The sequence below is a fragment of the Anabrus simplex genome, chromosome 1, assembly GCF_040414725.1.
Source record: "Anabrus simplex isolate iqAnaSimp1 chromosome 1, ASM4041472v1, whole genome shotgun sequence".
NCBI classification, from domain to species: Eukaryota; Metazoa; Arthropoda; class Insecta; order Orthoptera; family Tettigoniidae; genus Anabrus; species Anabrus simplex.
The window spans coordinates 965357131-965501309 of NC_090265.1; the positions used below are offsets into that span (position 1 = coordinate 965357131).

Consider the following 144179-nt stretch of genomic DNA (forward strand, 5'->3'; position numbering starts at 1 on the left):
TAGGCTACAGCATTAGACCTTCAAGAAAATATAGACTTACTAAACATTGACTTACAGGCTGTTAATGATTGGTCTGTTGCGTATGGCCTGAAATTGAATCCTTCAAAGTCGCAAGTAATACTTCTTGGCCATCAAAGTCAAATGACAAGTACCGGTATAAGTAAACGTCCATTGCCAAGAGCAATCCTTCAGAAGTTTCCAATTCCTTTTGTATCACAAGTGAAGAATCTTGGCGTTATCATGGATGAACACATGACTCGGTCTGCACGTCTTACATATCTACCAAAACGTTTTCTCAGCTTTACATTTTTTATATAAATATATATTTGCAATAAAAATTATAAAAGAAATTAATCAAAGCTCTTGTAATGCCACATTTTGACTACTGTGACATTGTTTTCAACAATGCAAGGCCACAATTTTCCCTAAGGCTACACCGCTGTTGTAAGTATGCATGTCTCACTAGGGTGGATTTTTATTTCAGTTATATATTCTGACTGTGTTTAATTGTGCTTTATCTAGTATTAATTAATTATAACTCTAATGCAAACTAATTGGTTTAGTGTAAGATAAGATCTAATGGCCTTAACTAAGCCAATAAAGACATCTATCCAGCAGCGATGAGCCATTGAAAAAAAGAATAGGACGGCGATATTTGTCTTTTAGTGTACAGCCTTACATGCTGAGTACCGTATATTGCTGACAATTTTTTTAAATTTTTTACAAAACTGGAGCTATTTATATGAAAAAGATTCAGTCAGGTGTTCCATTTAAATTGTTTCTAGTACAGTATATCATTTTTAAACATCACAAGTGTGTGGAAAATTTTAAAACAGTTGTTTTCCTTAGTGAGGTACAGGCTGACATCACCATCTACACAGTGAGTTTTTGGTTCTACTTCTACAAATTTCAGGCCTGCTGGCCAACCACACCAACAGAAACAAGCCCTGTAAGACCCACACAATCATTGCAGTCTGAGTTAAAACAGTTAAAGCAACTCCTTAGTGTGACACATTTAAAAAAATTAACCACACGATTGTGCAGGTCTGGTGGGAATGTGATTATAGTACCTGAAAAAAATATTAGTTTTCAGAAAACGACAATGAAGTAGAGTTATCTTATGCCCAAAATGGCACCAAGTTTGTCTAGTACTACTGTGAAATCTTTGCTTCAGTACATCAGTGTAGTCAAATACCATGTAGAAAATATTAATAGTACAGTATAGAATTTAATATGGAAAGAAACCACTAGAATATTTAAAAAACAAAAAAAGAACATAATTACACTCGGTGGAGAATTTAATACAGTATGCGGCAACACAAACAATAATGGAATTACAAAAATGCTCTAACCATCAAGATGTGTCATAACATGCAAAGCAACGATGGCTATACATATCTGTGTCCATACAGCATGTGTTCAAAATATGCACCTCACGTCTTGCATATTGTTCATAATGATCCTATAGCTTGTTGAACATGTTGATGAACACAAGCTGGCTCTCGTAATTCGGGGCATGCTGAAGGAATCTGTTTTTCGGTTTGATGACCCATCTAAGAATGTGCCCGAATTATAGCAGAAGGTAAAGTCACTTTTTGTATCCTTGCGGCAACTTGTGTTCGTCAACATGCTCGATGATCTACAGGACCATCATGAACCATGTGTGAGCTGTAAGGGTAAAAATTTTCAACACATGGTGTACTGAAGCAGTTAGATACAGGTTACTACCATGACCTGGCTTGTTATGAAGACTTATCTTGATGATTAGAGGAAGTTTATAATTTCAGTACTGTTCATTTTGCTTTTCTTTTTGTTAAGAAGGAAGCCATTTATTTCAGTGTCGACTCAGTTAATATAACTAAAAAACTGGGGTTTTTTTGTACAGGTATGCTATATATAGGGTTGTAAGTTTATATTTTGTGTTTTGATAGACTGGAAAAACTTAGAAGTTATGTTTGTTTTGCTGCATATTGTATTTACTGCTACATAAACTCTCGTGAGAAATGTGCTTCATATATGGTTCCAGACTACAAAAGAGTGCAAATATAAGACAGTAAGTAGAAGAAATATTATTCCCTATTGCTTCCAGATAGCTCCTAGGTCAATTACATGTAAGCTGGTTGATGCAAATTTGGAGAGAAATTCAACTGATGCATAGTGTCAGGATATTATACCATCTTCAATTCTTCAACTGATACTTCAACTACAGTAACACTATTACATAATGACAGAGACCTCACAGTTGTGAACAGAAATCATAAAGCTCATCCATCTTCCAACTCTAGTGATTTTAACATTTGTTCTTTACTGGTCTCTCACAGTTCAGTTCACTGGAAAACTATCCAACAACAGAGAAACTCCTAAAAATTAAAGTCCACTTCGTACCACACTTCTAGTGAGGTACAACAGAGCTCTCTAAAAAGCTTGAGGTATCATAATTCTCTTTTATTACATAACAGGAAATAAAAGAACTTTATGTCTCCTAGCTCTCTGGGTTGTTGCAAGTTGCAAAATAAAACAAATACAAACTTTAAAAAAGCTAATATAAAATAGAATAATGGAGATATCACAGAAACAATTTTAAACAAAGTGAGTATACAGAAGCAATGAAGATATCACAGAAACTGCTTCAGACAATATTGCCTGTGTAAATGAGAATAGTTTTATGTACATATCACAACTTACCAACTAATTTTATTCTTCTCTTTCTTATCATGATGTTATAACTTCTGACCACTGATTTTATATCAGAGAACGACTAAGGTAGGAAATTCTGTGACATGAAATCAGTAATCAGCTGTTTAAAAAGAGATTACATTGTGTACAGCCAGCTTCACAAACAAATTATGAAAGGAAAATAAAGATATGTAGCATAGCACTTACATATGATTATAATTAAAGTAGAAGAAAGATACATTACTCTAAGCTGCTACTTTCCATATTTAGTTCCCTTTCATGTTCACTACTGCAGTTCATCACTTGTAACATATGGTAGATGTATTTTTTTTCCTTTAAGGATATACACAGCACCACCATAAACTTGTAGCCTTACAACTAAATTATTATGATATTATATGGTCAAGAGCTTTGTCCCTGTCATTGTTGAACATCACAAGAGCTTGAGACACTTTATCCTCCGGAAACCCTAGGTCCAACAGCTGAGTCAGGGCCTCAAGATACTTTACTGCTCGAGGATAATCACACTCGTTGAGTAAAAGAGCATTCTCCGCTTGGTCACCAGGCCAGGTTTCCTCCAGTGACTGAACCTGGAGCAGAAACTCAACCACCTAGGTGGTTACAAAGAAAGGCTTTTTTCAATAACAAAAACAACAATAATATAAATTAAATAAATAACAAATAATAATAATAATTTATTTATAATAATAAATAACAACCAGCAGTTTACCGCTGGCTCCGCCCGCAATGTACACAGTATGGTGTTGTTCGTTACTATCCTCACGGATGTATTTGCAAAGTTTCGAGTTAATGAAATAAAGCACATGATCTGCTGTGGTAATAGAATGTAACATTATGTCAACAAAACACTTGAAAAACATCACATAAAGAAATTGAATTATACGTTCCTTGGAACAACACTACGTTACAAGTCTCCAAATCTCCACTTGTGCATGACAACACATTTAAATATTAGTTACATCAAGAACATGAAAATGAAAATCGTGGGTCAAATAAGCCCCAGTTTTAATATCACCCTTTCTCAAGACTTATGATAAAAAAGAAGATACATTTCATTTCATTTTTGAACATTTTAAGTTAACCAGAATAGAACTGCCAAGTTAAAACACATTTAATTTAAATTTATATTTTCAATCTTGACCAACCTACAATCAGTTCAAATCTCCACTTATTGTTGACGACACATCCTGTCAACAGACACGGTACGTCAAGAACATGATATGATATAGGGGTCACATAAACCCCGGTATGTAATCCTCTTTACCAAAAAGAAGATCCATTTTAGTTTTGGACATTTTTCAAATTAGATAGATTAGGACCAAAAAACTTAACTGTATTAACTTATGTTACCCGTCTTAAGAGTTCATTAATGTTTGTATATATTGTATATATTGTATATACTGGTATGTTTATATTGGTTAAAAAGGTCCTAAACCTTGACCTAAAGGTTGTATACAGGCTGAAGATGCCCAAAATAATGGGTGAAACATGTACCTGACCTAAATAAGTCTACATAAAATCATGTAGATAATAACCACATTAAACGTGGAAAGTATTGAATAGGTGGTTTTTTATTAAATTATCCTTGATATCTTTACCTAACAACACTAAGTGCCGAACTGTTAAAAAGTCCTTCAAAGATCTTCGTCATGGAGACAAATGTACTCATAACTTTTCTCAGAATCTCCCAATTTAAGTAGTTATTACCTTAAAAGAAAGCGCTTGATCCACTGAGTGTTCTTAGGCCAAAACAAACTCCGTACCTCAGTTAAAACCAAAGATTACTTCAAAGAGACAAAAAATTGAAAAAAATCAAATAATTTGAGGAAGGCAGAAGTTAAGTGATTTATAGTACCTGATGACAAATCTGTGCATGAATACCTTTCAGTTTAAAAAAGTGCAGGAAATCGACCGGATAGAATGGCTGGACTGACTGACTTTAGTTTTCATAAATTTTTTTAATATATAGATTTATTATTATTTATTTTGCACACTTTCATGGTAATTATATTGAAGCAATTGTATAGATTTTAGGAAATCAAAATATAATAAATCTTAATTTACACTACATTTTTATGTGGAATTCGAACCCATAAATTTCCGTACATTTCCAGTCATGGCAATGACCACCGTCTTCTACATGGTCTTGTAGATGTTGTGTTGACATCAACTTCTTCAGTCCTTCCACCAGAGTTTTAGGTATAGCAGCTGTGTTCGAAAGGATGATTGGTACAATTATCACCTCTTCACAATTCCATAATAATCTTTGAATATGTTCTGCCAGTGGTGTATACTTGTTGATTTTCTCAGTATACTTTTCATGGAGGTTTCCAGTGTTTGGGACAGCTATGTTGATCAGAGCAGCATGTTTTATTCCCTTCTCTAATACCACTATATTCAGTCTGTTGTGAATAGTCGTCTTATCCGTGATAATGGTTCGGTCCCAGTACAGTTTAATTTCATCATTTTTAAGTACATTTTGAGGGATATACTTAAAATAGAGAAGTCTTTCATCAACCAGTCTGTATTTAATTGGCAAGTTCTTGGCAACCGAATCGTGACGTTCCTTATACTCCTTTCCTGAGAAGTGCGAGCATCCAGAAGTTCGTTCGTTATTCGTGTCAGAAGTATCAACTTTACTTACAGATATTTAACAAAAAGCAACAAGATATCTACATTCCTACTATACAAATATACAAGTCTATTATACAATCACAGATAGAGCAACAATATTCGAGAGCTAGATGATGCTTGCCCAGTATTGGGCGACGTCAATAGCGTTAGGGGAGGCTGCAATCAAGTCTTTCATAGTGCACATCGAAGGACATAGAACACACTGACATAGATGTTGGATCGTCTGCTGCTCTCCGCAATCACAAAGTGATGAATCACTTGAGAAGCCCCACTTCCGCAAATTTACTTTTGTTCTGCCGACTTCTGTACGGAGTCTGTTAAGGGCTTTCCATACTGTCCACTTCTCCTGGTGTCCACATGGAAGACTTTCCTTCGGCTCTATCCAGTTGGATAGGTGGTGGATTCTTTCTTTCCACATTGTGACTCTAGCATTCTCTGCTTTCCCCTCAAGGTTAACTGATGTGTGGAGAAAACTTTTTCTAGATTTTAGCCTCTGTGTGGCTGGGTGGTATCCATAAAGAGGATGTGCTTCTGAAGAAGATGACTGGAGCCTTTCTTTGTTAGCTGCTCTCTCCCTACGAATCTCACCGGGAGCAATACCAGCTAAAAGTTGGACCTTCTCAATGGGTGTAGGTTTCAAACATCCAGTAATGGTCCTGCAGCTTTCATTTAAAGCGATGTCGACCTGCTTCATATGAGCTGACCTGTACCAAACCGGGGAGGCATATTCTCCTGCAGAATAGCATAGAGCTAGAGCTGATGTTCTAATGGTTTGTGGTTGTGTTCCCCAACTTGTTCCTGATAACTTTCGTAGAATGTTGTTTCTGGCAGCTATCTTTTGTTTCAGGTTTTGGCAATGTTTCCTATATGTTAATGTGCAATCCAGCATAACTCCCAGGTACTTTGGTGTAAAGCAGTGTTCCAGTAAGTTCCCCTTCCATAGTACTTTGAGTTTCTGAGAGGCCTGCGCATGCCGCAGATAGAACGCACAAATTTGAGTCTTAGCTGGATTTGGTTTGAGTTGGTTTTCCTCATAATAGGTACCTAGCTCTTCTAATGCAGCAGTTAAAGAGATCTCTGCTTCATCAAAGGTATCAGTTTGAGTAGTAAGTGCAAGGTCATCGGCATAGATAAAGCTTTTAGTATTTTCTGGTAATGGCTGGTCATTAGTGTAGATGTTGAAAAGAATAGGAGCCAGTACACTGCCTTGAGGTAGTCCATTCCTTTGATTCCTCCACCTGCTTCGGCGTCCTTGGAATTCGACAAAAAGCGACGATTTTCCAGGAGAGTAGCTATCATCTTGGTTACCTTGATGTCTGTAATCATTCTATAAAGTTTGTTTAATAATATCCTGTGATTTACTGTATCGTAGGCGGCTGAGAGATCCACAAAAGCCACACCAGTAATCTTCTTCATTTCAAACCCGTCCTCGGTGTGCTGGGTTAGATTAAAACCTGTGCTGTGCAACTCTTTCCTGGGCAGAAGCCACATTGCTGAGGGATTAGGACTTGGTCTACTACTCCCATTAAGCGATTGAGCAACATTCTTTCCATTATTTTGTATAGGTGGCAGAGTAAGGAAATTGGTCTGAAATTTTTGGGGTTCGAAGGTTCCTTTCCAGGTTTCAGAAATGCGATCACCTTGGATTTTCTCCATAGTTTTGGAATTTTTAGGGACGTAAAACAGTTGTTGAAGAATTTTAAAAGCCATGCCTGTGTGGTTGAACTGAAGTGTTTTATTTGTTCTATTGTGATATCATCTAATCCTGCCACTTTTCCATTTTTGGTACATTGAATCGCTTTCTGTAAATCCGTTATTTCAAATGGCCGGGATAGGTTACTGGACTTCATTACCTCGCTTTTTAGGATATTATGTTCCATCTTCCTTATTGGGTGATTTGTTTTTCCATTGATGACAAGCTGATTTGCGATTTGGTTTGCCGTAACATTTGCATGGACTGGTCCCTTGGTTGGATCGTTGCTAAGTCGTTTGAGAAGCTTCCAAGCCTTTCGGCTATCCCTTGACATGTCTGTTTCCTCCATAAGTTTGATCCAAGCATCTTTCTTTGCCTCTGCAATTGAGGAAAAAAGTTTCCTTCCAGCTGAGATAGTGTCTTCACTTAGTGGATCTTCCTAAAACAGTGAAATATATGTGTTCATTTGGGCAGCTGTGTCTGAAGTTAGGCCTTGTATATAGTTAACTCTGCATCCTCGTGGTATGGAAGCGCGGGAAGCTTTCTTCACAGCTTCAACAAACTGATCATAAAACTCTGGTGTTGGGTGGATATCTGATATTTTATCAAGGGTTGAGCTGAACTTCTCCCAGTCTGCTTTTTTGAAATTATACCTCCTTCGAAACGGAACCTTTATTGGTTGAATTGCAGAGAAAAGTTGACACATTATGGGCCGATGCTGGGTATTTGGAATGGGATTGCACATTGATTTCACACATTGCTGTGCCACGTGTTCACTCACAAATATCAGGTCTGGGTTGAAGCCTCGTCGCCATCTACTGCTGTTAAAGGATGGAGGTAGTTTGGGGTCATGAATAAGTCGTAATTGGTAATCATCAGCCCATTCTAACACAGCTTCTCCATTATTATCATCATCTGTATATCCCCATGCACTGTTATGGCTGTTGAAGTCTCCAACCACAAAGTTTGTCTTTTGCTTGAAGTAGTTATCTGGAATTTTAAAGGAGAAATCCACATTTGGTGGTTTGTAGACACCCGAAACGATGCAGTTACTGAGTTCCACAGTTATTATCTCGATTTGATTTTCACTGGTGGCTGCAACAGAAAAAATTTGTAAATTTGGTTTGGTAAAATCAGCGCTGCCATACTGTCTGTGGGAAATCTCAGCCACAAGTCTCATTCCCGCTATTTTTGGTCGCCGTAGATGCTCATCCCTGTGAGTTTCCTGAAGGCATAATATATTACATTTGTAAGTTTGACAAAGCTGGTGTAACATTCCTTCTTTAGATGGAGATAAACCTTCAATATTTACAGATATAATGGTTAGTCAGAAGTAACATGATGGATGGTTTCTTGCTTATTATTACTATTAATATTGTACCGGGGGTGTACAGTATCTCTCTATTTCATGAGCTGTTCTCTACTATGACCATCACTATTAAGGACTCTGAACTTTGAGATAATGTAATGGTTTTTTCTTCTATATTCAGATGACTGTCATCGATATATAAGAGACCTCTTGAGGGCAAAATCCTAATTAATCTTGAAAGAAAGTCTGTATCTCTATGTTGGTAAACTTGTTGGCGTGCTGTTATTATTTATATTTCCAAAGTTACCAATACTTCCTCTACCACCTCCTCTAATTCCATCAGCCTATCTCAATCTAGAATGTAATATTTCTGACCAATCAGGGTCTTTCTTGGTTAATCCGATCCTTGGATTGTAAACATCTGGAACTTTCGGGCTCTCTCTCTCTATATATAAGCTGAGGGATTTTCGCCTTCAGTGCTTGTATTGCGGTTGTGATTGTGTGTGTGTAGAGGGTTCCTCTCGGGGATATCTAGAGGCAGGGGTTTCGGCCTGAAGAAAGTCCCAAGTAATAAGGTATGATAGAATAAACTTATCTAAGTGTATTTAACTGCATGTGAAGTGTAGGGAAGATTTTTGTAGTTTTCATTTGAATGTAGCTGTTAGAGTTTTCTTTTCTCATCGTAATGTAGGGTGGTCTCCGGACTTAAATAATTATTTCCCTTATGGAAAGTTGGTTGAATATACGGGAGCACGAGTGGTTACCCTTGTAATTATCCCATTCAAATTGAATCTGGTGACTAAGTCTTTTGTAACTCTAAAATTGAACTCGCGTTTTTCGGCCTTAAAAGTTTCTCCTACTTAGTCGCCCCGTAGTATGGATCAGCCTCTGCTTTATTGGGCCATCAGCCCACACAGGATTTGAATTTTTCCATTTTGGAGTGGCTGATTTCCGCCTCCTTTCAAATTAGTTATCGGCCAGCTGTAAAGAATTCCTTTTCTAAATTTGTTTTGTTGTGGCTAAGTAGTATAGGCCTTTGGCCTCGGTATATTTCTTGAAGAGTAACCTTAGTAAGTAAGCTAGATCTGTGTGCTTCAACCTAACAGATGAATTGGGTATCACTAATGTAATTTGAAATCCTTTATCAATAGCCCATTATGGGGCTGATCCTGTAAAAGAATTGTGAAATTGGTTGTGACCCATGCTCACGAAGTGTAATAATAGAGACGTGGTCTCTTCCTTAAATTTTAGGGCTAGCCTCTATTTGGTTTGAGAATTTATCAAATCTACCTTATTATGAATGATCATGATCACTGTCGTTAATGTAAATGGGAGCTTAATCCCCGGATAATTGTACCTGTTAAGAGCTAATAGGCTTATGCTGTACCGGTGTCAGAGCTCTTATTTTATTTTCTCGAGCTGACGAGCTCCAGTGTTATTTCAAATTTGTAAGGGTTTATCGAGCAACCTTACTGTTCTAAGGGTTGTTAACTTGATATGATTACATCTGAGTTCATTAGAGAAGAAAGAAATAAAATTTCTTGGATTTTGTTAGTTTAACTTATACTTTGAATATTGCTTGTCCGCCCATTCAACTAAGGCACTTCCTATTTCTCTGTGAGCCATGGAACTGTGATGATGATAATAATAATAATAATAATAATAATAATAATAATAATAATAATAATAATAATAATAATAGGAAATCAAGAAATCCATTGTATAATTGACTAGAGTCCAATGTAGGCCATAAAATGTAAAATAAATAAATAAATAAATAAATAAATAAATAAATAAATAAATAAATAAATAAATAAATAAATAAATAAATAAATAAATAAATAAATTAAATAGTAAACTGAAATGCTATTGGTTTCAACAATACTGAGAACTGTGAAATACTTCCAAAACACTAATCAACTTTCGAACTGCCCAGAACCAAACCACAAGTTAGAATTTCCAGAAATTTTAGATCCACTCTTGAAAAAATTAAATAATTTAAACACTCAAAATAATAAAGCTAATGGAGAAGAATTGATACAGCTAAACTTTTAAAACAGTTGGCCAAAAAAAGTTATAAAGAACTATAACTTGACAGTGTTATGCATTAAATGGCTAAGCGCCAATTTTTGGTTATCATGATTTTAGCACCCTCAAATATGTATGGTCTGGAACTATAACATTTTTGTACACTACTGTCCTTTATTACAATGTTAACTACTTATAATTTAGTAAAATCTAAGCGCCTTCCCTTTTACCTTGGGTTAAGAGTTTTGCATCAATTAGCTAAGAGAGAAAACTATGAAGCCATTCATACAAGTGCCATATTCAATATGAAATGGAAAAGCGACAGTTTATTGTCCCTAAGACTCTGACTCTGTTGTTAGTCATCACCAGCATCATCATTCAACCACCTCTAGTTTCCCCAGTGTGGTGTAAGAGCGCTCTACATTTCTGTCTGCACAGGTACATTCCTCCCTCTTGAACCTTACACCATCTATGCCTCTTCCTTGCATATTATAATCCTTTATTTAGATTAACCATCTTGTTCTTGACCTGCCTCTAGCTCTTTTTCCCATCAGGTTCGTTTCAAACCATTCCCTTGCTACTCTCTTTGGATACATTCTCTTCAAGTGACCAAAGCATTTCAATCTTGATGTTGCTAGAGGTTCAGAAAGTGGTTCTATTTGGACATCATTTCTGATCTTATCATGTCTTGTTAACTGAAGCATTGTCGTCTGGAATTTCATTCTTTATTTATAGTGTTATGCGATAATCGGCTATGCACCAAAAGACCTGTTCTCTCTTGCTGCCTTTAGTCTTGTGGGAAAATGTTGTGGGTGTACTGAATGAGTGTATGTATACATCACGGCAAGCAGAGCGCAGAAAATTCTTTCACTTCCGAAGAAGTATGTTCCTGGATATTCAGACACTTCAGATGAACATAATGTGAGCCTTCATGATTATTTTTTATTCATAATACATGGTAACTCAACTGTGGCTTTCATCAAGCAATATCTAACACCGTTAATGATTTTACTCATTACATATATGTCATTAAGATGACTTAAGCCCTATTGAGCAGATTACAATAACACATATTAATTTTAATTACTAGCAAAAAATCTCTGAATATAAACACTGATTTCTTTAGCAATTATTTACAATGTTGAATGCAAAAGGCAGGCGCATTTGCCTGGTGTGAAAATGGGAAACCACAGAAAACCATCTTCAGGGCTGCCAACAGCGGGGTTCAAACCCATCTCCCGGATGCAAGCTCACAGCTGCGAGACCCTAACCGCACGGCCAACTCGCCCGGTGAATGTAAAACTGATCCTAATGCTGAAGTATATCATGAAATCACACCCAACACTGAAGAATATAAAGATATGGTTTCTGGTTTCCAGGCACAGCTATTTGCTCTTGCTTGTTTTAAGGGGCCTAACATCGAAGGTCATCGGCCCACAGCTATTTGCCCAATGATGATTAATTTGGAGACACTGAGAGCGTCCTTAAGTTCCAACGAAAGTTATATCCAACAGTGGATTATGGAAGTTCGAAGGAGATGCCGAAAGAACAAACTTGTTGTTAAACAAGAAGAAGAAGAAGAAGAAGAAGAAGAAGAAAGGATTTCAAGGGCACTTCTCCTATTGAGAAACAAATAATAAATAGGAAGAAAGACATCAACAGCAATGTGATAAGCTGGCTAAAATGTGCAAATTAAAATAAGTAAAGAAAAGCCACAGCTGCTGAATTGAAACGAGTTTTTGATGACACAGAGGGCCAAGAAACTAATCTGAAGAGGAGAGATGCACGCCAGGGTAACCAGAACAACTTCAGTTTTTGCCTTAATGATCTACGGCGGAATGTAAAGAATATATTGCAGCCGAAACTGCAGGACATTAAAAATATAATGCATATGATACTGTCTGCTGCCAAGGAACTCTACAAAGGTCTTCAATCATATGGTAACAGTTTTGACAACATTGAGGGTTTTGGTAAGTGAGCTTGATTTCTTGATAGAAGGTGAAACCTGAGACAGTATCAGTTTCTTATTCTGTGATAAAATACTTTGTCATAAAGAAGGATGTACAAATAGCAATGTTTAGCAACAGTTCATTGTATTATTATTACTATTATAATTTAAACATGTTAAGACTTATATTCAAATGTATTTGTGCGTTTATTAAAATACTGAAAATAAAATTGCTATTGTTCTAAAACAAAAGATTTCTCATTGTACACTTCATGCCCAGGATCCTGAGTCTAAATGTGGCATAAAAAAAGGCAAACTAAAAACATGGTGCTTAGCCGTTTCATGCCTAACTGTCGTGTTCAATAGAATAACACAGTAACAAGCTATGCACCGAAAATGGCACTTACCAGGTGTATACATAAGTCTTTTTCGGTTTCACTAAGAGATGGCACCAGCGAACAGTACGCAGCATATGAATTTGACACATACGTCAGTTTGTTTGTCTGACATTAATGTACCAACACACACAACCTGAGTCTGCCAAACACTAGCATCTGTGTTGTATCTTTCAGTGATCATGTAGATGTTTGTGCCTGAAAAAGAACATTTGCAGCACGCATTGCTTTTCTTATTCAAACAAAAGAAAAAGGCTGTGGAAAGTCATTGTTTGCAGGTAGAAACATATGGTGAACATGCTCTATCGATTAGAACATGTGAGACATGGTTTCGACAACTTAAACCTGGTGATTTCAATGTGAAAGACCGCGCACGGTCTGGTAGACCACAAAAGTGAAAACACAAGCAACTGCAGGCGTTACTGGATGATGACTCAACTCAAACTCAACAGCAATTGGCAGAAGCATCAAATGTGCCACTAGAAACAATCAGCAGACGTTTATGAGCAAACTCAGTAAATGGGTCCCACACGATTTGAATGAATGGCAAATGGAAAATTGCTAAGTCACTTGTGAAATGCTGCTTCAACGCCACAAAAGAAAATCATTTCTGTACCGAATTGTGATGGACGACGAAAAATTGATTTATTTTGAAAACCCGAAGCGGAGAAAATCATGGCTGTCACCTGGCGAAGCCGGTCCTTCAACACCAAGGCCAAATTGCTTTGGCAAGAAGACCCTGCTTTATGTCTGGTGGGACCAGAGCGGTATTGTGTATTATGAACTCTTGAAGCCCGGTGAAACCGTTAATGCACAATGCTATCACCAACAAGTGATTCATTTAAATAACGCATTGATAGAAAGATGACCGGAATGGGCCAGAAGACATGGGGAAGTGATTTTGTTTACACGACAATGTGCCGTCTCACATAGCAAAACCAGTGAAAGACAGCTTGAAATCGCTTGGATGGGACATCATTCCGCACCCGCCGTACTCCCCCAAACTGGCACCATCTGACTATCACCTCTTCACATCAAAAGGGAACGCGCTCGCAGAGCAGCACTTCAGTAATTTCGAGGAAGTTGGAAAATGGCTCGACGAACAGTTTGCCACAGAAGACAAGCAGTTTTTCTGGCATGGTATTCATAAACTACCTGAAAGATGGGTGAAGTGTGTAGAAGCCGATGGCCAATATTTTGAATTTAAAAAGGAATTTTCCTTGAAAACTACGTGTATTCTTTACCACAAAAACTGGCAAAAACTTATGTATACACCTGGTAGCAGTTTTATGTGTAACTAAACTCATAAATAAGATAAAACATCTAAGTGACAAATGCTCATAAATCAATTGCTTACAGTATTTTTCTAATTTAAATGTAAGATCTGTCAATAATCCATAGAAATAAGAGTTGGTGTGTTTTGAAAATCAAATAGGGCCATCAGGGGAGATTTAGCAGTTGTTTAAACATGCAATAGCTGTTTAATTCAGAACACCAACCAATTAATCGTTGAAGATATTTGGAAAAACAAAGAACAACCTGAAAGGATGGACAGTGGCCTTAATGCACCCATTACACAATAAATGTGATTAACAAGATGTTGATAACTATGTGTATCCCTTCTGTCAGTTGCCTAAGAAAATATTCTCTAAAATTCTGCTTAACAGAGTAGAGACAATATTCGATAGTCAATTGGGTAAATATCAGGGTGAATTTTGAAAAGGCAAATCTTGCTCACAACAAATATTTAATTTGAAATCCATAATCTGCCACAGACTAATGAACATACTTGTAACATTCATAAATTTTTGAAAAGATCTTTGACACTGTTGAGGGAAACCTTAGATAAAACAATTTAGGAATTTGGAGTTAATTCAAAATTGGTAAATATTATTATTATTATTATTATTATTCATCTTCTTCTTCTTCTTCTTATTATTATTATATCATCATATGGCCTCAGCTACCGTGTGCAGACATGACAATTTGATGCCATTTGGCTGTCTGCTGGTCAATTTCAACGTTCTGTTTTACTCTAGGCCTACCAGATAGACTGAGTAAACCAAAACTCTCTTGGGCATCTGTGGCTGAGATTTAATGAATTTTGTTGGGTAAACACCAAATGTGTCACCAGAAATCTTTTACATGCCGACATCGTACGACATGGAGTGTTGAATAGATTTTCTTCCGCCCTTCAAAAATCTGACTGCCTCTGCTGGGTTTGAACCCGCTATCCTGGGATCCGGAGGCAGACACACTACCATTGATCCACAGAGGTAGCTATCTAATACGTGAAACCCTTTCAGATATAATATCAAAGGTACAATTTATGGGAGAAATGTTTACAATTAAAAGTGCTTATCCAAAAGTATTCAAATAAGGCACTATAATATAGTAGTAAAACCAGAATGTCTATATGCAAGCGAATGCCTAGTACTGAATTATAGATAAGCTTGAATTATTAAGAAGAATCGCTAGAAAAGTCCTTGGTCCAAAGCAAAGTACAGAATTGTGGAATTAAAGGAGAGCTGACCTAAAAATGTATATTTGTTAGATTCGTGTTGTTTGAATACAATACCAGTATCCACATATTTCTAAGTGAGGCAGTTTTCAAGAAAGAGCCAAGATAATATTTCTACTCTGGCTTGGTGATGTCATGTCGCCCAAGATGTCTTGCCACGCAGCTGTGTCACAGTAACAGCTACTGCCAATTTGAGACTGTGCGTGGCATTGGCAAGAGTTCCTTGTGCTTTGCTGTTTAATAATTTCTTCACTGTCATCTTCTCAACATCAGTTCTTCTTTGTATTATTGTACAATGCACAGTAGTTTTAAATGTGATCAATATGACAGTGTGTTGTGTTTTTGAACCTTATAATAAATCTGGTCTTCACCTTCATGTAGGATACCACTGTATGTATGTCTACCCTTTAGCCCTGTTTCTTTTACGGGGTCGGGGATGAGGCGAGATGAATTCATATGGTACGTTTTTACGGTTGGATGCCCTTCCTGACGTCAACTTCAGTTGAGGAGCTAATAAAGATGAAATGAATGATGGCGAATGAAATTGGGTAAGGAGGTGGAAGGAATCAGCTGTGGCCTATGAATAGCAACTGTCCCGGCATTTGCCTGGAAGAGAAAATAAGAAACCATAGAAAACCATTCTCAGGGCAGTTAATGGTGAGGTTTGAACCCATGAGTCTCCCGAACGCAGAGTTTTGGTTCCTTAGCCACAGTGTATTAACATGTGCAGCCTCTCCACTCGATTTATGTAGGATGCTACTATTTTGCCAAAAAAGGAAAATAACTGCCAAAACTGCATAAAATATGGGTTAATTGTACGAAAAGAAAGCAATTTGTTCCGACTAAAAATGTTGTTACTTGTGGTCGGCATTTCACTGGAAATGATATTGATGAATCTGATATTTTGAAAGCTTGATTACATCATCATCATCATCATTTCCCATTATCGACCTGTAGTCAGGTAGGGGCAAATATGGTGCCTCTCTACTTTCTTCGGTCTCTCCACCACTCCTCCTCCAACACTGTCTCCCAGTCCAGGTTTAATTCTCTAATACTGCGTTGGATTGTGTCCTTCCATCTCAGTCGTGGTCGTCTGCGGCCTCTTCTTCCTCGCATTTGCATTTCAAACACCTTTTTTGGCATTCTTTCATCACTCATTTGCTTTATGTGCCCAAACCATCTTAATCGGCTCTGCAAATAACCTCTGTCTTTGTAGGTGAGGTTAACTTCCAAAAGTAACCCCTGACCCCTACAGAGCGTGTCCCCAGGTGGGGCAGATAGGGGGCCCCTACAGTATGTAGGGCTGGTTGAAATACCCAATACAACCCGCGGACCAACAGGTAGCCCAATTCCTGGGGGCTTTAAAATACTGTGACACCCTCTCCCTAGGGGTCATAAATATGGAGGGTCCCTGCCCTGGGTTATGGGTGGGGTGAAGTCCTCAACGGCATCTACGGCGCAGAAGATGAACTTCGGTATGGTGGAGATGGTGGAAGAGGCAAACCCGTAGCGCGTGTGTTGGCTATGGGCTCACCAGCTTCAGGCATTCTTGCTGAAATTTACCTTGACTTCTTAGAAAACACAAAAATTAATAATAATAATAATAATAATTTCTCTAACATCCTCTTTTGGGCCAGTTATGCCGATGACACATTAGTAATTTTAAATGAAGAATCAACCAACACAGCCTCTACACTTCTTCACTTCAACAACATAGACTAACATTAAATTCACCCTCGAATCAGAACACAACCAAACTCTTAATTTTCTAGACTTAACTATCACTAGACATCCTTCTTCTTTATCTTACAAAATATTCAAAAAACCAACCCAAATAGCAACCACAATACGACAAGATTCTTCGCACCCTCAAGCACATAAACACGCTACTTATAACAGCTTAATTTTTCGTGCCTTTAACACCCCTATGTCTAAAAAAGATTTAAATAATGAATTGAACACCATCCGTAACATCGCTAAATTCAATGGCTCTAACAACTCCTTCATAAACCGTATCATCAACAAATTCAAACACCATCCTAAAACCACATTATCTAAAGACATAACAAAACCAACTGCATTTTCCACTTTCACTCAAGATGCTTATAAAATGTTTTTAAAAAACACAACATGAAAATTTCTTTTAGAACTAACAATATAAATTTTGATATTTTACACAACTCTAAATCACTAAATAAATCTAATGCTTTTTCTAAATCTGGAGTATACAGATTCAAATGTAACACCTGCAGCTCCTCCTACATCGGACAAACTGGCCGCAACTTCAATATCAGATACTCCGAACATATCAACGTCATTAAATACAATAGATTCTCTGCCATAGGACAACACATACAAGACTCCCAGCATAGTTTCACCAATACTGAAAAAGACATGAAAATACTTAAAATCATTAACAAAGGCCCCCTCTTAAACACTACTGAAAATTGCTTTATTCACCTTGACCAATACTTCAACCCTAATTTCTATTTAAACGACATTTCTGAAAAACCCAACATCCTTTTCGACTTCCTAATTCTCCTCAAAAATTCTAAATTTCAAAACCCCAATTCTATTTTCCATGCCTTACAAAGTTCCTACCCACATTTTCTACCTCCAATAACCCACCCTGAACTACCCCTCCTTCATCTCCCTATCTTATCCTTCCTCAACACCGTTTAACTTCAATCTCTTTTATTCTTCTCTTATTCCCCTATTCCTCTTCCTCTATTAATTTATCCTATCTTTTCTTTTCACCTCAATAAAAAAAAAAACTACAATGCCACCTTCATTTCGGTTCTTCTCATTCAAATTTAACTCTTGCCTTGTGCCGACTTCGACTACTTCAATCAAGACCTGAATTTTTTACATTTTAAAAAATAGCGCACTGTGCATATTTGTTTTCATTTCATTTGTTTCTGGTATTGCGCTTTTTACTACATTTTTTCTCTTCACAATTGTTTTTTTCACGTCAACTGTTCCAAAAATTCTACAGGATCATAATTACTTATTCAATTATATTGAATTATATTATATGTATCTATATATATTTACATTCCCGTGACCGAAGCAAACACTGGATCATTAAGCTATTCTTCATTTTACGTTGGCGTTTGAAACCACACTGCCTGATATTGAATATATCGCGCTGATCACCGGGAGCTGGCAAGTTACTTCAATTGATCTACTCATCTTCAGCTTCAGTACGATTATGGATCTTCACGTGTTCGATTGTGTTATGACTTTGTGCCTGACAGTGTATACAAGCTAGCTCATTTAACCGTTCTTCGCTTTTCATAAATATTATAAGACTTTGCCTAACACTGCGTGTGCCATACTGCTGTTCAGAAAATTACGCACTGTTTCTTTTAAGTGACATACATTTTACTTCTTCTGAATTTTACAGTGTCTACCCCCGTCATTTTTAGATCGCCTCTTCTACTGATCCGGAGTGAACTTGATCTTTTATTTTCTTTTTCCTATGCATTGTTTTTCATGTTTTAATCGGCTGATGATGACCTGGACTAGGGTTGAAGCCGGTACTTCTACTTATTATTAAATAAGAACGTAATCACTGCATTTCTTATTCTTTTGTATTGAATAGGTTGAACCTCTTTATTTATTATTTCAATTTTAACTGTGATACTTTTCAATACGGAACAATGAAAATTTTCTTCTTGCTATGGGCTTTACGTCGCACCGACACAGATAGGTCTTATGGCGACGATGGGATAGGAAAGGCCTAGGAGTTGGAAGGAAGCGGCCGTGGCCTTAATTAAGGTACAGCCCCAGCATTTGCCTGGTGTGAAAATGGGAAACCACGGAAAACCATTTTCAGGGCTGCCGATAGTGGGATTCGAACCTACTATCTCCCGGATGCAAGCTCACAGTCTCTACGCGCACGGTCAACTCGCCCGGTAATGAAATTTTTAACTTTAAACATTTACACTATAACAATAAAAATAACCTATTATTAATTATACAAAACAACAGTGTTCTTCAGCTGCACAGTAAAATGGGAATGTTACCAGCCTACCTACCACAATCACACAACCTATCATACGTCACCAATCACACAAACCAACGAGCGGTATTCAACAGGTAATCTCTGGATGCTGTCTTAAATTTTGATACTGACTTAACCACTCAACGTGAAGTGCTGTACACTGCATGCAGGCTCCCAAATGCTATCTGTCGCGGAGTGCCGTACATTGCACGCCTGAAGGCAAAAGGGAATGTTTACAGCAAATTATGGGTCTCAGAATGCTGCAAATAACTGCTTATGTTCTGTGTGAAAAATTTTCAGTTGTTTTCTACTATCGAATTTGTAAAGATGATGGTTGTATAGGCAGATATTTATGCTCAACATCGTGTGGTCACACGGTATGTTATTTCCGTTCCAACTGAGGGTAAATGAATGTGTACCAGTTACTGTGGAAGAAATGTGTGTAGTTTTTGCATTGTGTATGTTAATGAACATACTACAGAAACCTGTATTGAGACATTATTTCTCATGAAAACCGAGTATTAGCTACTTCTATATGTGGTTCAGTCATATTTCGGGCCCATTTGGAAGCTCAGAAGATTCCTCCACTTCATTGACCTCAGAAAATTCCAGTAAATTATGCTTTTTGTGTGTTTATACATTAATAACATACTGACCATTTTGGTAAAATTCAGTGAACCGCTTGTCATTTACGCCGCATTAACTAAGAGCCTGCACTCATAGCATGCTTGGTGCTATACTCCTCCCGCAGCACAGGGTAGCCAGGTAGTGAAAGTCGTCCCACGCTGAGAGATTAAAGAGTTCCTGACAGCAGCTGGAAGCGAATTCCAAAGTCGTGACCTAGCCACAATGAAGGATCTATTATACACTTAAGAGAAGTTAACGCCACTGTTGACACACCAACTCCATAATCCGGAGCAACATTTTCCAATATTGCACCATTTCCCATCTGTCTCACAGCTTCGACTTTTTTCGATGCTTACAACACCACGTTTGTTTAGTTGACATCATTCAATAAGCATGCACTTGCCACTGTACTTTAAACACAGATGATTACTGCATACTGTACCTTGCTACTGTATTTCAAGAGAACCCAGTCTAGATGCCTGGGACAGCGTGATGCAAATGTAATGGACTAGTTTAACTTGGAAACAGTTCTCTAAACCCATGGGTAAATAGTGGAAATATCGAGTATGTGAACTCTTGTTGTGATTTTGTTGTGTTGGTTGACATGCTACGGTGGCATTCTTCTTCTTCTTTTTATTATTATTATTATTATTATTATTATTATTATTATTATTATTATTGCCAACAGGTCTGCAAGAAAGGAGTATGAAAGAGAAATCAGGGGAAAGAGACCAGTGGACAGACCTAGAGAAAATGGACAGACTTAGTGAAGAAGGATGTAGAGGAGAGAGGTCAGGATTGGGAGCGGATTGTGAACGAAGAATGGTTCATGGACAGAACAAAATGGAAGGGGCTCGTATATCACACCTGGGAAACTGGAGTTGGTCAATGATGATGATGATGATTATTATTCAATTCAGTGAAGATGACTGTCTTTGTGAATACGATAAGCGTTGGTAGGATAAGAATGAGAAAAGATACAGTACCGTTATGAGCAGGTAGTTCATGTTGCAGTGGGATAAGAAAAGCATTGGAACTACAGTATAGAACTGCAAGGCCAGTGGAACGACCTTGGGTGAAAGAAAAATATGAATGGAGAAGGGCCGCTGGACTTCCCTGGTTTCCTAACAGAAGCTGCAGTATAGTCTGAGCAGTAAACAAGATTAAACTCCCGCAACTGAAGCAACGTTAACCACAGTCTACATAATCATAAATAATAATAATAATAATAATAATAATAATAATAATAATAATAATAATAATAATAATAATAATAATAATAATAATAATAATAATAACAACAAAAACAACAACAACAAAAACAACAACAACAACTCCTGCTTGTTCAAGAAAAATGTATCATGGGACTAACTAGAGGGTAATAAACCGTTTTGTTTTATGCTACACGTGCAAGTCATAATATACAAATAGGGTTTGCCTAGTATCTCTCAGCACATATAGCAAGATAATTACTAATATAGACAGCTAAGAACAAGAGGGTAGAAACAAAATATTAAAATACAATTTTGCCAGAGTATTTCAGTTAAGCGGAGTTCTACTGTATGATTTTATGATGCAAATGTTTGAAACTGTGAAGCTGACAGTTACTTATAGTCACACCTCCTCTTTGCTCCATCTTCAGACATGTCACGACGTTGACAATTTCAGAACTCAGGGCCACCATTCTCTTAGAAACTATTTCCAGCATCACTGAGCACACACTTACAGGAAACTGAAATAGCTGGAATGAAAAGCAATTGTTTTGCTCATGTGAGATGTAGAAACTGGACTGAATGTATTTTTCACCATTGCAGAGGGTCTGCAAAGTCATCTAGTTCCACCAACGACTTATGGACTGCAATCTTCATCACAAATGATGCCGAACCCAAAACCGAAATGGCACGACCAGAATCCTATTCGCCTTCGTCGGTTTCAGAATTTAGTTTCCTCTTCTTGCTGCATGGTTTTACTGGAACTTGTACTCCTACCACATCTCTCTCCAAAACTCTTTACCATCCGGATTCCCGATCTTGCTTCTCAATTCATCTACAATATCTAGGATCGAGAGCAGTAGCTTCCTGCTATGTCTTCAAATTACACCCATAATTTACTCTAGCCATTAAATCTTCTATAACAGTCCTTTTAAATCTAGCTATGTATCCAGGATTGATACTGGAGCAATGTGACGATAATTTCAACTGTGGTTACTGAGAGCAATACAACGTTACCTGTGATGTATTTTCTACCACCAAAGGGGTCATATATTTCTAAACATGGCTTAAAACATACAATCATTTTTTCTATATTCTCCCATTCAAATGTTATTAGGTCTGACAGACTAACATCGATAGAACATCTATAACATCCCTTTAGCTTTCGTAAGTTTCTCGAACATGAAATACGTGCTATTCTGTTGAGTAATTATGTCCTAGACATGATAAACTTTTGGGCTTTTGTGAAGTCAGAAAACAAGGTAAAATTCTTTAAGTTTCACAGAGAACTTTGTTCTGCATCTTCAGAAGAAAATCTTGTCTGTTCATGAGCAAGACTTCCCTTGCTCTTCTTCATAGATTCACACAGCCATCTACTGGCAAATGCAGTTAAATGCAGTTAAATGAAACACCCACAGCATCATATTTTGTGAATAAATGACTATTTGAATCAAATAAAGGATTTTTTGAAATAATTAATATCCTGAGATGGATTCCTTTCTGTTTGTCGCTTATTAGAACCAACATAGAACAACAACTTACATTCTGGTGATAACATGATTTCAGAGTCCTCTATTGAACTAACATAGAAAGATCTGCAAAGACAACTTTCTGGCATCGTGTTTACTACAGGAATGGAAAATCTCCTTTCAGATTTAGCTAGCTTATTTTATCGTTGCCATGCCTAGAAAGACAGCTATATGGTATATTCCAGCTTTGAACTCTGACCAGAAAGGTTCTGTCATCTAAGCATTGCAAGAACTGTATCAATGAAATGATAAGTGATACATGTGGTGTGGGTCGGTATTTCCCTGACAACACTGTCACGAATTATAAAAAAGGAGAAAATTATTAAGTAAGTTAGGAGGTATAATTCCACAACGAGTCTACAAAATTATTATAAATTACTAATGGTTTTAATTCCCTTTAGGTTGATGTCATTAATATTTACTCAGTAGTGATTTTATATTTGGGAGATTTATTTTGTTTGTGAATGTAGGTTTTGATGATCGTCCTTTTCAGTACAATCACTGTTGTTGCTGTTATTGTAAAACTTTAAGCTGAATCCCACCCCATGTCGATATAATATATGAATAATCCTGTTAAAACATGCCATTCCACAAGATATTAGACATCTCAGGCCATTCACCTCATATACCAGTTACCTGCATCAAAACTTGCCTGACCCTGAGAAAGAGAGAAGGAGAAATGAGCACATACACTGCCGACTAGACCAAGGTAAATATAATGTGCCATGCCTACGCACCCCAGTATGGATACAGTATTCTCTTAGTTGCAGATCTAATTGTTGTTTTGCTTCGGTCTGAAGAGCTTTTGAAAGAATCTTGTAGGTAATAAGGTGGGAAACACCATGAAATTTGTTAACATTATTTTTGTTGCATATTTTTTATGAAGGGAGTGAATCTGGACAGAATTCCTATTAATAATAATAATAATAATAATAATAATAATAATAATAATAATAATAATAATAATAATAATAAAAAACAAGAAACCTGAAACTAATGGAAACAAGAAAGATGACAGGCCAACAGTGAAAGGATGAGAGAGTTTTGGTAAAATAAGAACACGAAGCTCAAAATTAAGAATATCAATGCTATTTTTCTACGCGTTCCTTAGAGGGCTAAATGCATGCAGATATAATAATAATAATAATAATAATAATAATAATAATAATAATAATAATAATAATAATAATAATAATAATAACAACAACAATAATAATAATAATAATACTGGAGGACAAGCACACTACGTATGTTAGCAGAGCAATTTCAATGGCGGCATACAATGAACTGTATACAGAAATTTGAAAAAGGTATCATTTTAGAGAATGAGCTACTGACCTCACCCGACCTTAGAACATAAATAGCCACGTCAAACAGTACTATTGCTCCATACCTAACGAATGACTCAGGGAGGTTTTCATGTCATTTCGAAGGTTTTCTTACATGCAATATTGTGTACAGTGAGTGCAAACTGAAAAGTAACGTAGTGTAATACGAGATTAATTGGACTTATTAATAAATTGTAATTATTGTTTTATAAATAATTTACTACCATCGCATTCCCTATTTTGTATGGAATAATCCAATCCTTATTCAAAGTTTTTCTTTCAAAAATCTCTAATTTCTATGAGAGTGTAAGTAAGACAGTGTAGTTCATATTGTCGCTAGGAAAGAAAACTCCGGCCGGCATAGGCTCGGACCTTACTAATGCTCTGTCCGCAAGGGACATGCGCACGCACGCACGTCCAATAAAGTTTAAGACAATAATGAAAATGAAAACCTACAACCTGTTTTCCAGTCATTGACCGGGTCAGGGATGAAATGAATGAAACATATATAGGCTGTTATTACAATGGGGCCGCCACTCCCAAGGTGATTTATTAATGAGTGATAAATGCTATGAAATGATAATGGAGAGTGTTGCTGGAATGAAAGATGACAGGGAAAACCGGAGTACCCGGAGAAAAACCTGTCCTGCCTCTGCTTTGTCCAGCACAAATCTCACATGGAGTGACCGGGATTTGAACCACGGTATCCAGCGGTGAGAGGCCGATGCGCTGCTGTCTGAGCCACGGAGGCTCCTTTAAGACAATAATAATGTTTAAAAAAATCCACTATGTTTAAGAATTCACCTACCTTTTTGCCATCTTCATGAAGAGCTACACATGCTCGAGCTACCCTCGGCAGGGCAAAACCCATTTCACTGATGTGTCGCGTTAACTGCTGACCCTCAGGACTGAGTTTATGGAATGGATTAGGTAATGAAGAAACTGGTAACTTTTTAACTGGTGACTTCTTCCCTTTTGATTGGGACTGTTCCGGGCTATCCAGGTCAGGCCAGGGTTTCCAGTTCTGTAAGAGCCAGTTTTCTAAGATATTTCAATGAAATTAGGCAACCAAGAATTCATTAAAAAACAAGTAAATGAAACAGTAGTGATATAAATATGAGACAGTAACACCTTTTTAAAATAAGAAAAACAAAGTAGATCTGCCATAAACTTTAAAAAGATCATGCATAATATTTCTCATTTTTACACAAGAAATTTTGAATTACAGGGACTGAATAGGAGCTAATGAAATTTGCTTTTAATCTACAAAACATGAACAGAAATTTTTATACCTTTATAATGTTACATAATGTTAATGAAGATGTCATCACAAAACATCTGGAACTAAGGTTTTAAAAGATGTGAAACTCATTGCAACTAAGTTTGGAAATTGATAATCTCACAAGATTTGTCTGCAAGTTTAGAAGAGATGGGATCAATTTGTTTTCATCTATAATAATTATAATACCAACATCATCATCTTTTTATATATGAAAATGAGTTTCTTTGTATGTCCTTTATAGACTCAAAAACTGCTGGACCGATTTCACTGAAAATTTCACAATTTGTTCTTATTAGTCCTGAGATGGTTCAGGAAGTGGCTGAACGAAATCCAATGGGTAGTTTGGCATAGGGAGTGAGAAGGGTTGAAAAAAAAGGAAATAGGGGCAGGTACGCAAACAGTACGACAAGTCTAATAAGTAGGTTACCTACCTAGTGGCGAATCAATAAGTCCATGGGATAGCTGAGATGAACTGTGACATATTGGATGTCGTTTAACTCAAAGCGCATTCACAATCGGGGTGTGGTTTAGAAGGGGGTGAAAAAGAATGTCTAAAATGACTGAGATTATGGGTGTACGTGTGCATGTTCCAGCATAGCTCTCAACCAAACATGATACACATATGACTTGCTGTTTGGGAAAGAAAACTGTGAGGTAAGACACCCCTACAGGTCGGGGTGGAAAGGGGGTGAAATATTAAATAATAGAAAGTGATCAATATTAAATGTATGGTAATAAGTATATTTTTTCTTTTGCTTTTAAATAAGCCGGCCCCATGGTGTAGGGGTAGCGTGCCTGCCTCTTACCCTGAGGACCTGGGTTCAATTCCTGGCCAGGACAGGCATTTTTACCTGGACCTGAGGGCTGGTTTGAGGTCCACTCAGCCTACATCATTAGAATTGAGAAGCTATCTGACGGTGAGATAGGGCCCCGGTCTAGAAAGCCAAGAATAACTGCAGAGAGAATTCGTCATGCTGACCACACAACACCTCGTAATCTGCAGGACTTAGGGCTGAGCAGCGGTCGCTCGGTAGGCCAAGCCCCTTCAAGGGCTGTAGTGCCATGGGGTTTGGTTTTGGCTTTTAAATAAACAGTTTAGAAAGATCTGAAGTGCTAGAATTAATTAATGCAGGCGAAGCTGCGGGCATCTGCTAGTTATATAACAATCTTCATTACAGAATGTCACACACTTTTGCATTCAGTCTGCAACTTTCTGCAAATGAACAAAAGCATCTCCATGATCCTGTATTTGCATCCTACTATCATCGTAGCATCTTCTATATCTCTTAACTTGAAGTCTTTAAAAAAAAAAAACAAGCCTCTTGCCATCCAAGGTAAGGTATATTATCGTTCTTGGTAAACCTTCTACCACCAATGATATCCTTACCTTATTGTGTGGTGGAGCTTGCATGTTAATGATCCAGAGAGTTAAGCCAACAGAAGCTTAGCTATTAACAACGCCTCCCATGTCAGACAGGCTAAAGGTGGTGATACAGACTAAATGGGGTATCCTGGTCCTCCATGTTGGGGGCTGTGTATAAGGTAACAACTCACACTGGAAAAAGCACTTGTTATAAAACCTAACGAGAGATGCTGGACAGATTTATCGAACAGACCCAGACAATGAAAAAGGACAAATGATTTAAGCACTGCAACTTTGAATGTGCTGAGTCTCAACAGAGTCAGAGCTATGAGGAACCTGCAGCTCGTGTTGGGAAAATACAGACTGAACATAGCTGCTCTGGACAAAGTAAGGTGGGCAGGGGTCAGGATGATGGATTTTAAAGAATGTTCTGCTCAATATTGGTAACAAACAGTACCTTTAGCACAGGATTCATGGTCGAGAAGAAAATGAAGCATGCAGTGATCAGTTCTAAACCTGTTAATGAAAGAATATCTACCACTGAGCGTCTGAGGAAATATTTTCAATATTCCTTTGTGTCCACACACCCACTGAAGAAAGTGAGGAAGAACAAAAAGACATTTAATAAACAACTGAGATATGATTTAAAATCATTCTAGGGGACATGAATGCTAAGATGGAGGAGAAGAGATAAATAAGCTCCCTATCGGCAAGTATAGCTACATGAAGAATTAAACGACAATGGACTCAAGCTGATAGATTTTGCAATAAGTAAGAATATGACTAAGTAGTACTTATTATCCTCACAAGTGGATTCATTGTGGGATGTCACTGGATGGGAACACAGTAAACCAGATTGATCATCTTTTAGTGCAAAGACATCATGGATTGAGGGTAATGGATGTTAGAAATTACAAGGATGCAGTGACTATCGAATAGTAGTGTTAAAGTTCACTACAATAAATGATCTAGAGAAAGAAGATGGAACTATCACATAGAAGGGCACAGATATGCAAAAAGAGATGAGGAATCATTTTGTACAGCTCTATACGGAAAGGATCTAAAAGAGAAAGGATAAGAAAAGCTAGAAATGTTAGAAAAGACCAAAGTGCGTGACACATTACTTTCTTGGTCAGAAGTGGAAAATGCAATGAAGAGTTTGAGCAAGGGCAAATCACAATGCATAGATGAGGTGAGTACAGACATGATCAAAGCTGCTGGAATTCATGGACTTCAATGGTTATACAAGAGTGCTGAACATCATCTGGAAAGAAGGGAAAATCCCAGAAGACTGGACAAAAGGAATCATTATTGCCCTCTTCAAGAAAGGAAGCAGGCAAAAATGTGGCATAACTACTGAGGAATCACACTTCTGTCACACGGACTTAAGTTAATGGAGCAAATTACTGAATGACGATTAAGGGCCATTACTGAACCACAACTTGAAGAGGAATCGTACAGGCTTAGAAGCAATGGAACAACAACAGACATTATCTTCACTGTTAATATAATGGAAAAATACTGGGAGAAGGGAATAAGGCGTATGACAGCTTGCCAAGAGACAAAATATGGGAATGTCGGGAAAGAATGAACGTGCTAGTATATCTTACCAACTAGGTAAAAATGTTGTACAACCACTGCCAGAGCTGTATCCAGATAGGAGAAGGTTATTCTGACTCGTTCACTACAAATAAAGGAGTGCAACAGGGCAGCACTTTGTCACCTCTCCTGTTCATTATGGTGATGGATTACGTAATGAAGAGAATGAAAAATGAATCTAATGAGGACTTCAATGCATTAATCTTTGCAGACAATGTGGTGATTTGAGGAGGGAGCAGGAGAAGAAGTTTAACAGAAATTAAACACTTAGAACCAGCAGTTTAAGCAGTCTGGCCTAAAAATCAGCCACACAAAAACAAAAGTGATGCCAGTCAGCATGCAAGCTCTACAGGTTAACATCCCACTGGATGGCGAGAAACTAGAAAACGTTTTCAATATTTTGATAGTATTGCAACTAGTGACGCAAAGTCCTCTGCTGAAATCACTAACAGAGTTCAAAAAGGAGCACAATTTTATCACCAAATTAGGTCTCTTATATGGGATAACCAAATACCTATAAGTACAAAGAGAACCCTTTATAAGGTATATTCAGTGCCAATATGCCCTTGAAACCTGTAAAATCAACAGCAGAGATAGTAGCAGACTTCAAGCTACAGAAATGAAGTTCCTGAGGTCAATGCTACAGGAAACAACAAGAGATGATCCGGAATGAAGAGATCCATGATAATACACAAGTAGACACTAAGTTAAAATGTAAGAACATCAAGATTCAAATGGTATGGCCATATAAAGAGGATGGATCAAATGAGAACAGCAAGAAAATTGCTAGAAAAGGACTTGGAAGGCAAAAGATCTACAGGCACACTAAGGAAATTATGGATCAGTCAAGTAAAGCAAGATCTGGAAGGAAGAGGAGTGGAATGGCACCAAGTTGAGAAGGAAGAAAGGTACCTGGATAGACAAAGATGGAGATCGCTCTTGTAATGCACCCAGGCAACTGGAGACTGTTAAAGGATGATGATGATGATGATGATTGTTGAAGTTTAGACAGAGGATAGCCAATGGTAAAAATAGGAGGGCAGAAGCACAAAAGATTTTCAGTCAGCAAAGTGAAAGATGAGAAGATAGCAAAAGCATACAAGGATAGACTGGCGAAGCATATACCAGCAACAGATTTGAAAGAAAGTAGAGAAATGACTGTAGCAAAAATGTATACATACTATTACAATCACAGCCGAGAAAGTGCTAGACAGGCAACAGCCAGTGGTTTGATGAAGAATGTGAGAAAGCTCTTGACATACAAAATGAGGCATGCATGAAAATGCTCCAGAGAATGACTAACATTGAGGGATGACTTGAAGTTAAAAGAAAAGCAAAAATAATTTGTAGAAGGAAAAAGAGACAGTTGGAGAGTAAAATATTGACAGACATGGAAAGAGATGTTTAACGTGAAAGAGGCGTGGAACTTTTACAACTGAGCAAAAGAGATGGGCAGTATATTTTCACACACTCCTGAATACTCGGGAAGGTAAAGAAGACCAACTGATCATTGCAGAGGATGATGATGACTGTACACTGAGCGATGAACCACATTTGCAGACAGAAGTGTCATCACTTGAGGAAGCGAATGAAGCAATGAAGAGATAGCAGAATAATAAAAGCTCCACGGGATAATTGAACATCCTCTGAATTACTGAAGCAGTGACAAAATGAGACAATGATTCACAACCTGATGATCAAAATTTGGGAACAAGAAGTAATAAATACCTCAAATGAGGAACGATGCAATAATATGTCCACTGCATAAAAAGGGAGGTAAGACCATCTGTGAACACTTCAGGGGAATATCACTACTCAGTGTGACATATAAGATGTTTACCATAATAATAAAAACAAACTCAAAACCATGAGTGGAAAAGTACACTGTTTCATTATGATACAGGTTCTACACCAATCAGATTTTCATTATGATACAACTGTTTGACCAATCAGGTAAGGATAGCATCGTACCTGTGCTCAACGCACTAGCTTCGCACTTGTTTCCAAAATCAAACATGTCGGACACATACATTAACATCAATGCACCTTCTACTTCCAATATTCCACAACCACACGGCACATTCCTGCAAATTCACTTCACCAAATGTACAATAAACAATTTGTATTTGAAATAAAGCTAGGTTATGATAACGTTCTATCAAAGCTTTGAAAACATGACACTGTCAAGGTCTCTGATCCACACATGGAAAATCAATAACCCAGCGTATGCACATGTGCTCTGTCCAGTAAACTCAACTGTCAAGCGACATCTCTACAGAAATTTATGAATATTTAAAAAAATGGAGTTACAATTATCGTCGAGCATAAACAGTCATATGCAACTCGCCTATAATGGTCATTAAGACACTCGTATGGAAATTATACTTGCTTCACTCATTTTATAAACATACTCGTGTCTTAATTAATGCCATTATTGGCTTGTTGCATAATATACTATTATCACACTTCTTTCCATACAATATCTACTGTGCGTCGACCATTCGGGCATATCTGACCTTAACATTTTCAAACGATCTTGCCCGAGATAGTGCAACATACAATTGGCCGTGACTGAATACTGGTTCAGGTATGTAGACACCCACTTTTTCAAGAGTGTGTTCCTGCAGTTTATTAATGGTCGTACAGAAGGCTAGTCGACTTGATAACTTTTCATGTGTGCGTATGTCGACTGTTTTCTCTTAGCAACATGCAAGTTACTATGAATGTTCTGCCATCTGGTGGTGGTTTTTTTAAGAGGAAGTACAACTAGGTAATCATCCCCTCTGAAAAAATTTAGTGGAAAAGAAATTTAAAATAAAACAAAATTATTTATTCAATGAAGGAATTTAGAAATAAAGTACAAAATAAAACAAAAAAGTATTGTGTTAAGCCGAAAAGTTCACTAACAAATCAAGAGAGAATGTGAGTTCCCCGAGTAACAGAACACTTGCAATTTACATACATCTGAATAATCCACTGTCACACACACAAAGCGGATGACGAGATCAGCAGTAGTCGCATCATCAGCTAATACGCATTTGAGTGTTTCCTGTAGGTCGAGGCTCTGTCTTAGGCCAGAGAGATCGGCGCACTCTGAGGATATGGGCCATGGTGAAGTCGGCCCTACAAGAACACACTGGGCGGGTCTTCCCTCTTTAGGAGATAAGTGTGTGTAGATCGTCCATGACCTATTCTCACCCCACACAAAACTATGGCCTCTCTCCGGGAAGGTCGGAAAGAGGACCGCCACACGGTGGTTGGCTTCTTAATTGCTTTCAGCTTGTTGGGAGTTCGGATAGCTAGCCACTCCGATTCACAGGGCGCCAAGACGGTTCGATGTAGCTGGTGCAAGAAGCTATTGTGCGATGAACATTTTTTTCCCTTAATTTCCATTATTATTCCCAGGAGATTGAATATCTTGAAGAGGATTAAACATGACTGCCATATTATTGGTGAGTATGTAATTGTTTAATCAGTACATATACATACAGTGTTTAAACATTTACCTTGAATTTTTTTATCCCTCATGCGATTACAATACAACCACAGGTTAGTACTGTAGTAAATTGTGTCTTTCAAACATGCATAAATTAATTCAAAGTTTTTTGATTACTGCGTTATGGTTTAAAAGAAATGAATACGTAGATAAACAGGTGTACAACTTTCACATGGTTCATTGCACTCACAGTGCTGCCCTCGCCGGTCCACTTCACCTTACATCGCGCCATCACTTCAAAATAACTTCACTCCGATTGGCCACTGATGACCCCCACCCACACATCTTTACTGTCCTGTAACTCATATATACATGCTCGATAGGATATAATATTCCAGGGTTTTAAATATTTCAGTGGCCTCTTTCGGATGGTATATAACTGGTTTCAAGTTTTCTTAACATTGATTGATGGTCCCTTGTTAGCCGTCCTGCACTTTATATCCACTTCATTCTTTAATCGCCTGTATTCTTTTCTGCCCTCTTCATTTTTGGCATTCTTGTACCCATTTTAGTCGTTCATCAATAAGGTCTAGTTTCTTCCGAGTTATCCACTGACTCTTAGTGATTTTTTCTTTCTTCCTAACATTTCTTCAACAGCCCTACTGACCTCCTCCTTCACAACTGTCCATTCTTCCTCTATTGTGTTTCCTTAAGTCTGTTCATTTAGTCCTTGTGCAACATATTCCTTGAAACAATCCAATACACACTTTTCTTCCGACTTACCTAGATCCCATCTTCTTGCATTCTTTCCTTTCCTCAATTTCTTCAACTTCAGATGGCATTTCATGACCATCAAGTTGTGGTCAGAGTCCATGTCTGCTCCTGGGAACGTCTTGCAATCCAGCACCTGGTTTCTGAATCTCTGCCTACTCGTAATGAAGTCTACTGGATTCCTTTTTCTGTCTCCAGGTGCCGTTCATGTAAACAGCTGTTGTAAGTTGTGTATGAACCAAGTATTAGCAAGGACTAAATTTTGATCAGCGCAGAATTCAACCAGCTGACTTCCTCTTTCATTCCTTTGTCCCAGTCTGAATTCTCCTGCTTTATTACCTTCTCTTCCTTGGCCTACCACTGCATTCCAGTCTCCCATCACAGATTCTAGTCACCTTTTACATATTGTATTAAATCTTCTACCTCATATATTCTTTCAATTTCTTTCTCATCTGCTGAACTAGTAGGCATATAGACCTGCACTAATATTATATTGACAGCAATAATTCAATCACTACACTGGTCATAGTAGCTTACCCACTGCCCTATTATCTCATTCATTATTAAACTAATTTCTGCATTTCCCATATTTGATTTTGTGTTGATAATTCTGTAGTCGCCTGACCAAAATTCCTGTTCTTCCTACCAATGTACATTTCTTCACTTATTCCAACTACATCTAACGTTAGTCTAACCATTACCCTTTTCAGATTCTCTAACCTACCACAATAATTAAAACTTCCAACATTCCACGCGACTCGCAGAATGTCGGTATTCATCTTCCTGATGATGGCCCTCTCCTGTGTAATCCTCACCCGGAGATCTGAATGGGGGATTATTTTAACCAGGAGAAAGCCTTCATCAGTACATCATTCATTCATTTATACAGAGAGAGCTGCATCTCCTCTGGAGTGAGATAGGCTGTAGTTTTGCATTGCTTTAAACCATGTAGCAATATCAACACAGCTACAGTAAGCCATGTTAAATATTATTACAAGGCCATAATCAATCAATTATCCAGACTGCCTCCCTCGCAACTTCCAAAAGGCTGGTACCATCCTTTCGAAGAACAATTCGTTAGTCTGGTGTCTTGACAGGTACCCATTTGATATGGTTGCACCTATGGCTCGGCTATCTGCTTCGCTGGGACATGCAAGACTCCCCACCACGACAAGGTCACATGGTTCTCACGGGAGGTCATACTGTATATACTGAAGTTATATGAGAAAATATTTTATTTACAATAAATGACAGCGCTAGTTCAAAAGTTATTCGATACCAGATAATGCTGAATGGAAAGAAATCTCTCTGACCATGAGATGATTCACAGAGATTGAAATAGGTCAGCTTTTTCTTTTATTGCACAAATATTTCTGGTGTTAATTTCTTCAGTATATACTGCATAATTCAGTGAGACAGGCAACTTGAAAACATGGTGACCAGATGGATTATCTTCAATTGCATTTTGCTCCTATATGGGTTTTGTTATTATGTATTATTCTCCATCTGCCCAAACTTTCTTTTACACTCTCTCCCTGTAGTGGTGGAACATTTGTAGCCACACTGAGGCGTGCAAATAAAGTGAAATTTCAGATAAAAGTGATCAACGAAGTGTTGGGGATAACAATAAGAAAGGAATATCTCAAACTGCTGGAGGTGGCAAATTCTTTGAGAAGTATTAAAAGTGATTGCCCAATGTTACCAACTACTTATAGGTCCATACCATTTTGAGTAATGCCATTCAAATTATGCTGGAGCATTTGACAAAATTTCCCAGTATTCCCACTGATTTATCACATTATTTTGTGTCTTCATTAATATATGTAGTTGGTCAAAAGAATTCTGATCACCTTAGTGTATCAAACTCAATTTTAATTACAGTTGCAACCACAGATTTCTGTTAAGGACAGTTTTACTTTTCTTTCTTCTCAAATCAATTTTTAGCTTAAATACAATGTGCCTTGTTATGATTGTGTTTAATAAATCATGATTGTCAGGTACCAGAATTGCAGAAAGTTAGTTCACTTCAGATGCCAAAAGCACTGAGGTTGCAAGATTTTGTTCCACATGAGCTCTTTTCCTTACTTCCTCTTCATGGACCACCTCAGAACATAGTTTTTCCAAATTATCATGTTTTGGAATATTCTTTCATTCACTGAGAATATATTTAAGTGTGTCTTATCTCTTCATTTCGTATTTTATCCTTTAGGGAGTATCCTTTCACTGATCTTAGGAATCTCATTTCAGATGATTGTATTTTATTTCTATAGCTTGTTTTATCCACCCATGTCTCACTTCCATACAACAAAGTTGGTACAGCCATAGTCTTATAGAATTTAAGCTGAGTATCTTCTCTTACTTTTCCTTTCAGTGTTCGGCAAATTGTCCCAGACATATGTTGAAATCGATGAAGCTTCTTCACCTCCTCATCATCATTAAAAGATATTTCACAACCAAGGTACTTCTACTGGTTGATTGTCAATTACTATCTTCGCTCTGATAGGACACTTCCCTTGCCATGTCATAACTTTGGTTTTCGTTCTGGTTAGCCGAAGATTATAACTTTTACAAATGGTGTTTAACTGATGTATTGATTTCTGGAATTTATCTTCATCATCCTACAGGATAAAGAGCATAGTTAGGTTTATTCCGAAGTGCACAATTCGTTTCGAATTTTTAATTACTTCATCTATATATATTAAACAGTGTTGGAGAGAGGCTGTATCCCTGACGTACACCTTGATTAATTAATATTTCTTCCATTAGTTTGTATCCTAGACCTAACACAATTCTCGTCCTTTTGTACAGACTTTGGATAACTTGAATAAGATGTTTAGGGTATCAATTTTTTACCATTATATTCCATAACTGTTCTATATCTACCCTATCAAAAGCTTTTTCATAGTCGAGAAAAGTGACATAAGTATTCAAGTTAAATTCTCTTCTCCAGTATCTGTTTGAGGCTAAATATATTATCTGTACAGGATCTGCCTTTTCTAAATCCACATTGTTCTTCCAATAAGAGATTGTGTGTAATGATTTTAAGTCTAATGTTTATTATTTTAGCATATATTTTATAGCCGACATTTGATAAACTTATTCCTCGATAGTTACTGCAAAAACTTCGATTTCCTTTCTTAAAAAGTGATATTATTTTAGCTTTCCCCCATTCTTCAGGTATATTTCTTCTTTTCCAACAAAGATTAATTAAATGTAACAATCTAAATTTAAGAATGATCCCACCATATTTGAATTCTTTTTCATGCCTGTAAATCTAATGAGATGAGGCTGATATATTTCAGCATCTTCAGATACCACCAGACTGAGCTGGGATTGAAATCGCCAGCCTGAGCTCAGATGATCAGTGCTCTATTTATTCTCCAGAGAATATAAATCAAAGAATGTAAGCTAGGAATAAGGATAAGAACAAACATACAGGAATAATAATCTTATAGCAGTGTGGCTACAAATTTTGACATTCCAATTGTGCTGCTATCCAGCAACGAAAGCAAATTTCTGCTGGACAATTTCTATGGCTCAGTTACTTTAATTCTGTCAGGCGACACAGTGCGTCATCAGCCAGCCAACAACGGCATGGAGTGCAAAGTTTCTGACTGTCCTTCAAAGGTAGATTACCTCAACTGGGATCAAACCCACGAACTTGGTATCATGAGTTTACACCCTACTGCTGATCCACTGAAGCAGCTCACGTACAGGACAGACACAATGATATTAAAGTTCATTCATAGCTTCTTGTTTGTGATACATATGTACACACTAGTTTGTTTACTTTTTCAATTTTATTTCTCAGCTACCAGGTTGCAGCCATCTAGGTGGCCTGCATATCAATTTCTACAACCCATTTTTCTGATATCAAGAAGTAAACCCCCTCTAGGGGCACCATGACCTTGATGTTGGTGTGGGGGCTTGTGTGCTCGTTGATCCCAAGAGTTGTGCTAGCTAACGACATTTAAACCCAATAACATTATTATTACTAATAATATAACAATGATACAACTTACCTCAAGACCAGTTGATCCGAAGCTGTTCGGACGGGGAGGTGGCGTATGACTGGCTCTAGCAGCAACAGCATTGGTGTCTGCAATTTTTTTCTCAGTCAGTTCTTTCTCTAGTTCTTCCACAATATCTGGAACGCTTCTGGACAACGATCGGCTCGGTACATCTTGGTCCTGATTGGAGGAGGAGTGCTGATTATAAGTGGACGGAAAGGACAAGCCAGTGGAGAGAGGTAGAGTTGCATAGTTAGGCCTCTCTACTGACTGATCACCAATAATTTCTGATTTAATATTTCCAGCTGTAGTTGAGTGACACACATTATCAACATTCCATGACTGGTCTCTGTAATAATAGGAATTCCTTAAGTCTTGAATATTGGTTGAATATTCAGTGAGATTAATGTAATTCTCATTTCTTGACCTCTGATCCTTAGCTCTAGGTTCTGTACCATAAGAGCTATAGCCATTAATATGACATGGCGTCACTGATTCTTTACTAGGTTTATACCCAATGGTATTAAAGTATGTAACTGTCTGGTTTACATTATAAGGTGTAGTTGAAGAGTAATTATTACTTAATGTTAAATTTGAATTAGAAGGTTCATTTTTATTACTGTCAGGAGGCTGGAGGACATGTGCCAATTCTTCCATATCATTTATTGTCTTTAGTTCCATATTATCAAAAGGACTAGAAGTATCAGCCTCAAAATCTGAAAAGTTAAACTGAGAAAAGGTTTCTGTTGCATTTATTTCATTCACTGCATGACTAATAGGTACAGGCGTAAGGATAGAATTAGGAAGACAATGTTGATTTTGTTCAGCAATCATTGAGGGATGTGAATACACAACATTATTAGAGGAATGAGCCATGGAAGGATTTGAATATGTGACAGTGGGGGAGATCACACTTAATGATGAACTACAATAGGCTACACTGGTTGAAGGATACACAACATTCTGCGACAGGGTGGAACTCACGGTAGGGCTGGAATAGGTTTTACTGGAGGATCCAACAGTGCTTGCAGCCTCTGTTGATGAAGGTCCCAAAGCAAAATTCTGCAGCTGCTTGGAGAATCTTTCTTCCCATGCAGCATCCTGGGCTTTAATTCTCTCCTTACGAGCTGCCACTTCTGCCTGTCGCAACTTTCTCCATTCACCCATCTTGCTTAGTACACTATGTTCAAGTTTGAAATCATACTGGATGGTGACAGAGAAAAGAACAATGACAAAAATAGGTTTAAAAGTCTGTAAAATATATTTAGTAATTTTTTTTTAAATCTACATTTTATGGCCTGCACCAGGATGCTTACCTCTTCTGCCCCAGATTCAACAGGAAATCGATGTTGAAATCCAACAGACAATGCTATTTTTCTGGGAGGTTTAAAATTTTCAGCAATTTTCACAGAGACTCCATCCATATAAGAGAAAGCTGCAAGAAGGTCATAGACACACATCATATCATCATGAATGTTAATGATAGAAGTCATGAAACTAATTGAATATTCCCTTTCCTTGTTAATAGACTGATTATTTGTATATAAACTATGGGCAACTACTATAAATGAGAATAATGGTTAAAAGCCTGAAACTGTTCTTCCCTCCAATTTGCATGTCCTTTCCTGTATAATATCTTGTCAATTTCATTTAGCTATCACACCGTCTCAAAGGGAAAAAAATACAAAAAGAAGTACCGTAAATCTCTGTCGGTCCTGTGAAAGCAGAAGAATTTACCAGGTTTTAATGCTAAGTCATGCATTGCCGTCACCAAAACTCCAACAAAGGCATAATCCAGAATGACATCTCCATCACGTGCACATTTGTGGAACTTTGCGACAGGGTTAATGATACAGGTGTTCTACCTGCAGACAAGTCTTCACACGGTATTGGTTCTCTGTATTTATCTGTCCTCAGCTGATCTCTTCATTAGCACATATTTTTCTTCCACTTTTTAACGATAATATTTATTGCCTGACAAACAATATTCTTTCCCCAATCAAAGATTGCCATAAATCATAGCCTACGTTTTGAAAAAAAAAAAAAAAAAACCACCTTTGTACTTTAAGGTACGTTGAAATGATTGCACAATATTGCAATTTAGCCTTTTAGAGCAATTTGTAGAACAAAGGCTTTGTCCACGTGGAAGTCCTTAAAGAACTTTTGCGAAGAAGTCTGGGATTATACCTCTTGCACTGATCATTAAACTGATGAGATTGTTCCATTGCAGATAGAGCTTTTTTCAGTATGCACATCAGATAGTTTAAGGGATAACTCTGTTCTTACAGATTGGTCTATAATAGTACCTATTCTCAACTCAGGGTTGATGGCTATCATGTTGATGCGCCTTGTGCTGCTTGTTTCTAAGATTCCATGGACTTCTTCATGAAGAAGAAAACCTTTCTCTCCTAAAGCATCAGCAATGAAAGATCTTATTTTCTGGTGCCTTGAATTGTGCAGCGATTCACCATACGAACAAGAACCAAAAACATTTGCTAGTGATTCATACTCACTGTGACATCGAAGACAGTGATTATCGTTTCGGGACCTGCCAGATACGGCACTGATGTTAGATGCCCCCTTGATGGCTTCTTTCATTCTCCATTGGTCAGATCTTCTCAGGCCTTCTCACCCAACTCTTAGCAGGTGTACACTCCTTGTAAAGGATGACATTTCCCTTTGTGTGGAAGGGAAAACCAGGATTGAAATTCTCCTTCTCGCACCTCTTTTGTAGCTTTACGAACACTGACTTGCCTGGTATCCGTAGCAAACATTTCCATATCTACCTCTAAACCAAGTTGATGCATGCAGGTTAAAGCTTCATGAACTAAACCAAGTCACGAGTGTGGTTGATGTATTTATTAAGTGTTGAAACAATTTTTGACAGGAGTTGACATCCTGAAGAAATGCTTCCTATCTCACCTTAAATAAACTGATATCCTTGCAGATTTTGGTATACTATAGCACAGCATCGGGAGTACGACCAGGGAGTTGTAAAATTTCCTTCAGGGTACTTTTGATCAGGATATTGATATCTTGAAAAAAATTAACTGGTATTAATTTAGAGGGTGTAGTAAAGAATGGGTAGCCTATATCAGAGTTGGACAGATGAAAAAATAATTAAGTACCGATAGTTTCCAGTGTGATCGGAGCACGGGAGATGTTAGGAAGTATAACTTTGTTTTGATATTGCTAATCGTTCATTTTGAATCAAAGATCAACTCATCATGAAATGATACTCCAAGGCATCTTCCAGTCTCAGAGCGCATAGTGAGAATTTTTTGACCATCTCTAAGTAATGGGGCGTTAATGGTAGAATGCTGTTCACAATGTTAATACACTTGGATCTACTGATGTTAACATTAAGATTTATTTCATGGAATCTTAGAATGGCCTTATCCACGAGCAATGTTGCAGCATTAAAATCTCTTCCGAAAATCAATCTTTTTTTTTTTTGCTAGGGGCTTTACGTCGCACCGACACAGATAGGTCTTATGGCGACGATGGGATAGGAAAGGCCTAGGAGTTGGAAGGAAGCGGCCGTGGCCATAATTAAGGTACAGCCCCAGCATTTGCCTGGTGTGAAAATGGGAAACCATGGAAAAACATCTTCAGGGCTGCCGATAGTGGGAATCAATGTATCATCAGCAAACACTAGTACAGTAACATCATGGAAGCCAACTACTAATGTGTACTCAAACTCTTCAGTAAGTACATCCTCATTTAATTCTTCCAGGCAGGCCCAAGAAGTAGGTGAATAGCTTTTGATAGACAGCAAAATTCACAACGTTTGTACTGAAATCTTGCACTACTCAACATTCTAAAAATCAAATTTCCACGTATTCATTTGGATCTTGTACCTTTCTAAATCCTTACTCTACTTACTGCAGAGAGCCTATACATATAACCTCTAAACTTACTCCATGGCAACTGTAGATAAAAGAAGTAAACACACACTGATGTCTTAAACTTACCACATACAGACCTAATACTAATAAAAAATACTGTGAGGACACATTCACTAGGAAAGGAATAGAATTACACACAAACTGTAAAATATTGAGTACATGTCAAAATTCCAAAAATTAATCAAAATAGCAGAAGCTTTGAATCAAATTAGATCATTTCAGAGCCATCTACATTGGTTCCAATATTTATTTTTTTCTTTCACCATTGAATTAAATTCAGTTTAGTAAAAAGATTGTGAAATATTTAGAAGTCAAATTATTGGCAATTTGCATACTCAAAATGTTCATAGTTACTGTATTTTGCTTGATGCCCAGTTTTTATGTTGTCAACAATTCTGTGTGTCTGCCCTTATAAAACCTTTGATTTAACCTTTAATTAGTTGCTCTCTGGGCCAAATACATTTTGCACGGTACTGTACTTCCCAGTTGAACTGTGGGTCTCCCTATCCCTACACCTTTCCCCTTCTTCATTTGGACTCGTCCTGTCAGTATTTTGGCCCAATCATGCATCCTGTGTGTGAGTGTGGTATTGTTGTGACGAGTGACATCGCCTGGACGTTTCCTCCGTGTGCGACTAACAATCATTCTCTGAAATTTTTTTATGTGTGATCTTGTTTCGTTTGTCGACTGTTATTATATCTGATTTGTCTCTACTAATCATAGGTAAGGGACTTACAGATAAGATAACTTTTCAATTTTCTCATACCAATTCTACTTTTTATATCCAGATAACTCCACGTATAACAAATACAAATTTCCCCTCCTTACTGAAAATGTTATAAAATTACATTCAGCTAAACTATGATCACTAGAAATATTTATCTTCATTACGTTGTACCTACAACATGCTTGTTTTATCTACTTTCTACAGAACAATGGATGCTCAAGAGGAGGAACGTACAAGAAAGTCGCTTGCTGAAATTCTAGACGAATCAGATGTTGGAGGATCATCAGATGAAAAAGACGACATTGTTCAACAGAATGACCATCTGTCAGAAAGTGAGCAGTCTGGTGACGAACTAGAGACTGTTCCAATTTTTTATATAAACAGGGCTCAAAGAGGATTTCTTCTTGGTAGATACTCACTGCCCACCAAAAAATGTGAGAACCAGAGCTCAAAATATAATCAGAAGCCACATTCCTTGTGTTAGAGGACACGCATCTCACGCAGAAAGTGCGCTAGAAGCCTGGAGTCTCTTTTTTGATTCAGATATGATTGAAGAAATTGTGAGCTGTACTAATATTTGAATCAAGCGTAACAGTGGTAATTACATGCGTGAAAAGGATGCTGCAAAGATTGACATTATGGAGATCTAAGTCCTTGTTATGCCTTCTTTATATGGCCGTCTTATCACAATTTAGACGATTCATATCTAAAGGAGTTTACAGATGTGGAATTTTTTCTAAGCACTATGTCTTTACAAAGAGTAAAGTTTCTGTTGCGTGCTATAAGGTTCAATAACACCAGGACATGAAAGGACAGATGATAAGCTTTCTCCATTATGACCTATTTTTGATAGATTTATTGGTCATTGCACTGAGCACTACAGCGCAGGCGAATATGTAACCACTGAAGAAATGTTAGAGCCGTTTAGAGGCAATTGCAGATTTCGACAGTGCCTGAAATCTAAACTGGCAACATACGGAATGAAAATATTTGCACTTGCCGATGCTCGGACGTGTTATGCTCAAAATATGGAAGTGTACGTTGGAAGCCAACCAGATGGACCTTACCAAGTGAGCAATTCCCTGCATCAAATAGTTCTACGATTGATCCAACCAATATCTGGCTCCGGACGGAATGTCACTGTTGATAACTGGTACTGTTCAATACCGCTAGCAAATGAGCTGTTAACTCTGATACTAATTGGTACTCTAAGAAAAAATAAAAGGGAAATTCCGAAGTTGTTTACAAAATCCAGAATACGTGAAGAATTTAGCAGCCTTTTTGGTTTTGGCGATAATAGCACCCTTCCTTCCTACATGCCCAAGAGAAACAAACTCATTCTCCTCCTTTCAAGTTTTCACAACTCGTACTCCATTGATGAGGACTCAGGTGATGCTAGGAAATCCGAGATGTTGACGTTCTACAACATGATGAAAGGAGGAGTAGACACTCTGGACAAGTTGAAAGCTACATACACAGTAACGAGACGAACTAAATGATGGCCATTATCACTCCGCTTCGCTCTCATGAATACTGGAGGAATAAATGCTTATATGCTATTCTTAGCCAACACAAAGTAGCATCTGAACCAGCGCACCTTCCCAAAAACATTGTCTCAAGAGCTCTGCTTGGATTTTCTGAAAAGGAGGGATGCTACAGTGACAATTCCATGCCAACTGAAGATGAAAATAGCACGACTTGCAGGGATAGTAGATAAGTATTGATAAGGTGGATCTCTTTCTTTCTATGACATAGTAGAGGAACCACAACCCTGTCGAAATGACCTAAGAAGTGGACACTGTGCGTTTTGTTCTTGGAAACAGAACCGTTCATCCAAGGTCTCGTGTTTCCCGCCACAAATTCCTTTGCCCTGAACACAGACTAAAATACTGCCAAGATTGTGTAAGCACTACTTATGATGAAGACGTCTGTGGAAAGGATGTGTGAACTGTGTTGTATTGTTTATTAAGATGACATAATACTAATCTTGTATTCATATCAGAGTTGAAACATTGAATAACATTGATCTTACTTCAAAATTCCAAGATTTTATAGAATCATTACTCGTGTTAAAATCACACATTATGAATTTACTAATTTTACATTCTCTCCAATAGTTTTATTGCCTGATACATGCTCTCTAGGTTCAAATTATTTTTCAAATTGTCACTACACCAGTATAAACAGTTTTCATCCAAGTTAAGTAAATTGCCTTATATTTTAGCGTATACTTTGTGATTTTGGAGGTCAATGACCTTGTTGTTTTGTTCTTCTAAACTTGTTTTAGAAAAATACCATTATATATATCATATGATGTTATTGTCGTAAGTAATAATGAGTCTCACAAATTTAATATCATAAGATCATTCGACGTTGTTAAGTCTATAGTATTCTGCTTTTGGAATAAACAAATTGTGAAAAAACCTACAAGTACTTAAAAGAGTTTCTTTTAATTATACAGAAGAATACTGCAAACAAACATGTCAAAATAACAACTCAAAAGATGAAAATGACGTGCATTTTTATCCCCAGAGATTACCTCCGTGTGCGACTAGTAACGTTATGATTTTTGTGCGACTATACAAGGGTTAATTTCTTTCTTTTGGTTTCTTCAAAAGATGCACCATTAAACTTTTTATCATCTATCTCTCACTTTTCACAAAAATGATATGGTTATTTGTGATCATGAACACCTACAATTTAAGTCTGACCGACACAGATAGGTCTTATGGCGACGATAGGATAGGAAAGGGCAAGGAGTGGGAAGGAATCGGCCGAGGCCATAATTAATGCATTCCCAGATGCTCTCTCTCTAAGCACACTGTCATAGGCCTTCTCAATGTCCATAAAAACCGTCAGTAAGTTCTTACCATATTCCCAGTGCTTCACTGTTAGCATAGCCAGATTGAGACAAACGGAAAAATTTACTAATTACAGATCACAGTATACATTCGCAAATGTAAAAAACTACTTTTGAGTAGGATAGAATAGCATTCTAATGCATTCCCACAATAGTATGCTGTGCTGCTTATCCTTAGCATACAAGTCTGTAGCACTTAACTGGGATACATGTTTAGTATTAAGAAAAGGACGTAAAAATTTGAAACATCTGAAGTAGCAAAGAAGAGAGAACCTTCTATTATGCTTGCCATGGACCCATAAACCTACTCACAGAAGCATTCTTATATCATCATTTTATAGTTCTAGTTTCCCAGGTTCTGTTGGCAAGCCTCCTTCACTCTGTCTTATTGAGATATGTACTGTTGTTGATGACTTCCTCTAGTGTCCTTCCCTAATCTGCAAGGTCCATCTTTAAGATGTCCATCCAGTGAGTTCTTGGTTTTTCCACCATCAGTTTTCTACCCACAGACCTTTCCAACTTAACATAGGCTGTCCTATGTTGCAAGCCCAAACCACCTGAATCTGGATATGCTGACCCTATCTGAACAATGTCGTCTCAGTCTCCTTTCTCAGTAGTCATTCCTTAACTAGTCAAGCTTTACTTTTTGAATTGTGGACCTCAGGAACTATTCTCAGATGTCTGTAACCTTGATGGATCCTTAGTGACTGTGCATGTTTCAATGTCATATGTCAAGATCAGTATGAAGTATTTACTGAACGTAACCAGCTTTTTTTAATTTTTGTTGGTACTTTGGAGTCCCAGAAGAGTGTTCTTACTTGCTGGTAAAAGTGAGAGCTCTTCTGCACTCCATTAGACACCTTCTTCGTGGCTAGTCTGTCCCAAGAAATTATACTGCCGAGGTATGCAAAGTTTTCCACACTTTCCAGTGGATGGTTTCCTAGCATGATGTTTGCTGGTTGTCTCCCTCTGTTTATTGCATCACTACTGTTTTGGCTTTGCTTATCTTGAGATGGAATTCCTGGAACTTAACTTTCCATTCATTGAGTCTCAACTGTACTTGTTCCTCAGTTCATGACATCATCAGCAAAAGCCATTATATTAAGTTCACCAGAGGTTTCCATAATGTTCATTATGTCATAAATGATAGTGATAAACAATAAAGAGGATAGTGGACTGCCTTGCTGGATTCCACTTTTGGTTTGGAACCAGGATGAATATCAGTCACCAAATAGCACATAGCTGGTACAGTTCTCATACAGCATCTGAACTTTTCTCCCCAGTCCCTTCAGCACATTCCTCTTTCTCGGGCATTCCCATATCCTCTGTTTTGCAAAGCAGTCACATGCCTTCTCAAAATCCAGGAAACCAAATTAAAATAGAAACTAGGTAAACTGGTGAAATACAGCCACTTTCTGTGATCATATTGGCTGTACTGCCTACCATGTAATGAACAGCAATTAGCTATTCCCTCTGACAAAGCTTGCATCTTGCCTGTCCACAGGACTGCCACATTCTGCAAAAATAATGAAACCGTTAAGTTTGAAAGTGTTATACCATGTGCCAGATGCAAGTGCTGTATCCACGACGTAAATGTACTAAATACAGAAGGAGTGAAATTTTTTAATAACTCATGTCATGATATAGATGTTGATTCCCATAGGTATTATAACTCATGTCATAGCGAAAGTAAATCTTTATTAATTCAAGTTTATCCACTACGGAACATAGAATGTGTTGCTGTCTCAGAAGATGCTAGACGCCTGTGGTCCGTTTTACAGCTCTAGCCCAATGGTTTTCTCTCTAGCCGAACCTAATCAATATAGACCCAGACCTAAGTTGGCAGCTCAGTGTAGTACGCTGTTACATTGTGTGAGCAATGCCATGTTGGATTCCTAATCTCCCTTTTGCACCCCCGTTAGTTAAGTTGTTACTGTATTCTAGTAGATCGTCTATGCCTATTTACAAAAGATAAGATAAATATCTGCCAAGCAGTTCAAGCATGTGCCTCGTAAATCTACTTCTAAGAATATTCATAAGAATGAGTGGTTAAAAACTGTTCTATCTAAATTAATAGAGAATCCCTAAACAAGAGAGACACTTTATACTACCCAGATCTCAGTTATGAATCTGCATAAATGAAGAAGAGTGAACAAGGATCAATGCAGTATGGAAGCATTACAGAAGGATCAAAGGTGTTCTATGTTAAAAAACAATTGTCAGCCTGTCTGAAATCTATCTATCCACCAAACTGTACAAGCTGCTGAATCGTATGTGCAGGCCATACTGAAACGAGCAAAAAATATTTTTTTACTATCTTCCCTTCCCTTTTCAACATCATTTTTATTGCTTTGCATATTTTTTCTTTCTATTCTACAACCCAGAAAATACACTTGCAGTAGAACTCCATTCCAGCAGCTTGCAGACAATGATGCACTCTTTCTTTAGCCTACATACTGTGTTGCCTAGTAACAGTGGCCTCACATCTGCTCCTTCACTAAACTGGAAAGATGATAATCAGATGGTGTCCGCCACGACTATACGCCGCATGCAGCAAACTTCTCACCCATTTTCCCAATTTTCTCCTTGACGAACTGAGCAGTGTGTTGCAGGAAGACTGTTCCAGGCTGCACGATGCACGACAGAATTTGTGAACTGTCTGGATGTAACAGTAAACATGTATGGTTTTGCCAGTTTTAAGTAGAATGCACCACTCTTCATCCTAGAAGACAGAGCTCATAATTTTCCGGCAGATTTTGTTTTCTCTTTTGTTGCTTGGTGCTATACCATGCTGTGCGGTTTTATTTCTAATTCATAAAATCCAACAAAATATTCTCCTTCATTTTGAAATCTCTGATAAAGGTCTAGAGCAATTAACTTTCTCTGAACTTTTGGTCTTCTGTCAATAAATGTGGGACCCAACAGTTACAAACTTTATGTTAGCCTAAGCTTGCAATCAATTCCTGCACTGAATTGTGTCCTACTACAAGTGACACACTATCTTCATTAATTATACTGGAAACCCTGATCATGTTGCACTCAGCAGAGGCAGTTTAAACGCAACTGCTAACGACATGATCTTAGATGGTCATATTTCCATCTCTGAAATGTTTCACCCATCTCCTAACGCTGCAGCACTGAAGCCTGTGGTAAATTTCAGCAGCTGAAATTTCCTTTTTAACAAGGAATTCACGAACAGCAAGTAGCCAAAATGAAACATCAGATGTTTTGTAACAATTACTTGTGCTCACATAATTGAAGCTAACGACATCACAATACCTTAACGCATTGTGTGAAGTCTATGAATTGCAATGATGCACTTGAACATACTGCAGGACTCTGATTGTTTTTTTTAATTGTCATTAATTCCAGTTTGGCCTTCAAAATACTGAGGGCTGTGCTACTTCCAAAACTTACAAATCACACCATGGAAATGTGTAGTTTACAAATGACAATGGAAATGTTCCTACTTGACCAAGTTTATAACTTGTCCAATAGGAAGTGGATTGGTGTAATTTCAATCAATCAGAGGATGCACGATAGCCTATTTTGCTGGCATGGTCACATTCTGAGTGCAGCTCCGCATACCGTTATTGCTACTCTCTTCCACCTTGAAGACCACGACTGAGAGAACAATAATACTGGTTAAATGCTATAAACAGAGATGTGATAGGCGTTCACATGCACCCACAAGTTTCAACCAAATGGAGTGATATACATAAATGTATAAAGGGGACTTTGCACCAATAAGATAGGATTATTTGGCCGACAATACAAACTGCAGTCTCTACACCATGCACTTGATTGCAAACCATGAATATCTTGATGATGTTTCATAACTAAGGATATAAATTTGTAAATTATTACATTGTTTCATTTTTAAAATGCTGTCTTCCTGTACAACTTTATAATTAACTATCTGATGTACCCGTGCTTTGCTACGGAACTCTACGTTGTATATAGAATCCTAGGTTAGGTAGTTAGTGTACACGTAAGTAAGATTGTATTAAACTGCACTGTTCGTAACATTACCCCAGAAACATGAGTGGGAAGTAACCAAATGTCTCTTGTCATGTGAAGACTCAGTAAGGAATTTTCAGTGTAATGGTAGGTCCTCTCGCTTACCATCAGTCACAATCAATTTGGGTAGTTTTCATTATAATGGCAGACTCTTACCTTCCACCTGCCTTTTTATGTTCTCAGAAAGACTGTCTTAGTGTTTTTCCCAAATGAAATCAACATAGGTTATTACAGTGATGTCAGCAGGAAATCAAAGACATAAGCTTCATTATTGTTTCCGAACTGAACTGAGATCACAGAGATAAGTTATTTATAAGGTACAACCTTTTCAATACAAATTATGTGTTGTGTAGATGTTATTTACAACATTCATTTAATATAGGACTGGTTTTCACATTTTAAATATCATCAGCCATAAACACATTAATCACAAACAAACAAACAATCAATCAATCAATCAATCAATCAATCAATCAATCAATCAATCAATCAATCAATCAATCAATCAATCAATCCTGATCTGCATTTAGGGCAGTCGCCCAGGTGGCAGATTCCCTATCTGTTGTTTTCCTAGCCTTTTCTTAAATGATTTCAATGACATTGGAAATTTATTGAACACCTCGCTTGGTAAGTTATTCCAATCCCTAACTCCCCTTCCTATAAATGAATATTTGCCTCAATTTGTCCTCTTGTATTCCAACTTTATCTTCCTATTGTGATCTTTCCTACTTTTAAATACACCACTCAAACTTATTCGTCTGCTAATGTCATTCCACGCCCTTTCTCTGTTGATAGCTCGGAAAATACCACTCATAAGACCAATATAAATGGTCCGTTATTGGACATTCCCTATGGGAATCAACATCTATATCAAATACCACTCAGTCGAGCAGCTCGTCTCCTTTCTCCCAGTTCTTCCCAGCCCAAACTTTGCAACATTTTTGTGATGCTACCCAGAACAAATCGAGCTGATTTTCTTTGGAATTTTTCCACTTCTTGAATCAAGTAATCCTGGTGAGGTTCCCATACACTGGAACCATACTCTAGTTGGGGTCTTACCAGAGACTTATAAGCCTCCCCTTTACATCCTTACTACAACCCCTAAACACACTCATAACCATGTGCAGAGATCTGTACCCTTTATTTATAATCCCATTTATGTGATTACCCCAATGAAGATCTTTCCTTACATTAACACCCAGATACAATGATCCCCAAAAGGAACTTCACCCCATCAATGCAGTAATTACAACACAGACGACTTTTCCTATTTGTGAAACTTACAACCTGACTTTCAACCCCATTTATCAACATACCATTGCCTACTGTCCATCTCACAACATTATCGAGGTCATTTTGCACTTGCTCACAATCTTGTAACTTATTTATTACTCTGTAGAGAATAACATCATCCGCAAAAAGCCTTACCTCTGATTCCACTGCTTTATTTATATCATTTATATATAGGGCCTATATAAGAAAACATAAAGGTCCAATAATACTGCCTTGAGGAATTCCCCTCTTAATTATTACAGGGTCAGATAAAGCTTCGCCTACTTTAATTCTCTGAGATCTATTTTCTAGAAATATAGCAACCCATTCAGTCACTCTTTTGTCTAGTCCAATTGCACACATTTTCGCCAGTAGTCTCCCATGATCCACCCTATCAAATGCTTTAGACAGGTCAATCGCGATAAAGTCCATTTGACCTCCTGAATCCAAGATATCTGCTATATCTTGCTGGAATCCTACAAGTTGAGCTTCAGTGAAATAACCTTTCCTAAAACCGGATTGCCTTCTATCGAACCACTTATTAATTTTGCAAACATATATAATCAGAAAGAATGCCTTCCCAAAGCTTACATGCAACTCATGTCAAACTTACTGGCCTGTAATTTTCAGCTTTATGTCTATCACCCCTTCCTTTATAAACAGGGGCTACTATAGCAACTCTCCATTCATTTGGTATAAATCCTTCAACCAAACAAACAAATAAGTACTTCAGATATGGTACTATATCCCAACCAATTGTCTTTAGTATATCCCCAGAAATCTTATCAATTCCAGCTGCTTTTCTAGTTTTCAACTTTTGTATCTTATTGTAAATATCTTTGTTATTTTTAAATTTTAATACTTCTTTAGCATTAGTCACCTCATCCATCTGGACATTTTCCTTGTAACCAACAATCTTTACATACTGCTGACTGAATACTTCTGCCTTTTGAAGATCCTCACATACACACTCTCCTTGTTCATTAATAATTCATGGAATGTCCTTCTTGGAACCTGTCAATCAGTTTATGACTTAAAGTACCTATACATACCCTTCCATTTCTCACTAAAATTTGTATGACTGCCAGTTATGCTTGCCATCATGTTATCCTTAGCTGCCTTCTTTGCTAGATTCAATTTCCTATCTCAATCTCCTTACTTCCACAGCCATTTCTAACTATTTCTTTCCAATCTGCACCTCCTCCTTAGTCTCTTTATTTCTCTATTCCAATAAGGTGGGTCTTTATCATTCCTTACCACCTTTAAAGGCACAAACCTGTTTTCACATTCCTCAACAATTTCTTTAAACCCATCCCTGAGTCTGTTTACATTCTTATTTACCGTTTTCCACTGAACATGATTAGTTTTTAAAACTCCCTCATGTCTGCTTGATCAGCCATACGGTTCTGCCTAATAGTCCTACTTTTAAAACCTTCCTTTCTATCACATTTATTTTAAACTACGATAAAAACAGCTTCATGATCACTAATACCATCTGTTACTTCGGTTTCTCTACAGAGCTCATCTGGTTTTATCAGCACCATGTCCAGGATATTTTTCCCTCTAGTTGGTTCCGTCACTTTTTGAATCTGCTCTCCTTCCCATTTGTTGGGCATGCTTCCTGTCGTTCGCATTTCCTTCCCAATTGACATTTGGTAAATTAAAATCTCCCGCTACCATCACATTCTTTTCCATGTTGTTTCCCACATAGCTGATTATCTTATCAAATAACTCTGAATCCGTGTCAGCCCTACCCTTTTCCGGTCTGTACACTCCAAAAAAATCAAGCTGCCTATTATCTTTAGTAATGAGCCTTACACCTAGAATTTCATGTTTCTCATCTTTAACTTTTTCGTAGCTTACAAATTCTTCTTTCACCAGAATGAACGCTCCCCCTCCCACCGTTCCTATCCTATCTCTACGATACACACTCCAGTTCCGTGAGAAAATTTCTGCATCCACTATATCATTTCTCAGTCATGATTCAACTCCCATTACAATATCTGGTAATTATATATCTATTAAATTACTTAAGAGCAAGGACATAATAATTAAAACTGGCGTAGTGACAAACTGAAATATGTACATAGTTTTTTATCATTCATAAATTAAAAGGTTTTGATATGTTATCAAAGTATAAAAGTCTTTATACGTCCATTCACACCTTGTGTTAATAAAATAACAAGAACTTATAGCAACAATTAGAACTGGCATAGTGACACATTGTGATATGTAAATGGTTTTCTTACCAATCAAAGATTAATAGAAGGTTCTGATATATTATCAAAGTACAAAAGTCTTTAAAATGCCTATTTACACCATGTGTCAAATGAAACGTCAAGAACTTACAGAAATCGCTTGGTACACAGCTCTGGCTGGTCAGTCCATGTGCCACTGCACGACAAGCCACATTAATGGTTGCTTTTGAATCCCCGCACAACAATCTGTCAAGTCCGCTAAGACATTATCGATTTGGATGTTGTCAATAGGAACTTCTCTATTCCACACCAGGTTCCTTATATTCTGGTAGAATGTATTTCCCTCTTGTACCCTTCTGCTGATCTCCTCATCCAACCTTGCATCTTGTATTATTTCACTTCCCAAATATTTGAAGTATTCAACAACCTCAAGATTTTATCCCCTGATACTAACGATTCCTTTACTTTCTCCTCTTATTGTCACCAATTTGCTCTTCTCCACACTGATTTTCATACCATATTTCTCAATACCGTTTTGGCAAATAAACCTCTAGTTGGATTTGCACTTTTGTACTGCTGACTCCCCAGATCACTTTGTCATCTGCAAACAACATTTTTATATCCCCTCCATACCTTGCCTTTGTTTCCTTTAGAATTTCATCCTTAACCACTATAAACATATAACACACTTCTCTGTTTTAGTCCAGTATGGTTTTTAAACCAATCTGTTCTCCCCACTGGAGTCTGGACACAACTGAAACAATTCTTACATATTGCGTTCACTAGTTCCCTTGATTGCCTTCCACATCCTTTTTTTTCCAGGGTTTTCCACACCCTTTCTCTATTAACACTATTATGCCTTCTCTAGATCAAGGAATACCATAACCAGATCTTTTCCATATTCCCACTGGTTTTTCATCAGTAATCTCATGGTAAATATAGGGTCTATTGTTGACCTGTCCTTTAACACTTCTTTCCAATCTCCCTCTCATCCTCCTTTCTATTATTCTCTCCAATATTCTGGCTACTTGTGACAACATTGTAATTCCTTGACAATAATTGTCACATACCTTCCTGTCACCTTTCATAAATAGTGGTATTGTTACACCTTTACACTAGTTATGTTTTTGACATGCTCTATTGGTGAAAAATATCTAATTCCCTCCATGGGAATTTAGAATTTACCATTTACATCAGTCATCAGATACTTGCTTTTTCCTCCATATACACCTTAGCAGGCTATATAACCAATGTAGAACAATAGGTCCTGCTGCCTTTATCATTTCCAAACACACCGGGTGAGTTGGCCATGCGGTTAGGGGCGCGCGGCTGTGAGCTTGCATTCAGGTTCTAAATTTCATTTTTTGTCCGTATTGAAGATCTACATGTGATATAAATTCTTATAATTTTATTAAATAGCACCTATTCAATACATAATCAGCAATGAGGACTTATATCCTTATTAAATTTTTAACATGGTACATGTTTTGCTCCTTTTTGTGAGCATCTCAGCCAATTAACATTTACCCAAGGTTTAATAAGATTGTGAACATATTCCATTGAGCTAAAATATACTTTGTAAACATGAGTGACAAATCTTGTAATATTTTACAAATCATATAAGAATAAAAACGATGTGGTGTATGGTTTGCAAAAATGTTGGGCACAGCACAAATGCCCAGTCCCTGTGCCAAGGAAATTAATAATTTAAGATTAAAATCCCCCACCCAGCCGGGAATCAAACCCACAGCCCTCTGAACCAAAGGCTACTATGCTGACCATTCAGCTAAGAAGCCGGACAGTGTAAATTCATGTCCTCGTCCTTGCAACTCTTTTCAGGAACACCCCGCCAGCACCAATTCAACCTCATACCAGCCCTCCTGTCAATCTTGAACTCCTGGTACCGGCCAGGAATTGAACCCGAACCTGTGAGGATACATCTAATAATACTAACTGTTGCACTGCAGAGGTGGACAAATAGTAGTAAATAAACTTGTGTCCTTGTCCTGAGATGGTGCAGCTCTTTTCAGGCACACTCCCAATGGAAGTAAGCTGTATGTACTCTTTAAACCCTATACCAGGCATCCTTAAATCTCTGGCAGTACCAGGAATAGAAGCCGGGCCTCATACGGCAGCAGTTAATACTGCTGTTACACTACAGTGGTGGACATCCCGTGATATCAAAGGAAGAAAGGAATACACTGTAAATGTGTGAAGACTAAAATTTTATCCTCTTCCTTTGCTGTCCCTTCTATTGCTCACTCTTCCCACAGAGACCTAACATTATATTTATTTTCTCATTAATGTACATATTACAAATTTCTTTGTGGACACATACACCATTTTATTATTATTCGAGATGTTAATATTCAAGTATTATACCTACAGTTGAAGAATAATAATGTACAGTACTATCTGCACACTTTTTAGCGATAGATTTACACCCTAGTGCTGAAGCAGTCTACCTCTGCAATCTTCGAAATTCGTACTGGCAATCTTTGAAACACAAACTATGAAACGCTTATGCATCGCTATGCGACGTCTGGCGTACACTTTACGTACTAGTACTGTTGTTATTTACACAGCAAAGCCAAACTATAGAATTCACTCTAGGAATAAGATTCGCATCGAGAAATGTTATATAATGATATATAATGTGTGTGTGACACAGTTGTTGGCTTAAAATAACAAAGGTTTAGAAAATTCATATCGTTACAAGTCATTAATCTCATATTTGGTCCGTATTGACGACAGTGATTACATATAATTTTAAAAAAATATTTGTTTAATGTCAACCTAGTCAATACTTACTGTTACCGTGTTTTTGCGGTAGGTAGAGGTGAAAGAAGGTGCGGGCTTGAACGGGTCTCAAACTACGAAATTAAAGTTAATGTAAAATTTAACAGGGTTATATTTTCTTTTCAAAATTAAGAAATAACAAGCATGGCAGGTACAGAGTAGCAAGGCAACAAAAGTATAGTTACAATATTTACCGGATTTGGGCTTCGCGCCCCGACTTCACAATTCTTGGGCAATCAGCCCAACCTTACTCCAAAATCAGTTTTAACAGAGGGGCAGAAAACCCCATTCATGCTCAGGAGCACTTGCTCCAAATTACACAGAAAAGCCTCTTCGAGGCATACAACACTCAATTTACAAGAAAGAGCCACTCGCTCTCAAACTTTAAGCCTCTCAAAGGCCACACCAAACTCCACCTTCAAGCTGTCCTCTAAGGACGTAAACACAGGGGTAAAATACCCAACCTACTGAGGTCTATTAAGTGAGAAAAGGATTAATTATATGACCTCTAACATAACAATTTGAGAGGAGGCGATCCGCACTCCTAATACCTTGTCTAAAACCTACTTGGCACTAGGCCGCTAATACAAGGGCTAATCCCATACTACAGAGGTGACTTAGGAAGGAAACAATTTACATTACGTTAAAGAAGAATCGGTTATAAAAAATAAGTTCACCTCAAAACAATATGAGTGGGAGCTCGAGAGGGTAAAGCACTCTCTATCCCAATATAAAGCTTGAAAAAGAATAAATACAAGGTATCTTCACATTTTAGGGAAGTTACATAGGGGAAACGCTTCGGACCCGCCCCGAGAGTTAAACTGCTGAGCTAGCAAGAAAAGAAGTTATTAACTGGCCATTACCTGGTTGTTGAACGGCTGCCCGAAGAAAGAGGCGCTTCCCGCCCCCTGCTATGTACTTTACACACTGAAAGATGGTACTGAAGTGGTCCGGAGACCCGAAAATCAGCAGTTTATATACTCTCGCGGAAAGTTCGAGGCGTTTTTGGAATGAGAACACCCGCCCACAAAAACTTTATTGGCTAGGGTTAAGCAAGATATTCAAGTTGGGGGAAGATACATCAGATTGGTCAGAAACTAATTAAAGAAATTCGGGATTGGCTAAATACAAAACAAGTGGAAAGAAAGGGGTATACAGCCAACTTAAACAATAACAGAAAGAAATTTAACCAGAAACAAACTTTTGAAATAAAAATTTCTCCAAAAAACAGTTCTTTCACTTCGCACTAGGGTGCACTATTGTTGATCTTCAGTAGTGTCCTCTAGAAGAGCAAGTTCACACTTCTTACAATAGGGAAACAAAAATGCGTCGAAAACGACCCAGTTCAGAAACTACAAAATTTCCCAGTAGTGACATCTTCTGAGAAACTTGAAAATTAATTCCGTAGATAAAGTTCAGACTTCCTCCAGCAGAGGAGTTTCAATTGGCGCAAATTTTAAATAAGCGGCGTGGAGGTGTACCGCCCGGTACACTTACAATTATCACTATTGTGGTTAAATGATCATAAATAATTGAAAAATCGTGAACATGTTTCGCCCTTCTTAACGGGCATCATCAGCACTATGAACAACTTTAAAAATAATAGTTACATTTAAGACTGTCTTACAATAATTAATCATATAAGATTGGAATAAAATGTGACATTAAAAGTTGTTTTTGATACCATTATTAAAAAGTTATAAGTAAATCTTATAAACAACAAGTTAAAACAATTGTAGGTCAATCTCATAATCTAGTCTAAAAAATATATATGTTAATGTTGGTAGGAAGATTGTCAAACGGCATTCGTCTGAAATTGAAATGGATCCATTGATTACCGCTAGCAACAGAACAAGTTAGACACTCTACGGCATTCGATCTATCCAACATTCTAATCATTGAAAATTTACACAACAGAAGAGATACTACAATTATATTGATAAATATCTTCATTCCAGTGCATTGTCGTGAATTTACGACGTGTATTTTTAAATGGAAATTCTAAGTTCCCAAGGAGAGAATTAGATATTTTTCCACCAATAGAGCATATCAAAAATCAGATCAAAAATTAGATGTATGGCTTTTCAGGCGTTTGCTCTATTAACTGCTGTATTTTTAATTCAACGTATTCTTATTCGACTGGTTACATGACCAATTTAACTCAAGAAGAATTACCATGATCATCCCTGACCTAATCTTCTACTACATGATTAATTAGAGCCCTTGTTTTGTATATATTTTGTTCTTCGAATTTCTACTTGCTGATGAATACAGCTTAATATGGACCTTCACCAAATGTTAAAGAAAATGGATCCATTTCAATTTCAGACGAATGCCGTTTGACAATCTTCCTACCAACATTAACATATATATTTTTTAGACTAGATTATGAGATTGACCTACAATTGTTTTAACTTGTTGTTTATAAGATTTACTTATAACTTTTTAATAATGGTATCAAAAACAACTTTTAATGTCACATTTTATTCCAATCTTATATGACTGATTATTGTAAGACAGTCTTAAATGTAACTATTATTTTTAAAGTTGTTCATAGTGCTGATGATGACCGTTAAGAAGGGCGAAACATGTTCACGATTTTTCAATTATTTATGATCACTTAACCACAATAGTGGTAATTGTAAGTATTGACTAGGTTGACATTAAACAAATATTTTTTAAAAATTATATGTAAATTCATATCGATCGATCATATTATCGATTCAATTCAATTTCATTTCCATTCAGTTGGCAGTACTAACAGAACCGGAAGCGCTCCCTCCTTCCTCCTCAAACCTGTACACAAATCTATCGCTAAAAAGTACGCAGATAGTAGTGTGCAGGTAGAAATAAAGGACAGGAAGGTAGAAGGAAGTAAATAGTCTTGGCTACTGTGTGCAGACATTTAATTTTCTGTCATTTAGGCTGCCTGTTTGGCTCCTTGGCTGAATGGTCAATATAATGGCTACGGTTCTAAGAGCCCCAGGTTTATTTCTCTGCTGGGCCAGTGATTTTAGCCTTGTTTGGTTAATTCCTCTAGCTTGTGGGCTGAGGTTTGTGATTGTCTTTTTACACATCTTCACTTACATACAACACATTATGCTGCCAATCACCAAAGAAACCTGCAATAGTGATTACATCCCTCTACAGAGGGTTGGTATCACAAAGGGCATCTGATTGTAAAATTGGGCTTAATCCACCTAAGTGCCATTCCCAGAATTGGGAATGAAAAAGGCCTGAAAAAAAAAAAAAAAAAAAAAAAAAAAAAAAAAGCTATTTATGCTACCTGTGTGTCATATTCGATATTCTATTTTATTTTACCAAATGGCAGAAATGCCAACATGCCAATATTGCATGGCATGGAGTGCCAAACAAATTTTCTCAGAAAGTATGATGCATTAACAAGCTCAGTAAGAAGTAAGCGTGGGAAAAGGAAATATATGAACACACAATAGCACAGGGACACAGTACTGTATTTATGGTACAGGAAAAGAATTCAAGCAATTTACCTGTAAGTGCTTGTAAATACTGTACTATTAGACGTCCATTTAATCTCATTAACTCCTCTGAGAAGGTTGTCATGAAGGGCATCCGAATGGAAAAAAGGTCAGTACGAAGATTCATTTTGCTTCATACCCGATCCCGTAGAGAAAAGTGACAAGAGTTGGACATGCACACGTATTCACTAAGATATGAAGAACAAATTCAAAATGCAAAAATACTTAATTTCTTCAATTACCAGAAATGTAGAACATTAAGTGGTATGAATACAACTATGCCCTTCTTGGCAAGAAGGCAGAAGAAGGAGAAGAAAGAAGTCATCCATTATTTTAAATGGGTATCAGCTTAGAATTTTACTTATGGATAATTTATTCTTTTGCTACTTCTTTAACGTTGCATTAACACATCAAAGGTTTTTTTGTGATGGAGGGATGGGAAAGGCAGCGGTCGTGGCATATTTATTTGGTATTATATTTACAGGCCTAGTCAGAGATAAACAAAAAATTTTAACATCGGTGCAATAATAACCGCTCGGCAACAGAGCAAAATAATGCCCCAACATTTGCCTGGTGTGAAAATGGGAAACTACGGAAAAGCATCCTCAGGGCTGCCAACAGTGGGATTCTAATCCATCTCCCGAATGCAAGCTCACAAGTGCGCGACCCTAACCACACAGCCAATTCGCTTGGTACTTATGGATGCTTTGAAACACTTAGGTCAAGATGAATTCCTTAGCAAATGATGAAAAAGTAAGGAGTGACAATTAACAGCACAAACTAACAATATTTTAAGCTTGCTTCTCACTCTCCAAGTTAGCACGTTTGATCCTGGCTCAGTTCGGTGCCATCCACCAGCTGTTTGGTACATTTAATGGCAGATAACAGAACTTCTGTGAAACAAAATTCCCAGCATCATGGTGCTCGTAAAAACTGCCAAAGTAGTCAGGAGGATGCATAACCAATAACATTATTAGTTCTTTAACTTTGGAGGTTACGCTTTTATACACACAGCTTGATGCTGCAATATTAAAGACGAGAAAAACTCTTAAAGATCCAATATAATTATTTAATATACTGAAATAGCAAGTGGTTTAACTAACATCCTTTACCGTATATAGCTTCCGGATAACTTGTTTACTTTATTAGCGACAAGTTCCATGAAAATTAACTATAATTCTCTTCCCTCTCAAAAAATGAAAAGCCCCACATATGAATAGGCTACAATAAACATAACCCCATTTGCCAGTACTTAGGTAGGCCTAATGATTATTTTTACTCTATATGAACATTAAATTGTTAAACAGAATAATGAATACAATACCAAATTATACGTAAATCTGGGGCTTCTTATTTGAGAAATAAATGACACACAATTATAAAATTTCTGAAAATGTCTCAATTTCCGCATCAAGTATAAAATATATAATATCATTATCTAGAGTCCATTACCTCATAATCTAAAGTGGCATGACCTAAAGTTGAAATAATACCTTGTTTCTCTGATTCTCGAACATGATGCGACATTGCTATCATAGGTAGCCTATACACCTGCAAGTAAAAACGAGAAAATAGTAATAGACCAATGGTTATACAAAAATATATAAGACACCTCGCAGATACATATATGAATAAATCCCTGTCATTGATTTTTATTTTCACACTCCTTCGGCCCAACCGATAGTGCTTCAAAAGGAGTTCAAATTTCAATAACCTAAAATTAACATGACAGTAGTCAGCTGAGAAGAATGACACTACTGCCTGGTACTAACCTTACTCTCATTACCTTACAATAAGTAAACATCTACTGCACTATCAACGGCAACGTCATTCATCTTAAATTCAAACTGAACAGAACACACAGTCATCTAAAATACCAAAATCACATCACGTAGCAAAATTCCACTAATAAATATTTCTTTTAATAATCAAATCAGCAACCCAGGTGCAACGGGTGCAACAAATCGCGTATATTTCTCTTACATAGTCTTTGTATTAGTCCTGACCAATGAGAACAAAACTATTGCAATATCTTTGATGTACACAGTTTCTTCTTCTTCATGTGCCATGTCCTCGCAGAACGTTGGCGATCAGTAAGTAGTGGTGAGCTTAGCCTACAAGGAATACAAAGCCTGCCCAATAGCCACTTACAGCTGTCCGCCCTGTGGATGCTATACTTGCCGCAAGAGGCGCTGCAATTCAACCTCACATGTACACCTCGGTTGGCGGTATTTCTACACGTTGTATGCTTAATGGTGACGTCGAATTGTTAAAATACGTCAATTATATTACAGTGGTGTACTGTTGCCTACCGTTTTATAAACAAGGCTCTAGAAATAAAATTTCTGGAACTAGTTTTCATGAATTCCTTTGCCAAGAGCCAACTAGGGAATTATGGATTAAAGCAATAAGCAGACAAGGTATGCCACAGTGAATACGCAGACCATGTGACGGCAAAAATTAGGTTACTTAATTATTATTATTATTATTATTATTATTATTATTATTATTATTATTATTATTATTATTATTATTATTATTATTATTATTATTATTATTATTATTATTATTATTATTATTGCTCCTGTTCTGATAATAATAATAATATCTTCGATATAAATCTCATGGCGCGAGAGACGGTGTCACGTCTAGGAAGCCCGTCTCCCTCTTCAGGGCAGGAATTAAAATGTTTAGTAGTTGCATGATCCGTCAACATTAGCATATTATTTGGGAAGGTATAAGAAATTACAGACTCCTTCGGTGTCATGGCCATCGAATTTGGCACAAATATTGGAGTAGGTACCCCAGGACTACAAGGGTCTCTGATACCTTCATTATTTCCGTGGTATGCTCTACATGAAACTCACATTGAGAATTGCCAATGTCGAAACTGTGATTTGAACCTTGGAATATTCGAAGAGTGCAGCTGCTCATTCTTATCAAGGAGCGTAAGTTAATGTGCTCGTCTATGCAGAAAGAAGAGAGGAGTAGTTGTGGAACGTAAAGTGACATAACATATACGTAGTTCCCTTTTAACTTTCAGTTTTTCGTGAAAAATAACCAGAAAAGGAATGAATGGTCTCCTATAACCTTCTAAATGGTTTTCTTCTTATTTTCTGAACAAAATAAATAATATATATCTTTTCCAACTTTTGCAACCGTTAGTTAGTGAACAAACCGCACACGCGGATGAACCGGGAGCAACGAATTCTGAGTTAGCAAGAAATGTTCAAACACAGCTGGAAAGTATCAAAAAGGAAGCCGAAGGAGCACCAAGCTTTTCTATATCGAGTGCTGCAATGGCATATATTGGAGGGTATTTGGTAAGAGTTGTCGAAGACCACATGCCATGTCAAGAGTGTGTTGATAAAATTAGAAGTATCCAAAGTCCATCTCCACTGACGTCATTAATAAAAATCAAAGACAGAGGTGGTCTCAGGTATCCGAAGCCAAGTTTTGTTTCACTGCTGATGAAACTGGGGCATGTAACGGACGAAATGATATCGGTAACGCTAGGCAGTCCAAAAAGAGCACAAACATTAACCGAAATACTGTTGTCACTTGTTGCTAAAAATCCTATTCTACAGTGTGGAAAAAGTGATCATCCTGACGAACCAAGCAGAATAATACCGCAGAAGTTTCTGCGCCCCTCTGTCACTAACTACGCTGATGGCATGACAGATGAGTATCGCCGAGAATACTTCTTGAGAAGAAAAACAATTTATGAGAAAAATATCAAGGAAAATGGTTAAAGTCGTTCCTCTCTACTGAAAATCTAAGGTGCGATAGTGAAAATATCTAGTGCAGACCTTATATCCTTTTAAATGCCAGACATAAATGTCGACAGTTATGTGTGTTATTTGAAATGAAAATCCACAGCTGAATTGAACTCCTAGGGGTAAAAGGTGAACATTTATTATTTTCTACTTCATTCTGCGTAGTAACGTATATAATATACAGGAAATATAGTGTAAAGGTAAATTTGTGCTGGTTTTAACACCCGTTTGCAATGCTAGCGAGTGCTGATGTGAGGTGGTATACTAGCGCTGCAGTGGTCAAGGCGCGCACTGCCAGGCGGACACTGTTTCTAAAGGGAGCACTGCGAGTGAGCAGGCTTTGTATTCCTTTGTAGGCTAAGTGGTGAGCAAGACTGACTCCAATCCTCAGACCTTAAATGCTACTCTCGATCGTTCAAAGATGGCGAATCGAGTAACCGTAATTGTTGGAAATCTGGAATGTTTTGGTTTGTTGTTATGGTATGTACTCTGTGTAATTTTATGAAAGTTGACGATAAATGTTAGTTTCTTTGTAGAATATAAGTGTGCGAGTGTATTTATATGAGTCAGTGCACACATACGATCTGTAATTATACGCCGTAATGTGAGAATATGCTTGATTTGATCGTGTTTTTACCCAGAACATGAGTGCACTAGGTGGACCAGGTTCTAGTCTAACTATGACAATGCCTCTCATACAACTATTCTTAAGTTTCCTACGGAATAGAACATTAAGATAGAAATGGATTAGGAATATACATCATGATTATTTTGAAGTCCATGACAAAACTGTAGCGTGCATACATCACTTTGAGAATAAATCTGAGGTTAGGAAAGCCATTTCTCTACTTCTAAACTATTCGTGTTCCTCGAACAATTTAATTTAGACAAAATATAATTGATATTGTGTTATTCCGTCAGTGTCTGTATGCTTCAAAGTGTCGAGTGATTTAGATGCAAGTTTATTTTACAATAATCTGTGTTTTACCTGCGGAAATGTTTGGCTGGATCTTGGAGTATAACAAAACGTATAAGTGTGACAGTTGTAGCAATCTGTATACAGTTACACAGAAGAAATAGTGACTTAGAGGAATTAGCTGGGTTTGTAACGTAGAGTTTTACACTGCCAACAACCTTCCGATTCATGTTGTGGTTATCTGTTATCAAGCAGACTGCACCGAATTGAAGCTCATGCATGTGGTTAAATATCAATGTTTAGTCATAGAGTTCTTGCACTCATGTTCTTTAATGACTAAACCTATTATATCTTTAGTGTCTGAACGTTTCATTACTAAGGTTACTATCATTGTGTGAAGTGCTGTTATGCCATATGTCAATATTATCTTAACATTACCAGGGCCGTTCGTTGGGTTAACATAATCATTTCGGGTGTACCTATTTGGGCTGAGTTAAAGCGCTGACATTCTGACCCCAAGTTGGCAGATTCGATCCTGGCAGTCTGGTGGTATTTGAAGGTGCTCAAATACGTCAGCCTCGTGTCGATAGATTTACTGGCATGTAAAAGAACTACGGCAGGACTAAGTTTTGGCACTTCGACGTCTCCGAAAATCGTAACAAATGCAGTTAGTGGGACGTAAAGCCAATAACATTATTATTTCGGGTATACTTCCTAGTCGTTGGGTGCTGAATTTAAGAAATTGTCCACCACTTCAAAACTTTTTTGATAGTTGCTTTACGTCGCACCGACACAGATAGGTCGTATGGCAACTATGGGATTCGAACCCACTATCTCCCGGATGCAAGCTCACAGCCGCGTGCCCTTGACGGCACGGCCAACTCGCCCGGTACACTTCGAAACTAAGGCAACAAATTGTGTTTCACCGTTCTCATGAGAGCGAATAAATCGAGGAATTTCGTACCTTAATTTATTCTGAGTCCGCCTCTGTGGTTTAGTGGTTACTGTGATTGGCTGCCACCCCCGGAGGACCGGGTTCAATTCCCGGCTCTGCCACGAAATTTGAAAAGTGGTACGAGGGCTGGAACGGGGTGCACTCAGCCTCGGGAAGTCAACTGAGTAGAGGTGGGTTCGATTCCCCCCTCAGCCATGCTGGAAGTGGTTTTCCGTGGTTTCCCAATTCTCCTCCAGGCAATTGCTGGGATAGTACCTAATTTAAAGTCACGCGCACTTCCTTCCCCCTTCCTTGTCTATCCCTTCCAATATTTGCATCCCCCACCAGGGCCCAATGTCTCACGCTCCAGGACACTGCCCTTGAGGCGGAAGAGGTGGGATCCCTCGCTGAGTCCGAGGGAAACCAACCCTGGAGGGTAAGCAGATTAAGAAAGAAAGAAATGTATTTTGAAACATTCAAAATGATGTTTGAAGTATCATTTTAACAGTTTTATCATGTATTTTCATCTATCCAGCGCAGTGAAGTCTAAGAAAAAGCGTTATTTGACGAATTGAAATTTGTTGGTCTCTTTTCTAGTAGAATGTTGGCGTTTTCATACGCGTAAAAGTGATTTTCCCCATGATGTTACATTTATCATGTTAATTTACCGCCGTTTATATAATATGTACGTGATATTTTCGTGTTAGCCAATGCCAGCAATCCGGCTACTTCGGCCGCCATGTTTTTTATATTACGGTCTGGGGATTGGAGTCGGTCTTGTGGTGAGCAAAACTCTCGTTCGAGATACTCGAGACTGACGTCATCACTCTCGATGCATCTTCGAGGTCTACGTAGGGATAGGCATAACCAAGACCGACTTCAATATATCAGACCGTAATATCAAAACCAAGATGGTGGACGTCGTGGGCGCAGTAGCATCCGACTGATGAAGGTTAGGGTGGCACGCAATAACTTCATTTTGACCATTAAACCAACTCACGATTTTCGGAGATGTCGGAATTTAGTGCCGCAGGAGTTGTTTTACCTGCCAGTAAATTTACCGACACGAGGCTGACGTATTTGAGCACCTTCAAATACTACCGGACTGAGCCGGAATCAAACCCGCCAAGTTGGGTCAGAAGGCCACAGCTTCAACCGTCTGAGCCACTCAGCCCGGCGTCACATTAAATTATTGTGTTGATACCATTGAAAGAGCTACACAATATCTGGTTCAATCAGCCAGAAATTACGAAAAGATAACGTACATATTTTTCAAACGTTGGTAGATAATTTAACATGATAAATGTAAGATCATAGGGAAAATGTGTATAAACCACCATCTGTGGCTTGGTCAAATGAAGTGCTCCTCACCCAGAATCATCCAACAATATATGTCGATTTCAATAGTCACCATCCGAACTGGAAATATGATGATACAGATGAATGTGGCTCTCAACTAGTCACCTGGGCTGAAGCCAATAATCTACACTTGGTTTTCGATGTGAAAGATAGAGGAACCTTTAAGTCAGCCCGTTGGAAGAGAGAATACAATCCTGATCTTTGCTTTGTCACTGAAGATGTAAACGGTATTGTCCTGCCTACTACAAGGAAAGTAACGGAAAACTTTCCCCACAGACAACACAGACCTGTCATGATAACTACAGGAATACAAATACCTTTGGTTAAAAGCACACCTCGACCACGCTGAAATTTCAATAAAGCCAAGTGGAATTGCTTTTCAGAAGATCTTGACAAATGTGTCCGATTCATACCGCCTATTCAGTCTCACTACGAGCGTTTTGCTGGTCTTATTATTTCAATTGCCAAGAAATATATTCCAAGAGGGCTGCAGAAATAGTATATCCCTGGATGGAATGAAACTTGTGAGACACTCTATGAGGAGTATTTACAGGGTGGAGATCCTGAAATAGCAAGTGCTCTCTTACAGAGTTTAGATGAATCTCGACAGCAGAAGTGGAACAATACGGTTGAGATTATGGACTTCAAACAGTCCAGCAGAAAAGCCTGGAGTCTTCTCAGGAAACTTACCGGAAGCAGAACCTGCCACAAGAGAAATGGGTGCATCACCCCCAACCTAGTAGCTGAACATATTGTTAATATGTCACGAGCGCCCTCTGATAAGAAACATACCGTCCAAGTAAAGAAGTTGCTCAAACAACAGAAAAGCAAATTGCAGGAGAACTCTATATACTCGGAACCATTTTCACATCTGGAAGTAGATACTGCTACTAGAAGCCTCAAACCAGGTAAAGCTGCTGGCTTTGATGGGATATTTCCTGAGTTTCTGATACATAGTGGTCCAAACACAAGGCTCTGGTTGGCTAAATTCTACTCTAATATATTATCGTCTGGACATCTGCCATATGAATTCCGGGTAAGCAAGATCATTGCAATTCTGAAACCCGGTAAACCGGAAGACAAAGTCGATAGCTACCGTCCAATAGCATTGCTGAGTGTTTGCTATAAACTCCTTGAGAGACTTGTGTACAATAGAATTAGTTCGGCCATTAATGAAGTGATCCCAGTAGAGCAAGCTGGATTCAGGCAGAACCGAAGCTGTGTTGACCAGGTGCTAGCACTAACAACTCACATTGAAGCTGGTTTTCAAAGGGGTACTAAAACATCTGTAGTCTTTGTAGATCTAAAGGCTGCATATGATACTGTGTGGAGGCAAGGGTTGATGTTGAAGCTGCAACGAGTTATCCCTTGCAAAACTGTAACCACACTGATCAACAATATGCTAACGGAAAGGCTCTTCCGTGTCGTCATGTATGATGACATTAGTCGTCTTAGGAAACTAAAAAATGGTCTTCCCCAGGGATCAGTATTGGCACCTCTTCTGTTCAATCTCTACATATCGGATATCCCTGAGACAAAATCATTAAAATTTTCTTATGCAGACGACCTAGCCATGCCATTCAACATCCAGATCTCAGCCATGCCGAGGCCATCCTGACGTCTGACCTGAATACACTTAGCTGTTACTTCCGAAACTGGAGACTACATCCTAGCATGAATAAGACAGAATCTGCTTGTTTCCATCTCCACAACAAATTTGCTAATACAAAACTCCAAATATGCTTCAATGGCTCAGTGATAAAGCACAATCCTAATCCAAAGTACCTCGGGGTAACGCTTGACCGAACCCTATCTTATAGAAAGCATCTTGAAAACCTCGGATCTAAGTTGAGATCACGTAATAATATTCTGTTTAAATTGTGTGGAACTTCATGGGGTGCTTCAGCGGACACATTACGACGCACTGGGCTTGGCCTTGTGTATTCTGCAGCTGAATACTGCTCTTCAGTATGGCTTAACAGTTGCCACGTGAAGAAAGTCGATGTACAACTTAACACCACCATGCATATCATCTCTGGTACTCTGAAGCCTACTGCAACGCACTGGCTGCTCTTCAGTATGGCTTAACAGTTGCCACGTGAAGAAAGTCGATGTACAACTTAACACCACCATGCGTATCATCTCTGGTACTCTGAAGCCTACTGCAACGCACTGGCTGCCAGTCCTGTCCCACATTGCTCCACCAAGCCTGCGACGTTCAAGAATATGATAAGATAATGTCCAATCCAACTCTACATATCCACAGAGATGTTGCAGATCTCTGGAGACAAAGGCTGAAATCCCGTAAGCCACCAATGAAAACAGCTAAGAATCTAATGGATGCTGGTTTCAATATAAAAGAGGAATGGAAAGAGCAGTGGATTCGTGCAGCTCCGGAGTGGCCAATCCTCTTTAATCCAAACCACGCCCCAGCTGGTTTCAGTTTGCCAAGAAGAACGTGGGCATCACTAAACAGGTTTCGCACTAATTGTGGAAGATCAGAATTCTCCCTTCACCAGTGGGGCTTCGCGGACTCTCCAGCGTGTGATTGTGGTGCTTTAGTCCAGACCATGCATCATACAATGGACGAATGCCCTCTGCGTGCTTATGGTGGAGACCGGAAAGACTTTGCTGATGTCTCAGAATCCCTAGTGCAGTGGATAAACAATTTAGATATCCATGTGTAATTGTTCCCTACTTACCATGTATTCTTTGCAGGTTTTTCTTTTGTATAATATTGTATATACTTGTCCATTCTGTAAATTCCATACGCTTAATAATAATAATAATAATAATAATAATAGGGAAAATCACTGTTGCACCGATGAAAACGCTTCGCGAACAAGTACTCATCACATATAAACAACTAGAATCACACATATTGTGCTAGAATAGATGGACAACCCCGCAGCAAAAGAGAAAAACAAGCTGATTATTTCGAAATTTCACTTCGTCAAATAACGTGTTCTCTTAGATAACACTTCGCTGGATAGATGGAAATACATTATAAAACTGTTAAAATGATATTTATAACATCATTTGGAATGTTTAAAAATAATTTAAGGTTCGAAATTCCTCAATATATTCACTCTCATAAGAACTATGAAACATAACGTGTTGCCTTAGTTTCGAAGTGGTGGACAATTTCTAATGTTCAGCACTCGATGAAAATGAAGTACACCCAAAATGCTTACGCCAGCTCATTGAACAGCCCCGGTGATGTTAAGCCTTCCTTACTGGAAACTCTTAAATCGTATGTTGACATATGACATAGTAGCACTTCCAACCATGATGGTAAACTTAGCAATGAAGCGTTCAGGCACGAAAAATATAATAGGATTTTCCTCATTGAAGAACATGAGTAAAACAACTCTATTGACTCTAAACAATGATGTCTTTAACCTACGTGGACGAGCTACAATTTGGTGTAGACTGCTTGATAACAGATATCCACAGCATGAATCGGAAGGTATTGGTACAATAAAACCCCTAAGTTACAAACAAAGCTAATCCCTGCAAGTCCCCCTGTGGGTGGGGGCGGTAGAATAACACCCACCGTATCCCCTGCCTGTTGTAAGAGGCGACTAAAAGGGGCCCCAGGGGCTCTGAACTTTGGAGCGTGGGTTGGCGACCACGAGGCCCTCAGCTGAATCCTTGTATTGCGTCCACTTACTTGTGCCAGGCTCCTCACTTTCATCTATCCTATCCGACCTCCCTTGGTCAACACTTGTTCTTTTCAGACCCCAACGGTATTACGTATGGATTCCTAGAGAGTCTTTCATTTTCATGCCCTTCGTGCCCCTTGTCTTCCTTCGGCCGATACCTTCATTTTTCGAAGTGTCGGACCCCTTCCATTCTTTCTCTGTGATTAGTGTTATATAGAGGATGGTTGCCTAGTTGTACTTCCTCTTAAAACAAAAATCACCACCACCACTATCCCTGCAAGTCGCTATTTTTTCTGTGTAACAGTGTACAGATTGCTCCATCTGTCACACTATAAGTTTTGTTATACACCAAGATCTAGCCAAATGTTCCCGCAGGCAAGCACAGATTCTTTCAAAATACAATTGCATCTAAATCACACGACACTTTGAAGCACATAGACACCATATCAATTATCACTATTTAAATGATTCTTTTTGTAGAGGAATACGAATATGTCCACCATTTAGAATTAGAAAAATAGTTTTCCCTAATCTCAGACTTACTGTCAGATGACATATGCACAATACTGTTTTGTAGAAATATTCACGATGTATGTTCCTGATCCACTTCTGTCTTAATGTTTCATTCCTTAGCAAACTTAAGAATAGATGTATGAGAGGCATTGCCATAGTTCGATTTAAATTTGGTTCATAACACGATCAAAACAAACATATTCTCACATGACTGCGTATAATTACAGATCTTAGTGACCACTGAACCATATAAATACACTCACACACTTATATTCTACATAGAAACGAATACTTATCGTCAACTTACATGAAATTACTCCGACTGAATAAGAAAACAAAAACGAATAGGCTCACCATTATCGGTTGGAAAGAGATCTTCCCTAACCACAAATTTTGGTTACACACATAGCCTGCGACAGTTTGGTCTTTGACTTCCAAATTTTCCCGGTGAATATTCCTTATTCATTTCTCCTGTAGAGATCTATCTTCAGGGAATTTAAAAGCTTCAGCAACGGTATAATTAGATCTACAACCACGAACGCAGCAGGAACGACCCATTTTGTGCTATGTTACAGCACGGCAATATAAACACTATTATACATTAAAAATACCATCAAATAAACTTCGAGCAAAACACCATACTGATAAACCGTTATAGATTACTATTTTACCAAACATATACTTTATACGTCCGCCTCTGTGGTGTAGTGGTTAGCGTGATTAGCTGCCACCCCCGGAGGTCCGGGTTGGATTACCGGCTCTGCCACGAAATTTGAAAAGTGGTACGAGGGCTGGAACGGGGTCCACTCAGCCTCGGGAGGTCAACTGAGTAGAGGTGGGTTCGATTCCCATCTCAGCCATCCTGGAAGTGGTTTTCCGTGGTTTCCCACTTCTCCTCCAGGCGAATGCCGGGATGGTACCTTACTTAAGGCCACGGCCGCTTCCTTCCCTCTTCCTTGCCTATCCCTTCCAATCTTCCCATCCCTCCACAAGGCCCCTGTTCAGCATAGCAGGTGAGGCCGCCTGGGCGAGGTACTGGTCATACTCCCCAGTTGTATCCCCCGACCAAGAGTCTGAAGCTCCAGGACACTGCCCTTGAGGCGGTAGAGGTAGGATCCCTCGCTAAGTCCGAGGGAAAAACCGAACCTGGAGGGTAAACAGATGATGATGATGATATACTTTATACTTCAATAACCGGATCAAAATAACACTCTTTAACAGAATGTAAAACACAGATATGAACCAACCACATGTCTCAAAAGCTCGCCAACGAAGTCGCCGTTTTCCTCCCAATCGATAGTAACATTAAGGTCTGATATATTGTAGTCGGTCTTGGCATAATTCTCGTTTGAGATACGCGAGCCTGACGTCATTATCTCGATGCATCTCGAGGCACGCTCCAATTGGACCTCAGCCAGAACGAATATGGTAGAAACAGAAAAGATTAGCAAACATTGAACTCGAGCTGTTAGTATGGCTCAGTTGGCTAAATAGCATCGTTGGGTATTGTCCTCCGCTACGTTTTGTGGTGGTTCGAATCTTCTCTTCAAATATTTTTGTTTGTTTTTGTTTTGCAATCGGAGTTTCGGTAACCAAACACACGCCTGTTCGTGCAGAAACAACCAAATCGCTAATAGAAGTAATTGTAACGTTACTGAACATACAAAATAACCAATATATAATAAAAATCCCTTCCACTTGAACACATGCAATATACACCAATACCGGGCGAGTTGGCCATGCGCGTAGAGGCGCGCGGCTGTGAGCATGCATCCGGGAGATAGTAGGTTCGAATCCCACTATCGGCATTCCTGAAAATGGTTTACCGTGGTTTCCCATTTTCACACCTTAATTAAGGCCACGGCCGCTTCCTTCCAACTCCTAGGCCTTTCCTATCCCATCGTCGCCATAAGACCTATCTGTGTTGGCGCGACGTAAAGCTCCTAGCAAAAAAATACACCAATCATAATGTAAACAAACTTGATTACCTCTGTCCATGTCATCAGATCAGTTAGCTTTGTATCTGTATTGCACTGAAAATAGTACTCATAATAATGTCATTTGTTTCACTTCCGTCCTAAATGCTAGTTCTTGACAGACGCCGGGGTGTGGGAATTATGTCCCGCAGGAGTTTTTTTAACGTGCTGGAAGCCAATGACATGGAATTGTTACCTTTAAAACAGTACACTGACAGAAAATATTGAACCCACTGTGATAAAAGTGTACGTGTTTCTACAGAGGGTTATCGCATTACTGTGGTTTGTGTTGTACGTTTTGGCTATTGAATATTGCAGGCTTTTCTCTGTTGTGAAGATATTTACACAGAAATAAGGTTGTTTGCGGTAATAAAACCGAATAAATCATAATTTAATTACCGGTTCTACTCTATAACGAGCCACCGGAGACCACGGGTACCTTATACCAATATACACAGGTTTCCCTCAACAGTTTCCGAAAGTTTGTCGACGGAGTTCGGCTTCATCCTGTGTACCGTAAGTGCCTTCAGGTTGGATAATATTGTGGCTGGTCTTGAATGATCCTTTTCATGGAAACGATCAATTTGTTGCCATACGTATATAAAAGTATCGATAGTCCAGAATGAGACTTAACCCGAGAACGAGTCCCTTTTCAGATGCATGCACACATACACCAGTACCTTTATGCCATTACCGGTATATTTTCCTTTCTGTTGAAATTATTACACAACTCGATGCGTCGTAAAAGAAATGTTTTAATAAAATGTTAAAAATATGTCACACTCTTTATTACTATTTATTTCACATACCCAGTCCTCGAACCATAGGAACTAATCAATGAAGAATAAAATGTCTTACCTAGCCGAGAATTGAACCCGGAAGCCCTTGAACCAAACGCCAGCACTAACCATTTCGCCGTGGAAGCGGACAGTGCATAAGTAAAATACAGGAAGTACAGGTAGTAAGTTGACTGCAAGTAGATTAAAAAGAAGTGGGCGTATCGTCATTAATTGTTATAATGATGTTATTTGCTTTACGCACCACTAACTACTTATTAAGATTTTTGGAGACGTCATTAGTTGATCAGCAGGCGTAGTATAGTCGAGGGATGATATGCGCATGATGTCCCGATTCAAACTTCGAGAAACGATTACCGGTACGAGTCATGGACTGCATCACTTGCTCGAAATGCATCGAGAGCTCTCGATACGTTTCCCAGCACTGCCCCGAGACAAAGGACTCATGCACCTGACGTCACTATACGGCATCGAGATAGCATCATGAGGCACGTACTGCATCGCTTGCTCAGAATGCATCGGGAGCTTTGCATCACGCGACCCATCACTAGCGATCAGTATCATGATCTGTTGTTTGTTCATAACTGTTCTGAACAGATTAAGCTTTGTCACCCCAAACCAGTGGCTCAAGTTGCCGAGCCATGATGTCCTACTTCTCCCCGGACCACGTTTTCCATTAATTTTCCCTTGGAGTATTACTTGCAGAAGGTGGTATTTAGAGTTCCGCATCATATGACCATTCTAGTTTCCTTCTCTTGATGGTAGTGAGAATTTCTGGTTCTTTGTTCATACGGTGCAAAACGTCTATATTGGTCATTTTAGCTGTCCAAGGTATCTTCAGCATCCTTCGGTACGTCCACATTTCAAATGCTTGCAATCTCTTGCACATGGTCTCAGTTAGGCCCGGTTTCTTCAACTGTATGTTAAATTTTACTTAACAAATGTTAACTAACAATTGTTATTAATTTAACACTTTGTTTAAAAGTGTCCCGTTTCACGAACGCATTTCCAACATTTGTTACGAAACAATTGTTAAAGACAAATTTACACATTTCAGTGAGATTTCTGAACGCGTTTGGCAGTGAGCGTCTTTTGTTTCTTTACATAAAGCGCTCCTAGTGGTGTGTTGAAATGGTATTTTGTCACACAGACACATAGTTAACATTATTATAGGTTATGGTTAGCGGGGTTCTAGGACATTTCGTACCACGGACATTTCGTACCACTTGACCGGCTGATTACCTGCGAAGTGTCAGCTAATGACTTTAAAATATTTAGGAGAGGACATTCCGTACCACTTGAGAGAGTGAGAAGTATTGCGAAGTAAAAACGTTATCCTAATGAAAATATTCATTTGTATATCCATTGTCCACTAGTGGCGCAGAAGTCTCCGCACGGTGTGATCACTACTGATGTTAACCTTCCGTCGGGCGCAACTGATCTGATAGGCACACGTGTTAATTCTTATCTCGTATTCGTCATTCGCGGAGACCTAACTACTTCCACCTTTCAGTAATGTCCTGTTTCCGTGCGACCTTCAAGCCCATATCGGCCAGTTCATCAGAATATTTTATTTTACTTAATTTATACTGAAATAATGCAGTAGTTTATAAATATTCACAATAATAGTAATATTATCCATCCTTACGCTCACCAGGCACATTGCGCCCGAACACGATGTAGGCTATATTTCTTTGCTAGTGGCTTTATGTCGCACCGACACAGATAGGCCTTATGGCGACGATGGGAGAGGAAAGGCCTAGGAGTTGGAAGGAAGCGGCCGTGGCTTTAATTAAGGTACAGCCCAAGCATTTGCCTGGTGTGAAAATGGGAAACCATGGAAAACTATCTTCAGGGCTGCCGACAGTGGGATTCGAACCCACTATCTCCCGGATGCAATCTCACAGCCGTGCGCTCCTGGATGTATATTTCTATGTATTGTTTTGTTGAGGATTTCTTTAAAAATCGACTTTCTTATAATAACATTTACGTAAACATGACTGATAAGTATAGTTTAAAAGGCAATTATTAAAATTATGTAGATGTTTTCTTCAGCAAATGTAAATTAGTTTTGTTTCTGATTTCTAAAGTGTGCCTGACAGGCTCATTACGCCCGCTAGCGTGGAAATGGAATTCCAATTTGACAGCAAGTGTTACGGATTGTCCGGGCGCAAATATTTGGAGATTACGAGAAAACCGTTGGCAGGTAGATAACGATCTAGGTGGTACGAAATGTCCTCAAAAATCAAGTGGTACGGAATGTCCGTGGTACGAAATGTCCGGACACCGTTAGCGGAGACCGATAAGACGTAAACATGTCAAGTAAGAGGCAAAAAAGCATTATGATGAATGCGAGTTTTTATTTCATTTAATTTTAATTTAAAATCATGCGAATGTGCTTAAAAAATGAAAGAACGGACTGTTATATCACAACATTCGATATAGCCTACTCTTATATTCTTATCACCAGAAAATGTGATAATTGATGTGTTTTGAATGGTTTTCGAGCATTATTTTATTGCGGGGAAAATAATGTAATGCCTTGTTAATGCTGTAGTAGCAGCAGGAATTATTTGCAGGATTCTACACAATTTTTCTTGCACTCGTGAACACAGTCACCTACAATTACATGAAAAGTGTCTCAAGCATAATATCTGACAAGTAGAGGCCAGACCCTGTCCCCCTCTGTGGTGTAGCTGCCACCCCGGAGGCACGGGTTCGATTCCCGGCTCTACCATGAAATTTGAAAAGAGGTACGAGGACTGGAACGGGGTCCACTCAGCCTCTGGAGGTCAAGAGGTGGGTTCGATTCCCATCTCAGCCATCCTGGAAGTGGTTTTCCGTGGTTTCCCACTTCCCCCTCCTCAATTTAGGATACGGCCGCTTCCTTCCAATTCCCCAGAAAGGCCCCTGTTCAGAATAGCAGGTGAGGCCGCCTGGGCGAGGTACTGACCATCCTCCCCAGTTGTCTAAAGCTCCAGGACACTGGAGGGTGAACAGATAAATAATAATAATAAGAAGACGACGATTAAATTAATATTTTAGGGAACGTTAAGATAAAAACTGGAAGAAAAATATTACGCAAATTGCAGTACAGTTTATTTTTACCTGAAATGAATATAGGCCTAAACGTTACTGCTGGATATCTTTTTAATTATATTAATTTGAGGTAGAAAATAAAGTTTCACTGCAATTTGATCATTCATTTTACCTTCACATTCCCTGAAACAATGATTTCATTTGTATAAAGAAAGAGGTTAGTCTCCGGCGGGACTCGAACTCGCGTTGTCGCTGTCCGGAGACGAGTACGATGACCACTCGGCCACTCCTCCACTTGTTACGGGTTTCAGCTGTCAAGTATATAGGTGTAGCATTAGAATCGGAGGATTCATACATTTTTTGGAAATTATTAGGCTGCAGACCTGACAAGTTTGAGTAAAATGTGTTCGCATTTTAGTGTTCTATCACCTCCATGTAGTCCGAAGCGGATCCTATCTCATGGTATGTCATCACTGTTTGAAACTCTAACCTATTTTAAATATCGTCTAGTATCTTGTTCATTATGGCTTTGGTAATTAAAAATATATCTTCTGGCAACTCTAGAAAGTAGTTATTTCTTAGTATGGGTCGTCCTTTGCCTTCTTCAGTTTATAAATAGTCTTCATACAGCAGTAAAGCTTCAAACTTACGTATTCTACATGCCTCCATATTGAAATTTTAGCAGTTGTTAACAGGTTTAACACAGGGCGGCTGCCAGGTTAATTTAACGCAAGTACTAACCATTTGTTAGAGTTCACAATTCTTGGTGAGACGACCATTTTGTTCTTCTTCTTCTTGGTTAGTTTTTGGACATCGTCGTAAGACGCTACGTCCAGTCACTGGTGTGCGGAATAATTAATGTCTTGGAGAGGTACCAACATTAGAAGAAAATAGTACACTACAAGATAGTAGGGTTAGCTATGTAATGAAGCTAATGACAGCCGGGAATAATGAAACTGAGTAAAATACCAAGAATATGGAGGCTAAACTATCTAGGACAACACAAAAACACTGGGACACAGGGTTCTAATGCTTCACGTCTGTGTGGTCTGCCACGACGTCTTACTACGAACAAACCAGACCGGACCACAAATAAGGGTTAGGATGCAAAAGTTCGTACCTAGAGGGAAGGAAAAGGTTACAATTGGATGTTACAGGTAACTAAAAATTTAAGGATTAAGTCTACAACGCGAAAAGACGGTTGAAACACTAAACACGAAACATTTAACGGCAGTTGGTAACCCGCATGAAGAAGCTTAGCTATGAATTCTCGACGGTGATGTTCATATGTCTGACACTGAAAAAAAATATGGTTGACAGTACCTACTGCCCGACCGCATGGACAGAAGTTACTTTCGATAAGATTAAGGCGATAGAGATGAGCAGGCGTACACACATGATTTAAGCGAAGCCGTATAATTGTAGTAATATGACGCCGAGTGTAGGTACCAAAGGCGAACCACGGTTTATTAGGAATATCAGGTAGAAGCGTGAATAAGTGCTTACCTTTCAACTGGGAAGTTCGGCGCCATTCTGCACACCACTGATCGTAGATGAAGTGACGACAGTGTTCCCATAAGTCTGTGTGTGGAACTGCGATATAGTAATCCAATCCAGAACCCTGGGCAGCCTCTTTAGCTAGGATATCCGCTGTGACGTTACCGTGTATGCCAGAATGGCCCGGAATCCATGCGAATAATACTTTAACATTACGGAGGAACAAGTCATAGCTTAATTTGCGTAAATTTTGAATGTACCAATTATTGGTATGTTCGGGATTGTCTAAAGCCTTCAAGGTGCTTAAAGAGTCAGTACAAATGAGAGCTTTTGATATTCCAGAATATTTTATGTACAATAAAGCCTGGCGTATGGCGAAAATTTATATAGAAACCAAGGTCCAGTCTGGAATTTTTACTACAAGGGCTTGAGTGCCCGGTATGCTATAGTGTAAAGGAGCTTCCTGAAAGTAGATGTCTTGTTTGAGTAAAATGCATGTGCCTCCAGAGATGGGTGCATCATGCCGTATGACCGTAAAACCTTTCATACGAAAATGAAAATGAGATTTCAACCAAGTTTCGCTCAAGAAAATTACCGCAGGATCAAAAGAATTTATTAAACTCACTAATTCATGTTTCTTATTTAATATGCTCCGACAATTCCATTGCAGGATCCGCATGTTTTACTTAACAGTAGGGGGAGGTCCCACAACTTGAAAAAGATCAGCATATAATGATTTTAACTCTTTCTTCCATATGCCGGTTGTATCAATTGTTGCGATTACATCTGCAAATCTGTTAAAAAAAGATCGAAATAGTTCATTAGAGTTAACGTTTGATTTACCCTGTAAAGCCATGACAGAGGTAGATGACGATATTGGCGCGTGGGGATCCGAAGTTTGCCCTTGAGAACTTGGCTTCAGTGATGTAGAGGCAGTCTCGGTAGGAGGAGCAGGTATCAAACGCACTAAGGGAGTGCCAGAATGTTCTGGAACCGTTTTCGGGTTACTTAGTAAATGCAGATATGATGCCCTATCATAACCTGGGGTGACAGGTGGGCGGGGGGGTTATTAACCACCATAGTAAATTTACGCTTTCGAGGATGAGTTTCTTCCGATGGAGTTGATCTAGTGGGTAAAGGAGGAAAATGTTGGGGTATCAGAAGGGGGTTAGATAGGGACTGTAATGGGGCAAAATAGTTTTTCACTTCAAAATATGATTTGTTTTCAACACTCATAATGCGTTTAATTTCTTTTTGTTGTTTGTGGATTTCACAATGTTCTGCTCCCGCAGGATGATTTCCGCCACAGTTGGCACATTTAACGACTTGGTGAGTGCAATCTTCAGTAGAATGAGTAAGGGAACACTTACCACATCTCGGCTCCCTAGAACGACAATTAGAAGCGGTGTGTCCGTACCGCTGACATCGTTTGCATATTAAAGGAGAAAATATGTAGGCCTGAACCTCTATCATGACTTTAAAAATAGACACGCTTTTCGGAAGGTGTTGACTCTCGAATACAACCTTCACAGTACCTGTAGGGATATATTCAGTTTTTCCGTCTTTAGATGAACGTCTATTTAGACGTTGTACTTTCACTACAGGATAAGGTGAATCTAAATAGGTGAGAATGTCAGATTCGGAAATAGTAGTGTCTACTCCCCTTATGACCCCTACTCGCTGAATATTCGAAGACGGAATAAAAGCTTTCAATTTCTTTTCTGCAAGAATGGGATGAGAAAGAAAGGCGTTTGCAGCCTTACTAGACATAAAAGTAACTTGAATTCTATTTCGTCCCTTCCTATGTATGGCCTTGACGTCACCAATTCGCCTCTCGTAGAAAATCCGTCCCAGTGCCATAGGGTGAATATGTCCTATTTTATTTGTAGAGTCAATCGATTCAACAAATACTATGTAAGGGCCAAGATGAGTGGTAGAATAGGTAGATACAGGAACTTGCGGGCGCTGATCCGAATCACATATTGTATCTTGAGAACTGTCTCGCTGAGTTACAGTATTACTAACGTCCATGGGTAAATCCTTACGCACGGCACCTTTATCAATATCAGGAGGTCGGCCTAAAGGGGCACCACCACTATCTACAGACATAATAGTCCAAAAGGAATTACCCTATACTAGCACCAGAACAACCACAAAAGAAATTTACTAGTATACAAACACAAACATAAAACACTCTACTTATCTACAAACAGGAAAAAAGCCGCTGCACCAGTGACCGGAGCTAGACGTGTACACCGCACAACAGCCGAACACCGAATGTGGACCATTTTGTTAAATGATGTGTTAAGTCTCCTTAACAGCAGAGTTAACACGTAACATTCGTTGAAGAAACCGGGCCTTAGTGTCCATGCCTCAACGCCGTATAACAGAATGCTGAAAACGTAGCACCGGAGTAGTCGTGTCCGTAGTGAAATGGATAGGTCACGGCTTGTCAAAAGTTTCCTAAGTCTCTGAAAAGAAGTTCTGGCCTGCTCAATTCTGCATCGGATCTCGTGAGTAAGATCCCAGTCATCATTGATGTGACATCCCAGGTATTTAAATGTTGTTACTCTCGCGATCTGTTCCATCGCCAACACAGAATTATTTTCTCAGATAAACTTTAATAGAAAATCCCTAAATGCAGCTACATTTCGAATTGAAGCAAAATAGTATATTATAGCTTTTCATACAGAAGAAATTAACTCAACACTCGCCCGTATTAGAACAGGACGTCATCAACTTCTCTACACCACACTATATCCTCTGAAGGTGATGCCTTCGAAGTCATGGTAATATTCCTTTTCAAAATATCTAATGGCAATTCATAATCACTGCAACACTTATTCACTCGTTTCAATCTTGCACTTATGGTAAGCGATAATGGTAGACATTCAGTTATACAGAGATGGTTTTACCAAATTAATTCGCTCAGAGCTCTTTCCCGATTTATTTTATTAAGTGAGGAAAAAATCATTAAAAACACGAATATTCAGATACTTTTTGATCGTAATTTACAACTTAGAATAAGGTAACGTTCACAGCGTTCATTACAAAGTTCACACACACAGTCACTGCTGGGGATATGATACTTCTTATTTATGCACTATTTGGTATGAAACCCGTGAACTGCCATCCTGGTAACCACATGTCGTAACTTCTGGATTCCATATCTCCATTTGGTAGTTAAATCAAAATCTCTTTATTTGCAAATGAGGCGTCTACCTCGGTGGCAAATGATACACTAAAATACACTATTGTCAAGCAATAAATTTTAAATTAACAAGAGAAGAAGAAAATTTTTCTAGAATACAATAATGTACAATTTACGCTAACAATTTTTTCTATCAAACAAACAGATCATCCTTAATAAATTTATATTGTTTACAAAATTCTACTTATAATATCTCCTATACTTACAAACATAGTCAACTCATATACAGTATGTGGAATTACTTCAAATAATACTATGCAACTGGTATAAGATTAAAATTTATATTGCATTTATTTACTTTTTTTACCTATTTTGGAACCTAAATAGCATAACGACCTGCTGCGTCTTAACCAGAGCCCCGTTTGCCACCACTTTTCAGAGTTCCTGAAGGGCCTTCACAGCTACCGTAGCGGTCCCAGGGCCCTCGAAGTCCCCACTGTACTTCACCCCTACAGGCAGTCCCCTACTTTGGCTGTCCAAACTCCTTAGACCAGGGGATGGAATTAATTTATTCACACACATTTTTTTATTTACAATAACCTGCACTGGTCGAATGCCCCTAACACTTCAGTTATTTTCTCTGTTGCTGTTTATTCTCTTCTTGAATATCTGTACAGATTTTGGAAAAGGATCAAACACTACCCCTGGTAAACTGTTCCACTCCTTCACACCCTTCCCAATGAATGAAAATATACCCCAATCGCTTCTGCTAAAATTCCTTCTAATTTTATATTTGTGGTCAGTCCTGCCGATATAATTATTTTCCAACTGAAGCCTCTCACGGATATCTCCCCATGCTTCTTCTCCTGTATAGGCTCTATATAATCCTATAAGTCTAGTTTTCTCCCTTCTCTTACTTAAAGTTTCCCACCCAAGTTCCTCTAACATTTCTGATACACTACTGTTTCTCCTGAAATCCCCTGTTACAAATCTTGCTGCTTTCCTCTGCACACTATCTATTTCTTTTATTAGGTATTCTTGGTGAGGATTCCAAACACTGTTTGCATATTCCAATAATGGACGAACCATACTTTAGTAACTTTTCTCTTTTAATTCTTTGTTACATCCTTTAAGTAGCCTCATTATGACATGTAACGATCTGTATGCTTTCCCAACAACGTCATCAACATGACCCTTCCAGTGCAATTTCACACCCAAGTATCTGCGCTTGCCATCTTTTGGGATAACTACCTCATCCAAAGTATATTCAAATTCAGTTTTAAAGCTCCTGTTTGTAAATGTTGTAACAGTTGATTTGCCTCCATTAACCTTCATATTATTTTCTTCAACCCATTGTTGAATACTCTCAAGGTCCCTTTGTAATTCTGAACAATTCTCAATGTTATTTATTTCCCTATAAACAATTATGTCATCTGCATACAATCTTATTTTTGATGTTCTATTGTTCCCTAAATCATTTGCGTATATTAAGAAAAGTAACGGACCGATTATACTAACCTGTGCAATTCCTTTACAAACTTTCTCTTCCTGTGATATGTTATGTCCTACTTTGACTTTCTGAACCCTTGAATTTAGAACTGTTCTTATCCAACGTATAACCCTTACGTCCAATCCTATTCACTCCAATTTCTTTAATAATATTCCATGTTCCACTCTATCAAAGGCTTTGGAAAGATCTATGGCTATGCAATCTAACTGGCCTTCTGAATCCAACGGATCTGATATGTCCTGCTGAAATCCCACCAGTTTTGCCTCACAAGAAAATTTCTTTCTAAATCCATACTGGCTCCTCATGAACCAATTTTCAACATCACATATTCCTCTGATGTAGACTACTTTGATATTAAACTCTCCAGTAATTTACAAACTATACTGGTCAGGCTGATTGGTCTGTAGTTCTCTGGTTTCCTTTTATCACCCTTTCCTTTATAAACTGGTATTATTATAGATTCCTTCCATTCTTTTGGTATTACACTACTATTTATGACATAGTCAAAGATAAATTTTAAATAAGGCACTATGTATCACCCCATTGTCTTTAATACCTCCCCAGTAATTTGATCACTTCCTGCTGCTTTTCCTTGCTTAAGTAGTTGAATTTCTCTGAAAATATCTTCATTTGTGAATGAGAAGCTTCTTGTTTCCCTATGTTTCTCTCCCTCTCAATCTTCTGTTACTGTTTCCAGGTCCTGATAATCTTCTACTGAATCTCTGAATTCCCTACTAAATAGATTTGCTTTCTCAGTATCTGTTAAATAGCGTTCACCCCCTTCTCTCACTATTGTAGGAATTTGGATTCCTTTTCCTTTTTGAATCCTGATATATGAATACAGCTTTCTCCATTTCACTTTGTGGTCATTACCCCCTTGAATTATGCCATTCATATATTTCTCTTTTGCTACCTTTTTCACTCTATTCAGTTCCCTCATTAGCTGTTTCCTAGTTTCTCTATCCCCCCTACCCTCTTTGATTTTCCTGTTTACTATTCTATTCTTTCTAATTTTCTTATTTCCCTTGTATAATAAACAGTGTCTGAGGACATTTTACCCTTCTTCATCATCATCATCATCATCATCTGTTTACCCTCCAGGTTCGGTTTTCCCTCGGACTTAGGGAGGGATCCCACCTCTACCGCCTCAAGGACAGTGTCCTGGAGCTTCAGACTCTTGGTCGGGGATACAACTGGGGAGTATGACCAGTACCTCGCCCAGAGGGCCTCACCTGCTATGCTGAACAGGGGCCTTCTGGAGGGATGGGAAGGTTGGAAGGGATAGACAAGGAAGAGGGAAGGAAGCGGCCGTGGCCTTAAGTTAGGTACCATCCCGACATTCGCCTGGAGGAAAAGTGGGAAACCACGGAAAACCACTTCCAGGATGGCTGAGGTGGGAATCGGACCCACATCTACTCACTTGACCTCCCGAAGCTGAGTGCACCCCGTTCCAGCCCTCGTACCACTTTTCAAATTTTCGTGGCAGAGCCGGGAATCGAACCCGGGCCTCCGGGGGTGGCAGCTAATCACGCTAACCACTACACCACAGAGGTGGACCTTTACCCTTCTTAACAGGTACAAATATCTTCTCCCCTTCCCAAATGTTTCCTTTAATTTTAGCCCAAGGTGTATACACATTACTCCCTTCACTCATCCAACAACTGAATTGTGATTTAAGGTAAGTCCCAAATTCATCAACATTAGTTTTTCGGTATAATTTCTTGTCTTATGTGACCCTCTTAATAAGCATTTTTTATACGAGTCCTACATCCATTATTACAGCCTTATGGTCACCTATTCCTTCAATTACCTCAGTTTTATCAACAATTTCCCATGGTTTAACCAAGAATACATCTAGCAAGTTATTGAAACGAGTCGGTTCTTGTACTACTTGTGTGAACCCTCCCTCCCAAATTAACTTATTTGCCAGTTTCTGTTCATGGCTTCACTTGCAGCTCCATTCCATTCAATTTCAGGCAAGTTTAGATCTCCCCCAATTATTACTATATCATTATTATTGTTTTTATGAGTATAATCTACTATTTTCTCAAATATTTCCATGTCTCTTTCCTCTCTTCCAGGCCTATATGTTCCTATAATTCCCACCTCCTTCATATTATCACAAACTAATTTTATCCCTTATATTTCATCCCTTTCATCAGTAAACCATTCATGTGAACAACAAGTTTCCTTCACCGGAATAAACACCCCCCCTTCCTTTTTATCTCCTCGGTCTCTACGATAGATTGTATACCCTTCTGGAAATACTTCTCTATTACCCACCCCTTCTCTCAACCACGATTCCACTCCTATCACTACATCAGTCTCATAAGATTCCATCAATGTACCGAATTTTAATTGTTTATTTACTACATTCTGACAGTTTATCAAGAGCAATCTCAGACCCCCTTCCTCCCTAAAACTTAATTGTTGCAATTGGGTAACATTTGACTAATGAGTTGAGAACGTCCCTGAAACCCAGATCCTTGTTCATAGATCTTGATTTAAGGATCTGGGTTTTCTGGCAAGTTTCCCTGTATATGCCAGTTTAGTGGTATGGGTTTTCTTAAGTGCATATTAGTTTGCAAATCTCTATTGATAATTGTAGCAATATGTCCACAGAGAGTTGCTTATCCATTAGCATTCAGATGTAAAACATGCCTAGTGAACATTTGCCTGCCAAGAACTGAAGTATCTACTACATAGACATTTCTAAAAGTCTTATATAATCTCTTGATTTTTATATTTACATCATGCACAGCTTTCTTCACACACGAGTCATCTAAAAGGTCATACCTGAGTGGTACATTAACTAAAATTACTTTTGAGTCTGATAGTTTGGAAATCTTACCTCTGAGGGTCGTAATTAGTTCCTGACCTTCATTTACAGCAATGTCATTTGTACCACTCACAATCACCACACAATTGTCCTTCTCTAACACAGGATCACAACTTGAAAGGACGTCTTCAGTTTTGGCACCTGGCTTTATTGGTCCTAAAATCTCAGTTTCTGGATTATGCAGCTCATCCTTGATGCCTTCTACCATACCGTTGCCTACGCTATAATACAAGGCCTGGAAATAGAGCCCGTAAAACGCTATAGAAGTGATCACACTGCAGTTCATTGGCGGGCCGCTAGGATCGCTACCTTGCCCCCTGTTTACCAGGTTCGCACCTTTAAACGTGTGTATTGAGTTGGTTGTGAATGTGTGTATTCTTGTGATAATAAGCACTCGCAGGTTCAATCATGGTATATTGCTGTGTTCCTTATTGTCATTCATGACAAATTAAAGGTAGTGGAATTTCATTTCACAAGTTTCCAGTGAATAGTGCTTTAAAAGAACGGTGGCTTGTTGCTATATCTCGCAGAGGAGACAAGCCGGGATCTCTCTGGGTTCCTACAGAAAAATCGAGGGTGTGAAGTAAACACTTCAGAGAAGAAGGCTTTAGTATAAGTACATCTAAAAAGACGCTCCTGCCTAATAAAGTCCCTTCAGTTTTTTACAGAGTTCCCCAAACACAAACAAGTCACTTTAAAATGTAGGAAAGCTCATAAGAAAAAACAGCTTGAAAAAACGAACAGTGAAAATGAGTATATAAGAAATAAGAGAAAATGTGTGGAACAATTGGATTCTCCTGTGCCTGATAATACTGGAGAATCTGACCTGATAAATGTAGGCACCACAACAGTAGGTACACAGTTTTCTCCCGTCCTAAAGTCAACAGTACCAAAATACATTACCAGGAAATTAAGGAAGGAGGTCAGAAGAAATAGAAAGCACGTGACAATTATTAAGAAGTTGCGCGTAAAAATTCGTGACTTGGAAGCAGAACTTAGTAAGGTAAAGAAGAATCCCTGAAATCTTGCAAGTTGAGGTTCTAAAATTCAGAAGGAAGCTGAGAGAGGTAATATGAAAGCAAATTTTTTGTTAGAACAACTTCAGAGCTTTGGAAAAAAGAAATGTAAATACCAGGAGACTACAGTTAAAATTTGTGTGCTATTATCTTCAAGGTCGCCAACTGGTTATCGGCTTCTCAGAACACTCGATATTTTGCATCTTCCTCATCCAAGAACGTTGAAATCGTATGTTGGATACACAAAAGGGCAGACCGGCATAACTTCGCTAACTAAAGCCCGATTACTGGTAGAAAAACTGTCGTTAGTGAACGATAACGAAAAGGTTGGCTCCCTTATAATAGATGAAATGTCCATAAAGCCGAAACTTATGTATGACAGGAAATTAGATATGTTTATTGGACTGAATGACATTGACGCTCTTGGAATCGAAGATAGGCTGGCCAATAAACTACTCTGCATTTTGTTCAAGGGACTCTCTACATATTACAGAATACCGGTGTCTTTCTATTTCACTTCATCCATTACGGGCTCACAACTTGAAAATTTAAACTTGGATGCGTTAAATGCTGTTGAAGAGTGTGGTTTCAGAGTGATCAGAATTGTTACCGACAATTCTCAGGTAAATGTTTCGATGTTTGAAACATTATGTGGAAGAAGCATTACGCATGAGATACAACATCCAGCTGATAAAACTAGGCCCCTGTTCCTAAGTCATAAAAAACGTGCGATCCCAACATTTGTCACGAGACTTTTTTTGTAAACAATGCTATCGTGACTGGCGATCATTTGAGAGGTCTTTTCAAACACCAAAAATCTTAAATTATGAAGCCGGTGAGGAAACTCACCAGAAAAGTAGTTTACCCTACAAATTTTGAGAAAATGAATGTAGCAAGAGCCAGAATTGTATTTTCTCCTGAAGCAATCGCTGGTTTGAAGAGTATGGAGGTGGTTTGTCCCGAGAGCAAAGACAGAAACAGTTTAAAAGAAACAATTTCTTTCATGGAGCATTTTATGAAATGGTTCTATGCCCATGATGTCTGCAACACCTCGTATGGGACATATTCTAGGAATGAGAACAAACTGGAATTTTCAGCATTGAAGATGAACGACTCAGTTGGTTAATAAATGATTTCCTGTCATATCAAGAACATTCAAATGCATCCTGAGAAAGAGAAAAGATTCACGAGGGAAACGTATCAGGCGTTGGTCTTGACTACCCAATCCACTGTGGCCTGCGTAAAATACCTCATAAGTATAAATTTTCATTATGTCTTCACGAGGAATCTAACAAGCGATGATATCGAGCTTTTCTTTAGCCACCTACGACGCAAAGCGGGATACAATGACACAATGGACGCAAGGTCATGCCTTAACGCAATCGAAACAACGCTCCATACAGGAATTATTGCGGCATCAAAACATGGCAATGCTGAGCTGAGGGATGAAAATAAGATCCGCAATGTACGAACCAGTTTACTACAACCAAGAATGAGCCAGATGGATGAAAGATATAGAAGGAATGAAAGTCGCGATGATGTGCAAATTCCGCAGCTTCCTGAACACGTAATGTCTATCATTGCAAAACCCTTGCAAAGTAAATTACATCAGATCTGTGTGAACAATACTTTTTTATTTAAGTGTTATCTAGTACATAAATATGATTAATTTGTTTCAGATTCAAAAGCTACAATACCTGGTATCTCTCTAGCTATGGTAGCAGGATACTTAGTGCGTGTGGCAGAAGAACAAACAGACAGTGAAGGCTGTTTAGAACATATCACTTCTCCAGCTAGTGAAAGTCCAACATTGTCTTATTCGCTTTCAAGATCGAGGAGCCCTCAGATACCCGAAATCATCGTTTGTGGCTCTTCTGCAGCGCATGACGGAATTTTTTACCTCTGTTGTGCAGTATTTACCCCGACGACAGTTACTAAAAATGTGTACGTTTTTTTCTGAAAACCAGGTTGATCAGTGGAATTAAGTGTAGAGAGTGTAAAGACGACAAACTACCTCTTTTTCTACTCCAAAAATTTCTGAGATCTCTATTAGACAACATTGCTTCGAGCCACTCAAGTAGAAGTGAGAAAGTTTTGAAACTCGAAAAGAAGCCCCTGAGTAGGAAAGTTTTAAAACTGTAGACACCTACAACATTCAGGTCTCTTTATTTAGGGTATAATTTACTTATAGACATACACGGCCATGCGAACAAGGGGGCAAAAGCGCGATCCTAGTGGCTGAACGGTGAACTAAGGTGGCACCCGTTTTCATTAGTGCATTTCAAGGCCTTGTATTATAGCGTAGGCAACGTACCATACCCCGCCCTTGACTGTCTGCGTAGAGATGAATTTTTTGCGATCTTGGCTTTCGGCTGGTTTTCTTCTTCTGTAGGTTACCTCCACTGGATTTAAAATTATTCGTAAAACTTGATGTGTCTTCTTCTGAAACTTGTTGCAATGACTGAAATATATTTTGGCACCGCAAAGAGTTTTTTCCCGGTTTTAAGTTGTACGTAGTTTCTCCCATGTGTTAAACATTAGGCCTAAAATGGTTACGCGTCACTTCCGTCTACGGCGATCTTTCTTCTCTAATGTCTTCTTTATCTTCCAGTTTCTTTATTCTGTCCTTTGAGCTTTCATTTTCAAGTTTAAGAGCACATAAGTCTTCTTGTAGCACTCCTAAAATCTTAAGCATAGATTCGTCTCTCTTTCTTGTTGTTCTGCCACACTATCAGTTTGTTTACACTCGGGACACAGCCATACACTTTCTTCAATACCAGTCCTATTTACAATATTTGCACAACGAAAATAGTGCCATTCATCACACTTACGACACAGAATCCCGTTTTAACTACTCTTCTGCATTTGCCACATTTTTCACTGCATCTTACACCATTATCCACCAGGGATATCACAGACTCACACACAGTAGTCGCCATCTTGCTAATATTTTTCAACCATTCATCACTGCTTCTGCTGTATGGAAGTCTTCCCATATTTCATCTTCCTTCTCCCGTTTGTTCCGCAGAGCAGCCTTCACTGCAGGTGCTTTGGTGACAAATGGGTTAAAGTTAGATCTTCCAACAAAAATGTTTATTTTGCCATAACATAAACTAGTCGAGACGCGTGTATTTTGACAAGTCCATAGTTCTTTTCAAGAATCTGGCTTTTAGAGCCTTGATATATTCCAGTTGTTTTACAGTCAGGTATTCCCAGACGATCTCTATTCCGTATTTTAACGTGAGTAGTATTTTGGTATCGAACAACTTCAAGGCAGTTTCCAGGGAGATAAGCTGTATATTTTTAATTTCGTTAATTGCTTAAACTGACGCGATCAGTTTTTCCCTGAGACGTACTGAGAAAGAATCTGCAGTCATCTGTATTGTAATACCTAAATATCTGTACATGTTTTAAGCGGTAAACCTTTGCAGAAAATTTTATATTTCGAGGCTAGTCTTCCTGCTTTCCTAAAAATTACTAGCTCCGTTTTATCTCGATTCATCTGTAGCTCGTTCGTTCCCATCCATTCAACTAAGGAGTGTCCGGCTCCATGGATAAATGGTTAGCGTGCTGGCCTTCGGTCACAGGGGTCCCGGGTTCGATTCCCGGCAGGGTCGGGAATTTTAACCATCATTGGTTAATTTCGCCGACACGGGGACTGGCTGTATGTGTCGTCTTCATCATCATTGCATCCTCATCACGAAGCACAGGTCGCCTACGGGAGTCAAATCAAAAGACCTGCACCCGGCGAGCCGAACATGTTCTCGGACACTCCCGCCACTAAAAGCCATACGCCATTTCATTTCATTTCAACTAAGGAGTCCAGTTCTCTTTGAAGCTCTTCCCTGTTGTTCGATGCCAGTGCCATATCGTCTGCATATTTACCGGTATATGATGATACAGCTCGCGATCCCTTATTAACTGCAGCTACTACATCGTGAGTAAGAATATTGAAGGGCAATGGGCTGAGTGGATCACCCTGCAATACTCCATTAGTCTGATTTAACCATTCAGAATGTCCAATAAGTCGTCGATTTTCACAAAATTTTCCGACAGGATGGGTTTTCGTAGAGTTTACTTAGTTTTACACTAGCTTCCTGCGGTTAACCATGTCAAAAGCCTTTGAAAAATCTATGAAGATCACATAGAGCTCTACACGTTCTTTACTTATTTCTGCTTGTATTTGTCTTATTAGACATTCAGCTGCTATTAATGTGGAGTGACCTACCCTGAATCCAAATTGCTCGTCTGGAAGATGTTCCTCTATTATTGGGCCTATCCTTAAGGCTAGAAATCTTGAGAGTATTTTGAAAGCAGTTACTTTAAGTGCTATACCTCGATGGATTATTTGGGTCTCCTTTACCTTTGTATAATGTTTTTACTGTGGATATGCGCCACCCCCTTGGTATATTTCCTGTCCCTAAACATTTGTTGAAATGGTTGAGCCATGTCTCTGGCATTACTGTGTATGTCACTTGTAGATATTCATTGCAGAGTCCATCCGATCCTGGTGCTTTCCCTCTCTTTGGTGATCCCATGACATTATCAATTCGTCCTTGGTGAAGTATGGACACGTTTCATTCAAATATGTTTCTTCGTTTCCTTCAACATCAGTATTGGATCACTATCCTACTTCTATAGCACGTTTTGGAGCAGTCAAAGACTCTTTCTGTAACATTCCTACGTTGTGGGGCAGTCGACGATGCAGCCCAGCAACAAGGCACACGAGAAAATGTTCACATCTCTTTTGGAAGATATTCAATATCATTATTGTTATCATTGTTATTGATCAGTTCAGAAAGAAAGAACTGCAGCATCATAGCCAAGATATACCGGTATATTAGGAGATTTAGCTTAACTAACATCTACTATCAACAGATCACTCTTGTATCATGGAACAACAAATCATCTGGCAATGCTGCTAATTAACACAACGAAATCATTTATAAGCAGTGATTCTTTCAGAAAAAAATCTGTTGTAGGAGGGGGTGTTTCTCAAATCTAAGGAGATTGGAGGGGGGAGGGGAGGAAAAATCAGTACACAAACAGAAGACAATTTAAAAGCTATATAACAACTACAATGGTAAGATATCTATTAACCTATTTGATCCACATGCGGATTTGCCTACATAACACAACATAACATGACTTTTAATAAGAAGTACAATATTGGCTACACTGTTGCAACAAAAATAATAAACAACAAAATCAAATAAAAATGAAGTATTTATAATAACAAGGAAGAAACAGTAATATAATTATACGTGTGACGTAATTATCTGTTGTTAAGAATATTCAGAGCATACGTATCCTCCTCTGTCTTTTAGTAGCATGACGCCGTATATATGTGAATAAAAATTCTTCACTTGGAATATTTTTTTCTTACAATAGACATTTTCATGCAATAATCCAGTGAACTATTTCTAACTTTCTCTGTAGAGTCATTAATCCCTTCATAATACTGAACAAGTTTTCAACAGTGGCTGCTGATATTAGCACAGTACATATTTTTACACTTGTACTTTTCCCTTCCTCATAACCAATAGTAGATAGAAGAATGCATGTTATAGGAGATACATCGTTATTTATTCTTGAAGTCAAACATGTAAATGATTTCATATCTGCTTACATGTTATCATTATCTATACCATGCAAATCCTGAAAGAAAACGCTGTGTGCTGAATTTGAAGAAATGATCGAAAAAATCAACATTAAATTAAATCCACAGCCCGCCTACTAAACACTTTGGCCATTCTGGTAATACAGTATCTGTAAATGTAACTAGTGTCTCTAAACATGTTCTGTTATCAGAGTCGTCTGGTTTTATTTTACTGATGTGAGACACCTCTTTCAATTCATTATGTTACAGAAAATCACTATATTCCTGCTTGTCTGCTCTGTGAACGTCTTCAGATATTGATTGTAAGTGTGAAGATGTTCTTGAAATTAATTTGGGTAGAAATACAAACTGACAGTTCTTCTTTCGTAAGGATGTATTAAATTAGAAACATCTTCAATTAACTCCATAATCTCCCTGTGTGGGGGCGGTAGAATAACGCCCCTGCTTGTAGTAAGAGGCGACTAAAAGGGCCACAGGAGTTCTGACCTTTGGAGCGTAGGTTGCAACCACGGGGAACTTAGGTGAGTCCTGGCATTGCTTCCCGTTACTTGTGCCAGGCTCCTCACTTCCATCTACCCTAACTAACCTCCCTTGGCCAATTCTTGTACTTTTCCTACCCCGACGGTATTAGGCTTCCGAGGTCTAGGGAGCCTTTCATTATCACGCTCCTCGTGGCCTTTGTATTGCTATGGCCGATACCTTCATTTTCAAAGTGTCGATACTTTCAATTTTTCTCTCTGTTCATGGCGCCCAATACCAGCAATTTTTTGTAGTTCCTGCAAAGCGACGCTCAAGGAGAACGAAAATTATGTACAGTGTGACGGGAAGTATGGTAAAACACTTCATTTATACTGTGCACGAGTTTCAAATGCTGTTTTAAGGCAATGCTGGAAAATTCAGGGGAAATTTTGAGGCATTGTAAACAAATCAAACATAACCCAACTTCTGTTTAATCCCCTTCATACTATTTTCAGCAGAATAAATTCAAAGCGAACAATACAAGCCCAGAATGGCCCGGTTTCATCAACACAGGTTAAATACCATATATACTAACAAGCAGTTACTTAATACTTAGTTAAAAATTTAATATCACGTTAGGTTTCTTGTGTCTATTCAAACTTTTGCTGTGGAATGTTAACTAATCGACTGTTAACCCTCCCAACATTGCGAACTGGTGTGAATCAAGGAGGCAGTGTAATGAACATGCTACTTTACAGCGGGCTACGATGCGCTCTCGTTTGAGTACAGCTGTTAAATATGGCGCATGCAATGAAACCACACACAGATTTAAACTGGCAATGAGCAGCGGGATTCTGAAGCCAGAAGCGTGCTGCCGCCGCCATCATACGTCACCGCATTATCCCGATGCATTAATGTACAATAGTAGCCGAAACGGGAATATTGGACAGGAAATAATGAAAATAATTTAAATCACATCGAAATAATAATAATAATAATAATAATAATAATAATAATAATAATAATAATAATAATAATAATAATAATAATAATTAATTAAACCTGTTAGTTCCTTTATTTTACCGAAAAAAGAAACATGGGTATATCAGTTTACAAATGCTTAAAAATTGCCATCTTCTTAAGACCTCTCTATGGTCAGATATGTTTCACATTCAACTGGCTTACAGGATCATTCACACGTATTTTCAAGAACAGTGAAGAAAGTATGCTAATAAGGCGATAAACATGGTTGTCCATTGGCTTTAGATTTAAAGCATGTGAGCTTAAACTTGAAAACAAATTTCTTTCATACAAATGAGTTGTGCCTTCATTGGGCATGTTCCCTTTTATGACTGAGCTAAGGCCATTACCTGTATTCTCTTTAAAAGTTTTCACACACGAGCAACATCTTTCCTAGGAACATAGAGATTACCCCTATTCTTCAAGGAAACGAATGGATAAGGTTTTTTTTTTGTACAGCTGCTTCCTTACAAGTATCACATTGTAGAGAATTGACTAACATATTTACCACAAATCTTGAAAAATATTCAATAACATTCTGTGCTAACAAACCTAACACCTATCGATTTATGCAAGCTTACTTATCTTTCCACTCTAATTTTAACAGTAATTTTGACATCTTTACAACATGTCCTTAAAGAAGAGCAGAGACCAAGACCACTATTATTTAAGTACTACTATAACCAAAACAAAAACTCAACCCATAACCAAGTGTTGCGGTATTATTATTATTATTATTATTATTATTATTATTATTATTATTATTATTATTATTATTATTATTATTCCGCACTCCATTACAAGGGGACTAACGTCAACACATATACATCGGAAGGAAGTTATGTCTATCTCCTACATAATACGGCATCTTTAATAGTAAATTCAATGTCTGACTCTTTGACTGAATGGTCAACGTTGAGACCTTCGGTTCACAGGATCTCGGGTTCGATTTTCATCGCGTCTGATCAATTCTTCTGTCTTGGGGACTGGGTGTTTGTGTTTGTCCCAACACTTTCGTCTTCATATCCACACGACATACGTCACAACCAACCACCACAAAAATATGCAATAGTGATTACATCCCCTCCATGTAGGGTTGGCGTCAGGAAGGACATCCGGCCGTAAAAGCAGGGCAAATCCCCATGTGCTATACAGTTCGCACCCTCGAACCCACAAGTGTGGGAAAAGCGGCAGAAGAAGAATAGTAAATTGAATAGCATTAATAAGTAGACAACATGTGTACATGAGCACATTTGAGGCATTTACCGGTGTATTGAAACTCCTGTTTCTTCGCGAATAGGAAAAACCACACCCAAACACTACGTAGGTATTTACCATTCTACCACACAGTAGTTTCCCGAAAATAAACATGAAATATGAATAAAAACAACGTAAACCAAAACTGCACATAACACAATAACATATACGTTTGTAGTGAACCTGTAGTGATGTAAGATGGTGCCGGCCCCAAGTTTGCGGCTTCTCTACCACCAATGCTACGAAATACAGCGCTGCGAGCCTATTTACTATATGTCTGCGTGTGAAACTGAGTCTTAGTTCTAATTTTTCCTCCTTCGAAAAGGAGTTTTTTATTGATTTATTAAATATAAGCCCGGTTTCATCAACACATGTTAGTACTTCAATCAATCACTACTGATCTGCATTTAGGGCAGTCGCCCAGGTGGCAGATTCCCTATCTGTTCTTTTCCTAGCCTTTTCTTAAATGATTGCAAAGAAATTGGAAATTCATTGAACATCTCCCTTGGTAAGTTATTCCAATCCCTAACACCCCTTCCTATAAATGAATATTTGCTCCATTTGTCCTCTCGAATTCCAATGTTATCTTCATATTGTGATCTCAACGGCCGTAGCCGTGTTGATACAACGGATCTCGTGAGAATGTTAAGCAACATTGGGCATGGTCAAGATTTGGATTGTTTGCCACGCGCTGTTGGTGGGGGGTAAGGAAATGGAGGAGCGGAAAGGAACTGGCCCCCAACCGTACGTAAACTCCGGCTCAGGCACATCTCTGCGGAGGTTTGGACTTGCCTTCGGGCAGAGTACACGCTTACCTTACCTCCTTTCAAATACACCACTCAAGCTTATTCGTCTACTGATGTCATTCCACGCCATCTCTCTACTGGCAGCTCGAAACATACTACTTAGTCGAGGAGCTCGTCTCCTTTCTCCCAAGTCTTCCCAGCCCAAACTTTGCAACATTTTTGTAACGCTACTCTTTTGTCGGAAATCACCCAGAACAAATCGAGATTCTTTTATTTGGATTTTTTCCAGTTCATGAATCAAGTAATCGTGGTCAGGTTCCCATACACTCGAACCATACTCTAGTTGGAGTCTTACCAGAGACTTACATGCTCTCTCCTTTATATCCATATAACAACCCCTACATACCGTCGTAGCCATGTGCAGAGATCTGTACCCTTTATTTACAATCATACTTATGTGACTGACCCAATGAAGATCTTCCCTTATGTTAAGACCCAGGCACTTACGATGATCTCCACAGGGAACTTTCACAACATGAACGCAGTTATTAAATCTGAGAGGACTTTTCCAATTTGTGAAACTCACAACCTGACTTTTAACCCCGTTTATCATCATACCATTGCCTACTGTCCATCTCACAATATTATCGAGGTCACGTTGCAGTTGCTCACAATCTTGTAACTTATTTATTACTCTGTGCAGAATAACGTCATCTGCAGAAAGCCTTATGCCTGATTCCACTTCTTTACACACATCATTGGTATATACTGTATAAGAAAACAGAGAATCCAATAATACAGTCTTGATGAGTTCCCCCTTAATTATTACAGGGACAAATAAAGCTTCGCCTACCCTGATCCTCTGAGTTCTATTTTCTAGAAACTTAGCCGCCCATTCCGTCACTAATTTGTCAAGTCCAATTACACTCATTTTTTCCGGTAGTCTCCCATGATCTACCCTATCAAATGCCTTCGATAGGTCAATTGCGATACAGTCCATTTGGCCGCCTGAATCCAAGATATCTGCTATATCTTGCTGGAATCCTACAAGTTGGGCTTCAGTGGAATAACCTTCCCTAAACCCAAACTGCCTTCTATCAAACCAAACTTGTCTAATACAATCAGAAAGAATGTTTTCCCAAATCTTACATGCAATGCATGTCAAACTGACTGGCCTGTAGTTTTCAGCTTTATGTCTATCACCCTTTCCTTTATACATAGGGGCTACTATGGCAACTATCCATCATTTTTCATAGCTCCTTCATGCAAACAATAATCAAATAAGTACTTCAGATGTGGTACTATATACCAATCAATTGTCTTTAGTATACACAGTCTAATATACACAGTCGCGAAGCTCGGCACATTTTTTTCATCCATGTGACTGCAGCGCTCCACGCGGCCAGCAAGCCACCGGTCTTCTGAGATGTGTAAGTTGTATACGTTTTGTGAGGTAAGCGTGAGGTAATTACATTATAGATGATCGGTTTTCTATTAAATTGACATGGTATTTACGAAAAGATATGTGTGTGGCGCAATAAATTGCTCAATTACAAGAAGACACCAGAGCTATCATTCTTTAGGTTTTCTAAAGATCGTCTACAGTAAAGCCTGAATTACTGTTTACATTTTCGGATAATAGAACAATATTGTGAAGATTTATAAATTTAACTTCAGATATGAAGTCATTTCGTTCATCAGTGATTCAGGAATGTAACTCACAGTAAAATCCATCCAGTTATAATTATATGAACTTAAATAACGTTTTAACGCAACCGTAACATCTAACACGTAGCGCTGTTGTAATTTTCAATGTGTATAAAATTGCTTGTCGCCTCTGTGTAGTGGTTAGTGTGCCCCCGGAGGCCCGGGTTTGATTCCCAGCTCTACCACGAAATTTGAAAAAAGTGGTACGAGGGCTGGAACCGGATCCACTCAGCCTCGGGAGGTTAACTGAGTAGAAGGGAGTTCGATTCCCACCTCAGTCGTCTTCGAAGTCGTTTTCCGTGGTTTCCCACTTCTCCAGGCAAATGCCGGGATGGTACCTAACTTAAAGCCACCGTCGCTTCCTTCCCTCTCCCTTGTCTATCCCTTCCGATCTTTCCATTCCCCACAAGGCCCCTTTTCAGCATAGCAGGTGAGGCCGCCTGGGCGAGCTACTGGCCATCCTCCCCAGTTGTATCCCCAAACCCAAAGTCTCACGCTCCAGGACACTGCCTTTGAGGCGGTAGAGGTGGGATCCCTCACTCAGTCCGAAGGAAAAACCAACCCTGGAGGGTAAACGGATTAAGAAAGGCAAGAAAATTGCTTGTAAATAGTTGGAGGGCTGATTTATTGGAGAAACATGTGAACTATTTGTACAATAACATAACGTTATGTTCGAATCATTTTGGAGACAGCCAGTTCATCTCAGCAGAGAAGAAGAAATTGTATGGAATCTCCGCAGATTTCTGCGAACCGAAAGTTGCTGATAAGAGATGATCAGCTCGTCTCAAAGGAGCACACCACACAGTCATACGTTGCACTGACATAGATAGGTCTTTTGGCAAAGGGGGGATAGGAAAGGGCTTGGAGAGAGAAGGAAGCGGCCATGGCCTTAATTATGGTACAGGCTGTTTTGACAATGGGAAACCACGAAAATCCATCTTCAGGCCTGGCGACAGTGGAGTTCGAACCCACTATCTCTGAAATGTAAGCTGATAGCTACGCGACCTAAACCGCGCGGCCACTTGCTCGGTGGAGCCGAGTGAACATGGGCTGTTTTCAGGAATTTCCTGTATGCTCACTAACTTGGATGTGCTATACTATTAATTCCCTAATGTAAATACCTGATTTTCCACATTAATGCTCTGAAGGTACTAAGCCATTAGTGTGGAAATTATTTGTGAAACTAAGATTAGATTACATTGTGATATTTTGCAATGAAAGTTTTCAGTGTCATAAAACAAAAAAAGCTCAAAATTCAGCCATTTAAGTTCCTGAGATCTTTGGATATTATTTGAATTGTTTTGTAGTTCATTTCTATTTTTATGATTTATATGAAAGTATCAAATTCAGTTCAATAATAGGACTTCGAAATTGGCTAAGACCTTAACTACAGTGGTATGATCAGTTTTTCCTTCGAAAATAAACTATTGTTATTTTCCTTTGGTATTATTACCACGCTGTAACAATAAGTAGTCTGGTGTATCAACGTATTTTATTAAAATGTACGATTAATATAGTTGTCGAGGTGGTTACAGTTTATAATTTACGTGGGAAAGGGCAATCAGCTGTTGGGTAGAGAATTGTTCCGGACAGTTAGAGCTTACTGGCCGCTACGATCGCTGGTGTCATTCCGCCTGTCAACAGGATGCCATTTCATCACTAAGGAGCTTCGCGACTGTGTATATTAGACTGTGTTAGTATATGCCCAGAAACCTTATCAAATCCAGCTGCTTTCCTAGTTTTCAACTTTTTACCTTACTGTAAATGTCATTATTGTCATAGGTAAATTTTAATACTTCTTGAGTATAAGTCACCTCATCTATCTGGACTTATCCTTGTAATCAACAATCTTTACATACTGTTAACTGAATACTTCTTCTTTTGAAGATCCTCACATACACACTCTCCTTGTTCATTAATGATTCCTTGAATATCCTTCTTGGAACCAGTTTCTGCCTTAAAGTAGCTATACCTACCCTTCCATTTTTCACTAAAATTTGTATGACTGCCAGTTATGCTTGCCATCATGTTATCCTTAGCTGACTTCTATGCTAGATTCAATTTCCTAGTAAGTTCCATAAATTTCTCCTTACTTCCACAGCCATGTCTAACTCTATTTCTTTCCAGTCTGCACATTCTTCTTAGTCTCTTTATTTCTCTGTTATAATATATTGGATCTTTACCATGCCTTACAATCTTTAAAGGTACAAACCTATTTTCACATTCCTTAACAACTGATTTAAACCCAACCCAGAGTCTGTTTACATTTTTATTTATGTTTTCCATCGAATATAGTCACTTTTAAAAAACTCTCTCATGCCTGTTTTCAGACATATGGTACTGCCAAATAGTCCTAATTTTAATATCTTCCTTTCTTTCACATTTATTTTTAACTACCACAAAAATAGCTTCGTGATCACTAATATCATCTATTACTTCGATTTCTCTATAGAGATCATCTGGTTTTACCAGCACCACACCCAGAATATTCTTCTCTCTAGTTGGTTCCATAATGTTATGAATCAGATGCCCTTCGCATATTAACTTATTTGCCATTTGTTAGTCATGCTTCCTTTCGTCCGCATTACCTTCCCAATTGACATTTGGTAAATTGAGATCACCCGCTACAATCACGTTCTTTTCCTTATCGTTTCGCACACAGCTGATTATCTTATCAAATAATTCTGAAACAGCGTCTGCTCTACCCTTTCCCGGTCAGTACACCCCAAAGACATCAAGATGTCTATTATCCTCAAATATAAGCCTTAAACCTAACACTTAACAAGATGTTAAATCATTTTAGCATACAATTTTAGAAAATGTGCGTTTCATCGACAACGGTTAACGTTAACAAATGTTAAACTTCTTATTAAAATTAACATCAACCATTTTCCATGTTAAATGCCTAACATCAGCAATTAGCAACCTGTTCCAAGATGACTGCTGTGAATCGCCCTTTAGATGCGGAATTGCTCTATTTAGATCTTTTACGCAATAATCCTGATCGAAGACGAGTTCTGCGACGTAATGACTTTGAAATTACACGGATGCAGAATTTCTTCATTGATACAGGTTATCGAAAATAGTCGTTGCTAAGGTTGTTGACGATATTCGAGTGAGGTTGGAATATCCTACAGATAGAAACTTACCTCTTTCTCCAATGTTGCAGGCACTGATAACATTACGATGTTTTGCTACTGGTTCTTTTCACGTAATGGTCGGAGATAATGCTAAAATTTCTAAAGCCACTAGTAATAGAGTTGTTTATCGAGTGTCTTCAGCAATAGCATCCATGAGATGGAGGTATGTATCATTCCCTTCAGCAGAAGAACGTCACCAAATTATCCCAGACTTCTATGAAATAAGCCGTTTTCCTGGTGTTCTAGGTAAAATGGATTGAACACATGTAAGAATCCAATTACTTGGAGGCAAAAGCCCGAAATATATGGTAATCGGAAGTGATATTTCTTTGTTAACATTCAGGCGATTAGTGATCCTAACCTCCAGATCAGGAATATAGTTGCTATGTGGACTGGTTCTGTACACGACAGTACAATATTTAATAACTCTCATATCAGAGCACAGTTTGAAGTGGGGACAATTAACGTAGGGATTTTGTTAGGTGATAAAGGTTACCCGCTAAGAAAGTATCTGTTAACCTCATACTTACATCCTGAAGAAAGACCTCAAATCCGATACAACATGGCGCATATCGGGATACGGAACAGCGTGGATATGATGATAGCGGCGTGGAAAAGAAGATTTCCTGTCCTCAGCCTGGGATTACGAATCAAATGTCAGTCAGCCGTAACCATTATTGTGGCGACAGCTATGTTGGATAACATCACAGTGCTGACTAGTGATGAACTTCCTCCAGATGACTTACCATTATATCAGTTCATAAGGCAAAGGGAAAATAGGAATGAAAGGATGGAAAGTCATCCCGTTGAAGCTGATAATGAACACACAGCAGTAGCCTATAGGAATGCAATTGCTCAACAACAACACTTTGCTTGTAAGTACTGCACATGTAACTTTTATTTACAAATTTAAAAATACAAAAACATAAACGAGAGTACAGAATATTAGTTATTAACAATATTAATTATAATCGCTGACAATTCGCGGTCTTTTTTCTTTTAAATAGAGAAGCTTTTCCCTACGGCTTCTTGAAGAATCTCCTCGGTCTGAAGATTTTCCCATATGGCTTCTTGTTGCAACTTCTCTGTCTATTGTCTTAGCCTCTCAGTTTCTTTTTGCATTTCTGGTAGTTGTATTTCATGGTTGTATTTTTTCTGTATTAAATTCATTTCTTTTTCACAGAGAGATGTCCTGCTCTCAGCAAGTGCAGCAATGTTGCTACGACAAAGACTGGCCTGTGAACAACGATGACCAAGGGAAATGTTTAATCATCTACAATCATATTTATGACTTTCTCATGTGAAATAGCTGATGAGATACTGACCTTGTTTGGTCGAGTTGACTGCTTCGTTGGGTTTTCAGCGCAGGTTTTATCTTTGGTCTGGAAAGCAAAAAAGAAATTGTAAGGAAGGAAGAGAAAAGTAGAAATGGCTGAAAACAGCTAAATGAATGCCTCTGACATTGGTGACTACGTTGTTTAAGGTATGCTATACACTTGTCTGTATTGCGCAGGTTGCAGTCCATACCCACACTGTGTTCATCATGACAAATGGGAAGGGGAAGGTCGATGGCCATACAAGCGTGTTTTAGTTGCAGGCCAGTTCAATGATAAGAGCTTTTTACACAGTATACAGTACCTATTGTGAATCTTCTATCATGTGTTGATGAGTAGATATCGTCTATGTACTGTTACCAGTTGTCTCAGCTGATATCCTGCATGTGATGTGAACTGCTGCAGTATACGACATGGTTTCAAAACGTTGACGATTCTTGTGCGAAAGACTACGTCTACGTACTTTTACCAGTTGTCTCAGCTGACATCTTGTATGTATCGTTGAACTGCTGTAGTATACGACATGGTTTTCTTGGTGTAGACGAATCTTGTGCGAAAGACGTGAGTTTTGTAAAGTGAACAGTTTGATTATATTACAGTTAAAATCAGTGCGTGGTTAAAAATACACAATATAACAAAAGTGATCTGAATCACGATACCACATATCGGAGCAATCCCTAAAAATTGTGTACGTTACTGTTATTATTGTTCACTGTTGCCTATGCAATTACTACAGGTAGTAATAGGTCATAGTGATTGATTTTTCTATGTATTCTTTCAGTTTTAGGTTTATTTTTTAATTTTTCCTTTTTTCCAATTTGCTTACCGTTGCACTGACACAGATAGGTCTAATGTTGACGATGGAATATGAAAGGGATAGCAGTCATAAGGAAGTGTCCATGGCTTTAATTAAGCTTTTATCAGCACTTGCCTGGTATGAAAATGGTAAATCACGGAAAACTATTTTCAGGGCTGTCGACAGTGGAGTTTGAACCCACCACCTCACAAGCTCACAGTTGCGCGACCCTAAACGCACAACCACTTGCTCGGTGAGGAAACTGTCTTTCATTTTATTATTAAATATAAAAGTGCACAAGCTACATATGCATTTTTTTACATACTGGAGAATGGTGTTTGTCAACTGGTACCGCACACCATTCAATCTTGCAGTCTGAGGTCGAAGAGTGGAATTGGTTATTTGTACACAATTTGCAGTGGAATCCATGCCCCGCAAAAGTGAATAATCGTGTGTCTCAATTCATAGTTTGTACCTTGCGGTTATCCATATCGTAGGTTGCGATGTTCAGTAATAGAGGACTCAGTGGATACCACTGAAGTACGCCTACTGTTTGTAGCAAAGGGCCGGATGTCATGATGTTATCATCTATGATTAAATTTTTACAATATTATCGCACCTGTTAAAGTTATATTTGAAACTGAGAAATAAACAATTGGAAATAACGATTTTGAATGAATAGTTGTTGGAAGCAAAAAAAACAGATGCTGATTTCACTGTGTGAATTTTCTTCCAATTTATTTTCGTGCCGTTGGAGTAAAGAAGGTGCGATTCTAAAGTGAGCCATTTTACTTTATACATCTAGTATCTTGCATCTTCACAGAAGGTGAGAGCAAGCTGGCATTTCAGTTATTTGTGCTAAGTTGCAATAGCGACCTTAGTTAATGAACATTGTGTCCCTAGATTCTCTTGTCGTAATTGGATGTGATTGAGGCAGCCAGAGAAAGAGTACGTGGAGGAAATCCACAAGTTTTCACATTTTTCGAGGTAGTATGTAAGTCAATAAGTGTGTCAAAGGCATTTTTCAAGGGCAACAGCAAAGAAAACCATTCATAAAGTTATATAAATTTATTATAAAAATACCGAAAAGGGTTAGTCTACAATGTATAAAAGTGACCAAGAACAAGCAAAGAAGTAACTTTCTTCCTATGAAGCTTATAAACAATTATTTGCTTTTCTATTTGTAAAATTCATTTTGTGTTGAGTGATGATGACATCAGCCTCAATTTAGATTTAGATTTAATCTGTGAGCGTAAGTCACAATTTTTAACTCTAGAGCACATTATTATTATTATTATTATTATTATTATTATTATTATTATTATTATTATTATTAAACGTAGATAAAGAAATCGTGAAGTAAAAACTGAACTACATTAACGCTAAGTTACGTTTCATCGTAAAACTAAAATATCATCAACAAGGAAAACTGTTAGGCATTATCCAACTTAGGTGAGTGGCGTTTATCGTGCAGTTCGCTGGTAAATATTTTCAGATTGAATGAAAGGCACGGACTCTTGAGCTTTCGTCCCAGGATATAGCGGTTCCAAATCACAATCGCACCGGAAATTTAAAACACACTACTTTCAAAGCTTAATAGTGTACAGAATAATCACCACGAAACACGAACAAAGAGCAAGATTACAAACAAAGAGAACAACTACGCACCAATACCACCGCACTCATTCGAGTCTTCCGAGTGAAAATTAACTCGCTCCCTGCTGCCAATCCACACCAAACGCGGGATGTAAGCCAGAGGCCTGTGTTACTTCACCTCTGCCATTTGAATCGACATTCCTGGTCTCAAATGTTTCATTTCATTGTAATTCATTATTATATTTTTCATCTTCAAATATAATTAAAAATAGGGCAAACAAGGCGATGAATTATTACTTAATGTCATTATATGCAGCCATGGCTGGCGCATGTTCGTAGAGGGGTTTGTGAAAATGCCTTTACACCTACGGACACTGCCAAGCTTAAAGCCTCTTCCCACACCCCTCGTCACTCCGAAACCGTAAACCGACGTGCTTCTCCCTTACATCTCTCTCCCCTCACCATTACTATATCCCACTATATCCCACTATATCCTGGGACATAAGCTCGAGAGTTCGTGCCTTACATTCAAACTGAAAACATTTACCATATTTTCTAGTGTCAATGATATATAATGCAGTGTAAACAAATGGGTGTGTTTACGCAACCAACGGCAAATGGTAATAATTGTCAATTGAAGAGAAGGCTAAGTTGACCACTGAAATACCACATGTAATTCTTTTGTTAATTTTGTTGATATTGGTCCGATAAGTTCACAGTGGAATTATATTTAATACTATCATGGCTGTTAAGCATGTGTTTAATATTTTATTTATGGTGAATGTAAAGACAGTCATGACTGGCGATATCCAGTCATTGAATAATCATAGATGTGTAAGACTACATTGAACTGAAGTGATGTTTAGTGGGAAAAAAGTGTTCATGGTTATATTTCAAAGCTTAGGTAACACGTTTTGTATTGTATGAGTTTAATATTTGACTGCTTGGAGTCATTAATTAATAATTCTGTTACAAATAAAATTTATATTTTCAATCTTAACAACATTATGTAATTTTAGTTAGACATGGGTTGTCAATTTAGTGAGTTGTGGAAACTCTTTTGAATTCAGTCAGACGATGTTTGAAGTTTGTTCACAGTTAATCTTGATTTTCTGGTGTGACTTATTTCTTATCTCAGCTCTTATAAGTGTCAAATTGTTATGTTAGAATTTTCTGTTATTTTATTTAATTTCACTCTTATTTAACTTCAGTTTAATTTTCATTCGATTTCAATTTTATTTCAACTTCATTTTTATTTGCATTTGATTAATAAAAATTTTAACTAATTTAATCTTATTCAACCTTGGGGTTACATGATTTAGTAGTTAGCTTGACCCGTAGTTAATTCATGACACCCCTATGCCAGCCCTGTACGAGGAAAAATCGAACGGTCCAACACACTGGGAAGAGAATCTACAGGGTGGTAAGTTGTGTTTCTTTTTCAGCTGGCCATGACGGGAGTTGGAAGAGGCTCATCACCACGCTTTCTCTGGACAAATGGGAACATAGGGGGTAGTAAGAATAATCTTGGCGCCGAACGTGACGCGGGTTTCCTCGGTATGTAAAAACACCAAGCGTGGTGTACTTTGGGCTAGCCAATAGTGGTAGAATCTTTCAGTAACCCAGACTGAAAACCATGAACACACATCTATAGTAAATAAATTTAAGTTACGGTATAAACACCGTGAAATTATTGTTTGACATTTGATTGTGACATTTATTATGTAATGATGTTAATTATCCTAATTTTAAGAGTGATATGTTTTTTGCGATGCATTATATTATGTTGCTTTCATGTACACTGTATTCTAAAGAATCTCGTTTGTATTTTGAAAGCATTATAATTTCAATTAATCAGGAAGAGTGGGATCAGTTGATCCAGTCAATTGCTAATTTAAACGTGACCACTACTGAACTATCAAAAAAGTAGAAACTACAGCTACTGAACTATCAAATAAAGTGGAAACTACCGCGACTGAACTTAAAACTAGTCTGATCGAATTGTCACATAAAGTAGAAACTACCGTGACTGAACTTAAAGACAGTATTAAGACGATACCGTACACGAACAGATTAACTGGAACTTAAACAATGTGTGCAAGGACTGGAGGCGAAATTTAGTAAGTCAGGTTGAGCTTAGGAAAGAGTTGCAAGGTAACCAGAACAAGGTGATGATGGCTTTTAGCAATAATAGGAATGAAACTGAAGAGGAAATCCGAAAGCTAGCCAACGCTCAGGCAGAAATGCAAGAACAATTAAGCGAAAATTCCCGTATTTCCAATGAAAATGTTAAGGAGACGCTATTTTTGTTCCAAAGCCAAGGCAAAGGATTAGGTAAAGAAATTCAGAAGGTAGAAGAGAAAATAGGAAAAGTTGAGAAGCAAATTGAATAAACTGTCCGCAAATCTAGAGGAAATTTATAAGGAAATAATAGAGACACGCCGAAGCTGACAAGGCGGAACTAAAGAATGAAAATGTCCAATTTGAAAGCCGAAACCATAACATTGACTCAAGACGTCTATTCTAAAATCGAAGAATTATCACAAAAGATAGCTGCCAACGAAAAATAACTCGTGCTAGCGAGGAATCTATATGGCACGAGCTGAATGACGTCATCGATCATAAGTTACAGGCAGTGCAGACTTAAGGGGAATTTTTTATTTATTTCAAAAGAGCACCTGAGTTCAGGCTCATAATGGTGCAGTTTAATTAATTACATTTGGCAACTTGTTTACACTAGTAAAAATGATAGTAGAAAAACAAAATACAGTTCAACAGGAGCTTGATCAAACACCACCCAAGCCGGAGGCCAAGCCTGACGAGCATCGTGACTCAACCCAAGTGCTCGTTAACTTAACAGAGCAAACATTCTCAGAGACTTCACGTAATGTTAGCTCGCCACATATAGTGAACATTCTTAGGACGAATGAAGAACAGCCTAAGAAGTTCAACGGAACATCACAGCTTACTCCAAAAGTATACCTCAGAGAGATAAAAGAATATTTTAAAGAGATGACAACACCTGAGGAGAAAAAGGTGCGTGTTATAGAGAAATACCTTGAAGGGCAAGCGAAAACATGGCATTATGGATTTAGCAACATATTTAGGAAATTCAAGGATTTTGAGAGAGCTTTTCTCGACAAATTCTGATCGCTAGACGCACAGCAGTCCTTGAGAATCGAGCTTCATTCGCCCAAATACACATCTACATTACCTACCCGAATCAGTGAATTCTTCCTAACTCAACTAGTGAAATTAAGCCAGCTAGATTCGCCACCATCTGACGCGGAGATTGTGCAAACCATTATAAAGCAATTCCCCACTAGATGTTCAACGCATGCTTATCACGGAAAAGGTGGGAAATCCGGCTCAAGCAGAGTCTATTTTAAGGCAGTTAGGCAGCATTACTAACAGCAACCTGCCAAAAATAACTAGATAGGCACAGGAGCACCGAGCCTACGGGATAAACACGGTAGACGAGATTACTCAGGGTAACGCGAAACCTAATATCACTAGTAATTCGGGAGCTATTTCTCGTAGGAATCAAAATTAACGGAGTGAAGAAGATCGGATGATGAATCCACGGTACTGTCACAATAACTACCAAGACAGACGCCCATACCAAGGGAGGTATATCTCCAGAGAGCAGAATATAAGAGATGACAGAGGTAGAGAACGATCACATTACAGGGACCAAAGAAGATGGAATTATAGAAGAAATTACAGAGAAAATCAGTATGACCGAAACTCAGATACGAGTTATTAGGAGGGGTGAAACTATATCGCTGAACTTAATGATAAACGCCAGTCAGATAAATGGAAACAAGCAATTCAGAGACAGGAAATGGATCAAGACATAACTGGAGCAGAAAGCCTAGAATTTCAGCGCTCCAGAGAGCAAAGTGTCCAAATCAGCCGACCATTAAACCCAGTTTCAAGTTCACTAAGGAACATTCGGCGTTGGGAGAAAATAAAACCTTACGCGTTAATTCCGGCAGTGACAAGAATCCTGAAGAATGTCGGTAAGTTCCTCACAATATTATCACTTTCTTCTGGGTCTTACTCACTCACCGAAATCTTCCTGACGACTTTCAACGTCTTCTAAAAGTTCGCGTACACTAGCCGCCTGTTTTTCATAGCTACACATTTTCACAGAAAATAAAACTTTCACCACTCAAGCGAGAGATGAGCACTGAGAAGAAATGCTACGATAGTGGTCGCAGGGGTGTATGACGACACGCGACGTGTTTGGAAAGAGCGTTAGCGCCTGTCACATCAATTCTAATCATAAGCACTCACTGAACACTTCAAGGTGAAGGTCAATTTGAGAGGTATACGAGATTACAGCAGGCCAATTGAACTCGATCTCACCGAGCGAGTTGGCCGTGCGGTTAGTGGCGCACAGCTGTGAGTTTGCATCCGGAAGATAGTGAGTTCGAATCCCACTGTCGGCAGCTCTCAAGATGGTTTTCCCTGGTTTCCCATTTTCACACCAGGAAAATGCTGGGGCTGTGCCTTAAATAAGGCCACGGACGCTTCCTTCCGACTCCTAGCTCTTTCCTACCCCATCGTCGCCATAAAACCTGTCTTTGTCAGTGTGACGTAAAGCCACTAGCAATAAAAAATAGAACTCGATCCCAAGACGTAGCATAACAAATGTTCGTGGAGTGTAGTCAACACCCCGCGCGACTCTTAGATAGTTAAATTATAATTCCTAGATCAATGCGGATAAAATAGAATTTAAAATATTCCCACAAAGTTTGGGGGGGGGGCGAAGGCTACTGTTTAGCTGAGCATCTTAACATATAAATTAAGTAGTTACGCAGGGATTACATGTGTATGACATACGTAACAATAATGTGGGTGCCTGCAGGGTTTCAACATGTTTTGTTACGTAGCATGACACTAACCGTTAAACATGTTTTTAAAAGGTTATAATTGATCATTTCAACTGAGTTTAGTTCTGTAGTGGATAAATGAAAGTACAATTAGCTCAATAGACGCACATACATTTGAGATATTCGTTAAGATAATGAAGAACCGATTTCAGAAGTTGTTCTTGTTGTTGTTTGAGTCATCAGTCCATAGACCGGTTTGATGCAGCTCTCCATGCCACCCTATCCTATGCTAAACTTTTCATTTCTACATAACTATTGCATCCTACATCTGCTCTAATCTGCTTGTCATATTCATACCTTGGTCTACCCCTACCGTTCTTACCACCTACACTTCCTTCAAAAACCAACTGGACAGGTCCTGGGTGTCTTAAGATGTGTCCTATCATTCTATCTCTTCTTCTCATCAAATTTAGCCAAATCGATCTCCTCTCACAAATTCGATTCAGTATCTCTTCATTCGTGATTCGATCTATGCATCTCACCTTCAGCATTCTTCTGTAACACCACATTTCAAAAGCTTCTATTCTCTTTCTTTCTGAGCTAGTTATCGTCCATTTTTCACTTCCATACAATGCCACGCCCGACACGAAAGTCTTCAAAAACATCTTTCTAATTCCGATATCAATGTTTGAAGTGAGCAAATTTCTTTTCTTAAGAAAGCTCTTCCTCGCTTGTGCTAGTCTGCATTTTATGTCCTCCTTACTTCTGCCATCGTTAGTAATTTTACTACCCAAGTAACAATATTCATCTACTTCCTTTAAGACTTCATTTCCTAATCTAATATTTCCTGCATTACCTGCCTTCGTTCGACTGCACTCCATTACTTTTGTTTTGGACTTATTTATTTTCATATTGTACTCCTTACCCAAGACTTCATCCATACCATTCAGCAACTTCTCGAGATATTCTACAGTCTCAGATAACATAACAATATCATCGGCAAATCTAAAGGTTTTGATTTCCTCTTCTTGGACTGTGATTCCCTTTCCAAATTTCTCTTTAATTTCCTTTACTGCCTGTTCTATGTAAACATTGAAAAGGAGAGGGGACAAACTGCAACTTTGCCTCACTCCTTTCTGGATTGCTGCTTCTTTTTCAAAGCCCTCGATTCTTATCACTGCAGACTGATTTTTATATAGATTGTAGATAATTCTTCGTTCTCGGTATCTGATCCCTATCATCTTCAGAATCATAAATAGCTTGATCCAATCAACATTATCGAATACCGTTTCTAGATCTACGAATGCCATGTACGTGGGCTTGTCCTTCTTGATTCGATCCTCTATGATCAGACGTAAAGTCAGGATTGCTCCACGTGTTCCTAAATTTCTTCTGAAGCCAAATTGATCTTCTCTCAACTCAGCTTCAACTTGTTTTTCCATTCTTCTGTAAATAATACGTGTTAAAATTTTGCAGGCATGAGATACTAAACGAATGGTGCGGTAGTTTTCACACCTGTCAGTACCGGCTTTCTTGGGAATAGGTATAACAACTTTCTTCCGAAAATCGGATGGGACTTGTCCTGTCTCATACATCTTGCACAATAAATGAAATAACCTTGCCATGCTGGTTTCTCCTAAGGCAGTCAGTAATTCAAAGGGAATGTCATCAATTCCAGGTGCCTTGTTCCTATTGAGGTCACTCACAGCGCTGTCAAACTCTGACCTCAAAATTGGGTCTCCCATTTCATCAGCATCAACAGCCTCTTCATGTTCCAGAACCAAATTATCTACATCTTTACCTTCATACAACTGTTGCATATGCTCCTGCCATCTTTCTGCTTTGTCTTCTTTCCCTAGAAGTGGATTTCCATCTGAGCTCTTGATATTCATACACCTAGATTTCATTTCTCCAAAGGTTTCCTTGATTTTCCTGTATGCAGCATCTACCTTTCCCAGGACCATACAGCCTTCGACATCATTGCACTTCTCCTTCAGCCATTCTTCCTTAGCTACCTTGCACTTTCTATCCACTTCATTCTTTAATCGCCTGTATTCTTTTCTGCCCTCTTCATTTCTAGCATTCTTGTATTTTCGTCGTTCATCAATCAGATCTAGTATCTCCTGAGTTATCCACTGATTCTTAGTTGATCTTTTCTTCCTTCCTAACATTTCTTCAGCAGCCCTACAGACTTCATTTTCATGACTCTCCACTCTTCCTCTATAGTGTTTCCTTCAGCCTTTTCATTTAGTCTTTGTGCAACATGTTCGTTGAAACAATCCCCCACACTCTTTTCTTTCAACTTGTCTAGATCCCATATTTTTGCATTCTTTCCTTTCTTCAATTTCTTCAACTTCATATGGCATTTCATGACCAACAAGTTGTGGTCAGAGTCCACGTTTGCTCCTGGGAAAGTTTTGCAATCCAACACCTGGTTTCTGAATCTCTGCCTAATCATAATGAAGTCTATTTGATACCTTCCAGTGTCTCAGGTCTCGTCCACGTATACAGACGTCGTTTGTGGTGTTTGAACCAAGTATTGGCAAGGACTAAATTATGATCAGTGCAGAATTCAACCAGCCGACTTCCTCTTTCGTTCCTTTGTCCCAATCCAAATTCTCCTACTGTACTACCTTCTCTTCCTTGGCCTACATCTGCATTCCAGTCTCACATCACAATTAGATTATCGTCACCTTTTACATATTGTATTAAATCTTCTATCTCCTCATATATTCTTTCGATTTCTTAATCATCCGCTGAACTAGTAGGCATATAGACCTGCACTGTTGTGGTGGGCATTGGTTTTGTGTCTATCTTGACGACAATAATTCTTTTATTATGCTGGTCGTAGTAGCTTACCCGCTGCCCTATTTTCTTATTCATTATTAAACCAACTCCTGCATTTCCCCTGTTTGATTTTGTGTTGATAATTCGGTAGTCGCCTGACCAAAAATCTTGTTCTTCCTGCCAACGCACTTCACTTATACCAACTACATCTAACTTTAGCCTATCCATCTCCCTTTTCAGATTCTCTAACATACCACAACGATTCAAACTTCTAACATTCCACGCTCCGACTCGCAGAATGTCAGTATCAATCTTCCTGATGATCGCTCCCTCTCGTGTAGTCCCCACCTGGAGATCCGAATGGGGGACTAGTTTACCTCCGGAATATTTTACCCGGGAGGAAGCCATCATCAGTACATCATTCATACAGAGAGAGCTGCATGTCCTCGGCAGTTAGTTACGGCTGTAGTTTCCCGTTGCTTTCAGCCATGTAGCAGTATCAACACAGCTAAGCCATGTTGAGTATTATTACAAGGCCATATCAGTCAATAATCTAGACTGCCGCCCTTGCAACTACTGAAAGGCTGCTGCCACCCTTTCGATGAACCATTCGTTAGTCTGGTCTCTCAACAGATACCCATCCGATATGGTTGCACCTGCGGCTCGGCTATCTGCATCATTGGGACATGCAAGCCTCCCCACCGCGGCAAGATCACATGGTTCGCAGAGGAAGTAATGTCATTTTCAGAAGTAATGTCATTAAATCATTACTAAATGTAAAATATTTCCTATGTGTTTTTCACATATTAGTTTCAAAACAAGGAACACTATATCTTAATTTGCACGAAACACAGATCATACGTACGAACAGTCATCGGTCAGTAAAAAGAATGCCCATTCCTGAAACATCACAATAATACATGGTTTTAAATAATATATTTAAACGATAAATTCCAAATTACGTTATATCATGAACTCATGCAGCACAGAACACCAATATATGTGCAGAGCGTTGCCTACGTTATAATGCAAAGCCTGGAAATAGAGCCCGTAAAACGCTATCGAAGTGGTCACACTGAAGTTCAGTGCCGGACCGCTAGGGTCGCTTTCTTGCCCCCAGTCTTCCAGGTTCGCGCCTTTAAACGTGTTTATTAACTGAGTTGGTTGTGAATGTATTATGCATTCGTCTGATGTTCAGCATTCGCAGTTCCAGTCATGGTTTATTCACGAGAAATTAAAGGCAGTGGAATTTCGTTTTACAAGTTCCCAGTGAAAGTTCTATGTTCGAAACATACAGAGGAAGTATTGCGCATGAGATACGACTTCCACCTGATGAGGCGAGGCATTGAGGGGTATGAGGGAGGAGTTGGAAAGTTTGAGGGAGATAATTAGGATTCTCACAGAAGACAGGAAGGAAGATAGAACTCCCTCAAACAATGTACAGGTTACAGTAGGTGTACAAGAGGGAGGGGAAGGAAAGGGAGGAGTTGTAGAAGACAGGTGGTCTAATGTTCTAAGGGGAAGGAGATTGCAGGCTAAGGGCTCTATTCAGGATCAGAATTCAGGACCGGTCTCTGTGCGAAATCGGTACGAGTCACTCCAGGTAGAACAACAGAGGGGAGATGAGGGACAGGGAACTGTTGCTGAGATGTGTGGAAGTAGGAGGAAGGGAAAAGGTAGGAAAGGAAAATGTAGAGTAGAGGATAGGAAAAGACAGGTGGAACAGGGTCATGGGAAGGAGAAAAGGGAGGAGGAAGTAGCTTCTGCAGCTATCAGGAAAGATAGGTCTGACCAGGAGGGGAGGGGATCAAATGAGGTGGGTAGGGTTGAGGCTCTGGTCATGGGGGATTCCATCGTTAGACACGTGGGGAAAGTGTGTGGAGGAAAGGGTACCAGGGTAGAGTGTTATCCAGGAATTAGGTTGAGGCAGATGTTGAGGAAAGTAGAAGAGAGGGAGGAGGGGAAGGAGAAGGTGGTAGTGTTTCACGTTGGTACCAACAATGTAAGGCAAGCTGATATAAGTACCAACATAGTTGGAGATGTGTGGGATCTGGTAAATGCAGCACGGGTGAAGTTTAAGAAAGCGGAGGTTGTTATTAGTGGAATACTGTGTAGAAGGGATACTGACTGGAGGGTGATTGTGGATTTAAATGAGACTATGGAGTGGGTATGTGGGAAACTGGGAGTGAAATTTCTAGATCCTAATGGGTGGGTAGGAGATAGGGATCTGCGCTCAGATGGCCTTCATTTAAACCGCAGTGGTACGTATAAGTTAGGAAATTTGTTTGGAAGGGTAATAGGGAGGTACATTCAGGGAAACGGGATGGCCTAGGGAGCGGTGATAAGGGAACAGGGAACTGGAAATCAAGTAGGGATGACATAAAATTGTTAGTGTTGAACTGTAGAAGTATTGTAAGGAAAGGAATAGAATTAAGTAATTTAATAGATATATATTTACCAGATATTGTAATAGGAGTTGAATCATGGCTGAGAAATGATATAATGGGTGCAGAAATTTTCTCACGGCACTGGAGTGTGTATCGTAGAGATAGGATAGGAAGGGTGGGAGGGGGAGTGTTCATTCTGGTGAAAGAAGAATTTGTAAGCTACGAAAAAGTTAAAGATGAGACACATGAAATTCTAGGTGTAAGGCTCATTTCTAAAGATAATAGGCAACTTGATATATTTGGAGTGTACAGATCGGGAAAGGGTAGCACTGACGCGGATTCGGAATTATTTGCTAGGATAGTCAGCTATGTGGGAAACGACATGGAAAGAAATGTGATTGTAGCGGGAGATCTGAATTTGCCAGATGTCAATTGGGAAGGAAATGCGAACGACAGGAAGCATGACCAACAAATGGCAAACAAGTTAATATGGGAAGGACAGCTGATTCAGAAAGTGATGGAACCAACCAGAGGGAAAAATATCCTGGATGTGGTGCTGATAAAACCAGATGAGCTCTATAGTGTTACTGAAGTAATAGATGGTATTAGTGATCATGAAGCTGTTTTTGTGGTAGTTAAAAATAAATGTGATACAAAGGAAGGTCTTAAAAGTAGGACTGTTAGGCAGTACCATATGGCTGATAAAGCAGGCATGAGGCAGTTTCTAAAAAGTAACTATGATCGGTGGAAAACGGTAAATAAAAATGTAAACAGACTCTGGGATGGGTTTAAAGAAATTGTTGAGGAATGCGAAAACAGGTTTGTACCATTAAGGGTTGTAAGGAATGGTAAAGACCCACCTTATTATAATAGAGAAATAAAGAGACTAAGAAGGAGGTGCAGACTGGAAAGAAATAGAGTTAGAAATGGCTGTGGAAGTAAGGAGAAATTGAAGGAACTTACTAGAAAATTGAATCTAGCAAAGAAGGCAGCTAAGGATAACATGATGGCAAGCATAATTGGCAGTCATACGAATTTTAGTGAAAAATGGAAGGGTATGTATAGGTATTTTAAGGCAGAAACAGGTTCCAAGAAGGACATTCCAGGAATAATTAATGAACAAGGGGAGTGTGTATGTGATGATCTTCAAAAGGCAGAAGTATTCAGTCAGCAGTATGTAAAGATTGTTGGTTACAAGGATGATGTCGAGATAGAGGAGGAGACTAAGGCCAAAGAAGTAATAAAATTTACGTATGATAACAGTGATTTTTACAATAAGATACAAAAGATGAAAACTAGAAAAGCGGCTGGAATTGATAAGATTTCTGGGGATATACTAAAGACAATGGGTTGGGATATAGTACCATATCTGAAGTACTTATTTGATTATTGTTTGGTCGGAGGAGCATTACCAGATGAATGGAGAGTTGCTATAGTAGCCCCTGTGTATAAAGGAAAGGGTGATAGACATAAAGCTGAAAATTACAGGCCAGTAAGTTTGACATGCATTGCATGTAAGCTTTGGGAAGGCATTCTTTCTGATTATATTAGACATGTTTGTGAAATTAAAAACTCGTTCGATAGAAGGCAATTCGGTTTTAGGAAGGGTTATTCCACTGAAGCTCAACTTGTAGGATTCCAGCAAGATATAGCAGATATCTTGGACTCAGGAGGTCAAATGGACTGTATCGCGATTGACCTGTCTAAAGCATTTGATAGAGTGGATCATGGGAGACTACTGGCAAAAATGAGTGCAATTGGACTAGACAAAAGAGTGACTGAATGGATTGCTATATTTCTAGAAAATAGATCTCAGAGAATTAGAGTAGGCAAAGCTTTATCTGACCCTGTAATAATTAAGAGGGGAATTCCTCAAGGCAGTATTATTGAACCTTTATGTTTTCTTATATATATAAATGATATGAGTAAACGAGTGGAATCGGAGGTAAGGCTTTTTGCGGATGATGTTATTCTCTATAGAGTGATAAATAAGTTACAAGATTGTGAGCAACTGCAACGTGACCTCGAAAATGTTGTGAGATGGACAGCAGGCAATGGTATGTTGATAAACGGGGTTAAAAGTCAGGTTGTGAGTTTCACAAATAGGAAAAGTCCTCTCAGTTTTAATTACTGCGTTGATGGGGTGAAAGTTCCTTTTGGGGATCATTGTAAGTATCTAGGTGTTAATATAAGGAAAGATCTTCATTTGGGGTAATCACATAAATGAGATTGTAAATAAAGGGTACAGATCTCTGCACATGGTTATGAGGGTGTTTAGGGGTTGTAGTAAGGATGTAAAGGAGAGTGCGTATAAGTCTCTTGTAAGACCCCAACTAGAGTATGGTTCCAGTGTATGGGACCCTCACCAGGATTACCTGATTCAAGAACTGGAAAAAATCCAAAGAAAATCAGCTCGATTTGTTCTGGGTGATTTCCGTCAAAAGAGTAGCGTTACAAAAATGTTGCAATGTTTGGGTTGGGAAGAATTGAGAGAAAGAAGAAGAGCTGCTCGACTAAGTGGTATGTTCCGAGCTGTCAGCGGAGAGATGGCGTGGAATGACATTAGTAGACGAAAAAGTTTGAATGGCGTTTATAAAAGTAGGAAAGATCACAATATGAAGATAAAGTTGGAATTCAAGAGGACAAACTGGGGTAAATATTCATTTATAGGAAGGGGAGTTAGGGATTGGAATAACTTACCAAGGGAGATGTTCAATAAATTTCCAATTTCTTTGAAATCATTTCGGAAATGGCTAGGAAAGCAACAGATAGGGAATCTGTCACCTGGGCGACTGCCCTAAATGCAGATCAGTATTGATTGATTGATTGATTGATTGATTGATTGATTGATTGATTGATTGATTGATTGATTGATTGATTGATTGATTGAAATTAGGTTCCTAAGTTTTGATCCGAGTTACGTCATAAGAATCGGGCGATCCCAAAATTTGTCACTGGACTTCTTTGTAAACATTGCTACCGTGACCGGCGATCATTTCTGAGGCCTCTTCAAACTCAGAAATTTTAAATTAGGGAACCAACCAGAAAAATAATTTGTCCAACAAATTTGGAGAAAATGAATGTAGCAAGAGCTAAAAATGCCGTATTTTATTTCCCCCCCGGGACAATCTGTGGTTTGAAAAGTTTTTTTTTGGTAGTGACTTTACGTCGCACCGACACAGATAGGTCTTATGGCGACGATGGGATAGGAAAGGCCTAGGAGTGGAACGGAATCGGCCGTGGCCTTAATTAAGGTACAGCCCCAGCATTTGCCTGGTGTGAAAATGGGAAACCACGGAAAACCATTTTCAGGGCTGCCGACAGTGGGGTTCGAACCTACTATCTCCCGAATACTGGATACCGGCCGCACTTAAGCGACTGCAGCTATCGAGCTCGGTGGTTTGAAAAGTATGGAGGTGGTTTGTCTCGAGTGCATTAAATACAGTTTAAAATAAATCATTTGTTTTATGGAGCATTTTATGAAATTGTGATGTCTGCAACACCTCACACGGGACATATTCCAGGAATGAGAACAAACGAGCATCTTTTAGTACTGAAGATGAACGCCTCAGTTGGTTAATTACTGATTTCCTGTCATATATTAAGGAGTCGGCGCCGTGGTGTAGGAGTAGCGTGCCTGCTTCTTACCCGGAGGACCCGGGTTCGATTCCCGGCCAGGTCAGGGTTTTTTACTTGGACCTGAGGGCTGATTCGATGTTCACTCATGCTACGTGATATGAATTGGGGAGCTATTTGACGGTGAGATGGCGGCCCCCGTCTAGAAAGCCCAGAATAACGGCAGAGAGGATTCGTCGTGTTGACGACGCGTAATCTGCAGGCCTTCGGGCTGAGCAGCGGTCGCTTGGTAGGCCTGTAGGGCTGTAGTGCCATGGGGTTTGGTGTTTGGTTTGTCATTATATTAAGAAAATTCAAATGAATTCAGAGAAGTAAAAAAGATTCATGAGGGAAATATATCAGGCATAGATCTTGACTACCCAATCCACTGTGGCCTGCGTAAAATACCTCATAAGTATACATTTACATTATGCATTGACGAGGAACCTAACAAGCGATGACATCGAGCTCTTCTTCAGCTACCTAAGACGCCGAGCGGAATACAATGACATTATGGTTCGTGTGGCGAAAGAACAAACAGACTGTAAAGGCTGTTTAGAAAACATATCTCTTCTCCAGCTATTCAAAGTCCATCATTGGGTCTTATTCGTTTTCAAGATCGAGGAGCCTTCAGATACCGAAAATCATCGTCTGTGGCACTTCTGCAGTGAACGACGGAATTTGTCACCTCCGCTTCGCAGTACTTGCCCCGAAGAGAGTTACTAAAAAGTGTACGGTTTTTTTCGAAAGACATTTTCAACAGTGAAATTAAGTGTAGAAAGTGTAAACACGATAAACCAGCTGTTTTTCTACAATAAAAATTTCTGAGACCTCTATTAGACAACATTGCTTCGAACCACTCAAGTAGAAGAGGGAAAGTTTTGAAACTTGATAAGAAGCCCCTCAAAAGGAAAGTTTTGAAACTTCAATGACATTTCCAAGCCAATGCAGCACCGCTCTATAAATAAAGTACTGTCAATACTCGCAAAAACATTCAGCTCTTTTTATTTAGGATATCATTTACTTATTGACATATGCGTCCATGCGAATACAAGGGGGCAACAACGCGATCCTAGCGGCTGAATGATGAACTAGGATGCGACCCGTTTCCATGAGTGCATTTCAAGGCCTTGTATTATAGCGTAGGCAACGGTGCAGAGACAGCTGGTCACTACATATCTACACCAGCGTCGCGTAGTTAAGGAATGTTTCAACCAACATAAGTCGTCATACTATGCATTTCTATTCGTCCGGGCTGTTATAAACGAGACTAAAATCAAATACAATACATCTCCTATAGAGGTGGTGGTGATTATTGTATTTAAGAGGAAGTACAACCTGGTTACCATCCTCTGTATAACACTAATCATAGAGAAAGTATAGAAGGGGTCCGACACTTCGATAATTGAAGGTATCGACCAAAGAAAGACAAGGGCCACTAAGGGCGTGAAAATGAAAGACTCCCTAGGTCTCGAGTGCTCGAATACCGATACCGTCGTGGTCGAAAAAGAACTACAGTTGACCAAGAAGGGCCGGATAATATAGATGAAATTGAGGAGCATGGCACAAGTAAGTCATCTCCTACTCTTAAACTTCGGATCCAGCAGACAGATTACTGACGGCGACTCTCATTTTATCCCGGTTGAGGGCGATGCATTTTAATAAGAGAGAGATCCAGAGCTTGCTTGGAAATTGTTTATCGTAGTAATCGTAGACATCACAAAATACGTTTAGGTCCATATTACTGGTTTATGATAAAGCTTGTTACAGAAAAATATGAAATACAAATGTTTCCAAAAAATTGTCGACAACAATGGGTAAAATTATACCACACAAAATTTTGCATAGATGTAAAAAAAGTATATTTATCAGCAAAGCTTTTATCCCATTGAATTTCTTTATAAGTATACATTTTTTGGTGATTAGCAGAATTACTTTGCCTGTGCTTGTAACACAATCCAACATGTGTGCAGCAGGCCTAAGAGCTCGTACCATGTTAAGAAAACAGTATTGCTCTTATGACAACAGGGTGGCCATATCGAACGGCTCTGCTCAACACCATCAAGGGAAAACAGCGGCACATAAATTTGTGAAATTCATTATTTTAGTTCAAGACAAAAAGCTGAAAAACCGAAGCTACAAATTATTTTGTGAACTAAATGGAACAAGGATTTTACAGGTGCTCTTTTTGGTTTGTGCAGAATCACAGGTAAACTAAGGCACATAAAAAACCTCAACATTGAAGGGCAAGGCAAATGGGGGGAGAAAATAGACTAATAATGTTATGGGCTCGGAGGATGAGGGATGCATTTAATTGCATTTAATAAATTTCTCGAGGCAATAAAGACTAGAAAACAGACGCAATAAATATATACCGGTCCTGTAAATGACTCTACAAAAGATCAGAGAAAGAAATCACTCACGTAGGCTTGTCGCATAATTCTCACTCACCACAAGACAATTACGCACTGATTTAAAGCCTAAAACACACACGCAAATAATAAATACTCTAGATGACTACACTATATAAATGAGCTGCCAGTGGTTCACAAAGTGAGGGACTACACGATGCTCGTACCAGAGCAACATAGAAGAAGGAGAATGAAGGAAGACTACGAAGCGATGGCTGCTTTCGTCATTGTGCTTCGTCCCTACAAATGCATTTATGAAAATCTCATACTTTTATTTTAATAACTCAACGGTAAAACTACCTCATCCTTTTTATCTATCTTTCATAACACATTAAAAAGTATGGTACAATATCCCTTAATCACGAGGAATTATGGGTGTCTCAGAGGGGGGGGGGGTTTGTTCACTCTTTGTAGTTCCATAAGAGCAATACTGTTTTCTTAGCGTGGAATGAGCTATAGGCCTACTAAGTGACCAAACAGAGAAACACGATGAACAGTATACTGCCTGGATGAGTGGCTCGAACGATTCTTTCTTTATACAATATCTAAGTATGTACTGTAGCCTGTACCTTGTATTTTTAACCTTTACCACACGTCTGTCGGGTGAGGCCCGACATTACGATATTCCCGTTCCGGTCGTATGTCGGGGGGAGACCCGACATGGCATTTTATTGCCCACCGCTCGTCTGCCGTCTCTTAGCCGACAAAATACACTATGATATACTATACTGCCATCTTTTGGTTCCGCGTGGAACTTTGTAGAATCCAGATACTATTCGACAGTCAGTCAAAAATCCATTATTTAGATGGCAGTGTAGCCGTCAGCTGTCAAATCACGCACATGAAAGCTCGAGCGATAGTAAACAAACATGGCCGCCATGTACTTTTCTAGTCATATGTATGTTGTATATGCCAGGCAACACACAAAACCTCAGTATTTTCGCACCTCTGCCCCTAATGAATATATCTAATAGCATTTCACGATGCCTAAAAGTGAACTGACGATGGTCGGTTTGTGTACCGTAACCCAACATGTACCTGATGCTGACGGCTGGCACATTTATAAATCAACAGATTCAGATTTCAAGAAATTGCCGTTTACAGTGGTTTTAGCCTACAAACTACCGCGAGGTATGAAAACAAAGACTGAATAGAGTTTTTCAATTGCTTTTTAGCGATAATTTGTACACTAAATTATTAACGAAACCAATCGGTATGCGATAACGGTAATAATAATAATAATAAAAATGCAAAGTAATTCGTCTTAAATTCCACATATTGCTTTTATTTGCTCCAGTATAGCTTGCTGTAAAGGTGTATAACTTAACTACATCATTTAAAACCAAGTGCTATCTCCAAAATCTTAAAAGATGAATACAGGTCATATAAGATAAAAATGTACATTTAAAATACGAGTAGTAGAGGCAACACAGAGAACTTTAATTCGAGGGGTAAGGGTTAATATCCTTTATATATACATTATGCATCGTTGAGTGCTTTCCTAATTAAGAAAACTGTGAAACGGTATTTATCCCAGCAGCCTGTGTAGTTGCTTCATCACCATCACCACGATCGCATGTTTTGATCGCTTAAAATATGGTGGACGCGGCGTTTAAGTAGATTCAAATATCGCGGTCTAATAGCCACTCTATAGTCCTCTTTCTAGCTAGTTGCATGGCTTTGATTGGCAAATTCCAATCGACCATGCTTTCGATTATTTTTTCAGTGCAGCCTGGTGCAGCCAAGACCGACTCCAATCTTAGCCTACAATGAATACAAAGCCTGCCCAATAGCCACTCATAGCTGTCCGCCCTGTGGATGCTACATTTGCCGCTAGAGGCGCTGCAATTCAACCTCACATGAACACCTCGGTTGGCGGTATTTCTACACGTTGTATGCTTACTGGTGAAGTTTACTACGAAAGTTGAATGTTAATACCGATAGTAATAATGAAACTCAATAATGATTTTGTTCAGTTCGAATCATTGGCTGAATGGTCAGCTTTGAGGCCTTCGGTTCAGATGGTCCCGGATTCGATTGCCGGCCAAATGGGTGATTATAATCACGTCTAATTAATTCTTCTGGCTCGTGCTTATTCTAACACTTCTCCTTTCATATTCAGACAACACACTACACTTCCAACCAGCACAGGAACTTGATATAGTGATTACTAGACCTCGGACATTTAGGTGCTAAAATGTTATTTTAGCTGCCTAAAACAGACTTTCAAATAGGCTCTACAATATTTTTACGCAGCTGAAATTTTACGTATCTTAATATGCACTATTTAAAATACCACGCTGATTTTGCTAAATTGATTATAATTCGTTTCCCTCTCCTCTTTGCTGCAAACGTCACAGAATATAATTTTACTATCCGATGTGAAATGGGAAAACTCTTGTAAATTGAGGACGACTTGGAACCTGACACTTTCGGCTTAATTCACACACTGACCAAACGGGAAAAATGTATTGTTAAAATACGTCAGTTATATTACAATGGTGTACTGCTGCGTACCGTTTTTTAAACAAGGCTCTAGAAATAAAGTTTTCCATGAATTCCCTTGCCAACATCCAACTGGGGAATTGTGGATTAAAGCAATAAACAGACAGTGTATGGTACAGACAATACGCAGACCCTGTGACGGCAAAAATTAGTTTACTTATTATTATTGCTCCTGTTCTGATAATAATAATGTCCTTATTCTGTTGTGTAGGTGGTACCAAGTACCAAGGATAAGTTATGGAACACTAGTGACCGCTCCGTCGAGTGCTGCAATGGCATATATTGGAGGGTATTTGGTAAGAGTTGTCGAAGACCACATGCCATGTCAAGAGTGTGTTGATAAAATTAGTAGTATCCAGAGTCCATCTCCACTCACGTCATTAAAAATAATCAAAGACAGAGGTGGTCTTACGTCTCACGTATCCAAAGCCAAGTTTTGTTTCACTGCTGATGAAACTGAGGCAAATAAGGTACGAAATGTTATCGGTAATGCTGGACAGTCCAAAATTAGCACACACATTAACCGAAATACTGTTGCCACTTGTTGCTAAAAATCCTATTCTACAGCGTGGGAAAAGTGACCTTCCTGAGGAACTCAGCAGAATAATACTGCAGAAGTGTCTACGCCCCTCCGTCACTAACTACGCTAATGGCATCACAGATGAGTATCGCCGAGAATACTTCTTGAGAAGATAAACGATTTATGAGGAGAAAATATCAAGGAAAATGGTTAAAGTCGTTCCTTTTCACTGAAAATCTACGGTGCGGTAGTAAAAATATCTAGTGCAGACCTTATGTCCTTTTAAATGCCAGACACAAATTTCGACAGTTATGTTTGTTATCTGAAATGAAAATCCACAGCTAGGGGTAAAAGGTGAACATTTATTATTTTTTACTTCATTCTGCTCAGTAACGTATATAATATACAGGAAGTATAGTGTAGAGGTAAATTTGTGCTAGTTTCAACTCCCGTGATCAATGCTAGTGAGTGCTGTTGTGAGGTGGTATACTAGTATTGTTTACTTAGCGAAAGTACGGATGGCCACGGTAATTATTTGTCGAATTTTGTTTCAGATTTCGTTTAAAGAACAAGGAATTAACTGAACAATGCGTTGTGAGGGCGAAAAGAGATAAATGATATCCCACTCAATTCAGTTGCTTATCCTCTGTACAATTCCAGCCCTATTTAATTTTCATTCACATTTACAAATAAAGGAAATGGAACACCCACCACCAAGAAAACGTAACCACAAAAAATCACTTATTTCGTTCAAACGTACACCAAGTAAATACAGCATTTTACTGCTATTTTTGAAATGTATGCAGCCTTTAATGTAGATGCCTGTTGCCTTGGTTTTTAAAACTATGCCACACTTCATAATGGACAACTTTCAAGCTAGTAATCCCAGTATGATATGGTAATGGGAGACACATGATATCCCCCTATATTATAATAAATAATTACACTAAACGATTATTGTGGTAAAGTATTCTTGGGCCGCCTCTGTGGTGCACTGGTTAGCGTGAGCAGCTGCCACCCCTGGAAGCCCGGGTTCGATTCCCAGCTCCGCCACGAAATTTGAAAAGGGGCACGAGGGCTGTAACGGGATTCTATCACTGAGTAGAAGTGGGTTCGACTCCCACCTCAGTCATCCTCGAAGTGATTTTCCGTGGTTTCCCACTTCTCCTCCAGGCAAATGCCGGGATGGTACCTAACTTAAGGCCACGGCCACTTCCTTCTCCCCCCACAACGCCCCTGTTCAGCATAGCAGGTGCAGCCCTCCCTCACAGTTGTATCCCCCGACCCAATGTATCACGCTCCAGAACACTGTCGTTGAGGTGGCAGAGGTGGGATCCGTCGCTGAGTCCGTGGGAAAAACCAACCCGGGAGGGTAAACAGATTAAGAAAGGAACACAGTACTCATGAGGATGCAATAATTTTAAAAATATTAACAGAATGAGGTTGTAACCTATTATAGGTCCCTATGATTTTAAGGTTTCCTGTCATAAATATTTATGTCCATCGTTTTTATTCTAATTTACGCTTAACCACAACAGCCAAGCAGGGTAACGCTCTTGTTCCGATTTCGAGGCCTATTCGTAGTCACAGTGCGATGATTTCGAACTACCCTACAATCAACTGATCGTGATGTTGGCCTCGTGCCGCAATATTATGTGGCTGTATTCGCTTTCATGCTTCAAGCTTTCGGCAACGGACTTTAATTCTCCCCCAGCGATTCTAAAATGCGCATTTTCTACACTTTTCGTCATTTGAAGGCCATGCCCCCTTGCTTGTGTGACAACAGGAAACATGGCGGACGTTCGTTCTATTAGGTGCACCCAGGCAGCGCTTCCGTCTCTCTATGTTATTCTAGCTCGTTGCATCAGACCGTAATCCAGGAAGAACATGGCGGACATCGGTGGGCGATATGAGAGGTTGAGGGGAAGGTTATACATGTTTATTCCGAGTCACCTAAAAAAAAGATCACAAGTTGAAGTCATGAAATGCAACTCACTAACTCAAAATATGAATAATTAAGCACCAAAAGTAGCGTTATCACGTATTGTAAGTCTAAATGTAATTTCAGAGGGGAAAATAACGAAGGGAGAATGATTGTATCAAGGTCAGATTGAAACAGACACAGAGTATAAAAATATGTCACATATGAAACTCCGGTCAGCAAATAAGATATATGGAGGTCAACAAAGAACATTATTAACTTTACATGAAATACTATGCAACACCACCATTAACCACAGCCCATTATATAAAACACGCAAACAAATTTCTCCAAGAAAATTTCAACCCTTCACAGTCGTCACAATCCATCTGCATTGTTGAGTAGGTACAAGCGATATTTGTATGATATACTTGACATCTAAAGAACTCGTCACCTTAAAACTCACCAGGTTGGGGTTAGGTTTAGTCTACCTACCCACACCGAGCTGCTCGTGATGGAAAATCCCTACTTAAACTTGCAGTTCCTCTACCCGATTTTTACCCTGTTATTAAACATTCCGCTTATCGTCAGTGGCAAGAAGATTGGACTCGATCAGCTTCTTATAAAGGTCGCTATTATTACAATATTCAGCCTTGTATTCCTCCCTATCCTTGGTATTTGAAGGGTAACTATTCTCGCCGCCACATTACCAACATTATTCGTCTTCGCTTTAATCATGCCCTTACTCCTCTGTATAAACATCGTTTTAACCTCTCCCCCCACTCCTCCTGTCTATGCGGTACTCCGTATGCTGATGTAAATCATTTATTATTCCAATGCCCTGTGTATGATTCTTTTCGTCCGGCTTTTATTTCTCGTCTTATCACGTCTTCGCTTTAATCATGCGCTTACTCCTCTGTATAAACATCGTTTTAACCTCTCCCCCACTCCTCCTGTCTATGTGGTACTCCGTATGCTGATGTAAATCATTTATTATTCCAATGCCCTGTGTATGATTCTTTTCGTCCGGCTTTTATTTCTCGTCTTATCAGTCTTCAGAAAGCTTTCCCCACCAATGTCTCCTGTTTGCTTACCGATATGTCTCCTGCTATAATACATGCTATCAATCAATATTTGGATGACTCTCATACTCATTTGTAAATTACTGTGTTTTTATTGTTTGCTCGGTTACATACTCCTACTTCCACTGTTTTTTACTTCTATGTACTTCCTTTGTTATGTTACGCGCTATTTAAGATGTGTACATAGACATGATGCTCAACTTTGTTCTTGTGACCTTTGTAGTGAGACTCATTGCGTGTGATCTTCGTAGTGTGAATAATTGCGTGTGATTTCGCATATTAAGTGTAATATCACGATAATAAGTGTAGTGGCTGGGTGAAATAATAGAGCCCATAACCTCTCCAACAACAACAACAACAACAACAACAACTCGTCTTATCAGTCTTCAGAAAGCTCTCCCCACCAATGTCTCCTGTTTGCTTACTGATATGTCTCCTGCTATAATACATGCTATCAATCAATATTTGGATGACTCTCATATTCATTTGTAAATTACTGTCTTTTTATTGTTTGCTCGGTTACATACTCCTGCTTCCACTGTTTTTTTTACTTCTATGCACTTCCTTTGTTATGTTACGCGCTATTTAAGATGTGTACATAGACATGATGCTCAACTTTGTTCTTGTGACCTTTGTAGTGAGACTCATTGCGTGTGATCTTCGTAGTGTGAATAATTGCGTGCGATTTCGCATATTAAGTGTAATATCACGATAATAAGTGTAGTGGCTGGGTGAAATAATAGAGCCCATAACCTCTCCAACAACTACAACTACCTACCCACGTTCATTGTAAAAGGTTGAAAATTAATTACATCATTCTTGCACCACCGTTTGAGATTAATTTAGTCTCTAAATAATAAATCTTGGTCATGATTTTCCGAACTCTTCCGGGACTGATTTAATTTTCTTCGGCTGATAGGGCAAATACTAGGGTAGGCATCATTAGTTTTAACATCGGAAGTTTGCGCAGAACTTGAATTGGGAACATGCATCATTTTCAAAAATATTTTTTTTGAAAAGTACACCAATGAAATAGTACGTAAACGTATTACATTGTGGTATGTTGCCTTGTTTTCTACCATTAAAAATATTTAATAGTGCCTTTCCGCAAGGCGAGTGAAACGGCCTCTGACGTAAGCGGCGCGCTGTGACGTCACGATCCAGTACCGCATGGAGCTCTACCAGCCGTTGTGCATCAGCCGTTGCTAAAAGCCGATTGTTTATTATTCATGATCGCGAATAACTTCAAAATGACAGAAGAAAGGTTCAAAACAGCACAATCAGACAATCTATCATGTGTAAATGTCATCATTCTTGAAAAATAGTGACTTTTGTGGCCGCAGAAATTCGCGGATAACAAGCAAGTTTGTAAGTGGCGTCTTTTATATACGTGCAATGTACTGTAACCCATAGTATTAGGATAACAACGAACCTGGATAGATATCACATCACTTTCCACATTTCCTTCTAGACTGATTCCCCTATTAAAGAATAACGTTACATTTTCGGGCTTTCAGCATTAGTAAAGTAAGAAATGGGATTTCAGCACTAACATAAACATATAGGTTGCATTATAGTACTAGTCCGCTTCTGTGGTGTAGTGGTTAATGTGTGCCACTCCCGGAGGCCCGGTTTCGATTCCCGGCTCTGCCATGAAAACAAATAGTACGAGGGCTGGAACGGGGTCTACTCAGCCTCGGGAGGTCAACTGAGTAGAAGGGTTTCGAATCCCACCACAGCCATCCTCGAAATGGTTTTTCGTATTTTCCTACTTCTCCAGGCACCTAAGGCCACGGCCGTTTCCTTCCCTCTTCCTTGTCTATCCCTTCCGATCCTCCCATCCTCCAACAAGGCCCCTGTTGAGCATAACAGGTGAGGCCGCCTGGGCGAGGTAATGGCCCTCCTCACCAGTTTCATCACCATACTCAAAGTCTCACGTTTCAGGACACTGCCCTTGAAGTGGTAGAGGTGAAATCCCTCGCTGAGTCCGAGAGAAAACCAACCCTGAAAGATAAACTGATTAAGAAAGAAAGAAAGAAGGAAAGAAAGAAAGATCATAGTACTATAGGGCTATAATCTATCATTCCCAAAAAAAAATATATATTTATGGTTGGGACAACTGGCCTACCCACTTCGGGGCCCATGAAAGAGAATTAAATATCTTTGTGGAGGGAAAAAGTTAAACATTATAAAGATAAATATGACTTCATCTAGTTTTCACAAGTCGGGCTGAGTGGTTCAGACTGTTGAGGTGCTGGCCTTCTGACCCCAACTTGGCAGGTTCGATCCTGGTTCAGTCCGGTGGTAGTTGAAGGTGCTCAAATACGTCAGCCTCGTGTCGGTAGATTTACTGGCACGTAAAATAACTCCTGCAGGACTAGATTCCTGCACATCGGCGTCTCCGAAAATCGTAGAAGTAGTTAGCGGGGCGTGAAGCCAATAACATTAATTACATTTGGCTTTTAACAAGCTGAGCATATCAGGAAAGAAAAGTGTCCTGGTGACATGTTAGTCGCTCAATACAGGAATGTCTTTGGGTGCTGTGACTTTTACTTTGTTCTTTGCTTTACGTCACACCGTCACATATAGGTCTTATGGCGACGATGGGACAGGAAAGGCCTAGGAATGGGAACAAAGCGGCCGTGGCCTTAGGTACAGCCTCAGCATTTGCCTGGTGTGAAAATTGGAAACCATGGAAAACCATCTTCAGGGCTGCCGGCAGTGGGGTTTAAAACCCACTATCTCCCGGATGCGAGCTCACAGCTGCGCGCTCCTAACCGCACGGCCAACTCGCGCGGTATTTTTACCCTTCGGTTTATTGACTTGGCTTGTATAACCTAAAACTTAGGCTAAGCTGGATAATATTTTAAACACCTACATTACTATTTTCACCTGTGTGCAATTATGTTATTTCATTAATATTATGATAATTATTATAATTGAGCATTGTTAACTTATAAGTCCCCAACAGACAAGCATTGGTTTTTTGTAGAGTTATACATTTGTTAAATTCACGTTGTTTCCTTTCATGATGTACACGCCTATTCTTTGTTACATTATAGAGTATTTAGATATAGCCTACATTTCTTTACCAATTAAGCTCTTCAATAAAGACATATATAACTGTCCCATGCCAAGATATATTGGTAGAATTAGAGCTGTCAAAATGGTTCATAACCCCTTCGATTTATTATCTTGATATGGATCACCCAAAACATAGGTTAGGTTTGGAGAATACTTTAATAATCAGCATTATTTAATGCACTGTTTGTTACTTTCATATTCCAAGATGTAATTGAAGCATTTAAATAAAGCATCATACATTAAAATTTAAAATTTTACCACTAGAACAGCTGACATGGAAAAGTGATTTGAAAATTCAAACAAATTCATCTTACGTTAAAATCTTCAAAAAAATAAACTGTAGACTTTTCCGATATATCACCAGCATTTCTCCAGCTCGCCAAAATCCATTTCTCCCTAGTTTTAGCGTCTTTGGAACGTTTATAAACAATTTGTTTGCTATGGTATGCGATGTGCTATTGCACATCGGAACTCTACACCATTTATAAGTTTTCTGCCTCACTGTCTGGGCAGGATTCATTTTAAGTCTAAAATATACCACTCAGATTATTATCCAATGTATAGACCTCGAATTTAACCATACTAGACACTAACGTAAAGTAGAAATACGCGAAGTGTATCCTGCTTCTCACAGCACACTATGTGTTATTTCGTCTGCTAATTCAGTCAACCTGTACGATGACGTCAGGCCAATGAGATCGCGTACTTGCGTGACGTGATATTTTCCTAGATTTTTTATCATGTTTGGAGTTATTATTTGTACATTCTGATCACATTTTTGAATTCTGCATGCAATTTTGAATCAGATTAGCATATTTTTAATTAAAACCCCGGATCATGCATGTTCCCTATTAGATCACCACGTTCTATGGGTATATAATATCTTCCCTAACAATACATTTTATTTCAAAAATGATAAAATGATTAATGCACACAACATTATTTTAGGCCTATCATTCGTTTCGAAGTTTTCCTTACGAATGCTATTAACCCAATTTTGCCTGTATACTAGGCCTTTTGGAAACGGGAACACTGAAGCTTGTGCTCCAACTCTTACTTCCATCCAGATACACCGCACATTAAACTATAAACATATGTTATAGGTAATTAAAAATAAAGAAAATACGTACTTTCAGTGCCGTAAGAAGCTGTTTGTTCTCAAAGAGCGTATTTATTCCAACAATATCGGTGGTGATTAGACCTTCATTGAAGATTATTATTCGTACATTATATTTATTTATAGTATTAAGAAGGTTATAGCTCCTCTTTGAGTTAACGAAGTGTACAGATCTCTGCACATGGTTATGAGGGTATTTAGGGGTTGTAGTAAGGATCTAAAGGAGAGGCATATAAGTCTCTGGGAAGACCGCAACTAGAGTATGGTTCCAGTGTGTGGGACCCTCACCAGGATTACTTGATTCAAGAACTGGAAAAATCCAAAGAAAAGCAGTTCGATTTGTTCTGGGTGATTTCCGACAAAAGAGTAGCGTTACAAAAATTTTGCGGAGTTGAGCTGGGAAGACTTGGGAGAAAGGAGACGAGCTGCTCGATTAAGTGGTATGTTCCGAGCTGTCAGTGGAGAGATGGCGTGGGAGGACATCAGTAGACGAATAAGTTTGAGTGGTGTTTTTAAAAGTAGGAAAGATCACAATATGAAGATAAAGTTAGAATTCAAGAGGACGGATTGGGGCAAATATTCGTTTATAGGAAGGGGAGTTAGGGATTGGAATACCTTACCAAGGAAAATGTTCAATAATTTTCCAATTTCTTTGCGATCTTTTAATAAAAGGCTAGGAAGACAACAGATAGGGAATCTGCCACCTGGGCGACTGCCCTAAATGCAGATCAGTAGTGATTGATTGATTGATTGAATAGAGATTACACGCAACCTACCATACATTTTTCAAGTTTTAGCGCAATACCTTTGTTTATATACACATTAATTGACTTGCATGATTAAATGCGTTATTTATTACCATCTATTGCCTACAAGTCGGTTTTCTCGTTTTTTTTAATGCTCATACAACTTTTGCCAACTCGGAAGTCATCGCGTCACTTCCCCCCTCAATTCCCTCCCTAAAAATTGTGAAAAGAAGTGGGGCTAACACGCGAGTAAATAGGCCTACAGTAAATTAAAACACCACTGTTCCATTAACTCCTTAAATGGGAAACCACACGTAAGGTAGAAACAATTTCCATGATTGAAAATAGTTTTTAACTTGATTAACCCTCAAGAAGTTGCGCAGGGTGTTTTCGACAATCCATATACACTTTTTCAGTTTGTGTTAGTGATCATTATAGGGTAACCTGCTGTGACCATCAGTACGTTTCGGAGAAACTTTCATCTATAGTCCATTTTGGTTAAAAGCGTCCTGCGCGAGAAATGGTTGCGCATGCAGTGGTGGGAGCTATCGTCCCCCCACTCCTACAGCAGGTCCAGTCGCCAGGCTAGCGCTGAAGTGAAAACGTCTCTCAAGCGGCGCGTGTTGTTACGTGCGGGCTAAGTTGAAATTACTGAAGTGACGAGCATGGCTTCTAGGTCCTCTTCTAAATTTGGGAGACCACTGCGAGGCTAGGCACGTGAAAGTGTTTATACAATGAGTGAACATATGAAACATATCATCCAGATCTCAATCACACTGAGTCGGTTTGGGGAGATATCAAAGGAGAGGTCCGTGATAAGAATATATCTCAATTAAGAGTAATACAGCATAATTAGTTTTTTTAGCATAAAAATGTGTGCCATAGCATCTCTAATGCCTTCACTGTTCATAAATGAGGCGCTCCTATTCCCAATATAAATAAAAATGCTTATTCTGTACGAAATATTTCTCTGTCTTATAGATCACTCGTGACTTGACAGCAGACACACTCGACAAAAAGGAAGCTCTTTGCTGATATTGCTTGCACAGTATTCGCAAGACAAACGGAAAAAAATTTTGCGACTACGTAAAAGACACTGAGCAGGAATACTGGGAGCGTGACAACACCATGCATAAGGAAGTAGAATTAGATCAGTCCGACATCAACCTCGGTGAAACTTCAGATGACACTGATTCAGATGAGAGTGAAGATTATTCTGAATAATTTGTAAATAAGATCCCTGAACTCCGAATATTAAACAAACGTGATCATAGAACACGTAAGAAGTCCGATAATATTTTTGCTCTTATTTTATGAGACAGATTTATATTGTCTATTGTTCCGGAGCATTTTGTTGCTGTTTTCGTTGTTGTTGTTTTTGTTGCTGTAGGAGACCTGTTCTCTCAGTCATAACAATAGCAGGTTATTCAAGAGTATTATATATTATTATATTTCTTTTGCTGGACAAGAAAAGTAGACATTGTTAATGTTATTATGAAAGTAGCTGAAGTATTTCTACTAATGCTTCTTCTCTGCATTTTCCCGACAAATTTGCATTAATTAATCTCTTTTATACGTATTTCACTAGAAATCACGTTAAGTACCAGGCTGTCAGTGGAAACAACTTCCTCCTAATCGTTAGGCGATTGATGAACTGATAGCGCGTACCGATGCGCTTTTCCTTGGTATACAGTACAGTACAGTTTCAAACGAACTTCCTTTATTCGCAGTATTACCAGTTGCAAGTTACTGTCTTATGTTCAATTGATTTTCTACCAAATGGTTCAAACCTTTCAATTTTATATAACAGATTTCATATTCGTAAGAATGTATAATAAGAATGTATAAGAATAAATTAATGGCTACAGAGTGCCAAGATATTGACCTCCACTTTTACTATACACAGAGATTTATTTCACGTTGTATCGAAAGCATCACCCAATATGAATTCTTTTAGGCATGGCCCTCTGATTTCTTGACGTCACCAACGTTTACGACGAAAGTTACGAAGTATTTCCGTACTGGAATAGAACTGAAATTTTAGAATGTTATGCTCAAAGGCCTGTGTAGTTAATTGACAAGGTTTAAGGCAGACAATCGAAATATAAGACTCGATTTGTACAATGTACGGTACTATTTTATTTTCACTAGTTTATCATATTAAGTAATTCCTACACCTTTGAGTTAGTGTGATGTATGTACACCGATGAGCCATCGCATAATGACCACCCCGACCCGGGAACGTTTCGCGCCTAAGCTTTCCACACTATTTCAGTCAGTTCCCAGGGCTACGTCCGCTGCCTGAACTCGACTGTTCAGCTGGAGGAAAGGTTCAAGTTCTTCCCCCACCACCAGCGCGAACGCTCCCATAGTTCCTCGCACACGAGGCCAGGCCACACCTCCAGTCGTCCAGAAAGACGCTTACTACGAAGATTGACTATAGATGTCTGTGTTACTGTACTTGAATAGATACATTACTGCTGCTTGCAAAGGGCGTTGTTAATATCAGGGATGTTGCCATACCCCCCATGTGACTACTAAAATATACTATAGAGAATACGCGGCACTTTGCAAGATATCGCAAGACATTGATTGCCAGTGTGTCTAGCGGAACAGTCTTGAAACCGATCAGCTGATGTAGTGCTAAATTTGTTTCTTGGATTTGCGTTAAGATAATGTCTGTGAAAATTTAATTTATCCGGTGAAAAATATTTTTGGATTTACAATCATACGAGCACTGAACCATGTTTGCTATGGTTTGTGCTGTTTTCTGCTTCAATAATTTTGAGCTATCGTCACCCTTCTTCCGCTTACCTCGAGACAAATCATTGGGGTCTTCCTTAACAACAGTGAATTTATTATCTGTAAAAAAAGTTCTGTCATTTTGATGTATTCAGTGTTATCCATAATTGCTGTAGGCTACAGTAGTATTGCCTTTGTCTCCCTTGGTGAAGTGTGGATTAGTTGTCGTCGACTTTTTGTTTAGGTTGCTAAACTGTTTATTAGCTACCGTTAATGACTTATTATTATAGTCCTATTGTTTTTCAATATTAAAATATTTGTGTTAATATATTATTCGATGGAGAAAATTAAATACAAAAATTCTCCTTCTGCTTTTACCGCTTTTCCCACATCTGTGGGTTCGCGGGTGCGAGACGTGTCGCACATGCGGATTTGTCCTTATTTTACAGACGCCAATCCTATATGGAGGGATGTAATCATTAGACCACGGATTTTAAGGAAAGTCCGATTTTGTTCCTGAATAGATACCATAAACTGGGGATAATTTTACCACTTTAGAATTTCATTTGAAGTTGCGAATCAGGGTTTTGGCAGAAACATACAGTTATTTATTATTTTATGGGAGGCATGAAAGAGTAAATAGATTTTAGTTGCAATTGCTCACCAATAGTGCAAAATTTGGAGGGTATCTGAAGAAAACTGAGTGGTCAAAGTTATTCGATGTTTGGGGATACTGTGACCAGAGAAGTAAAAGTTACTTATTATCCGCACACTTTATCTTGGTGCATTTACACTCTAGTGCTGAATCGGTCGACCTCGGCGATCTTCGAGATTCGTACTGGCAACCTTTGAAACACAAACTATGAATCGCTTAAGCATCGTTGTGCGACATCTGGGGTACACTTTATGTACTAGTACTGTTGTTGTATAGAATTCATGCTAGGAACAAGATTCGCATCGAGAAATGTTTTAAAATTTTATATAATATGTATGTGTAGTTGTTGGCATAAGATGATAACGGTTTAGAAATTTCATATCGATCGATCATATTCTCGATTCAATTCAATTTCATTTTCATTCAGTTGGCAACAGCTCCCTCCTTACTAGCGCTGTTAACGGAGCGGTTGTTTACGGAGCGGAGGCTCCGGGCACTTTCAATCGTTTGCCTCCGGAGAACCTCCGATTGAATTGCAAGCGCGTAGTTTGAACTTGGCACGGGAGAAATGAACGAGCATTTGTACAGGAATTTATAACTTGTCGCTATTAATGTGAAAAACTACGCCCCTCCGTTAATACTTCAGTTATTTGGCGATTTTACAAATAGGCCTAGCATTCTTACGTACAGACATAATAATTATGTAACAGAACCTCCGATTGAATGACAAGCGCGTAGTGTGAACTTGGTACGGGAGAAATGGAAGAGCATTTTCTCAGGAATTTAAAACTTGTCGCTACTATTGTGCGAAACTAGGCCCCTCAGTTAATACCTTAACTATTTATCGATATTACACATAGCATTCTTACGTATAAACATAATTATGTATTTTCTTAAATATAAACATGTTATATTTTAGGCCTTGTCCGTGACTGTAAATTACTTCGTTATGAAATAATTAATACTATTATCATTGCATGCCGGGCTGAGTGGCTCGGACGTTTGAGGCATTGGCTTTCTGACCCCAACTTCGCAGGTTCGATTCTGGCTCAGTCCGGTGATATTTGAAGATGCTCAAATTCGTCTGCCTCGTGTTGGTAGATTTAATTACACGTAAAAGAACTCCTGCGTAACCAAATTCTGGCATCACGGCGTCCCCGAAAACATTATAAGTAGTTAGTGGGACGTAAAGCCAATATTATTATTATTATTATTATTATTATTAGCTGATGTACCCGTGCTTCGCTACGGGATTCTCAGAATGACTGACTTGGTGGTTTTCCTAACTGAATTCAACATAGGTCATTACAAAAACGTCAGTAGAAATGTAGCGATTGAAAGCAATGTTATCATATAAAATACTCGATCAAATGAAAAACCGCACACTTTCTCACTTTCAACGAACAGTACTACGGTGCCGATCTAAGAGTCCAAAGTTCCAGAACTGGAATAACCAGGTCGCAGACTGCCATGACCACTCCTCTGTCATTATTTCGTTAATATGCACACTACTCATTCCAATCAGTGGCTCAGAGTAGGGATTTTATAGCTCGAATACTATGATGAACCAGTGTGTCACGTACCAGTAAATCAGAAAATGTATGAACCAGAGGAATGGCATGCTAAAGAAGAAAGTTATCTTACACCCCAGCTACTTCCCACCAATATACAGGCAGGCTGTTACAGTCGGTACGACCAAGCGAGTTGGCCGTGTGGTTAGGGGCGCGCAGCTGTGAGATTGCATCCGGGAGATAGTGGATTCGAACCCCATTGCCGGCAACCCTGAAGATGGTATTCGGGAGATGATGGGTTCGAGCCCCACTGTCGGCAGCCCTGACGATGGTTCTCCGTGGTTTCCCATTTTCACTCCAGGCAAATGCCGGGACTGTACCTTAATTAAAGCCACGGCCGCTTCCTTCCACTTCCTAGACCTTTCCTATCCCATCGTCGCATAAGACCTATCTGTGTCGGTGCGACGTAAAACAACTAGCAAAGAAAAAAAAAAGAACATTGAATGACAAGCGCGTAGTGTGAACTTCATACGGGAGGAATGAACGAGCATTTTCACAGGAATTTATGACGTCGCTGTTTTTGCGCGAAACTACACTCCTTCTTTAACTTCTTTTAATGCTATTTGTTCGGGGCGTCGACCTATGAAGATCCTTTGCCCCTATTTGCACCATATATGAGGAAACCTGCGTGTATTATGCAAATGGCGGTAGGGTAAAGTGTTGAATGCGAGGAAAGGAACGTTAAGGATGACACAAACACCCAGTCCCCAGATATTAATAATTTACAATTAAAAAACTGACCTGGCCGGGAATCGAACCCGGGGCCGCCGGGTGACAGGCGGACGCGTTGCCACCTACACCGCAAGACCAGTGGTTAGGAGTCACTTGTGCCATGTTTTACAGAGCAGTATTTACAGATTTGAACCGCTTGAACTCCTCCCTCCGCTCGTAAATAATCATCCCTTACTTCTGCCACGTCTTTCACATGTTTTACATATGTCCAGAAATTAAAAACGAATTCTAATTTAACTTGAAATTACTGTATTCTAGCGCCAATATAATGGGAATATTTCCATAATAATGATAATAATAATGAACGAACCACTGTGTAAGTTCTGCACAGGTAGGGCCTGTACTTTTCTGAGGAACAACTGAACCTATTAAGATATATTGTTTGTTGTATCTACAGGGTTTATACCTACAGGTATATGGGGTATGTATTATATGTCGATATAATTGCATTTTCTTGATAACAAATGAGAGGATGCATTAATTATTCTGAATGACTATACGTTCTTTGTTAAGGGGTATTGTATGGAATATCGGTGATATAGATCAATTTTTGTTTATGTAGGTAACGATTTTTATAGGGCGCCTACATCCATGGACGTAAGTTTGAAATTACAGCCCACTAAGTTCTTACACTCGGAGCTACTGTTGCGAATAGAGCTGGGAACGGAGCAGTTGCTCCTATGATTGCAATCGGTAGTGCGAGTGAGCGCTCCCTCCGGTATTCTCCGGTAGTAAACTGTTGCTGGGAAACCAATCGGTGCTTCGGCACGCGAGCGGAGGGCGAGCGGAGGACGGAGCAACAGTACTGAATGTGTGCCTCGCTTGCCGTTCCATCCGTGGTGCGCAACGGATGTGCTAGCGACATAGTAAATACTGCTTTATAAGTATGACGAAGGAGAATATAGGAAATATATACATTCTCATTTATCGTTCGTGTTTCATTTGTCGATTACTTTTGTAAAAATTTGCTTTACGTCATGCCGTCTTATGACGACGATGTGATAGGAACGGCTAAGGAGAGTAATTTCTAGGCGTGGAAATGGAAAACGACGTAAAACCATCTTCAGAGCTGCCGACAGTGGGGTTCGAACCCACTTTCATCCGGAAGATAGTGGGATAGAATCCCACTGTCGGCAGCCTTGAAGATGGTTTTCCGTGGTTTCCCACTTCTCCTCCAGGAAAATGCCGGGATGGTACCTAACTGAAGGCCACGGCCGCTTCGTTCCCACTCCCAAACCTTCCCTATCCCATCGTCGCCATAAGACTTATCTGTGTCGGTGCGACATAAAACAAAACCCAAAGTCTCACGCTCCAGGACACTGTCCTTGAGGCGGTATAGGTGGGATCCCTCTCTGCGTCCGAGGGAACACCCAACCCTGGAGGGTAAATTGATGGAAGGATTATTATTATTATTATTATTATTATTATTATTATTATTATTATTATTGTACTCCCATAACCACTTCTGTGGTTTTCTGTGACGTTAAGGTGCCGACATTTTGTCCCACAGGAGTTCTTTCATGTGTCGGTACAGTAGCGGCGATTAGGGGGGGGCGAGAGGGGACAGTCTTGCCCCCCTACTTTGTGGAGAAAACGTTGCATTTGTATTCCATTTTAGCTGGATGAAACAAGGTATTATAGGAATTATTAAAACAAGCAATTTGTACAAGCCCTGTTGTCTTATCAGCTAATTATTTGCTTTAATTAATAACGAAATTATTAGCGGAAATAGGCAACAAAGTCGTTCACGCGGTTAACCGATTTGTATAGCGCCACAGCGAGTACTGTAGTGGAGACTTTGTATGTGCTGTGAGGAAGGGTACGCGTGCATTCGTTAGTCTGGCAGTCTATTTAGTGTCAGTTAGTTTTTTTTTTTTAAGTTTGTAGTCAAATACTAAATGATTTTAATTATATAATCACGCCGTACGTCTATTTAATTGTAATACATGTGTAATATTGTTCGTCTCGTGAAAGTTTTATTGTATAGTATTGAATCAAAATCTCAAATAAATATTATCAACACAGGTAAGTTGGTAGGCTGAGAATCTTTACCTCTCTGTCGAAATTCCATTTAGTAGCTTTTTTTTTCAGTTTTAATGCTTAACGTATATACCTCCCCCCGCTATATCCCACAAACTGGGGTACTTTGTTGTCTTTACATTTTCCCCCCTACTTCTAATTCCCAATCGCCGCTACTGCCGGTACACCTGACCAACTTCAGGTACCGCCGAGCAAAGTCGGAATTGAAACCGCAAGTTTGAGCTCAGAAGGCCAGCGCTCTACCGTCTGAACTACTCAGCCCGGTACAGCATATAACCAGTTTCAATCAGTTCGTACTCTTCAGTAAAAATTGAAATGGCGTATGACTTTTAGTGCCGAGAGTGTCTGAGGACAAGTTCGGCTCACTAGATGCAGGTCCTTTGATTTGACGTCTTTAGGCGATCTGCGCGTTGTGATGTGGATGAAATGATGATGAAGACGACACATACACTCAGTTCCAGCGCCAGTGAAATTAGCCAATTAAGGTCAAAATTCCCGAACCTGCCGGGAATCGAACCCGGGACCCCTGTGACCAAAGGCCAGCACGCTAACCATTTAGCCATGGAGCCGGATGTACTGTTCCGTAATAAATGAGCTACGAGTATAATTAATGTAAGAACATCGTATATAATACATGTTTACATGCAATGGAATATAATTACCACTTAAACTATTTTACTACCAGTATTAATAATATTGTTAATGCATTTGCAACAGTATAATATATGCCAATATTCAATCTACAGTATTCTATCCACCTGCACCTATTGCAAACTGAACGTCAGCAGATCAAAATCTGTTATTCATAACGTAACAAATAATGTGGCGATCTTGAAACGACTACATCATTTGAATGCCAAACGTAGGGGAACACATGCATCTGTGGAATTAGTACTGAAATCTAAATTGTAATTCCTCCTAAGATCACCGTTGCAACATTGCTCACATCAAAGCGTTTGAATTTTCCGCCAGTGACTTCAATCGGAGGACTACCGGAGGTCTCCGGAGGAGCTCTGTAATCGTATTATCCGATTCACTCAACAGGAGGTCCGCCTCCTCTTCACAGCGCTACTCCTTACACCTCACCCCCGTACACGAATGCACCAAGATAAAGTGTGCGGATAATAAACACATCTTACACATGCTTCGTTCAATATTAAGCTTTAGTAAGCAAACTTTGACCATTACAAAATGAAAAGTTAAGCTTAGAAAGAGAAACTCAGTAATTAATTTTACTTTGAGCATAAATTTAATTTATAACAACTGATAACTGAATGGATAAAGTAAAATACTCCGAAATTCCTAAATTGTTCACAAACTGAAATACCTATTTAAAGCATACTGAGTTCAAGGTGAGACAGTTAATATAACCCTCAAAGCACAAATTAGTACAAACTGAACCCATCAACTTTATTCCTTCCAAACATGAACTCTTGTTTGGATCTGAGAGAATAAGAAATTTATGAGTTTGGTCTGCAGCATCCTTATAGTCCACATCAGGCCAAACAAATTTCATGTTCGCCTTTCACAAATATCTGACAACATTTTATCTCAGAGTCAATATTAAGAATCTGAGCTACTTAATGCCTAAAGATGTTCTCTTTAATTGTAAGAACCATAACAATTGCAAAACCTATTTTTAACTTAGGCTCCGTCTCTTAAATTCTGTCATTTCAGTGCCTTTCTCAGCATCCAGTAGGGAATGGCTGTCTTCTTTATCTTCAACCCAAGTATCATTAGAAATGTCCATAAACGAAACATGAATACTATTTCACTGCTTTCATTGGTGGACTGAATTGACACTAAGAACACGACGAAGTCCCCAGTCAGGTGAATTTGGTCAAAACTAGCAAAGACTGCCAGGAACTGGACCCGCGCCTCTTACAGATAACACACATATAAGAGACGCAAAGAAATAAAAATATAACAGGAATAGGGGAAAGAACATAAATTTATTATGAACAGAAAACAAAAAAGGCCACATAGGCGAAACAAAGGGACCAAAATTAAATAGATTACATTGATCATACCTGGCCCATAATCAAAATACACAAGATTCACAGTTTATCGCACCTTCACACTCGCTTACCTTGATAAAAGATGTGATGAAAAGTTAGGTAAAAGGGCTTAACATCTACCATCATTAAATGAAGAACATAAATTTAGGTGGGTAAAAAGTATTTTTATTCACATCAGGTCTAAACAACCATAAGTTTAGGGAGTAACAGCACCTTATCATAACATTCTTCCTTTCAATTCATAAGGTAAGACATAAAATAAAATAAAAATCCACATCCCCCGAGAATACAAGATCAATAAGTAAAAGAGCTTAAAATGGGAGAAGAGGGAAGAGTGTACCAAGCTCATAAAATTAAAGGGAAAATAAAAGAGAAAAGGGGCGGGTACCATGGTTTCACGCCAAACAACTATGATAAAATGGAAATCCACCCCGCAAAGGATAAAACATATTAAACTAGCAAACAGGTAAAGAAAGCCAATGACGACAATGTGAAACGAACAATTAATAAGTAAACTAGACACAAAAGGTATCATGGATCCAAGCGTCAGAACCACCCACGCTCACACAGAGACCAAGGGGTTAGGTCGCCAAATAAAGGGACGTATAAGAATTTCAACGCACAGCACAAAACAAAATAAACAACCGCTTTCAAGCTCAGAAAATATGAACCAGAAAGTGGTCCATCTTAAAGAGACGGAGTGTCTCAAACACCAAAACACACAGAAACAGGCCAATCACGTTGTTAGCTTGTATTCGTACTACACCTATGTAGTGGACATGAATTATACAGAACACACGCAACATGAGCTCAAGCGGAATGTTAATGAAGCGATATGAGTAAAAGGTGTCCTGTAACGACCTCCCGAAGGGTTCGAACCGGCGGACTGTCACAGATGAACGGCAGCCGGGATTTGCAGCCAAAATTCGATCTCAAGTTGTCAAGGGGAATACACTAGTATCGGAGTAATAACCAGTAATACGGGACACCTTGTAATGTCAGAGTATTGTATATTAATTATATATAGACTTTAATAATTGGAAAGAAGAAGGAACATTTCAGTAAGTTACTAGTAGTAGAGAGTCTTAGTCAGGCAGAGAGTTTGCGAAACGCGCATACAATAACAAGTTGACAACAAGCGGAAGTTTGCTTGTTTGTGTATTGACAAGCGGAGTCTAATAGTTGGTTTAGGACCCGGCGGCTCACCGACAAAGAGCACAAAGCCAGTACAGTTGCACTCTAGTAGAGACAAGGAAACAACAGTGCAAGAGTAGGACAGAGACAGTAGTGCCCAGAGGGCAGCACCTGAGACAATTAGTTCAGAATAGTAATTGAGGGCGCCACCTACAAGGCGAGCAGCTAGGTAACGCCCATGGACCCAACCCCTAAGGCAGTGGGAAGGGACCGACCTTTGCTTCTAGGAGAGTAGATATAACCCTATGCCAAGATGGCGCGGGGCTCTCTCTCGACCAGTAATTCGCACTCTTAGGACCAGGCTCCTTCGAGCAGTCAGTCGTGACAGTAAAGTTGTACATAAGTGCCGCAGGGCAGAATTCGGACTTAGCGCGTAGCCGTAGGGTAGGCTCATGAAGCAAGCTCTCGTCAGACCGACTTATTCAGAATCTGTAAATGAACTTGTAAATAGTGTACATAGTCGTCCTGGGTAATAAAGGAGAGTGAAGTTAATCCATCATTTATTTTGGGAGTTGTGGGACAGAGTTCGCACCTACAATTTACCTCCCTACTTTACCGCTCGGCAGGATAGGTAATATGCCAACTCCAACGGCCTGGTGACCGACCAACTAGAACGTCTCACAAGACAGGTAGGTCACGACAAAGGTCTCGGACGGCACACAGCAAACAGTCACACACACACATGAATCCGTATCACTTTCTGTTCTCTAAACAAACATAGCAAATCGGTAAAGGAAAATACCAAAATGAGCTTGTCAAAATCAAGCTAGCTGCTTTACATCGCACCGACACAGACAGGTCTTATGGCGACGATGGAACAGGGAAGGGCTAGGAGTGGGAAGGAAGCGGCCGTGGCCTTAATTAAGGTACAGCCCCAGCATTTGCCTGGTGTGAAAATGGGAAACCACGGAAAACCATTTTCAGGGCTGCTGACAGTGGGGTTCGAACCCACTATCTCCCGTATACTGGATACTGGCCACACTTAAGTGACTGCAGCTATCAAGCTCGGTATTGTCAAATCAAAGTTAACAAACAAATAAATTAGAAACACACGTAATGAGGGAAGCCTTTTTAACCCAACCATGGCGAGCACAGAACGAAGCAATAATAAAACAAAGAGAAGATTAAAGAAAAATAAATACCTCTATTACATAAGCAAATAACATTCTTGAAAGGCCGAGATATGTATTAAGACATCTTGAATCTGTTAAAATATCTTTTATATGCCACAAAAGCAACTTGGAAATCCAATCCTTCCATCTTCTCAAGTCAAAACTCCCCAAACGAGCAACCAAAATGATAAACCAACAAGACGGGGCAGAAAAGAATTGCTTTGAACTATGCTAACGCGTGAGATGCCATCTACCGGAATAAGGAAAGTTTACGTTGTGGTAACAACACATGATAGGAAAGATTAACAGTTCACAATAGATACAAGAGTTCGCTAGGAATGTGAAGACTTCAGAAAAGGCAAACGTACCATAAAATGCTATGGTGCGGTTGAGGACGTAGAAAGATTCCTTTTCCTAGATGTTTTATAGGAGGTTCTGCCAATTTGTTCAGTCGCTGAGGCTCATAATCTGCAACAGTAATATCTATTCCAGGAGGAACATTGACCTCTTACTTCAGAACTTTGATTTGGCTTTTTCCCCCATGCCTCATTTCCATAAGCATTTCTTTGACACAGTCTGACAGTAAAGGCGATACTGCCTCCATGCAAATCCATGTAGAATCTGGCAGCCTACAAATAGTCTATAAAAGAAAAGTTTTATTGCTCTTTATACATGACTGAGTTAATTTTACCATGCTGGGTAACTTTTAACTGCCCGGTCAAAGTATCCCCAATTTCTTAGGTTATGGAGCCTGTATAAATAATTTATTTGGATTTGATATAATCCATTATTAAGTCCTAAGTTTAAAGATATATTTTGAAAGATAAACTATAGATGTACATAACTATAGGTGAAAAACTGCAAAATATTTCTCCGAGATGGACTAGAATTGACGATTTTCCCGCTTTCAATTTTTGGCGGGAAACTGACATGAATACGGTACTCAAAAAACAGCCAGGCGGACCAAAAAAGAAAAGATTGAGTTACCAGAGCCATCTGGAGGGATCAACGAAACCATATGCAACTTGGACTGTCAATAGAATCAAGCAAGTTCAGAAAGAGTAAACACAGAATATTTTTCAGTGTTTCTGGTCAAAGCAACCCCAGGTGGTCAAAGCATCCCCAGTTTACGGTAACTTAAAATGAAGCTGTATTTACACGTTTCTTTTGTTTATAATTTTAGAAATAGTGGTCCTATAGTCCCTAAAATGCCTTGAATAGACGTTAGAATCTATATTCCTATAATTCGTAGTTTTATCCCTAAATCGGTTAAAAATGCTTTTAATAAAATACAATATTTGCAAACTCGCTTTCAGTACAGTATCTTAAACAAAATCTTAAAACAAAACCACACGCCCTAGAAAGCCTTAAGAACCTCCCGCAGCCTGTCACAAGGCAGAAGACGGTATCGATCTGTGAGAACATTTTGTCGGTATTCCTGTTTGTTCAGTGCGTGAATTATGCCAAAAGTGTCAGGTTCCAAGTCGTCTTAATTAAAAAGTGGTTACAGGAGTTTCTCCATTTAACATCGAATGGTGAAATTATATTCTGTGACGTTTGCAGCAAAGAGCTGAGTGAAAACAATTGTTTTATTTTACCCCTAACGAGTTATCAATTTAGCAAAATAGACTGGTATTTTAATTGATGCCTATTAAATTACCTAAATTTGAAGCTGCCTAGAACCTATTTGAGTTTATTTTAGGCAGCTAAAATCACCTAAAAATCCTAGGTCTAGTAATCACTATTGCTTGCTTCTGTAGTGGTTGGAAGTGTAGTGTATTGTCTGAATATGAAGAGAAATGTTTTGGAACACACACACAGCCAGTTCCCGGGCCAGAAGAATTAGACACGATTAAAATCCGCAAACCCTCCGGGAATCAAATCCGGGACCTTCTGAACCAAAGGCCTCGACGCTGATCATTCAGTCAAGGATTCGGATAAAAAAATCGTTATTGAGTTTCATTATTTTTATCAGTATTAACATTCAACTTTTGTAGTACAACAAAGGAAATATCATTATTTAGTTTCATTATTACTATCAATTTTAACATGCAACTTTTGTAGTTCCAATCTTGCTGCCTGACGTTTAAGGGCGGGCTGCCAGGTGCACCACTGTCAATATGTCTCTCAGTTTAGTATGGGAGAATACAGAAGTATCCAGTATAGTCTTACTGCTAACTCAAGTGCTAGTACATTGTTGATTTCACTACTTGTTTCTTGAAAATAATGATCTTTTCTCTTCTGAGTGATTTGGCAGACCCTTGTGCACTTTGAACCTCGTTGACTATATAGTGAAGTTGCAAACATTTTTATCTTATTATACATTTTTTAGAGTATATCAAAATGCTGTCCATTTTTCATATTTCATTGATTTATTTGGTCTATTTGTTCCAGAGTAGAAAATTAGATTTTTGCAATGTTACAGTGTAGTTACCATTGCTAAATGCAATAAAATTACTTCCAAAAAAAGATAATTATTCATGGTACAGAATGGAAGAAATACTGGGGCGTTATCAACACCCTGTGTGATTATTAATGTTACAAAAGTACTTCAATTGTGTTACAACCAACTTCGATGAAAATGAACTATAAGAGGACTCTAAGAGAAATATTTAATAGAATACATTTAATTATTGAAAAATCCTATTTTAACATTTCAATACTTTGTGAAAGAATGTATTAAAGTACTTTCACACTGAGCTTGTTTCTTATTAATAGCAAAAAACTGGCATTCATTTATATAGTATCTTTTCTAATAATCTCTGTCTGGA

The 144179-nt window shown here is 38.8% G+C and overlaps 1 protein-coding gene across 3 annotated transcripts; it reads right to left on the reverse strand.

Moving 5' to 3' along the window:
• Positions 1-252: 252 nt before the first annotated feature.
• Positions 253-59652, reverse strand: LOC136857825 (ubiquitin-associated protein 1). 3 transcript variants are annotated; one of them, XM_068225317.1, is made up of 7 exons: positions 59441-59652; positions 59162-59219; positions 37704-37822; positions 37372-37590; positions 36400-36567; positions 24735-24950; positions 254-3287 (listed from the first exon to the last, which is right to left on the reverse strand). In XM_068225317.1, the coding sequence occupies exons 2-7, from the start codon at positions 59202-59204 to the stop codon at positions 3063-3065; spliced, it is 990 nt and encodes a 329-aa protein (XP_068081418.1). In that variant the 5' UTR covers positions 59205-59219; positions 59441-59652; the 3' UTR covers positions 254-3062. The 3 variants fall into 3 exon arrangements, with proteins under 3 accessions (XP_066992886.1, XP_068081418.1, XP_068081417.1); XM_068225316.1 differs by having other exon boundaries at positions 36400-37590; XM_067136785.2 differs by lacking the exon at positions 59441-59652 and having other exon boundaries at positions 253-3287; positions 36400-37590; positions 59121-59219.
• Positions 59653-144179: the final 84527 nt, after the last annotated feature.

Bases quoted from the DNA above. Each gene is read 5' to 3' on its own strand.
- LOC136857825 (XM_068225316.1), bottom strand. From the start codon at position 59,204: ATGATAGCAATGTCGCATCATGTTCGAGAATCAGAGAAACAAG. The intron at 24,951-36,399 runs GTAAGTTGTATC...TGGCTCTTACAG, and splicing joins TCGGATCAACTGGTCTTGAG to AACTGGAAACCCTGGCCTGA. The intron at 3,288-24,734 runs GTAGGTGAATTC...GTAACCACCTAG, and splicing joins TTCATGAAGATGGCAAAAAG to GTGGTTGAGTTTCTGCTCCA.